General features: G+C 36.7%; 11 protein-coding genes across 13 annotated transcripts in view; 5 read left to right on the top strand and 6 right to left on the bottom strand.

Annotated features, from left to right (window-relative positions):
- Positions 1–4,536: 4,536 nt before the first annotated feature.
- On the bottom strand, positions 4,537–5,640 carry LOC149026142 (16.9 kDa class I heat shock protein 1-like). The gene is made up of 2 exons (XM_089143254.1): positions 5,280–5,640; positions 4,537–4,997 (listed from the first exon to the last, which is right to left on the bottom strand). The coding sequence occupies exons 1-2, from the start codon at positions 5,533–5,535 to the stop codon at positions 4,771–4,773; spliced, it is 483 nt and encodes a 160-aa protein (XP_088999380.1). The 5' UTR covers positions 5,536–5,640; the 3' UTR covers positions 4,537–4,770.
- Positions 5,641–7,555: 1,915 nt separating this feature from the next.
- Positions 7,556–10,744, top strand: HEI10 (RING/U-box superfamily protein). Its single transcript, XM_089143253.1, has 8 exons — positions 7,556–7,732; positions 8,398–8,601; positions 8,728–8,800; positions 9,186–9,231; positions 9,312–9,342; positions 9,568–9,823; positions 9,931–10,094; positions 10,330–10,744. The coding sequence occupies exons 2-8, from the start codon at positions 8,532–8,534 to the stop codon at positions 10,665–10,667; spliced, it is 978 nt and encodes a 325-aa protein (XP_088999379.1). The 5' UTR covers positions 7,556–7,732; positions 8,398–8,531; the 3' UTR covers positions 10,668–10,744.
- Positions 10,745–11,887: 1,143 nt separating this feature from the next.
- On the bottom strand, positions 11,888–17,410 carry NADK3 (NAD(H) kinase 3). Its single transcript, XM_089146395.1, has 5 exons — positions 17,103–17,410; positions 13,417–13,662; positions 13,238–13,318; positions 12,892–13,043; positions 11,888–12,804 (listed from the first exon to the last, which is right to left on the bottom strand). Exons 1-5 carry the CDS (start codon positions 17,334–17,336, stop codon positions 12,432–12,434), a joined length of 1,086 nt encoding a protein of 361 aa, XP_089002521.1. The 5' UTR covers positions 17,337–17,410; the 3' UTR covers positions 11,888–12,431.
- Positions 17,411–22,738: 5,328 nt separating this feature from the next.
- LOC149026139 (serine/threonine-protein kinase 12-like) lies at positions 22,739–46,300 on the top strand. The gene is made up of 12 exons (XM_089146394.1): positions 22,739–23,483; positions 24,932–25,006; positions 25,154–25,249; positions 29,002–29,087; positions 29,200–29,320; positions 32,470–32,549; positions 36,380–36,442; positions 36,541–36,659; positions 39,794–39,879; positions 40,642–40,763; positions 43,222–43,333; positions 45,158–46,300. Exons 1-12 carry the CDS (start codon positions 23,163–23,165, stop codon positions 45,257–45,259), a joined length of 1,383 nt encoding a protein of 460 aa, XP_089002520.1. The 5' UTR covers positions 22,739–23,162; the 3' UTR covers positions 45,260–46,300.
- A 102-nt stretch (positions 46,301–46,402) lies between these two features.
- On the bottom strand, positions 46,403–50,463 carry LOC149026138 (protein neprosin-like). Its single transcript, XM_089143624.1, has 5 exons — positions 50,332–50,463; positions 48,246–48,449; positions 47,977–48,141; positions 47,299–47,445; positions 46,403–46,621 (listed from the first exon to the last, which is right to left on the bottom strand). Exons 1-5 carry the CDS (start codon positions 50,461–50,463, stop codon positions 46,403–46,405), a joined length of 867 nt encoding a protein of 288 aa, XP_088999750.1.
- Positions 50,464–62,179: 11,716 nt separating this feature from the next.
- On the top strand, positions 62,180–71,753 carry LOC149026137 (uncharacterized). 2 transcript variants are annotated; one of them, XM_089146393.1, is made up of 4 exons: positions 62,180–62,444; positions 62,539–63,391; positions 68,160–71,308; positions 71,412–71,753. In XM_089146393.1, exons 1-3 carry the CDS (start codon positions 62,413–62,415, stop codon positions 71,304–71,306), a joined length of 4,032 nt encoding a protein of 1,343 aa, XP_089002519.1. In that variant the 5' UTR covers positions 62,180–62,412; the 3' UTR covers positions 71,307–71,308; positions 71,412–71,753. The 2 variants fall into 2 exon arrangements, with proteins under 2 accessions (XP_089002519.1, XP_089002518.1); XM_089146392.1 differs by having other exon boundaries at positions 71,404–71,753.
- Positions 71,754–74,079: 2,326 nt separating this feature from the next.
- Positions 74,080–75,315, bottom strand: HVA22F (HVA22-like protein F). Its single transcript, XM_089143252.1, has 5 exons — positions 75,206–75,315; positions 75,095–75,121; positions 74,860–74,982; positions 74,497–74,746; positions 74,080–74,387 (listed from the first exon to the last, which is right to left on the bottom strand). Exons 1-5 carry the CDS (start codon positions 75,250–75,252, stop codon positions 74,361–74,363), a joined length of 474 nt encoding a protein of 157 aa, XP_088999378.1. The 5' UTR covers positions 75,253–75,315; the 3' UTR covers positions 74,080–74,360.
- A 7,194-nt stretch (positions 75,316–82,509) lies between these two features.
- LOC149026135 (zinc finger BED domain-containing protein RICESLEEPER 1-like) lies at positions 82,510–93,701 on the top strand. Of its 2 annotated transcripts, none has more exons than XM_089146390.1 (5): positions 82,510–82,648; positions 88,363–88,466; positions 90,796–92,752; positions 92,844–92,910; positions 93,035–93,701. In XM_089146390.1, the coding sequence occupies exons 2-4, from the start codon at positions 88,428–88,430 to the stop codon at positions 92,897–92,899; spliced, it is 2,052 nt and encodes a 683-aa protein (XP_089002516.1). In that variant the 5' UTR covers positions 82,510–82,648; positions 88,363–88,427; the 3' UTR covers positions 92,900–92,910; positions 93,035–93,701. The 2 variants fall into 2 exon arrangements, with proteins under 2 accessions (XP_089002516.1, XP_089002517.1); XM_089146391.1 differs by having other exon boundaries at positions 88,350–88,466.
- Positions 93,702–108,593: 14,892 nt separating this feature from the next.
- LOC149026134 (agamous-like MADS-box protein MADS1) lies at positions 108,594–118,641 on the top strand. Its single transcript, XM_089143251.1, has 7 exons — positions 108,594–108,814; positions 116,838–116,919; positions 117,711–117,772; positions 117,855–117,954; positions 118,073–118,114; positions 118,331–118,372; positions 118,474–118,641. Exons 1-7 carry the CDS (start codon positions 108,633–108,635, stop codon positions 118,639–118,641), a joined length of 678 nt encoding a protein of 225 aa, XP_088999377.1. The 5' UTR covers positions 108,594–108,632.
- Positions 118,642–120,375: 1,734 nt separating this feature from the next.
- On the bottom strand, positions 120,376–122,086 carry LOC149026133 (GDSL esterase/lipase At5g45670-like). The gene is made up of 5 exons (XM_089146389.1): positions 121,788–122,086; positions 121,557–121,681; positions 121,204–121,437; positions 120,845–121,103; positions 120,376–120,758 (listed from the first exon to the last, which is right to left on the bottom strand). The coding sequence occupies exons 1-5, from the start codon at positions 122,041–122,043 to the stop codon at positions 120,535–120,537; spliced, it is 1,098 nt and encodes a 365-aa protein (XP_089002515.1). The 5' UTR covers positions 122,044–122,086; the 3' UTR covers positions 120,376–120,534.
- Positions 122,087–123,885: 1,799 nt separating this feature from the next.
- Positions 123,886–125,857, bottom strand: part of LOC149026132 (GDSL esterase/lipase At5g45670-like) — a 3,114-nt gene continuing 1,142 nt past the window's right edge. Inside the window, exons 2-5 of the mRNA XM_089146387.1 lie at positions 125,771–125,857; positions 125,421–125,666; positions 125,054–125,309; positions 123,886–124,949 (exon numbers count right to left, since the gene is read on the bottom strand). The exon at positions 125,771–125,857 is cut by the window's right edge and continues 38 nt beyond it. Of these exons, the coding sequence (XP_089002513.1) occupies positions 124,726–124,949; positions 125,054–125,309; positions 125,421–125,666; positions 125,771–125,857 (813 nt within the window). The 3' untranslated portion in view covers positions 123,886–124,725. The remainder of the gene's footprint in view (positions 124,950–125,053; positions 125,310–125,420; positions 125,667–125,770) is intronic.

Below are 125,857 nucleotides of genomic sequence, written 5' to 3'. Positions count from 1 at the left end.
TTATGGTTGGCACCGAATCATTAACGGACGTCACATCTCCGGATGCTTTGGTGGCACCAACTCCTTCCCACATAAATTTAATGTCAACGGATCTCTTTTCAAAAATCAAAAGGTAGCTGGCTATGGAGGAATTGCAAGGGATAACTGAGGACATATGCTCTTCTGCTTTGGAGGGGGGAATGATGCTCATGACATCTTCACTGTAGAAGCTTCAACAATAAGACAAGCTTAATTGTGGACTATTGGTTTTAAACTGCCTAAGATTGAAGTATTGTCTGACAACCAAGCTCCTAATTAGCATCCTGAAAAATTATTAAAATGAAGCATTTTGGAAGGTATTCCCAATTATAGCAGATACCTTACAAGTATTGGCTTCATTTGAATCTATCTCCTTCAAACATGTATTTTGCGAGGCCAACATGGTAGCGAATGCTCTAGCAAAGTATATTCCTCTTACCCAATATGCCTTCTTAACTATCAACTCCCCCCTCCCCTCTATTCATCTATTATGGTTTTCATTGTTTGATAGTCTAGAACTACGTTGTAATAGAGGATTCTCCCTATAAATAAATAAATCTCTTTTCTACTAAAAAATCTCAGCAACCCTCACACCTAAATTGAAGAAATTCAAAAGAGATTTATGCATAGAGTAGGAATGACTCCTTGAGAAGGAAATTCTGACTTTGGGGGGCGGAGGAGAGGAATGGCTTGTAATGATGAAATCTCTTATTCCCTTCAACAAATGGAATTGTAAATTTAAAAAAAAAAAAAAAGTTTTGAATGTAATTTAAATATTTTATATTTATACTTATATCCTCACGTTTTGATTTATAACAGGTACATATTTGTACACGTGGCATGACACTGGCCACTGGCAGCACCCGTGCCGCAAATAGAAATTCGATATTTATAAGGCGTTACTGCTTTTGTTTCCACTTTAATGTCCTCTAACGCTAACTCTGACGGCCCCAAAATTATTGGACCATTGTCCTCCATGTGCTGCGAGTGACTCAAGAACCACCCCCTCATGATTACTCTAAATCTCAGTAACATCAAAAGATAGCCGTTGGACATGACTGAATGGACCAGTAACTCAGCACAGGTCAGTGTGGTGGGGCTCATGCATGATAAAGATACCTTTACGGCTTTACCCAATTTCTTTTTTTGCCCTTTTCTTTGGTAGAAAGGACCTTTACCCAATTTCCACCACAAATATTTCTGGAAGGTTGGGAAAGCTTCTTGTGCATTTTTTTTTATCAAGACTTCTTGTGCATTTTGGTGAGTATAGTTTCTTCGGCCCTCATGGATGAGGCTCAGGCGATGCGTACGGCTGTTCTATATACTTTTGGTGAAGGAGTGGACTCGGCAATTTTTGAGTCTGACTGTTCTGAGCTTGTCCGACTACCTAACGAGGATCCTCCACCGGTGAATATTGTACCACTGATACACGATATTCTGGAGTTTGGACACTGCTTTCTGCAATGTTCCTTTGTTTATGTTTATAGGTGGAACAACTTAGTTGCTAACCACCTAGCCTGGAGGGCCAAGTCGTTGGATGGCACGACTATCTGACCCAATTCCGCTCCTTGGCTACAGTCTTTCTGTAATTCTGTTCCCTTGGCTTTGCCTTCCGATTAATAAATTTTCCCCTCGCCACTTTGGTGTGGGTAACCAAAAAAAAAAAAGACTTCTTGTGCATTTTGGACCTTAGGGAGTTGGGAAAGCTTCTTGTGCATTGCTCTTTTACGCACATTTCTTGGGCAGTATCGTGATAGTGTCAGTCTAGTAAAGGACCATTGTTTGGGTGTCGCATAATTAATATGCATTACTATCAAACCGAAGCTAAAGTTGAAATTTCAATTTTAACCACTCGTCTCGCACAAGCATAGAAAACAATTTTCGTGAAACGAATGACTGAGATCGACATTTCAACTTTCATTTGGTCTCGATCGTACACTATACGATACTACACATTTAATGCACAGCACCAAGCAATTACCTTAGCAAAGAAGAATCCGATGATGATGTTTGACAACTTGACCTTTAACCACTCCATATCGCCCATTGAATAAATTGACTTTGGTTAAAATTAATAAAAAAAAAAATTTAATTGGATTACACCTTCACCTTCAATTGGACTCTTAACATTCCTAAAAGCAAAAAGTGAAGTATTTACAATGAAGAATGGAGATTGCTCCAGACTCTATTAAGTTAGAACTTGAAATTAAGCTCTTTTAATAAATAAAAAATTTTGCAAATGTATTTTTAGGTCTAAGAATAAAGTGAAAAAATTTACTGAACACAAACTAGAAATAAAAGTAAAAATATCCATTAACACACTGTTAATTTCTTGCCAACCGGCTAGAAATAAAATTGAGGGACTCATATTCTTTTCTTTCCTTAATTTTTTTTTTTTGGGCGGGGGGGGGGGGGAGTTGGTCAAGAAAATGACTCATATTTAATGATGGTATGAGTTTGTTAAACTGTCGTTGGTATAGATTTTTATTTTATTTTTCTTCACATAACAAACAACGGACATGACATGACCTCCTTGTTGTAGTCTTTGCATAAGTGCGATCTAGCTGGAACTAGGATCCTATCATTAGAGAGGGTCCTTCCAATAAATGTCAAATGGATTATATAATTCAACTACGTGAGTATTATTAAACTATAATATTATACGTGACAGAATTCTATTCCATTGAAAAATTTTCTAGAAAGAGAAGAGCCAAATACATGTGATCATATCCCCAGAAATTCATAACGTCATAGAATGATAGAAAAGATAAAAAAATATATATTAACAAAGTAAAGCTCATCACCATTGAAAACCTTACAAATTTGGTGAGATTTTGTGGTAAAGTTTAAAAAAATAAAAAAGCGAAACCCATCACTATCACTTTTCAACAAAATCATTTTATTTCTTTTCCTTCTCCCTCACCCCACTACACATGAGGTTCACATTTTTTTTTTCTACCCCATATTTGCAAACAAACGTAGCTTTAGTGGATGGATGCTCTGCATTGTACATAAAGGCTCTTCTGATTCAATTTAGAAGGGACGTACAAACCATAAATAGTGGTTGGATGTTTTAATCGTAGCACTCAATCAAGGACTTCAAACAGGGTTGGAGCAGTTGTTTACAGTGAAGATGGAATGGATGATTAAGGGTGAAATCTCGACCAACTGAATTCTAATTTTTTTTTAAACCACAACTACTTGTAACAAAAAACATATATATATATATATATATATATTTCGGTTCACCTTAGTGAATGTAACTTTTTTCTACTATACACATATATCATTATTGTTTAAAATTTTCGAATTAACATTGCGATTATTCGGTAGCTTAAATCTAATATCTTAAGCTTTGGGTTCTTTCCATATTTTGATAGTGAGGTGTCTGAACATTTCCAACTTTACGATTTTTTTCGTATATTTAAAAGAATTAAGGTATCATGTATGGTATCATGTCATCAAATGGTTGGCCATAAAAAAGATTTGTGTTGTTATGTGAACCAAGAGCAAGAGAAGATCCAATCAAGACACAGTATTGTTATTGCTTTTGCCTTTTAGGAATACTTTTCTTATAAACATGACACACTGTTAGCTCATCTTATCAATCCAAATCTGTCTAGTCTGATCTTATCAATCCAAATCTGTCTAATCTAGAAGAAAAAAATTATATACCAATATACCACATGAGAAAAAATGTATAATGATGTAAAAATAGGTGAGAATCATATATCATTCATATAATAATGTCATCGCAATCACATATTATTATACATGAAACCACAATCTACAATAGTAAAGGTAATGGTCAAAAGGGGTGCCCCTAACCATCGGAGATAACCCTAAAACTAACTCCATGGGTCCATTTCTTCATTTTTTTTTGGGCCAAACATGTAGTCCATTTCTTCATTTCTTTTTTTTAGTTGATTCATGGTCATTAGGGTACTAATGGTGATGGGTCAAGAAATAATTTTTAGCGTTGTTCTTTTGTTGCCTAAAAGTACTAAAAGGTGTTTGCTAAAATGGGTTGTATTTTCGTTTTTAAGAAATGAACCGTCCAATTTTCATATATGATAAAAACGTTTTGGAAAACAACTTTGATTTGTTTCGTCATTTTCATGTTTTAAAATTACGCACAAAGAGAAACACTCTTAAATTCATATCCTAATTGAGTTTTAATTCTAAACCTTAAATAATTAACTACCACGATATCACAATCCTAAATAAGAATTACAAGAAATTATAGAGAATGAAATTGTAAAAGATGTAAATTCATGACCATCGATGTGGGACTAGAGAAGAGAAGATCCAAGTACCCTCTTAATTGTCAATTAAGGTTTTAAATAGTTTTAAATAGTTTGAAAACAATATATCAATTATTTTGTATAACCTCAAGTGTTCTTATGATGGATCACATGTTCCCAATACATTTAAAATTGACAATATTATATACATGTTAGACCTATTTCGGTAATTAATTAATATTAAAATGAATGCCCAAGAACCACACAAAAAAACAAAAATATATAAAAAAGAAAAAAAATTACAATAAAGATCTGTTAGCATAAAGAAAATTTACACATCATATCATATTCAACCACCATAAAACCTCATATTGAGTTTGCTTACTTATTAGCCATAGAAGTGAAGACAAATCATTTGCCCTCTTATTCATCTATTAATTTGTAGATATTAATGTACAACCTCATGCGAGAGGAAAGAGATTCCTTCAGAGTTCAGACTATGTGAGGGTTAATCTCCCTTGTGATGGCGTCTGGGAACAGTGATAGTGAGAACACCATCTGTGATATCAGTGTGTATGTTGTTTGAATCAGCATCATCTCCAATGGGGATTTGCTTCCAGAATTGCCCATATGACCAATGCACCTCACCATCTTGCTTCTCTGATTCCTTCTTCTCTCCTTTGATCCTTAGAAATCCATCCTTAACTTCAACCTTCAAGTCTTCTTTCTTCAAACCTGTTTGACAACAAAACAAAGAACATAATGATGTAAGGTAGCAATTATACAGAAAAGAAGTAACTAATTTCCCAATAACAGATTACAGGGACCTTTCAGTTTGCCTGCCCAGATAATTTTAGGATTACCCAATCAGCCATATTATTATTGATAATCTCTAATATTAAGATCGGTCAGAGCCACAGTTTTGGTTGATTACTTTAACATGTCACATACTCATCATGGTTCGTTGTAGCATTATACCATGCTTGAAAATAATGAAGAAAAAGGAAGAAGCAATACCAGAAATTTCCAGACTATAAACATAAGCTTCCGGTGTCTCCTTGTAGTTAGATGTGGGCTCAGATTGATGTGAGGTCTTAATCGCGTGCTGGTTCATATATATCCGATCCATACGACCATGTTCATGTTGAAACCCTAAAGACGCCCAAGATTTTCCTTCTGAAGGAAAAAATGAAGACACAGAAGAAATGTAACATCCCACTGTGATGATGAAAAATAGCCTTAAAGCCATCGCCTCCCTCATGATGAACTTCATCTCCAGTGTGGTAGAAGAGTTACAACTTGCAACTTTGATCAACGAAACTGTTCCAGAGAAACGAAGAAAACCAGAAGGATAGCCGCGTTGCACCCTCCAAAGGTGGAGAGTCACCGACTCACAGAATAGATAGACATGCGAGGTTTTTGAGTGGATTCCACCTCTGGAACCACTTTCGCTAGTCGTTAGTGCTATCCAGGTGGCGGCTTAGAAGTAAACCATTTGTCTGTAACCTACTCTTGTTACTTGATTTTTTTATTTTTTATTTTTATTTTATTTTTTTTGTGTAATCATGCTCTTGTTAGCTTATCGAAAAAGGAAAAAAGAAAAAAACACCTCCGAGAAGTCAAATGTACATGCTCATCCTTTTTTTTTTTAAGGCAAATAAACTTTAGATTAAAACAAAGTTAGTGCTGAAAAGCACTTACAAATACTACTTATTGTACTATTACAGTGGTTATTGTACTATTACAGCCATCCATTTGTAAGATTCTGTTTCTTTCTACATAATATTCAACATATAATTGAAGCATTAGGTTGTGGAAATCCAAAAAAAAACCACCTGTTTTGACATGCTCATCCATTTGATTTGGCAATGAGTTGCAAGAATATATATATATCAGTCTAGGCTTTCCTTATGTTGGTTTGTCAATAGAGCTAGTAATGGGCTAGCAAATTATTTGCCCATGGAGCTAGAGACCTTACTTTAAATGAGATGTTGCAGTTCATTTTTTCATTTTTTCAAATAGTTCATGGGCGAAAATTAAGTTATTTAGGTCCCGGAGGATTGACAGGGCGAATTGCTAGTTTTCGGATACGAGATATCCATCCTAGTCACTATGGATGTATTTGCCCAATTGACACGTCTGAAGGAATCAACGTTGGACTTATTGGATCCCTAGCAATTCATGCAAGGATTGGTCAAGACTTTACTTTAAATGAGATGTCGCAGTTCATTTTTCATATTTTTTTTGGTACACAAAGGGGCTTTATTAAGCCGGGGGATGGGGATATTAATATGCCTTAACAAGAGTCGAACCCACGACCTCTTCACCAAGAGGTGTTGGTTTCACCTCTAGAACAGCTCTGCGTTGGCTTATTCTGTCTATATAGTTATATACCCATATTTATATGAATATAGAATATAAATTATAAATTCACAAGTCTACCTATGTTAGAACTTAGAACCCACATCTGTCTTGATACGACAGACTTGTGAGTATGAGTCCCACAATCATGTAAGTGTAAATGTACAACTATATGATCAGACTAAGTGGAGAGGATCTGAACTCATCTTACCTTTAGAAATTTAGTATGACAAATTTAATATAAATTTATTTTTAGTAAAAAAAAATCTATTAAAAAAGTTACATTATATTTATTGAAATATAATTCCATTGCAATTTTGTTTGAAAAAAGAGGTAAATTAATCTCACACCTTAAAACAAGCTCTTTAAATACAAATATTCTACTTTCTCTTTTAAAATCATAAACATTTCGAAGTAGGACTCCAACTAGCGTTACTTCAATTCATTACGTTGTTAATTAATATGAAATACCTAAATATACCTTTGTGAAAAAACAAACGAAAGAAAAAAGATTGGAGTGAGAAGGAAACCATGAAGAATTTGTGGATTATAAATAAAGATAAATGAGGTATTTTCACTCCATAATAATCTATATTACTGATCATTCTAATGGAATTGGGATTGTGTATTTTTTAAAGATAAAATGGACTTACAAATTTACAATATTTGAACGTTTTTTTTTAAGGGCGTCAGAACAATTTTCTCCCCAAAAAAAAAATCGATTATAAAGGATGTTCTGGCCATTTCCTAGGTGGAGGTACGTGTTCAGTGTATTTGATTCAACAACTAGGACAGCTCGACACGTGGAAAGTTACAGTTGACCTCCGATGTGGCATACCACGTCGACTGACTGCGAGCCGACAAGATGGCGTAGTATATAAACTTCCCCGCTTTTCTCCATTTGATTTTATTTCTGATCGAAAGATAACGCCGAAGGGAGTGTCGGAGAGACGGAGGCGCAGAGTGAAAAGATTTCACTTTTCAGAGCGTTTGAAGATCGGGTTCTAGGGCTTCATTCGTTTTCCAGTCACTTCGGATGGTTTTCATCGGAGTCTTCTGACAGAGTACCTCGATATTCAAGTATTGTGGTGGATTTTCGTTCTCTGGAGGTAGGATGTGGATTCTCAGAGTTGCAAGCATTTTGCATCTGTTTTCTAAGTTTCAGAATTTTCTTGTGGATTATTTTAACCTTCCGAACCTTTTTCGAAATATTTGGTTGGTTCAGTTAGATCTATTTTTGTTGTGGTCTTTCTTTGAACTTCAATGGAAATCTAACAGAGTTCATACAAATTTTCTTCAAATATAAAGCATATTCCACTGTCTCTGTTTGTTGTATTTCCATTTGAAGCTTTTTGGTTGGAAGTTCGTTCTCTGAAGCTGATTTCGATATTGTTTATTGTGACTTATAACAGATAAACTCAGATTCTACTTCGCAGTCCACCTGTAGATTTCCAAATCACGATCTCTCTCTATCTCTATCTCACCTTTTATTTTTGTTGTTGTCGTTGTCCTAGTAAAATCTAAACCAAGAACTCTACCTTCAAACTGTAACACTGTTAATCCATGAAGTTTCTGTGCTTTTTTCGCTTCAAAAAATCTTTAACTTGTGTATAATTGTTTGGAGAAATAACAGCTCCATCGCTTCAGCATTTTATGTTTAGGTCATCGACCTTGATGTAGAGAGGCATGTAGTCTAATCTGCTGATTTCACGCTGCTTCTTTTTCTTTCTGTGTGTCAAGAGTGTTCAAATTTAAGAGGTTTTCTGCGCAGCAGGTCCTATATCTGTGTCTATCATCGGAAACCAAGCAGTGGAACAAGGAGGAAGATCAAAATTGGACTGATTTTTACTGTAGAGCGTGCATCCTACATATCATATCTTGTTGTGAAGATTGTTTCTGAATGTTGAAATGAGGTGCAACGCTTGCTGGCGAGAATTGGAAGGGCGTGCGATAACGACCACCTGTGGTCACCTCTTGTGTATCCACTCTGTTATGCAAATATTAGTCCTCCATTTGCAACGTTAAAGCATTTTTATTTGCGCAAAGAAAAACTATATTATCTATCTACTCTTTCAGAGGGATTCCTTGATTAAGGAAAATAAAGGTACTGAAGATGCAAGCAAGATCCTCAGCAATGACGCAGCATGCCCCATTTGTGATCAAGTGCTCTCTAAAAGGTACTCCGGTCCTAATTTTTGCATTAAGAAACTATGGAATAAGGCAATAAATTGGCTTTAGTTAAAATCTATTGAAAACATGATATATGTTTGATGCATTTGTTCGGAGCTATCTGCTATGAGTCAAACACTGATTGTAACTCGGTACCGTGCCACCGGTGGCTTAATTCGAGTTTCTTCCAACAGGCAGTTCATGAATTTTTATGATTTAACATAACAATTATACAGACGAATCTTCATATATAGCTAACATATGTTTTGTCTGTTTAATTACTGATAGAGGTGCATCGTCTGCTGCTATCTTTTTTCCATTCTTTTTTCTTTTATTGTATGAAGACATTAGATTGGCTGGTTATTTAACATGCTATGGTGTTTTAATAATCAGTCTCATGAAGCCTGTGGAAATCAATCCAAATGATGAATGGACAAATGTAAGAAGCCACACTTTCAATTCTATTGAGCTTATCATTTTCTTTCAAATTGTATCCTGACTTCATAAATTTCTGATCAGATGGCCATGGCTGGAGTATCACCACAGATCTGTATCCTTTGATTTTTCGCCTATATCGTTTCTAATATCTTTTTCCTGTCCTAAAATTTCAGTCAGGGAGCAATATATGTACTTGTATATACAAGAAGTTAATAATTTGGGGTAGTGATCATAAGTTCCTTTCCTCTAGCGTTAGTGACAATACTAAATGGGTTTGGGTGGAAAGAAGATTCTGCTGATAGACATACCATGTGTCTTCCTGAACCCAAAATCGAAGTGATGAAGAGTGCATACCGAAGTGTAATGTTCTTCATTGGGCAGAAGGAGCTAGAGATGCAGTACAAGATGAACAAGATAGTTGCACAGTGTCGACAGAAATGCGAGGTCATGCAAGAGAAGTTCACTGAAAAAATGGAGCAGGTGCATACAGCATACCAGAAAATGGCCAAAAGGTGCCAGATTATGGAGCAAGAGATTGAAAGTTTATCCAAAGATAAGCAAGAACTCCAAGAAAAGTTTTCTGAGAAATCCAGGTCATCTATTTATTTCCCTCCCGAATCCCCCTTCTGTCAGCCAGGGTTGCTGGGAGTTTCCTCTGACTTACAATTCTAATGCTCTTAAAATTATTCCAAAATACCAGGCAGAAGAGAAAACTTGATGAGATGTATGACCAACTGAGAAGTGAGTTTGAATCATTAAAACGATCTGCAATTCAACCTGCCGGCAACTTCTTTACTAGGGCTGAACCAGACCTATTCGCTAGTCCAGCTAATATGATGGATAACAGAGATCCACTCAGACAAGGTAATCTCCTTCCTTTTAATACTTGAAAATGATTCCAATATTACTGTCATGGAAAGTAGATATTTTGGTAATATTTTTGCTGTATTCACCATTTTTTCATGCTGCTTGGTGAAAATTTTAATTTCTTTGCCTCCCGGATCCCCCTGTGACACTGAATGTGATAACCCCTTGTGATACTGAGCGTAGTAACTCTTTGTATATGCTCCAAAAATACCAGTTGATTTATTTGTGGCAGATCGACCGGTTTTCACTCCTGAAACTCCAGGACCGAGAGAGGATATATGGCCTCAGGCAAGACAGAAGAACTCCAACTCTGGTAATTATGATGTTTGTGGCAGCTCCCCAGTAAAACAGCAATCGGTTTACCGTGAAGTTGGCAACAGACGGCCTGGTGGTCGCTCACTTTTTGGGGCTGGGGCTGGGGCTGGCGGAGGGGGAGTGCCTGGGGCAGGAGCAGCGGTGGGGGTAGGCAGCGGAGGTGGTAACCCTTCCATGACATTACGAAATCTCATTCTATCACCAATGAAGCGACCTCAGCTCTCTCGTAGCAACCGTCCTCAAATGTTCACGTAAGACGCGTTGATTATTTGCTAAGCATATTCTATTGTGTGTCTATAAATCTACACTAAGCAGACCTGATGATAGCATCACAATCACTACAAACCTTCGGCTTTTCAGTTTTTCTCAGACAACACCTGAATATGTACGAGTCTTTTTTTTTGGTGTCAGGTTCTAAGCTGGATGGCGGAGGAACACTGGTAGGTTGGATTTATGTTCCATTCTTTGTTACCATGCACAATCTCGAATTACGCCTCTGGAATTTTCCGAAAGATTGCTTCAGGGTAATGAACGTTTAGGTGATGTGCCGTAACTCTACTGCTTCAAACTAACCATATGTGAAGGAACATTATACGGCCATTATGGGGAACCCCATCTCAATGATTTAAATTTGGAATAGATGGGTTTAGATTTTGAAAAAAGGAAAGTGTACCCACAAAATGCAGAACTTGTGTACTGAATACGACCATTTGACACAAGATGTATACATTATTGGCAAGAATTATGTTGAGATATCGAACATGTACAGGAGCAGTATCTATTTCGTCTTGTACTGGTTAAGGTATAAATGACCAAGATAGCGACAAAGTCTTACAGTGGGGTGAAAGAGATCGTTCTAAGAGGAAGTAAAACCTTCCCTGTAGGCTACTTTCCGGACCGCAGCGCACCCGCCCGAGCTAAATATTATCCTTTACGACTGCTAGCATCGACATCGAACCGGTGTCATTTGAACATCGCATATAACCAAGGTGTCCGATTCACATGAAGAGAGGGATCTTCTAACTCAATTTGTGCCATCCAAAAGTGGCACTCGGGAATGTTCAAAGAGGTATCAGATTCTACGCATCTCATCTCAGAAGTAAACCTAAACCCTCAGTGTCGGTATTTTCTCAAATTCTTCCAAAACCAAAGGCACGAAGCTGGATGTTTCATTTAAGTGACCAGAAATACAAATCCTCCGTGGCTTCCCCCCCCCCACCCCCACCCCCCGCCCCCCCCCCCCCCCCCCCCCCCCCCCGGCCCCAAATTTTTTTTTTTTCCCCCCCCCCACCCCCCCCCCCACCTTCCCCCCGCCCGCCCCAGGCGGCAGCCCCCGCCCCGGGCCCCCCCGCCCCCGGGGCCGCCGCCCCCCCCCCCCCCCCCCCCCCCCCCCCCCCCCGAGGAAAAAAAGACCCCCCGGGCGGGGGGAAAAGTCAGAGCGAGATCACCAGACACTCGACAAACGTTGCAACCCCAAAGAACGAGATGGGAAACACCACTGCCAACATTCAAATGTCACGTTCCAATTGGATCATCAAACCGTAACCTATTGATTGGTCGGTGAAGCCATTCAAGGAAGCAGATCCCCGTCACTCTCTTGGATATCTAGGGTAAACAGTGTGCAGGGCAGTGTTGCACCCAACCTATGTCCTTGCCCCCACACCCTGCTATCACTTTCCATCCCACCCACTTCATTGGCTACGGAGGCTAGCTCTAGGATAGTTGGCAGTATGCCCAACCTTCCTCCATAAAGCTTTTACAGGACCACTGTCTGTGTTTTCGTTTTTCCTTATATAGCCAGAATTGACTTTACCATCACTAAGGAATTTTACAAGTCAAAAGTTAACCGGGGATAAGCTTCTGCAACCCCACTCTGCGTTTGCTAAGATCTTGATCAGACTTGGATGTGATTCTAATCATGATCGATAAAACAAGTCAATCCTTGCGTATATGCCAATAGATCAAAATATCAACTGTACATTAACGATTTTCTTCAAGGCTCAAAAACTCGACACAAACTTAATACTTTGACATCCGGTGGGAAGGCAAGAAAATATCTAAGGTTGGTGCCTTTGAAGATATTTCAACGATGTCCCCATGTTGAATAGAATGAGATAGATGAGAGCCATCAACGTAAATCATACCTTCTTTACTGTACCAGTTTGTGTCCATGGATTGATCAGGTTTAATAAATCCTCGCATCTTAGGCATAGCTGCTCCTGGTGAAATGGGTTCCCTTACCATAAACTGGAGTTCCTGACTTGAAATGGGCATTGCAGATCCTCCTGCTGAGAGCATTGCAGCTGTAGACCCAGTGGCTGTGCATAATCTGAGCCCACTTGATCGACAGTTCACAAAAGGGTAGCATAACTGGCCATCATCACCTTTGGTTCTGCAAACAGTAAAAAGTTCTGATTATAACAGATAATCACCAAATGTGACCTCCATGTGAGTAATTCTGATTTTGGTAGCTTTCTACCTAAATGAGAACCAAGAAACTGCGGCGGGACTTGGATGTGCAATGAGAACATCATTAAGAGCATAGGTTGACAGCAGTTGATTGTTTACACGTATTGATATCCTTGTTAATTTACTCGGAACCCTGTGACCCTCAAGTATGTCATCCAACACCTGTAGGAAATCCCAAGTTAAAAACAATTAAATAAAAAATTTCCCAAACATGAAAAACCTGCAAAGCAAATGAATAATCTGTTTGTATTTACGTTCTTGGAAGCATATATCTAATGACCCCAACCAAAAAACTGCCCAAAATAGCACACTTTTGTCTGCCCTTCACCATAAATATAGTAGTTTTGCAGCCTTACTTGTTCAAAATTTTCAACTGTTGCTGCACAAAGATAGCCAGTGCTCCTTGAAGCGTCAAACTCATGACTAAACTCTTTCACCTACAACAAATATACGATATGTGAACAACAGCAAGATAAACCAACTTTATCTCGAATGAAGGGTAGATATTAAAAGCTTAGGCAGGGAAAACACTAACCTCATTGACTTGAGTGGGGTCAGAGTTCACTCCTAGAACAGGAATTGTGTCATCCATGAAGTGACTTGCCTGCAAAAGTGTGCCATCGCCACCAATAGTAACAACCAGATCCACATTGCGGATAGGTTGCACCAAGTCACTCCGCAAAATAGGCTCCCAGTCAACTGCCTTTCGCCGCAGAACATCTTGACAAAATTTCACTGCATCCATGTGAACCTTACTCCTGTTCTCCAAGTAACCTAGAATCTGCAATGTCCTCAACAGAAATTACAAGTCAAAACACTACTGACAAAAAATAGCACAGTAATGTAGTAGAGGAAAATATAGTGGGATATTAATAATATTTTCAATTAGGTTAGTGGTACATCAGAAGGCAAACAGTCATCTCAGTTTCATGGAGAAACTAAATTTAAAAGTCAATGATTTATTATCTACTTGTTCTATGGAAAATGACAGAATCTACAACCATGAACATCAATAATTTATAACAAATAATAAGTGTTATCTTTTGCTGCTTAAGCACAGAAAAGAAAAAGATTCATCTATATGTCAATAACTGATTTCTAAAAATAAAAACAACCATTTTCTATTAAAACAAATAGAAAACAAAAATTCAAGTGAAATTTAGGAAACAATATCCATCACCAAGTTTTTTTCTCTAACAAGATTTAAGTGAAATGGGTTTGGCTGATGGCTAAATATTAGGAAGCAGCAACAAGGATCCACCACCTACAAGACATGTATTCATGTGTGCTAACACTTAAGGATAGCATTCAATAGTTTCTTGGATCTATTCCTCATTGTAAGAATAGGCAGCCTGCTTCATTCTAAAGAAAACATATTTAGAGCTGTATATTTGATTGATCAAAACAATAGCCAAATAGGACCTTTCACAAGAATCAAGTTCAAATTTGATTGACTTAAGAATGAAACAGAATTTAGATGTAAAAGATGGCTGAAACTAGAGTGTTTTATAAGGATAATAGTATAACAATACGGGCTGAATAGATCTTCAAAACAGGGGCAAAACTATGATGAAGAAATTGAAGAGACAATATGAAGGAATTGAGAATAACAATGTAACACCGGGCTTCAAACCGCAAGGTAGAGCGATTGGATCGAACACCAACCTACCTTGATCAAACACAAGGAGTCTCTTTTTTTTTTTTGACAAACGGGGACCCAAATCAATTTAAAGAGCTGGCACGATCCACGGACCCTCCCGGGGGCGGCGGGGCTCCTGTTTTTTCCTTCGCCTCCATCGGCCCTTTTGTTCTCTGTGGTTGTGTTTTCCTCTCTCCCTCTCGTCGCCCTCCTGTCTCCTTCCGTTTGCCTCGGCCCATCGTTCTGTGTGTCGCTCCGCGTGCTTTTCTTCTCGCGCTTGCCTCCTGCGGGCTCGTCCCTTGCTGGGGCCCCCCCGCCCCCTGGGCGGTCTCTATAGAGAATGAATGCTAACAAAGCAATTTGATTTCAATTGATGAGTTGCGTCTTCACCTATTACATAATTCTTTTATATAACATTCTAAAGAGACATAAACATTAATGTTAACATCTAACCACTAGTTAACACCACCCTCCCTATTAATAACTCAACTACTACCTAACTCTTGACAAAGGAAAACTCCTTTGACAATGAGTTCTTTTATTTCAAATCACAGCCCATTTTATTGACTTTTCAAAAACTAGACTTGGGCTTAGGTCTAGACCATGAAGAGCAAAATATGTGGGCTAACTTTAACCTACTAAAACAGTCCTAGCCTATGAAAGCTATGGGCTGATTTGGGTGATAGCTTTAGGCTTTTGATGGGCCTGACCCAATGGGCTTCTTCTTTCTTAAATATGTCTTCAATTCTGCACCAGGGGGACAATAGCAATTTCATAAAGAGCAAGGTCCTTTCAGTAATTAAGCAATAGTACAGGGGGGCACTAGTAATTATCCCTATTCATTAACCCCATCAACTACCTTGGTTCACCTAGTCCCTTTGACAACTATGTTCAAGAGGATAAGAAGCAAGAGCAAGGTACTCACAAGAAATATTAAAGCCATAGATCTGACTAAGTCTTGGACACATGGTCAATATCCAAACATGCCCTCCCACACACAAGACAAAAAGCTTGTCACAAGAAGATGTGGACTGAAAAGATTTACAGTCAATGGATATATTGGCCCTCTGGGGACAGCCACAGCAGAAACTGGGTGAGTGTATCCCATTAGTGGTATTCTTCTTATGGGGACTTCCAGTTTCCACAACTTAATCTAATGATTCTAGGCTTGAAGAAAAAAAGAATGTTTCCATTCCCTTAGGGTGTGTTCATTTGGCAGAGAAAGTAGGAAAGGTTAAAAGGGATGGGAAACTTGTATATGTATGATGTATCCTAGAAAATACAACAAATCTGACCGTTTAGTTAGATGGGGGTGGGAAACTTGCAGATAACCACATGTGCATTTATTCTTGTCTAGGTGAGATGATACACCTCTTTGTCTCATTAAGTTAAGTTCCTCTCAATTTATTCATGATTTCCTTTCTTATTCTTTCCTTGTCAAGCAGGGACCCACAGTCACAAGGTTTACCCCCTCATCTGTTAAACACTCCCATTAAATCTTGTTCATCTTTATTCCCCTCAATTCCTCTTCAATCCCACACTTGATGTATTTTCATTTCCCCTAGTTAGAAAATCATTCTTTAGCAATTTAAAAGGTCTACTTCCATTTCCTAAAGACTGCTTGCGAAGGAGAGAATACCAAAGATTTGACTGGATGATAAATGTAGTTGAGTAATCTCTAAGAAATCCTTTAGAATGGTAGTTAATGGTCAACAGAGTTAGGGATAGAAGAAGAACAACTCTTAAAAGGACCCCCTAAGTTCTAACATCCTTCCAAATGGTTAATGCACAAAATAACTAAAATGAGTAATCAAAAGCATTAATTGAAAAATGTAGTTGAAGTGTATTATCTAGTTTGGCATCATTTTAGAGTTGCAACTGAAAGGGTTGTTGATTCACCTGTTTTGCCTCACTTCTTCATTGCAAGTACTAAAGTTTGACTGGGATGATTAATATTAACCAATAATCACTCAAATAATATAAGTCCCCTCTTTCCAATGTGCAACAATCCATAGAAATAAGACCTGTACCTAAATTATTAGTTGTCAATTATTTACATTATATATGTTTCAACATTTAACAGAGAGAAACTTTCGTTTTCATTTTCCTTTTCCTCTTCTTACTGATGAAATAATTTTACCTACAAATAATGTATAGAGAGGAGAGATTCCAATTTAGAACTATGAACATATGTTTTTGGATCAAAAGTTTCGATGGTTGAGTTTGAACAAAAACACAATACATGGAACCAACTTGCATAAAAAAACATCAGTAGGAGAAGAAATGAGGAATAATTAGTATTGACAGTCAAAATACAGCAGAATGTCATTTGTGTCTAATGCAAGCCTGTGAATGGCCTGGAAGGGGATTTAGAAGAATAAGAAGGAGAAGAAGAGAAATTGTATACAAGAAAAGATGAATTGTTACGATGAATTGTTACTAAGCGTTCAAAGAAGGATCTAATCGATTGACACCAAACAAACAAAAAAACTCCAAGCATCTTCACTGAAAAACGAAATACGCTAGAAATATAACACTTGCGGAGAAAGATACGACGATGGAAGTGACAGAATGAAAAGTACCTGAGGATTTCTGACGCGTGAGACGCCATCCGAACTGCTAGGTCGATTGACGTTCCCCGGCTTCAGCAGCACAAGCAGTCGTCGCCTTGACATTTCCTTCTCTCTCTCTCTATGCGCTTCGGCGACACTGAATCTGTCAACGCGACTCTGCGACACACAGGAGGCTGTTGATAAACTGCGTAATTCTCTGCTCCGGCGACAGGGGAAACCGTTGGTTACTCTTATTGCTCCCATAAATGTAAAATAAGTAAATAACGCGCGGTGTAATCAAAATTCATAACCCTAATCCTGAATCCTGAGAGGCTGCGTTTGTTTGCAAAGCTAGTGTGGGAAAAGAGGGGTATAAAAAAAAACATATGGCGCATGTGTAGTGTGGTCACTGTGGTGAGGGGAAAATAAAAGAAATAAAAATGTTTTGTGAAAAAATGATAATTGTGGATCTCATTTTTTTATTTTTCTAAACTTTATTACAAAATCCCATCAAATTTGTAGGGTCTTAAAATGCTTAGGGTGGGAAAGTTGAGCTATCAACTCACTAGACAAGTTTCCTTGATAAGCTTGTCTCTCACTTTCCCATCCCAAACAATAAAACAATCTACAATTATAAGATTCAAAGAAAAAGTAAGAAATCTACTACTGTTTCCGGGTACCTTGTTACTATGGGGTGGGAACTAAATTACTAATATATGCCGCCGTGGGTGCGAATCCAGGACCTCCCCTTGAGAGGGTGGGTCTTTAATCACTTGAATAATCCATCATCGTTCATTTTTTTTTTTTTGGGAAATTTATGAGATAAAAAGTCAAGGGGTGGTGATGGGAGTTTTTTTTTTTTTTTTTTTAATATTTTTCAAAGGTGGAACCCACCGTTTTTGTTGTGGAAAAACCGTCGAAAGCAACCGTCCGGATTTCGAATTTTGAAACACAAATGATTAAATTACCTTTTTATACTCAACACTTAAATCATTCATATTCTTCTTACACCTTATTAGAAACCTCTCACCACCGCCCGTAGACTTCACAGGCTTTTCTAATGCAATAAGTTTTACCAACTCATTGAGTACCTTGCTCTTTTTTTTTTGGTAGAATAAGTACCTTGCTCTTGAATGCAATATTCACAGGCTTTTCTAATGCAATAAGTTTTACCAAAAAGCCTTCTTGAATGCAATATTCTCTTCTCTAAAGGAATCAAAACAGGGCAAAATGAAAGATTGTCTTGCTTCTAGTTCAACGTGATTAAGTAGAATTACTGGGGCACGGACAACAAATGATTTCTCCAACAAAGAGGAACTCAACTAACTATTCCTTAACCATTGCCATAAATCTTTAATCAATTTGTTTCAGTTTAACTTCTACCCATTTTAGATTTGAGATTCTTGGCAGTACGGGTGTCAAGAAATGGATCATCCATTTTGTTTGGCAGTACAGTGGTTGGTCATTGTTAATTGAACCAACTCTTTGGCTTATTTGGTTCCGTTGATTATTTCTCTTTTTTTTTTCCCTTCAATTTCTTAATTCGTATTGCCAGTTTAGTTGGAATTTGATGAGGTCCATTTTTTACAATAAAATTGATCATCTATTTTCCTATGAATGAATGACACGTGTCAACCAATCACATCTAAAAATTGAGGTAAGATATAAGAAATATCAATTTTATTATTTTAATTTAATTTGAACTTTTGGATTTGACTAATGAACACATGTCATTCATCCAAAGGAAAATGAATAGCCTATCTCATTGTCATACATGAATTTGATAAAATTCTGTTAGAACCAATAGACCAGAGGCACAGTACAGACAGACCAATTACAGAATCAAGAAGAAACAAATATATAAAATATTCTTTATGTCAGAATCACTTACCCGAATGTAGTAGAATGAACGAAAGGAAAACAGCACGAACTTTCACAGGGTGAGTTGAGGTGTACGAACTGTACGAACTGTACTTTTCCTTAAGGTATTTGAACGCCCCCTTTATGCTGCTGGGTTTGACCTTGACGTTCTTACCTCCAAGATACAACAACTCTTAGATCCGAAGGCAACACTCCAACGGAGTCTACTTGCAAAGGAGATCTGAAGGTAATACACAGCACCGAATGAAGAAAACAAAAGAAAGAATTTTCTAACACTAGATTTTCGAAATTCTGTTTTTCACCAAAAACGGAATGGCCTCTTGTTCAGAGCTTAACCTCTATTTACTGACTCGTATGGACACCTTCAGAGGGCTGCATATGTACGTAAGGTCATCTGCAGAGAGTTGTGACTGTATGATTAGTCACCTCTCTACTGCAAAACCCAAAGCCGGGTTTTTTAGATCCATGACCCGCTTTCTAGATCCATGACCCACGACCCATCATAGACAACTTAATATTATTTATATAATATTAAGGTGCCCCATGGCTTGGTTAGACTAGGGTCTACGGATCACTACCGCAACCACGCCCGACTTGGTCCAGCTCGTTGCATACGCGTGATCCACACATAGCTCTCTACCAGCATACACCCCACTTAGGAGCTATATACGATTATATAATCATATAATCATTAGCTCCATCCGATGTGGGACTAAACGCATATGGTAATCTAAATCACCTAATATACATCTAGAAGGGTCCTATAGAAACAAGAGTCCTAAAACAACTAGGGAGACAGAGTTTTAATGATTTTGAAAATTTTTTTAATTGTTTTTTTTTTTTTTTTTTTTTTTTCCTAAAACAAAACTAGGGAGATAGAGTTTTAATGATTTTGAAACTTATCTAAATAGTATATTATATTATATTATATATTTTTTAAAACAAAATCCAACAATCCCCAACAAGTTTAGCTACCAAAATAATGGAGCAACCATATATCTTTAAGAATAATTCATTGGCCGGAAGCTTGGTCTTGGTGTTGCTTTGGTTGATCAAATTATTCTATGGGCTTACACGCCACTAAGAGTTAGTATCATAACTTAATTAAACATGGTTAAAGGGTGGTTAGAGTGAACTTGAAGAGATAATAAACCAAATGATTATTCATTCAATTGAAAATGTTGAAACATGGCCTCATTTTTTAATTTTTTAATTTTTTAACCTTGTGAATGCAAAAAATTCCCGCTGAGAGACTCACCCACCACAGCCAGGTGTGAGATCTAGGTCGAACACCGGATTAGTCAGGGCACAGCGTTGGAAACCGGGGTTGACAACCAAAAAAAGAATGCAAGAGGAGCACAAAGTGTCTTCATTATACAGATTAAGGAACCAAGGAGGAAAATAGTCATGCTCTCTTATTTGGCAAAGACAGAGTCTTCTTAGCTACAGAATGCGCTATAGAATTCGCTTCTTAAACAACAAAAGATGAAGAAATTTTCGGATGATTACATATGATGTATTGCATCTTCCATGATCCATCTCATTGACTAGTGCTATGTTTATACTTAGTCAAATCTCGATAAGATTTGTTTAGATTTAGCCATTTAGACTCGGATAGAAAAAAAAGAGCTTATCATTATCATTAGTGACTGGATTAAAATTTTGGTAGAATAGTTAACATTAGACTTTTTATAAATTATATATTTTGGTTGTAGATTAGTCATAGCTGAATCGGCCGCAAAGTATTCAAACGCAAGTTTAAGACTTTGGAATCAGTATTATTTTTCTTTTGGTTTTCTTTTGGGAAAAAAATGTAGGAATTAATTTTCATTTATTGATAATTATAACTAACTTAGGCTCTTTTTTTTTTTTAATTTTTTTATTATTATTATTATTATTTTATCAATTCTTATATCTATTATGTATATTTAAAATAAATAAGTACAATAATTCATCATTGGTCAATAATGAAAAATAATTTGGTGAATTTTGTCAAAAAAAATTATAGAATAAAAAATAAGTTTTGTATGTTAAAATACAAGATTGTTACAAAATGATAGTGAACAAGTGAGAAAAGATAAAAGATAAAAAAATATATATAAATAGTTTTTTTTTATAAAAGAATGGGTATTGACTATTTTACCATCATATTAATTATAAAATTTTAAATAAACCTTTGCATAAATGAAGAGAATGTAATTCTCACTATAATCCTTAATAGATAAAAAGTATATTATGGATTTTGGAGATTTTTCTACTATTTTAAATAAAAAAATACTGATAATAGATGTCAAACAATTACAAATAATAAAGATGTATCATAATTGATAATGATAATTGATAAAAAACTAGCCTTAATCATTTGCTTAAAAAACTGATTATTTGAGAAAGTGAAAGGAGTATTCTCGTGCTGAGCCACCATGGGTCCTATTTCTTTGGATTCAAGTAGCACGAAAAAATGAAAAACAAAAAATAAATATTTTTATCTCCTATTTTATAGCTAATTACTAAAAAGATAACTGTTTATAATGTTATTGTTGTTCCCCTAAGTTATAACAACTGTTCATCCGCAAAGGTCGAACCAATGACCTTTCAACTAAGAAATATGGATCTTACCACTCTACCAAGCCTGCATTTATGAAACTTCATAAAATTGATAACATCAAATGGAAAAATACAAATATGCTAATGCACAGATGTTCTAGTGGTGAAACCAACACCTCTTAGTGAAGAGGTCATGGGTTTGACTCTTGCTAAGGCATATTAATATCCTCATATCGGCTTAATAAATCTCATTTGAAAAAAAAAAAATTCATTATTTATTTATTTGATTAGAGAAGGAGATTGTTTAATTAGGGTTCATTTTTTCATAATTAGTAAAGATAGTAATGTAATTTAATATAAAGTGTAAATAAGTAATATAAAATTTTAAAATAAATAAATATTTTTTTGTTGGGATATGAGGTAGGGTGTAAATGGATAACCGACATCCGCATCCGTTTAGGGGTATCCGAATCTGTCCGATTATTAATAGGATGCGGATATGGTATACCCATTTCTTACCTAACATTATCCGTCAGATAAAATTATCCGATTAAGTTACTTATTTATATTTATTATTCTTATTTTTATAAAATTTACCTTTAATATGTGACTATTTTTCTAGATTTTCTATTAAAATAGCTACAAAAGTTGTTAAATTCGTAAAATTTCAAGCCTAGCTCTCACAAATAAAGAGGTAAAGATGTAAATAGGTAGCAAAAAATTTGTATTCAATTTATATTCATGCCCATTTAGAAGAATCTACTTAAGAAAATAACTATCCGATTCCGACAAAATCCGTTCGAAAACCGATAGGATATTATCTGAATTCGTCCGAATATAATAGGATGCGGATATGGATATACCACTATCCGATCCTAATCCGATCCGTTTACACCCTTAATCTGAGGTTCATTCGGACCAGCTTGCGCGCACCATGATTACATCATCATGTAAATTTGTATATAATTAATATAGAAAGGGGCTTCACCTCTGGCCCTGATGGGATTCAAACTTTAAATAATAATAATGAAGTTAAAAGAGTAAGAGTAATTACACTTAAAAGTTAACTGTTGGATTAATTTTCAAAAAATAAGGTTGAATTAATAATTAAAAAAACAGATAAATTTATATTTAAGTTAAAAAAAAGTCACGCCTAAATTGTTTTTTTGGGTAAATACACGCCTAGATTCGGGGCACCGAATATTAGGAAGCGCGTAAGACGAGCAAAAGAAAATGTGTTTCTATAAGTTTCAGCCGACGGCACCGTTTTCCTTCTCAATGGGAAAAAGGTTTAAAAAGAAAAAAAAAAAGGTGTCAAAAGGCTAAATCTGATCTGTATCTTCTGAATTTCGAACAAACTTTATCGTTGAAACTTCTCTCACGAACTAACCGCGTTTCATTCTATCTGTTTTAGTCGCTCCTTTTTTCTTCATCTCTCCGATCTAGTTTCTGCGCTTCTCCAGCATTCATTTTTCTCTCTGTCTTGGCCTAAAACCTCCACGAAGTTCAAGTTTTTTCTTGGTGTTTTTGAATTAATGTTCAATCGTTCGCACAATTTAGCGTCAAAATTCGGTTACTGTTAACGTTTGACTTCCGAAGACCCAGGGTTGAGTTTGTTAAATCCCTCTTCGTTCTGAGAAGAAGAGTAAGTTTTTATTAGTTGATATGGAAGCAAAGGCAGCGCCAAGGTTCACTGTGGGTAGGCAATCATCGCTTGCGCCAGAAGGCAGGGATGTATCGGACCTGGATGACGAATCGGAAGTTTTAGAGGCTGTTGATCCTACTTTTCGGCTCATGTATCTTGCCAACGAAGGCGACTTGGAAGGGATAGTTGAGCTATTGGATTCTGGAACCAATGTAAATTTCAAGGATGTAGATGGAAGGACAGCTCTACATATTGCTGCTTGCCAGCGCCGTGCTGATGTTGTTGAGTTGCTGCTTCAGAGAGGAGCCAAAGTTGATCTGAAAGATCGATGGGGAAGTACGGTAGGTTCACTCGATAGCTTTATTTGGACTAAATTGACTTTTCTCCTCTTTTTCTTTTCATTGGGATCAAAGTTAAGTTGATATTTTCATTATCATGATTTAGTTAGAAATTTCAAGAGAATTATGCGAGAAATTTAGATAAAGCTGTTTACGTCTTGGTTTGGTATTTGCATCTGAGAAACATTTAGTTATTTTATTTTTCCAGATTAGTTTTATTGAAAATAAATTTCCAACTTCAACTCTGTCCAGAAAGTTATATTTTTTATTTGAAGTGTGGATAAAGCATGGACAGTTGCTGGACTGTTTTTCTCTTGTTCAAAATACAGAGGTGGTGAGAGAATAAGAAAGAGCCATTATCCAACAGGACTTGCTTTGTCAGTGTCTAAGTGCTAAAGCTGCCGCTCAGGTTGCTGCAACGAGGACCTGTACTTCATAGTCATGGTTGTAGAACTCCGTGGTCCAAAAACCAAGTTGGCAAGATCTTGCCGACTTGGTTCGCTTCTTTCTTGGCTGGATCCCTAGAATTGGGAGGGAGCATAAAAATCCAGTAAAATTCTGAGATATTAACTTGCAGGGCATTTCATCTAGTCTAGTTAAAAATAAGGCACCACCGTTTTCCTTCTTTCCATGATTTTACCACCACCAGGACCCCACTGCCATTCCATCAAAGACCCCATGTTGCGAACCCTTCTTCCACTGTCACCACCACCATCAGAGCTATTGCCACCAGGCCATGTCACTGCCCACACCACCAGAACCATTGCCACTACCACTACCTCCAGCCCTGCATCAGCCCTGCCCCCATTTCCGCCCCACCACCCTGTCCTCGCCCAAGGAAATATACTGATTTTATTCTAGGAAATTGAACTACCAAATGGTTTGTTATTCTTGAAATATTTAGATTGATGCAACCAAAAAAAATCAACTTTGACTGAAAATCTGTTTGTTGACTACTCATGATATCAATCTGGAATTGAAATAGAAATCATACCAAATCTGGTGTTAGTGTTTTGTCAATTGAAGTAGTTCATTCTACAATAATAAAAGGGCTTACGACATAATGTGATTTTGCCCTAGAAGTACCTAAAAGAGCATCTATTTTTTGGAGTTGGGATGGGGGGGGGGGGGCGAAGGGGGTGGGAAATGCAGGCAGCCTTATCCCCTGCTTCGCAGTAGAGGCTGTTTCCAAGTTTCAGACCGACAACCAACAGGTAGGAATATACAACTAAACTGTTGCATCAAGGGTTGCCCACTAATTCTAGAAATACCTATTTTTGCCAAATGTCGGTTTAAGAGGAATACATCTTCCCCCCACCATTATGAATTATTATTGTTCTAACATCAATTTTCTTTTCCAATATTTTGATAATCTTAATCACCACGGTATTTATCAAAGACAATACCTGAGTTGTAAGTTGTTATGAAATGATCTATTGTTGCTTGAACAGCCTCTTGCAGATGCAATATATTACAAAAACCATGATGTTATCAAACTTTTGGAGAAACATGGTGCCAAGCCTCTGGTATGTTTTGGTTAGCTTTGTAAATCTATTCTTTCACTGAATATCTGGGCCTATTTGTGCACTCAGTTCATAAACTTTTGTAATCTGTCCTGTGTTGTTTGCTCTGATCTTTTCGGTCATACTTCTTTTTTATGCTTATTGCTTCAGATGGCTCCTATGCATGTCTACAATGCCCGTGAAGTCCCAGAGTATGAGATTGATCCTACTGAGCTTGATTTTACGGAAAGCGTTAACATAACCAAGGTATCTGTTAGTTGTATTTTTGGATGTGTACCATTTCTAGTTTGGGAGCTAATTCAAGCAATTAAGTTGTCTGCCCTGGAATTATTTTTTAAGCTTCAGCAAGCTATTCCCCTCCCCTATTCTTAGAAGGGAGGAGTTGTTATGGATCTTGCTTTGAACCCAAAGAAATTTGTTTGCCTAGTGAGAATACTGTTGTACATGGTTACAGTTGATGTAGTTTCAAAACACCAGAGAACCGCAGGAAGAAGACCAGAGAAGAGTGAGGTAGAAGATGAAGAGAATGAAGAAGAGAGGAGAGAGGTTGCACACAAAACCCTCCCCCTGAATAGCACTTTATTAATAGCAAAGTAAGTATTCACAGTCTAGAATTTGTTTCTTAAACTGAGTTAAACAGAAAATAGAAACTAGATATTACTTGACAGAAAGTATAAACTAAGGCTAAAATAGGAACTAACAGCAGACTGGGTTTGCTTGTCAACCAAGCTACAAAAAATAGAAACATAAGTCAAAATAGAAAGTAATCTCCTATTCTAATGAGTGGAACCTGAGAAAATAAAATAAAATCTTGGCAGAAAAAATCGGATCTTATCCCATTTGGGGTGGATCCAAATAATGTGGTTACCACTGAAATGGTATTTAGTATATTAAAATACATGATTGGATTTAATAGAGCTTTCATGCCAGGAGATCCATGGTGGAAGCTATTTTCTTTCTTAGGGGACTCATGAAAAAATTTAGAGTGGGCAGGAAGGATCTCCATATGGTCTTCATTGACTGAGAAAGAGCCTATGACAAAGTTATTGGATATTTAATCTAGCATATTCTAGAGAAGAGAAGGTGTTATTTAAACAGATAGGCATAACTAAAGATATATATGATGTTGTGGTGACCAGCATAAGAACTGTGGGGGTCAATGTAATGAATTCGCTTACAATGGGATTACATTAAGATCAACTTTGAGCCTTTATTTGTTTACGTTTATCATGGATGATTTAAACTAAGGCATACATGATGAGATTCCTTGTGTTTTGGTTTTTCTTGATGGTACTGTTTTGGTTCACAAGAATAAAGTAAGGGTTAACACCAAGTTGAAGTTCTGAAGATCAAACTTTGAAATTTGAGTCAAAAGGTTCCCCCCCCCCCCCCCCCCAAAAAAAAAAAAAAAAAAAAAAAAAAGAAGAGAAGGAACAAGGATGGAATATATGATGTGTAACTTTGGTTGCTAGAAAAATTATGAAGTGGTGAATACTGATGAGAGGGAGCTTTCATGAAGTAATTATTTTAGATACCTAAGCTCAATAACTAAAAAGGTGATATAGAGGATGATTTTGTCCAAAGAATAAAAATATGATGGTTGAAGTGGAAATGTCTTCTGGAGTGTGGTGCTATCGGTGTATCCATTTGAAGCTTAAAGGAAAAGTTAATTGAAGTATGACTCAATCGGCTGTGATGTACTGTGGAGAATGTTTGGCAGTTAAGATCCATCAAATATATGAGCTAAGTGTGGTGGTAATGAAGATATTAGGATGAATTTGTGGCAAGCGTAAGAAGTATAAAATAAGAGATGGCCATTGATGCTGGTATGGCACCAAATTGGGCTACTTTTCTTTGGAATCAAACTGATGTTATACTTATTTATGGGTTGAGTGTTCATTCCAAAGGTTGCATTGTAATTGGCCAACTTATTGGGACTAAAACATGAGCAAATGAGTTGAGTACGAAAATAGGTTAGTTAATCAATTTTGATTTTGTTTTAGAGGTCATGTGTGCACTTAAAAGTCACATGACTTAATAGTAATTTGTCGGGTCAGTTAAGGGTAGATAAGTATTCTAACTTCTTCAACTTTTAATCTGTTTTGAGTTAACTGGGGAGTAAGCTATAGGAGGTTGTTTTGGTCAGCTACAGGTTAGCTAATAGTTAGGAGTTCCATTCTGTCAAGGAATTGAGTTTGTAAGGCTGATTGGTCCCTCTATTTTAAACCCTCCATTGTGCAGGTATTAATCAGATTTGTGTTAGTGAAATTTGAAATTTGCTTGTTAGCTTTTCTCATTGGCTGCTGTCTTCTTCTCTCAGTGAGAGTGTTTTGTTTGGAGTCAAGAAATCAAGCTGCTGATTCACTGCACAGCATATATGGTGCTTTTCATGCGTTTGCATATACAACTTCATAACCTCAAGCTCAAATATAGTTTCAAAGTTTGTCTATTTAATATCTATGGTAACAGAAGTTTTAATAAGAGCTTCTCTGGTCCACTAGTTGTTGGAAATGAATTTTATTGACTTTGGGTGTAGTCGGCCTCTTTGAGAAGCGTCGTGGTTCCAATTTACAAAAATAAATGAGATATTCAAAGTTGTAATAACTATAGGGGCATTAAATTGATGAGCCATACTATGAAGTTATGGGAGAGAATAATTGAAACCCGTTTGAGACACTTAACTATAATTACGGAGAACCAGTTTGGGTTTATATGCCGGGAAGATCTACAATGGAGGCTATTTACCAATTTAGGAGACTTATGGAAAGGTATAGAGAATGTTGGAAAGACCTTCATATGGTATTTATGGACCTAGAAAAAGCTTATGATAGAGTCCCTAGAGCGTTAATTTGGCAAGTACTACAAGAAAGAAGTGTTGCAAGTAAATATGTAGATAGAGTTAAGGATATGTATGATGGTTCGGTGACAAGTGTAAGAACAGTGGGGGGACAAAGTAATGAATTCCCAATTACAATTGGGCTACATCAAGGATCAACTTTAAGCCCATATCTATTCAAGATGAGGTCCCTTGGTGTATGCTTTTTGCTAATGATATTGTGTTGATTGATGAGACTTGAGTGCGGATTAATACCAAATTAGAATCATGGAGAGTAGCTTAGGAATCAAAAGGCTTTAAACTAAGTAGAACGAAGATAGAATATCTAGTTTGTAACTTTAGTCATGATCGGGTAGACGATGAGGTGGTGATACTTGATGACAAGGAGATTCCTCAGAGTGATTGTTTTAGGTACCTAGGTTCAATCATAAGTAAAAGAGGTGATTTAGAGGAGGATGTTTCCCAAAGAATCAAATTAGGGTGGATGAAGTGGAGAGGTGCGTTCGGGGTCTTGTGTGATCGGCGTATTCCATTAAAGCTTAAAGAAAAATTTAACAAGAATCATTTAGATAAACGTGGTGTGGCAGAATGAGGATGCTAAGATGGATGAGTGGCAAAACTAGGATGTATAAGATAAGGAATGATCATGTTAGAGTTGGTTTGGGAGTTGCTCCCATAAGTGATAAGCTTCGAGAAAATCGTTTGAGGTGGCATGGCCACGTTCAATGGAGACCTATAAATGCTCCTGTACGGAGAAGTGATATAATCTAGATTGAAGGAACTAGAAGAGTTAGGGTTAGACCTAAGATAACCTTAAGAGAACTGGTGAGAAAGGATATGCATAGCTTAGGCCTAGTATCTAGCATGGCCTCGAACAAAATTGATTGGAAGGCAAGAATCCATGTAGCCGACCCCATTTAGTTGGCACAAGGCTTATTGTTGTTGTTGGTGTAGTCGGCCTCTTTATAGTTGAATATAGTCACATTTATGCCATCTAATTAATTTGAAACTGCTGTGACTTCTATAGTGATGTTTTCCATCTAATAATGTGTGTTGCAGTTGTCTACGTAGGTATTTCTTTTGAAAGCCACAATTGATTTCTTTTCACTGCCCTATTGAATTTAAATACCGTCTTTTCTCATTCATATGAAATTTATTTCAGGGAACCTTCCGCAGTGCATCATGGCATGGAATCCAAGTTGCCGTGAAGACACTTAGGGAGGATGTGTTTACATATGATGATAAAGTGTGGGTCATTGGTTTGGGCTGGTCTTGAAGTTTTTATTTACTTCTTTGTATTGTTTTTCCATATTCTTTGCTGAATCCTCCTCTGACATTTTTGTGTCTGATTGGTTTACAGGAGGGCATTCAGAGATGAGCTTGCTTTGCTTCAGAAGATACGGCATCCAAATGTAGTTCAGTTTTTGGGGGCTGTAACTCAAAGTAGTCCAATGATGATAGTCACCGAGTATTTGCCCAAGGTTTAGCGGGTTTTAACTTCTATGATATAATTTGACTGGTAACTGTATCCAGTACTATTGCCTCCTGAATGCCTTGGTCACACCTCTTTCTTGTTTTACTTTCAAAAAATTGATACTTCCAAGAAAATGTTTTCAACCTGGGCCATCATGTTGCAATTGTCATGTTTGAATCCAATTGTTAGACAATGAAAAGAAAAGTAAATCATCACTTCAAGCATACACAAATAAAAATTACCACATAAAGAAAACCATAGAATTGTCCTTCACTTTTTGTAATTTTGCTTTGGTTGCCTTCGAACTGTGTCCAATCTAATTCATTTGATAGTATTTTGTTTGTAAAATATAGAGGTCAATGAATATGACTCTATGGGAGTCAAATTTATTGAAAGTTATATGAGCCTAAGGAGATCTTTAATGATGATGGTATTCTTCCGGGACTGAACACCAGGGTCTGAATTTGGTCTTAGCTGGTTCAACTGTATTTTGTTCCCAAAAAACTAACTACCAATAAATCAATGAACAATTTGTGTAAAAATTCCATTAGTCTGATTGGGTTTCTTTTCAATCACAGATCATCAGGGTTTCTGGCTCTGGTTCTCCCCTGCTTTTGCTGGCAGTCCTGCTGTCGTCTTCAAAATGATAGTTACGTTGAAGCAATGCATTAGTATAGCCAAATGGATGGAGGGGGTTTGAACTTCATTATCCCACTTTTTTTTTTTTTTTATTTAAAATTACTGGATCTCAACTAAGCCTTATCCCAACTAGTTTGGCTACATGATCCTTTTTCTCCTGTAAGATATCTTAAAGATGTTAATTGTTACTGCTAACAACCACCAAGCTCTGCATGTCTTTCTTCATCTTTTTGAGTCATGGCTCTTCCAGCTCCTTAGAATCAAACCGCCCCTCTATATTGAAGCATTCAAAGGTCTCTGTTGCATTCATTCCATTTTGAACAACGTTCTCCTCTATATTGGAACATTCAAAAATCTCTGTTGCATTCATTCCATTTCGAACAACTTTCTCACTCCAAATTGTGTAAAATGCTAAGCTACTCCTATATTAGACATAATTCGTTTATTTCTTTTTTTGTCTTTCTAGTTTTACCACTCGTCCATCTCAACATCCTGATTTTGCTACTCTAAGTTTGTTTATATGTTGTTTCTTTGCTATTATATGTTCTGTTCCATACATCATTGTTGGTCATGTATCTGTTTTGTAAATTTTTCCCTTCAAGCGCTAACAAAATATGTTGATCCCACGACACTCTGTACATGTCCCTTCATTTCATCTACCTTGTTCCAAGTCATTGTGCAACATTGTCCTCTACAGCCGCTTCTTGATATATGATTGAAATTAGATACCAAGCTCTCATTTTGCAGTATCCCTCTGTCATCAATTTCCACCACCTCACTTTCTGCCCTTTTGTTGCTAAAGGTACCACCATGTCCTTCGTGTTTCCCCCCACTTTTAAAACCTTTTGATTCCGATGTTGTTCTTCATCATTTAGACTATGTATTTACCCCAGCTTTTGCTTTGTCCATAAAAACGATGTCTTCAGCAAAAGCATATACCACGTATCCGATCTTGAATGTGCTGAGCCAGCTTGTCTATGGTTAACCCAAACAAAATGGGCTGGTTCAAAACTTTGAAACAGCTCCTATTGCGAAGGATGGGGTAAGGCTGCATAGTTTGCTCCTCCCAGACCCTGCAGTGTGGGGGAGCCTCATGCATGGGGTTGCTTTTTGTGTAATCGGGAATTCACTACCCTGCCCCCATAGATCTTACCAGTTACACTAGTCACTACAACATCACATATATCTTTAACCATGTCCCCAAATTTATTGAAAACACTTTTCTTCTTCAACAATTACCAAATTTACTCTTTAGGTATTCCCTTGTAAGCTTTATCTAAGTCGATAAAGATTGGTCATGCACACATTTTCTAAGGGCCTGTTTGGTTACACGAGTCTAGAGATTTCGAATATCTAGAAATTTCAAATCTATAGATTTTAATCTATGGAGTCATAATTTATAAAATTAACTGTTTGGTTAACCGAATATGTGGAATGAAATCTGTGGATTCATCAATGATTTTTGTGAATGCGCAAATGTTTAGCTTTTTTATAGTAGGGATGAAATCTCTGGATTTCACCCCATACGCATACCTCTACAGATTCACGTTTTTAGTGTAAAAAGATGAATCTCTAGATTTTATGAATCTAGAGATTTTCACCACCAAACGGGTATAAATCTTGCATTTATGAATCCAGTGATTTGAAATCTCTGGATTCATGTAACCAAACAGGCCCTAAATCATTCCAGTAGTCTCCAAGCAAATAAATAGCTTCTCTGATTGATATTCTAGGCATAGACTTTGCAGATTGATTATTTTGGATATCTAGGCTCAATCATAAATAAAGAAGGTGATATACTAGAAGATGTTGTCCCATAGAGAATTAAAATAGGATGGAAGAAGTGGAGAGGTGGATCCGGAGTCTTGTGTGGATTGATGTAATCTTTTAAAACTTAAAGGAAAATCATATAATTGATTATGGGCAGTAAAGAAGCATTATATAGGTTGACCAAGTGTAGTGTAGATGAGAATGTTGAGACTTGAGATGAATTTGTGGAAGACTAGTAAGGATGAAGTGAAAAAAATGATCATATGAGAGCTGATTCGGGAGTAGCCTTGATATGTGATAAGCTAAAGAAAGTTGTTTGATGTGGCATGGCCATGTACATTGAAGCCTTGGGATGCTCCAGTACAAAGGAGTGACCATTCAGATTGAAGGATCTAAAAGAGTTAGAGGCAGGCCTAAAATTTCCCTAGGAGGCATTGTGAGTAAGGAAATGCATAGTTCAGGCCTTACAAGTTGTATCAAGCATGACATTGAGTAGAACTGACTTTCTTTAGGGTGGGGGCAATGATCTATATAGTAACTCCATTTCATTGGGATAGGGCTGAGTTGTCTTATTGGTATTTGACTCAATTCTTTTTGGTAATATTGATTAATTTGTATGTGTAATTTTAAACAAAAAAAAAAAAAAAAAGAATCTGATATATATTTTTTGGTAGTTATCTTCACTTGTTTCATTTGATGAGCAAAACTCAGCTTTAACTTGAATTTACTTTGCTCATGTTTGTGCAGGGAGATCTTTGTGCATTCTTGAAAAGAAAAGGAGCATTAAAGCCAGTGACTGCACTCAGATTTGCTCTTGATATTGCAAGGTCCTTTACCTGCCTCATATGCTGAGTTTCTTGTCTCTTCTTTCATGGTCTTAACAAACAACTAATAAGTTAAACCTGATTTTGTAGATTGCACCTTAAATGTTCATGCATTGTCATTGTCACATAATAACTGAAAATTTTTAGGTACGAATTGGAACCATTAACCAGATATTGTGGGATCCCCTTCATTAATATCTGGCTAAGATGTGAATTAAAATCAAAGTTTTATGTAGATTGAAAACATGTCCAAAGCTAAACAGAGAATGCTTTTTGATACATTGGATTTTTTTGGGAATTTCATGACCAATTAAGCTGCAGTAATGAGATGGATAAATTTAACTGAGCTTTTAATAATTGCAGCCACAAGCTTTATCCTTTAAAGCATCTAGCTATAGAGTTGGCATCATTGGTCGGGTAATGCTATTTGTCTTTGATTGTTAGGCAGACCCTTACATAATCAATTATTTGTCTCCCCAAGGATATGTCATGTCAGCACATGCCATTCTCTGGACTTTGGTGATTATAATTTAAACAAGAAGGATATTTGTGCAATGATAATGCAGAGAAGGGAGTCAATTACACTTAAAAAGTACAAATTCTGTCACTATAAAATGTCATTTAATTTGCACAGAAGGCGGGTGAATAAAAGGAAACAAGCAGATTTGGGGATAGCTGTAAAGCTTTTACGTGCAGTGTTTGGCAATGATGGAGCCAGCATGCTGAGGCATAGGTGGTTGCTAGTACCTCGCAGGCTCAATCTGAGTCAGAAAATCTTTCCTTGAAGGAGGCTCAACATTTCTTAATGTGTACTAACTCAGATTTAAATGCTAATTTTATTGGTCTACTATCTTGACTAACAAATCTTGATTAGTTTTATTGGATGTCATTTTTCTAGCAATTTACTGGTGATTCAGAATCTTCCTGAAATTTAGCTTTAATATAGCCCAATCACAGGGATTCATGTTGTGTGTGGGTTTGTGATATTAACATTATTTCTTCTTGTTTTGTCTGCTTACATCATATGTCATTTTGATTTTCTATCAAAGTATGATACGATATTTGTATACTGAAAGATCAGATGGATTCTCATTGAAATAGAATCGTTAACAGTATTTCTCAGTTCATATAGTTGCTAAGGACTCAAAGATATGGTTTTCTGTTCAAAGCAACAAAATGGCCTTGATTGAAGCAGGAAAGGGAACTACCTTAGTCACCTTGGATTGCCTTTACCTGCCTTGTTGCCTGGGCTGGGCTTTAAGTAGTTTTTATCTTTTATGTTATAATATATGAATTATGAAATAAATTTTGTTCTAACCTATTATTCTTTTGTGTATTCATGGTTCAGTTGCTTCATATAGAATTCTTGATTATATAAATGGTAATCTTCTACCAAAAAAAAAAAAGAGATTATACAAATGGTAATCTCAATTGTTGTTCAACTACCTACTTTTTTTGGTTTTAAGCTAGTTCACAGAGGAACATGTACTCAATATGCTTATATTATGGTTTTGGATACTCATATTGGTTTATATTTATTTCTTTGATTTTTGATGAATGTGTGTATGTTATACTCCATGCCTTGTTTATTATTAGTTGGTTTTGTCATAATATCGTTATTTGTTTAATTATATCAAGCTGCATTTATGGGCTCCTATATTGATTCTAGAATAATACTATGAACTTATATTTTTTTGGGTGATTATGGGCTCCTTTATTGATACTAGAATAATACTGTAAACTTATATTTTATGTATAATACATGCCTAGGATGCCTTGGCAGGCTTCTTGGTGTGTAGGCATGTTGACAACTGTGGTTTTCATTTAAAAGTTTTTTATGTACACCCCCTAGTTTGGGACAATGTCTCAGGGACCCCTTGAAATCAGCTAAATAAAGTTTAGGTCCAGAAAACTAACTGTTAACGGACTATTGGTTTTAGGTAGAAAGGACACTTTTACCCCTTCTGTGTAAAGACCTGGTTTTTAGGTGAAATCCACTGTTACCTTCGTCGTCTTCTATCCTCTAATTTGTCCTCAAATCAGTTTTCTGGCCCTGATGGTGGAGCCTGAGCATCTCCAACAAATGTGCAAACTCTGGCAGAACTAGTCTCCTGCAAAATTTCCCCTTGGCCTCTTTGTACATCTAGTCATCTTCTAGTTCTTCTTCTCCTGTTCTGTTTCCCTGTTTCTTCTTCTCTGGTTTTCTGTCCTGTGGTTCTGGGTTTGGTTTTCTTTTTCTTCTACTTCTTTGATTTTTCGTGATGGATTTGTATTGGTCAATCTGATCAGGATTAAGTCCACCTATATTGTCCTCTTACAAGCCAATTCCAATGATATACTTGACAACTTATTGGATCCCTCCAGTAGAGCTACTTTCACAGCCATCACAAGTTGGACCAAGGACATTGAAGCAGATTCTGAGAACTACTTAACAGATGAAACTGCTGGTAAAACAGAAGATTATCAGTTTGTTCCAGTGTTTAATTTTGTCTGGAACTGGCGCATGAGAAATAGATTTCGGATGTGGGATGGCTGTGCCAGGTGTCTGTTAATGAGGCACTTGTTTCTTCTGCTTTTTACAATCTACAAAATGTTCAAAAACATACTCTTCACACAAGATGTTCAACTGGTTCTCTTAACAGCAAAATTTACCAGCTTGAAGGAAAATTCTAACACTAGAATTTTGATGGTTTATGCACTAAAATTTTCACTTTTTCCTGGATTGTCAACAAAGAATGGAAAATGTGCAATATAGGACAAGAAAGAAAAATAGAGAAGTAGAGAACCTGCACTACATGTTGTGTGACTTTTATCTCTTGGCAGTATTCACATCCAAGAAGACTCTGGGTTTGATCAGAAATTTTGAACACGATTGAGATTTGAGATTGTGGCTTTGGTAATTCTAGCCTCTCCCTACTTTTCGACAAGCTCCTGAAGATTTGAATCCTGGACCTGCTGCAAGTTCGTGATTCCCAATACAAAGCATCTATAAATCAAGAGTATTGTCTTTCCTGAGCTTTTGAGTCCTGTGATGGCATTGTTAAAGGGATCAAAACCTGGAACCACTGTTCTTGGCATTTGATTTGAATTACTCCAAGTATACCTCTTTCATGTTCATGTCTTCTTTCACCAGAGCACAAAGCTGCAGAAGCCAGTGATGGTGGATAACAGTTTATGGAAGCAAAACCTGAAAAAAACAGATCCACAGATTGAAACCCTATAGCCAATAGTACAGGGAAAAAGGCTCTTCCAACTGCAAAACACTGAAACAAACAATTAAGCTCAAGAATAGGGAAATCTTTAAAATTGGAGTCAGAGAGGGATGGAGCTCTGGAGATGGTTGGAAGTTGTTCTGTCAAGCCAAAGGAAGGACTAAATTCTCAAATGAACAATGGGTTCAGTGAAGAAAGCCATGGAAGACCCTGCAGGGAATGGAAGGGAAGGGCATCTCATTGCTGAGGGGAAGAAAAGAAAAGGAAAAATAAGGAAAAATAAGACTGAACAATGGCTAGATGGTAAAATGGTCATATTATCCCTTTTAAGTGTAATATGGTCATCTTAATTTTTTTCCTTTGGTAAGACAGTGCATGTTGTTTAGCTGATTTGGGGGGAGAGGGGGGGGGGGTGGTTGTTGCATGAAATACAGTCCATAACTGAGGGGGTGTACATGAAAGACTCTTTTATTAGCTAACACATCCAGTTGCATGAAAGGTTTCATTATTTTGGGTGCCGAATAGTTCACATTATCTGGAAGAAATGTATCAATGTACTATCTATTTTTTAGAATGGCAGTTGAGTAATAATGTTTTTCTTTCTTTTTCCTGATGTTGCAGGGGAATGAATTATTTGCATGAGAATAAGCCTGAGGCTATTATTCACCGTGATCTTGAGCCTTCGTAAGTTTTCATTCTTTCAGTTGTTTATATTTTCATAATCTAGTCTTGGAATTTGACGGTCAGAATTTCTTTTTTTTGGTCTACGAGTAAGATAACAGAAATATATTGCGGGATGATTCGGGACATCTAAAAGTTGCTGACTTTGGAGTTAGCAAGCTGCTCAAAGTGGCAAAAACTGTTAAAGAAAGTCCTCTAACATGCGGCCTAGATGGGGCTTGTAAGTCTGCTGATATAAAATGTTATCTTATTTTCTTATTTGTCTTTGTTAAAATAGATTCTTCATGAAGATATTCATTATTTAGATATAAATATTTTGGTGATTATTGATATGGAATCACCCATGAACTTGAACTGTCCTTAATACATGTATCTGTTGTTGTTTTAACTTTTAAGTAGTTTAGAGGAGGAGCATATAGGTATGTGGTTCCCGGCCTGGATCTAGCTGAACTCTATGCTAGAAATGAATGATTGCTTTTCTGGTTTTATTGTGTTAATTTTGTATTTGAGTGTCATATAGGTGGTAGTATCTTTCCTGTTCATTAGCCCCACAAAGATACTTTTTGAATCTATCTTGTGTGGCTTGTGTTGGAGATTTTGTTTTATGCCTTGTTTCAGGATGTCCAAGTTAACCAAACTGGTGGGTTAATGCCCAGGTCTCTGTGCCTCTCAAAGATGATGGATTGGCTAGCTGATGCCTATATGATTACTCATTGATGACCAGAATTGCAATGAGATTTTACAAATGGAAGGGTCTTTTCACATATGTAATAACTCAGAGAATAGAACCAGCAGTTAGGCAAAAAGAAGCAAGTAGAATTGCGGGGGAGGGGGAATGGGGCTGGTGGAGAGTCAAACAACCATTAACAAGCTCCCCTTTTATTTAGTTATACTTGAAGGGAAGCTGATTATGAATTTACATTCAAAGTTTCCTACTTCAATATGTGTTTGGTAAATAGATCCTGATGCTGATCAGAAGAGGAGACAAAAGGAGTAGCAATTAGTGTATTCATGAATCATGATGGCATCTCTCACAGAGTGACAATTGACTTTCATATGCTTGGGTCTTTGCTCTTTCGTGGAACACTGGATTACTATCTATGTAGATAGCAGTTTGATTATCACTGAACATCTTCGTAAGAGAGGTGACTGAAATTTCAATGCTAGGAGTAATTACTCAAACCATATATGTTCAGCACCTGTGTAAGCCATAGCTTGATACTCAGCCTCAGCATTGGACCTAGCCACAACTGTTTTCTTCTTGCTTCACCAAGTGGCTAGGTTTCCTTCAACAAAAGTAAATATCGTGTGGTAGATCTTCTATTACTTGTAGCAACAGCCCAGTCTACATCAGAGAACCCTATCTCATCAACATTTTGATGAGGTGTACAAATAAGTCCTTTCCTAGAGCCTCTTTTATGTAATTTAGAATTCAGCATGTTGCATCGAATTGATTTTTCCTACACGATTTGATAAACTGATAATAACACCAACTGCAAGGATATGTCTAATCTAGTAATAGACATGTAAATAAGCTTGCCAAATCAGTCTCCTATGCTGGTGCTTGTCTTCAAAGTCATCATCATCCTTAGTAACAAGCTCTGATTGGGGGGGGGGGGGTCCACTTAGGAGTGTCAACAGGCTAGGATGTAAGAATACCTGTTTCAGGTAGAGCTCTAGCACATACTCTATGACAGATTAACCCCTTTCTTATTCTGCAAGACCTCAGTACCATGATGTTACCTGAGATTGCCTCAAATCCTCCATTTGGATCTGCTGGTGCATGTATGATTTTATTGCTGCAAATTTGCATATTTCATTGCCTATTTGATTACATCACCCATGTAAACAAATAATTTTTACAACCTTGGAGTCCTTGCACCGTACGAAGAGTCAAAGACGACTGGCTAGAATAACAGTGAAACACCCACATCATGTAACTACAGTGCTGAATTGCCAAACCACTCTAGGGGATTCTTCAACCCATAGGTAACCTTAGGTAACCTGCAAACTTGATGTGCATCTGATAAAGAGGTACATCAGATTGATGGCTAAAGGTATTCTTAGAATGGTTGACATCATAAGCATGTGTGTGTTCTGGCCAGAACAGACCCAACCAATGGTTTTTTGGCTGGTTCTAGATCTAGTGATAGGTTATTGCTCTGGTTCCACAACTACCCATTTGGTTATTGGTCTTCTAGTGGTTCTAGAGCTAGACGAATTAGGAATTAGAACAATTTCACATCCTATCCTTATATATAACCTAATTCTAGAGATTGAATGTTATGAATGATGTCATCAGAGCAAGGGTCAAACCTTTTTTGTCTTTCTTTTTGACTGGTACAAATTGTCACGTGTGCTATTTTACCAAAGGTTTGGATGTTAATTTGAACATAAGTTCGGGATTTTTATATAAAGAGCATACCTTATAATAATCCTAACATGTGAGGAGGTGGCATTCCTACTTATTAGCTGAATAAAAACAGGAGGTAATGTGGACTAGTTTCGTGATTTGAAGGAAAGAATGATAGTAGCCTAGGTGGCAGGGCAAGCTTTGAGGTGAAGGTCAAGCTTCCAGGTGGCGGACCCCATTTTGCTGAGATTCTCCTGACATACTGTGCTGTGCCTCTTTCCTCTTATTTTCATCTTCTATTTTCCTTTGTATTTTCAACCTTTCATTTTTCATTTCTCATCTTGTTTCCCATCTCTTCATTCCTCTGTTTTCGTATTAGACTGCAGTTTTACCCATTAAATTGGGATAAGGCTGAGTTTGTTGTTGAAGAAACTGTTCGTAGGTACCAAATAAAATGAAAGGAATTTTTAAAAAAAAAAATCTTTCTCTGGTTGCATTAGGAGAAAGTAGGAAATTTGGAATCAAAATTTTAACTAGTCTAGATAGATCTTAGTACCCATAAATGTGCCTTGCAACAGAAAAGCAATACGAGGGCAAACTTTTGCAAATGTTATTTGTCACTAAGAGTTCTTCCCAAGAAGTTTCCTATTGCTGATGATGGATTCCGGATTCCTCCGAATTCCGATATTCATATAGCATGGCTAGAAATAATGGGGCTTAGTAACTACTGAGAATACATGTATTTTTAAAAAAGTCAACATCAAGTGAATTAATGAGATGAAAATTTAATTACCTATGCTTACACAGTCAATTAATGGCATCTTATGAAACACTTGTTTGTATAAAAATATAATACGCATAGTGGTTTATATGTAATTCATTTTCTATGTTCTAATTTTTATTTTTATTTTTCTAATTGAAATCACCATTGTTGAGTATGGACTTCTATCGTGATGTCATATCTATCTGCTTCTATCTTGACACTCCAATCTTATGAACAGGTCGGTATTTGGCTCCTGAAGTATATAGAAATGAAGAATATGACACAAAAGTAGATGTCTTCTCATTTGCTTTAATCCTGCAGGAGGTAACTATAATCCTTTTCCCTTGGTCTACATGTGGTATAAAATGTGTGTAATGTCTGTTAAGAAAATGAAAATTTCAATATGTTTCCATTATAATAACAGTAGTTTATGGTGTGTGGTTTTTTTTTCTCAGACAATTTACCTGGCCAATGTATACCAAAGATCTATACCATGATTGAATAAAAAACATTATTTGTGGGTGTTTATTTGCTTCGGCCTTGTTTGGCCGAGTATGAAGTGAAATAAAACACTTCTTGGAATTGTCATTGGAAATCAATTTTCATGTGTGTTGGTTGTAATGCAATTTTTTTTGTGTTTCCTCACATGTTTTTTCTTACAATTTTTTAATTGAAATAAAAATAACCAAGAATTTTTTAGTCTTAGTTTGTCCATGTTTTGCTGCACTTGTTTCCTCCCATCAACTTTACTTCCAATGAATCACCTCACTGAATGGAAAATAAAGAAGACGAAACCATTGAAAATTTTATTATATGCATATAGAATTGGTTTTTTCCCATTAACTCATTGTCATGGTAGTGAGGAAAATGTTCAAATATAGTAACAAAATGCTGGATCTATTATCCCTTTGTGATCTACATGTCAGTTTTTCTTTATTCCAGTATATATTTTCGTTGTTGAAATTGATTATCTAGTGAACATGAAAATTCTTATGGTAGTAAGTTTACTTGGTTTTCCTTTTTGTGGAAAAAGTTCATCGATGACGTTGGCATGATAAATAACATGCATTTTGTTCTTCTTTTTAGATGATTGAGGGCTGCCCACCATTTTCCTCAGAACCAGAAACTAAAGTGCATAAAGCATATTGTGCAAATAAGCGACCACCTTTTAGAGCTCCAGCAAAACATTATGCACATGGATTAAAAGAGTAAGCCTTTCTCGTGGTATCTTCTGAAAACATTTTACTTAACAGTAATTATTGGTGCTTTGCAGTTCATAGTGATGTTTTGCAAATTTTAAAGAACCAGATGGCAAACTATTTGATTTGCAGGGTTATGCACCAAGTATCCTCTGCTGCATAGCTACAACATCCAGAACCACATTACAACAGCATAAGGTTGTTGGGTACTTGGCACTTCCTGATGTTAAATTCTGGCTCCGCCCCTGGATATGGGCAGCCCCGTCCATACTGCCTTTGGTCAAGATCTGGCTAACCATTGAGTTTAGAATTCGGGTTCAAATAGAAAAAATCGCAAAAAACAAGAAAAAAAAATTTCTAACCCCAGAGATAAATATTAATTCTAAAGAAACAAGTTGTGATATTCAAAAATCAGAATTGACAAAATTTTTTTGGCAGATATTAAAAAGAAGAAATACCCGATTAATACGTAAATGGCATTATTATTTTTTTCATTGAAAAGATACACATAGATACTCTTTTATATATCATTAGTATTCCCAGGATCCGTGGACAACTTTTCCTTGAATCAACAAAAAAAGATAAGATCGTTTATTTACAACGGAATGGTATACAAAGTCAACAGATCTCAACCAATGCAATAGGATTTATGACTACACAAAGTGTTGAGGGTGCAGTTCTAAAGCTCGCCCAAAGCAAACAGGTTTGGGGGTTATTGAAACCATTGAATTCAGGATATGGTAAAGTAGCTCCTGGGTGGGGAACTGCCCCTTTGATGGGTGTCGCAATGGCTCTATTTGCGATATTCCTATGTATTATTTTGGAGATTTATAATTCTTACCACATTACACAGCATAGGGTGTTATGGGCATGGATGGAGCTACACTGGGGCCATGTCCCTCCCCCCAGAAATTTTTGAAAATTCCACCATTTCCTTCCTGAAATTTTGAAAATTTCCTCTGACCCTCTTTCTGTGTGCGAAATATCAATATTTGGGCTCCCAACAACCTTATGCTGTTGCTTGTGGTTTGGAACCATGTTATGCTATAATCAGAAATTCACAGCAGCTTATGCTGCATTTCTACTTGTGATTATAGTGACTACTTTCATCTGTCATCTTTGTAAAGGTTACTACTTGCCTTCCTTGGGTGTTTCTATGATACTTTGGCTTGCATTGATATTTTCTACCTCTTAATTTTGCTTCTTGTTTTTTGGATTTATTCAAAACGAAGGTTTTACTTCTACTGTAGTGCTGATCATTGAGGTGCTCATTCTATTGTGACTTAGGTGGTGTTATTAATTATTGGCTTCTTCATATGATTATCTGTTCAAGTTCAGTTTCACTGGTTTTTGCTTATCTATTTTTGTTGTTTGGAGCCCGTGCCTAGGGTGTCTGTGATCCAGCTTGAGGGAGAGAGTTAAAGGTTACTATCATGAAAGGGTGTGTAAAGGTTGCTAATGTAGGGGTGCATGTCCCTGCTAATGTAAGGGTGGGTGCATGTCCCTGTTCAGTAGTAATCATTTGGTCATGTTGAGTAGTAGTTGTAGTTTTCTTTTACTTGTTTACTTGGATTTTAAATATTTACTTGGAATTGTAGCAGGTTTCTTACTAAGAGTCGACTGCTTGAATATGATATGAGTGATAGGGTTTGCGTTGCTTGACCTTGATAATAGAATTTTGAATCCTATTGTAGCTTTGGGTTTCTCCCCCAAAATCTCTCTTCTACTCCACAGATACTGGTTTTCAAATCCTTTTTTGGCACAAGTTGTTTATCACATGTCTAGGGTTAGCGACATATAACCTAGCGTATGTTGATCTTACATCGTCCAATTCTCATACGTTAAAACCTGTCAATAAAGTTACTTTTTAACTACTTTTCAAGACCTTGCATTCCCTCTTTAAATATGGCTTCACATTGAAACTTTCTGAATGAACAAATGGGGACAGACAACAAGAAAATATGAGAGCCAACTAAGTTGCCACATGAAGATCTTTGGAGTTGTATGGGGAGCTTAAACTTGCGTGAGCCATGAATTGACACTAAAAAAATCCATTATGGCTTTTCTGAATAAAAGGCGGTTCAGCGACATTTGAATATAGCCAAAGTCAACTGCGAATCTTTTTGGATGAAGATTCTCAAATGGAAACTGCAGAAAAGAGATTAATCACCAGGAAGGAGGACTTAACTCCTCTGTTATTTATTAACACATCAAATTATTTCTCTTCTGCTTTTGTTTTTATGTCTGATTCCTTAAAGTTTCTTTTTGCCTAGTCATACTATATGCTTATCCATGTGGTTTCTTATATCCTTCATTAAGACTTTTCAATTCTTGCTGGTGTTTGTCTTTTCTAAATTTCATTATCATGGGCTTCTTTTCTGATAAATGGCACTCTGCTTTAATCTCAAATTAGTCTGGTAGTTTTATTTCAAGTTGGGAAAACTTGAATGCTTTATTCTGTTTGCAGTTTAATTGAGGAATGCTGGAGCGAGAAGCCGGCGAAAAGACCAACATTTAGAGCAATAATTGCTAGGCTGGAGGCTATTCATGGCCATCTTATTCATAACAATCGTTGGAAGGTCTGTACTTTCTGCACCCTTGCGTACTCTGTAAAATATTCTTTTATGACAGAAAGATATATATCATGACCATTACTGACATTTGATCAGCCAAAAGTATATGCTTGCCATATGCTAGAGTTGGATGGATGGTGAGTCGGGTCTTGTAGATGAATTTTTACTCCCTTTCCTCTGTAATGGAATCTTGTGTGACATTTTGGTGATTTAATATCAATCTGAAGTCACTTTTGATGAACCTTCAACTGATATTGCACTTAAAATTAACCAGGGTAATTGTTCCCCATCATTTGTAAGTCAATGACTTATGTTTACCAACATGGGCAGTCATGACTGACTCCACTTTTCAGTAATAGTTATTGCATGTCATGACCAAATGCATCAGGGCATACTTTGCCAGTCCTGGTTGAATAGAATTTATTCATCTTCATTATATATAGGAGTGATGCAAGAGGGTGGGCTAGATAGCCTGCAGTCTCAGGTGAGCATCCTGCACATGATATACATTATCCATTTTGTGTACCCCTACAGTTGATATTTACCAGGATTATGTAATAGACACTGTGAGACCTGATTAATTCTTCTTCTTTATTTATTTATATTTATAATATAATATAATATAATATAATTTTATTCATCTAATCAGTTTCAAAATTGAGAGAGTTTTTTTTTTTTTTTTTTTTGGGGGGGGGGGGGGGGGGTTCAACCTAGCTTGAAAACATGAACTTGCCTATGCCTTGCCCACAACATATCTGCATCTTGTGCAAGGGCTGAGAATCTGATAGATTGTTGTTTATTGCAATACTGTAATTCAAAGACCCCATTGCTAACACATTGTGCTTCACACAGGTAATTAGTTAACAAACTTCCTTGGTCCATTTCCTTCTCTTTCTCCTTCCAACTTCCACCACTCTAGCGTTTTGTGGGTTTCTCCAATTTGAACACACTTTGTGGTAGTTATTGAGAATTGTCACCTATTATCTCTTGGCAAATACATCTTTGCATATTTGAAAATGAGTATGGGATCAGCTTGATAGGGTCCTCCCAGAGCATGGCAATGGCTTTTCTCACATCTCTCTCGCTATACAGAGATGAGAACCAGGGCTAGGCTTTGGCGAAATATGATACATGAAGTCAAAATTAATGACAAACTTGTATTCTCCTCAGTATCTCCTCTTCTCTTAATTCTCAGTTCTCTGCCACTAAATGACTTTTATCTGTCTGCATGGCTGGCTGGCTCTCTCTCTCTCTCTCAAACACACACACACACAGATACACTCACACACATTCATAATACAGAAGCCCTTAAAAAACTGCTTTTGCTAACTCTTGTTAGTCTTTATGGTGCTTTCTGCTGCTGTAGATATGGTGGAGAAGATTTTTTGAAAATATATACTTTTGAAGTAGATTAAATAGTAAAAGGTAGTTTCATTTGTGCTTGTGATTCGTCTCATATCCGGGGCCGTCAGGCTTGCCTTTGTTTGAACTCCCAATACAAAATGTGACCAGTTGCATGGGGACAATAAGGCTTTCTGGTGGAACTACTCAATTCATCAGTCAGTAGCACTACACCTTAAGCACTGCTGTACCATGAGGTGGTCGAGTGAAGAGCGCTCTTATTTAGCTAGACTCTTAGTACGTTTAAAAGCTTTGAACATTAGCATGATTTACTGTTTCGGGAGGGTATGACACTTGTTCTACATGTATTGCCTAATGAGTGCAACAATTGATGAAATGTTGTTTTGTGCTTTTTGATGCTTAAATGAGTTCAACTTTTGCTTTTGTAGTTGTTGAGCTTTCCTTTTTGTTTCCTTTGTCTATCTACAGATTAGGATCATCAGACCACTGAGATGCTTCCAAAACCTTGACTCCATATCGAAGAACAGTTCTGACACAGGTGGCTCATCGCGTTCTACCATTGATGAATAAATATTTGCACATGTCCTACGTTGAACAATATTTTTGCAATTTCCCCCCTATAATGATTCCTTTTCATCCTTTTCTGTTAAGCTTCAAAATGTTCATATTATAATGTCATTTTTTTCTCAGAAGATCATCTTAATTGTTGGAAGTGTAATTCATATGAAAATGTCGACTCACCCATTTTTAAGTTTTGGGATGAGAAACCAGATTGATGTACACAAATACTCTAGAATATGCTGTGAAAATGTGTAAGCATGGTTAGAGTGTTAGTATATTTTTTTACGTTTTGGATTTTCACCTAGATGTTTCTCTTGTGATAACAATTCAAAGCTCACAATGTTTAGAGAGACTCTGTTCCTCGAGTCACGGGAAGTGTTTGGCCGATTAGTGATAACACTGGTAATTGATTATGGTGTTTGATCATCCTCACTGGATTCAGTTTTACTAGTGCTTGATGTTGATGGCATTTTCACATGTTTTTGTACTTTGGGAACAAGAGCTACGCAGTTATATAAGATTCTTTCTCCTAATTAATATTTGAAATTTAGAGCACAAACGAAAACATTTGCCGTGATAAATTGAGTAGAATAAATTTAGGGGTGTAAACGTATCGAAATTGGATCGAATAGTGATAATACCATATTTGTATTGTATTATATTGGGATGGATTCAGTTGGATTCGGATGATAATTGAATAATTATTTCTTTTGGTAGATTCTTCTAAATGGGTATTAACACAAGTTTTTGACTACGTTTTGACATATTTACCATTTTCCAAGTGTACCATTCATATAAGAACCCTTTCTATGGTAGAATATAAGAACCATTTTCTATTTAGTAAAATCTCACATATAACTACACTCTTTTTCTTCTTTCTCTGGTGCAACATAGAAGAACCATCTAACCCTAAAAACATTTTGAGAACATTATCAATCTATTGATGAGATTACACCCTTATTCTAACATACTAACTCCATATCAAATTTCTAATGTACGAGCTGGTCCTCCAAATAAGAGCGAGTTTTTCCAAGTATTTATGTGAGGATCTTATATCTCTGCCTGATAGCATGTAGGATCAGTCACTTGAACCGCCAATTCAGAAGGATATGGATCTTTTAGGTTATTGGTATGATCCAAGAATTGAAAATTTCAGGCGAAACCTGCCCATTTTTCATCGTTATCTTTTGGTTGAAAGCCCTTCCCCATCTGAAGTGTGCATTCACTTATAGGGCTATAGACCACCCCACCAGCTGCAATCCTATCTGCAGAGTCTCTCAAGCTTGTGAATATGGCTGATGGCCAATATCCGATAATCTCCATTCCTCCTTCATAATACTTAGCAAACCACCAATTTCCAGATTTTGCATCCTAAAAACCACAAAGAAAAATAAATATAACAAGCACACAAGATCCTGAGGAGACAACCTACAAATTGAACTACTCATGAAATGGTTTGAGCAGAACTAGAAGAGATGCTCTTTCCGTCCCAACACAAAGAATAAAGAACTATTTTGAACCCCACCTATAGGCTTAAAGAAAAAAAAAATCTCAGCAATTCACTGATACCCTAAAAACAACTTGGATAAGCTTTATCACAGAATCGAACTTTCTTGGTCTCTCTATATAGGTAACTGAAAATACATAGACCACAAAAAGTAAACAGACATGCAGATCAAGCATGCACCTCTTTCAAGTTGAATATGGACATCCATAGAAGAAACACCATTATTTTAAGTTTGAGAGGTGTTTGCACACTAAATTGGTAAAGATCAACAGGATGTACTGTGCAATCACTTCCAGTAAAGGTAACTTGGGGTTTGCATTGTTTAGGTACAAGAGATATATTAGTAATAAGAGCTTGAATGTGTGATCAACTAGGTGTAAATTATCCAGAATACTCTTAAGTTTTCACGTAACAAGCACAATGATTTAATACTGATAAAAATTTCATATTTCATGGAGAATGAATTGCAAGGAAAATGCAAGGGAAGCCTTAAGATTAACTTATAACATCAAAGATGGGTGAAAAAGTTTAAACTTTTTACCTTGAACACAAGAAATTCATCCTCATATTGCTGTCCTCCAAATACAGAATATCTTTTATAAAAAGACCCTAACGACTGTTTCCGGCTGACTTGCACAAAACCTGGGCACAGGAGATTAAAGCAACCTGTCCTCTGATCTCCATCTTTCTGCTCAAATACAAATAAAATAAATATTTGACTGGGGTTTCCTGAAATAAATAGTCAATAATATTTTGCACATGAACATAGTTTTCAAACTTACTGTCCAATAGGCAAAAATCCGACTTCTATTATCGCCATATATATATGTGGATTTACCTAAAACATCAAAGGTTTGGAAGTTAGGAACGTAGATAAATCTCCCCTCAAATGAGTATAACTAGCATCATTAATGGAAAACCTTGGCTCATAATTAGAAATGCAATCTTACAAAATTAAGCACGCATTGTGCAGTAAGAAGCAGAGTATAGGTTCTGCTAGCACCACAGGAGTCTGGTAACCTGTCATAATGGTCCTATGCTCATTCTCCCATGGTAATAGCATTTTCTGGAAAGCTTTTCATTACAAAAAGCCAACAGAAGTTATGCTTCAGTTCCCATGAGGTAGCCACCAATAAGGCATCAGTTGTGAATAGGGGTGTTATATAAGTTAAGATGTGCTGACAAATTACAAGTAAGCGTGCTGGTTAAGAGAACTTACCATCCATCCAACTATAATACTATTGACTTGACTTCCAGTTCCATTTTGAACCCATAATGCTGCTGCACTGTATTCATCTGCTACACTCTTTGGGTTATCTACACTTAAGTGTATATGGCCACCATAAAACTTTGTGTCTCTCGCACTTAGATGAAAAAATGCAAACTGCCAAGGTGGTAATTTATAAGTCAATTATGCAGTAGTCTTAATCATCAACCAAAAAAAAAAAAAACCAAAGAATGTAAAGAATTTGATATAGCAAAACTTACCTGATACCCTGAATTTGTGGTGAGCTGAGGGCTATTTCTCGAAAATTTTCCTCCTTGAGATTTGGCCTTCATTATATACTCCTCTTCAGTCCTCCATATTAACACTGTCCCTGATGGACATTTACTCTTGACTCTAATTGTTGAGGGTTTAGATTCTAAAACCTCTTTGTTAATCAGCCCTACTGGAAGGGAACTGGGTTTCATCTGTAACCATATTTAAACTACTTAGTCAGTACATATAAGAAAATATGAAAATTATGCAAAACTAAGTACATAACTTCATTTGAAATTAAAATATTAAAACATAAGAATGAAAACAACAATGTATAGTTAAACCCTTGATGGCTAAAAAGAATATAGTTGAGAAGTAAGGTATGTCATCGCAAAGTTTATATACCAAAATCACACTACTAAATGAAGCTTGTGTCTACAATTTCTAGGTAACAAAGGATACCAATTTAGAAAGATCAAAGATTCAACTTTAAACGCCACCAAGCACAACCCACAAAATTTCATGGAGATGATGCTTACTTACAGAAGGCAAAGAACAATCCTAGTTTTCAAACAAATTCCCTACATTGGCCTAGTTGAGAAAATGCGATTATGAAGAAGCTAATAATGTTGAAAATTAACCTTTTTAATCCGTAGGATGTGGTTTAAAATGAGAAAAGAAGGCCCTACAAAAAATATACAACGCATCAACTGAACTACATTGAACCACGCAGATGAAAAGAGCATTCTAAGGCACCAGTCATGGCGAAGAACAGAGAGGCTACTGAAGAATAACATTCGAACGTCCAGCAATATAAAAGCCAACCAGGAAGCCATACAACCATGGTTTTAAAATCGGAATCGGGCAATTCGTATTGGAATTGGCTGTGACCGATCTGATACGGCAGTGGACTCGCAAAACTAAAGAAAATACCCTATTTTTTGGGTATAAGAACGATTCTAGGGTTCATGAAGGCCGATTACCCCGATTCATTCCCGATTCCCAGTTTTGAAACCATGCACACAGCAAACTCAAGGAAGACTTCATGAACCAACCAAGAAGACATAGGATTATTCAAAAAGAATATACATATACATAAAGAGTAAAAAAATACCTAGTTTTGATGAATCAAACAGAACGGCAATGGATTATAAGAGAATCAAGCATATGATACCTGAATGGTATGATTTCTGAGTAAAGGGTGATTGAATGCTGGTTGCTTCTTGATATCCACGCAATCATAAATGTCTCCATACTTAGTCTGCAAACAAGGTTCAAATTTGTGTTTTCAGGTACGAATGGAAAGTGTTCTTGCTAATAAAGTCGTGATCGACATCACCAACTCAAGTTTACCAGTAACCACTCTCACTGCTAATTCTGGAACACAGTGGGATCCACCGGACCACAACCACATGGAATCCGGTTCAGGCCACCGGTTTTAAGCTGAGAGCCGTCAAAATTCATATGAAAAATTACACTGTAACCACATTTTTTTGGGGGTCAAAATGCCACAACCACGTAAGAAATATGCCAAACTGAGCCGGCTCGAACCAATCCAACAGTAAGAATCTGGATCGTTTCCCTGAATGGTCATTACCAAAAAGATTCATGGTAGAATGGTTTAAATCGGCACTAACTCAAGAATTTGAGACCAGGAAGATCAGGAAGCAAGTCCTCAAATTTATGATTTAAAAAAAAAAAAAATAATAATAATAAATTTGTATTCAAAACACCTGCAAATTTTGCTGCGGAGCGTAATTTTCAGTGACTATTAACTAACATTTTGATCATTAAAGAAGAGGTTGAAATAACCCAAAATGAGATACAAGTGCATTCAGGAGTCGATCCAACAGAGAATTACATGAATCGGATTTAATTGATTTGATTTGAGCCAATCAATTTTGTAACGACGAATTTTTGATCGAAAAAGAAAGAAAAAAGATCACGGTCACTGTTATATGATAAAAAAATGGGCTGATTTACTGAAAATTCTTCAAACCAGCTTGAAATTGGAAGAAGAATGGATACCCAAATAATTTGAACGTACTTTTATACGTAATCTAAAATGTATTGAAATCTATTGCAAGAACAAACCTTTATGAATTTCACTACTGGCTTGTTAATACGCTTGAGTTGCAGCTCTTGATTTAGGTTGTCACTTGCTTGTTTCACAGAGAGAATTTTATCTTCTTTCTCAATGTTCTCGCCATAAACCAAAGATGCCATTAGTACGATAAGAAGAATTCTCAGCAGTCAAAAACCTTAGCAATCCAGTGTCTGTACATTAATAGATGGTTGTACAAAAAGGTATGTAAATGAATCTTATACATTAAATGACATTTACTCCAGCATTGGTATGTAAATAAATGTTTTACATTAAATGACATTTACTCCAGCTTTCCAAAAATAAAACGAAATAAGCATCCAAATTATCTTTACTCAGATATTCACTTTTCCACTTGTGAATGCAATGAAGTTTACTTTCTTTTTGAAGATAATATTAATTTGTTTCAAGAAAACAAAAATGAGAGCTTTCTTTTGAAAGGTATATTATTTGAATTTCTCAACCATAACCTCCATAGTAGGGGAATTCAATGAATTGATTTGCTTGACCAGGTCCTGACAATCTGCAATAATAGCTGAACTGCACCTGATTCCCTTTGAATAAGCTGCTACCAAGTTTTCCTTTTTCATCTCTGATAATGGAACCAGTACCTCCTTTTATTAGCTCCTGTAGCTCCTCTAATGACACTCCATTGCACTTCAGTTTATAAAAAAACTCTCTTTGGTGGATTCCATTGAACAACACTTTTTGATACTGCTTGCTCCTGATTAGAATCCTGAAAATGGTTCTTCCCTGCATAAATCAATGCTGTAGAAAATTCTTCAGATGCTTTAGAAGCCAACTTCAACGCAACTTCAGCTGTCCAAGAGGTGGAGTTGAGCAAAAGTTCACTCCTTACTCTCCAGAATTGCCACCTAATGAAGGAAGCAAGAGAATCCGTTCTGAGCAAGTCTCTTGTTGTCTCTATGTAAAGAATGCCATCTCTGGATCCACAGTTGAACAGATGAAACAGCTTTGTGGGGGACAAACTGACAGCAATTGGAGACAAAAACCATATAACATGCTAGAAGGGAGGGACGACTTATAAAATTATGATCCAATCCATATGGTCAGATTCATGACATGTGTCTAATAAAAAAACAAAATCCTCTTTTGAGTGAAGGAGAGAGAGAAGATTTTAAAAACAAAATCCTTTTTAAGATTTCGCACATCAAGGTAGGTTTCAGATGACCGTCCAATAAGCAGAAGTCCAGGCTCTATAATCACCATATAAATACCAATTTACCTAAAATTTCAAAAGTTTGAACATGAGAGACTTCGAATTATTAGAACTTCTCTCAAATGGGTATTACTATGGAATAGTAGACAATAAGACTCCTACTCCGATCTGCTGACTACTAGCATCATTTAATGGAATCAACCTCAGCTCATAACTTGAAATGCAATTTTTCAAAATTAAGCACACATTTTGCAGTAAGAAGAGTAAGTTCTGCTAGCATCATCAGATTCTGCTAAGTTGTCATAATGCTACTCTGCTCATTTTCCCTGATAATAGCATTTTTGGAAAGCTTTTCATTACAAAAAACCAACAAAAATTAGGCTTCAGTTTACATGAGGTAGCCACCAATCAGGCACCGTTGTGAATAGGGGTGGTATAAGTTAGGGTGCAGGATAAGCACATTATCAGTAAATTTTCTGATTAAGAGGACTTACCATCCATCCAACTTGAATACTATTGAGTTGACTTCTAGTGCCACCTTCAACACATAATACTGCTGCACTGGATTCATCTGCTGCAATCTTTGGGTTATCTACACCTATGTGTATACAGCCACCATAAAACTTCATATCTTCCACTCTTAGCAAAAAATCTGCAAACAGATGGTAATCTATAAGTTAATCATTTTGTAAGTTTCACTACTTAATCATCAAACAAACCCAATAAAATTGTACAAGGTAAAATAGTACAACATGATCATTACATTTAAAGATCAATTTTAAGTACTAAAACTCTAGCAGCATCGAATCCCATCAAACCGATACTTGGAAATTCAGGTTTTCCCTGTAGGACACTTGCTTTTGACTCTGATTTTTGAGGGTTTCGATTCTAAAAATTCTTTGTTAATCAGCCAACTGGAAGGGGACTGGGTTTTCATCTGTAACCATATTTAAACTACTCCGTAGTCAGTCTACATAAAAACTTTGAAAATTATGCAAAACTAAGTACATAATTTCATTGGAAATTGAAATAGTAAAACACAAGGATGAAAACAACAATGTAAATTTGAAACTATGATGGCTAAAAAGAATATAGTTGAGAAGTAAGGTATACCAACAATGTTTACGTACCAAATCACACTAATTTAATGAAGCTTGTGCCTTTCAGAATCTTGCTTCTGATTCTGGTCTACTCAACTATATTTTCAATGGCAAGGTAATAATTGGGTGCGAGTGTGTGACCAAAGCTTTCTACATCCACTAGAAATTTTAATGGCAGATCAGAGGTACTAATGATTCTTTTTCTTGAATCCTTTTCCTACTTACTAGCAACAAGGTGTCCTAATTTAGAAAAGATCAAGGATTCAACTTAAAAGACCAATGACCACAATCCTCAAAATCTAATGGATATGATGCTTACATATAGGAACCAAGAATATGTGGTTTATAATTCTCTTCAACCATCTTATTGTTGGGGTGCAACCTCTTTTCACCCCAACAATCTTGTACTTGAATTAATTTCTCAATAATCTTTTATTAAAGATGCAAAATGCCTAACCAGGCACTAACATCTGTGGTTTATAATTCTCTTCAACCATCTTGTTCTTGGGGTGCAACCTCTTGTATTCCATCGCTTGGCTTAAGAAGAAGGGCAAATCCTAGTACTGAAACATGGCAAAACAACAGAGAAGCTACAGAAAAATAAACTTCGATCTTCAGCAATTTAAAAGTCAACCGGGAACCCAGACGATCATGGTTTTAAAATCGGAATCAGATCGCGGAATCGGGCAATTCGTATTGGAATTGGCTGTGAACCGATCTGACACGGCCATTGACCCCCAAAACCATAGAAAATACCCTGTTTTTAACTTTTTGTTTATCAGACCGATTCTAGGGTTTATGAAGGCCGATTACCCCGATTCATTACCGATTCTCAGTTTCGAAACCATGCAAACAGAAAACGTAAGGAAGACTTCATGAACTCACCCAGAAGACACAGGTTTATTAACAGAATATATACGGTAAAGAAGACCCTATTTTCAATGAATCAAACAGAATGACAATGGATTATAATAAAATGAAACATTGATACCTGAACGGTATGATTTCTGAGTAGAGGGTGATCAAAGCTGGTTGCTTCTTGATATCCACACAATCATAAATGTCTCCATACGAGGTGGAAATTTGTGCTTTCAGGTAGGAAAAGAGAGTGTTTTGCTAATAAACTCATGATCGGCGTCACCAACTCAAGTTTTCACTGCCGATTCTGGAACAGATTGTGTTTGTTTGAGGGTGGGATCCATTGGACCACGAAGACATGGTCTAATCACATCAGAAAACAATCCGGTTCACGCCACGGATCATTATGATTTGAATGAGCCATCAAAATCATCCTTTATCAGGGAAAAAAAAGTTATCATATAATCTTCTTAGATGATAAAATAAATGTCAAATCTAAGAAAAATTATCCTCACTAGCTTGGAATTGGAAGAAGAACATCATAGCACATAATGTGTTAAATTCTTTTTTTAAACAAATTTTGCATTGATTTAAACTAAAACATCAAATTCCTTCAGCTAGAGAGTGGATAGAGGCCATATTGTCAGTCTGGATACTAACTTGGCATCCTTGCTATCAAGGAAATTAATTAATTAACATTAGCAATAATTGGATTAATTTTCTTATTTCTACTCCACTGTGCATTGGTTAGGACATTGATTATACTGTTGCAATCAGATTTCAATATGATCTTGTCAATGCCTTTGCCTAAAGTATGTAACATATCTAATCTGATTGCAAGTGTTTCCCCCATCTATGCCGATTTAAATTTTGTAGGTTCAAATATTGCAAATATCACCTCTCCATTAGAATAGCAAAGCACAAAGCGCAAACCCATATTGTTCCAATTTTTAGCAAATGATGCATCATGATTAAGTTTATACCACCCAGTAGGTGGTTTCATCCATTGTTGACTTTCAATATGTCTATGATGTGGTTGCTGTCGAGTTGCTGGTCTACTGGATTCCCAGAATTCACTACAAGAAAAAATCTTTATGGATTTTATTACAAGCTTGTTGGCACGCTTGAGTTGTAACTCAAGACCAACTTTGGCAACACTTTCACCATACACCAAAGAGGCCATTAGGAGAATACAAAGAGTTCTCATCTTTTGATTGTTTAGGCAAACCATTGATAGTAACAAGCCAAAACTTAACAATCCAATCTCCATGGATGATAGATAGTTGCATAAATAACATGTAAATGAGTCTTATGCATTAAATGACATTTATCATACCATTCCCAAAATAAAACGAAATAAATGTACCGATTGTCTTTACTCACAAATAGACATTTACTCCTCCAAAGCTCAAAATATGTGGATTCCTTTAATTTTTAATTTTTTGCTATATATATATATATATATATATATATATATATATATATATATATATATATATATATATATTGCTTGGAAAAAGAACGAGAAAATAAGCGATTTTGGTGTCAACACAATGATCCTTTGTGTGTCTATGGTCTTTTAGTTAGCTACGCCTTTTGGGCGGTAGTATCATTGGTGGGGGGTGGAGCTATTCTTAGACTTGGGACCATGACCCTTTCTTTCGCCCTATTTTTTGAAATTTGCCTAAAGATTGAGATTCTTTTGGTCTTTTTTTCTATATGAAATATCAACATTGTTTTTTTCTTTGTCTCTATCTTTTAAATTTTTTCTAAAGAGACTTCTCCTATCCTCTTTTCATGTGTGAAATACTAGTACTCAAAATTCTTTTCACGTGATTTCATTATTCGTTCCCAATGTTAAATTTGACTCTACCTCTGATGATTGGCTAATTTCTTGTACTCTCATAGCATATATTGCTATATAGTACCATGCTCCATATATACAACCCTTAAAATATATATACCCCTCAAAACTGCGATATTAAGGATGAGTTTATTTAATGCATTTAATGGAATATTACAACCCAATTTTATATCTGCATCGTTTCTTTGGCATTTAAACTTTTTAAGCCTTTTCATTTAGTAGGGAAGTAGGGCTTATTTTACCCTTTCCCAAAGAAGTTTATCATTAAGAACATCAATATGTACTCATAAGCTTTCATTTCATGGAGAAAAAGGTAATATACTACTTGAATGAACACAGCCAGGAGTCATGGGGCGAATAGTTTTCCTTAATTTTCCCTAGTTATGTATATGTATCTTAGAATCTAGAACACAAACAATTAAGGACTATTCTAAATATAACAAATCCTGCATTTGATAGTTTAAATCTACAACAACAAGGTTACATGATTTTATTGGAAACCCAAAAAGGAAGAATCCATTTTGTGAACTTTGAAGTGGAAGAGAAGGTGGTGGCGATGACAAGTGCCATGGGGGGCCACAGTGGTTGTGGTGGTTCTCGATCTCCATCAGTTCCATTTGAAGTCATAAATCTGAAAGAACTTCACTTCACCCAACTAAAAGTGATGAACGGATGGAGATGACAAAGGTGATGATGACGGATTCGGACTTTCCTTTCCAGCTGACATCAACCTCCAACTTCTTGCTTCGCTTTTTCTCTCCCTGCTCCCTATTCTCTATTTAACTAGAAAGCCAAGTTCCTTTCCCTTCCTTCGCCTTCTCCACCTCAGTTGTCTCTTTCTTTTCCTTTACCTGCCCATGTTCCATGTCAAGACACAAACAATTAATTTCCTTTCTCGTCTTCTTCTCCAAGCATCTTTACTGTTCAGGAAACCAAGAATGCGATGTCTCTTCATGACGAAGAAGATATTATTTCAAGCTGAATCCTTCTTGGATTCCTAGGTTTTCAGGAGAACTAGCTGATTGACTGGGTTCCAGCCTCGTCTACCCATTCTATTCAGATCAGCTTCACAGAGACCCAAATCAATTAAATCAATTAAATCAACATTGCATATTCACTTTGGAGATTCGGTAACAAAGAAAAGGGTGAGCTAGCTAGGTTCTTCCCTAACAAGGAAGAGAGATGAAGTGCAGCGTAGCTTTCAGTTAGATTCCTTTTGTAAGGTTTTGCTGGAGATTTTAATTGCTTTTTTCAAAGATAATAAATAGTACATCAGCTTGTACGTATATTGTTCTCTGGTCTAATAGTGCATGGTGGGGTACTTGACACACTGTCCAATGCAACATTCATCAAAGTCATAGGTTCTGTCTTTGTACGTACTACTAAAAATTAATTTTAGTCACTTAAAAATTAAAATTTACTTAGTTATTATCAACCCTACTTGTACCATCTAATTAATAGTATATATTAATTCATGTGGTTTGAGATGATCATTTCGCACAGAGTGTATCTAGCACTGTGATTAAGGTATTTGGATTTCCTTCCTTCATAAATTTTGCTTCAGGAGTGCCTTGTATAGCAAAGATCGATGTCAACAATGGAGTACTGTTAGTGCTTGAATAAGTTTATGTAGCAGTCAAAGAGAAGAGAGGAAATGAGTTCACGCACTTATATAATATCAGATTTGAAAGGTTGAGACAAATCACCAATAAAGATAGTGAGAGTTTCTTTTATCTTCGATGGTAGTGGAGTACGGAGAAAGCACTGCCGCGTTAAGCTAAGAGAGCCCACACACTGAGGAAATAGCTGAGCCCTGAAAAAGGTCTTTGTGTAAGCTTGTAGATGCCTGAGATTCAGAAACCCTTCATCATCTCAAACCAGAACCACCTGCAAAAGTGGTAAAGCCTTCACATGCAGCAACTCTACTCTGCTTGTTTGCTTTCTCGTCATAATATCACCTCGACCCCAGGGAAGAGAGAAGGGGTTAATAACATCGCCAAACTTATTTATAAGAACAGAATTTCAAATCTGGAGAACTCTTCTGGATTTGGAGTTCCTCTCCAGCTCATGGAAAGTTGATGATCAAGGGTTATTAAAGATCAACCCAGCTAAAATTTAGAAACTGATGAGAAAATTTGAGACTTCTCCGTCCTTCTCCGGCCTTTCTTTTCAAGTATCTGAATACTAATCCATCTCATACAGGGAAAAATTACTAAATGTTTGGTAGATATTTCATTCTCTTCTATCTTTACGAGTAAGAGATTGGTATTTAGAAAACTGTATGAAGATATTATGTAAAGAAACTACATATAACATTATGAATTTTTTTATTAAAGAGAAAAAAAAAAAGACAAGTGACTGGCAAAATGGTAAACATAAAAATCCTAACATTTCTCATAAGAAGAAACTTGATATACTAAGGGTTGCAAACGAAGAAGGGAAAGTTCATGCTTTGATGTCCAACACAGGAATTTTCAGAGTAATATTTTTATATATAAAAAAATAATCCTTTTACACAAGCTAATCTAATAGAATATTCTCCTTGATGTAGTAAAAAAGGTAATATTTTCAACTATCAAGGTTAAATTGTGACCTTGCAATACTTGTTCATTTTAATATTATTTTCTCCCATTTATAAAGAATATTGGGGATGGAAACCTACAAAATTTTCATTTGTTTTTTTTTTTTTTTTTTTTTCAATACGATTTTTGTCTTTCCATGTGATGAAACATTTAATACTTTGCTTTGCTTGTATATTCAAACGAAATATTACATTTTACCCATATGCTAGTATTTGTTGTCGGTCCTAGGTGTAGATAGAAGAGAAGAATTGATGCATCAGGTCTGCAAAAAAAGTCAATCAAACTCGTTTTATATCGATTCAATAACCTTATATCTTTAATTAAAAAAAAAAAAAAAAACAAAAGAACTAATAAACACTATGATTACATTCCGATTTTTTTGTAAGAGCTACAATATTCTCATCTTTTCATTATCTTTAAACAAAAATAGAGTTTAATTGCCTTGTTCTCCTTTTTGTTTATACAATATTTATCTTTGTATTTCTCATTCAAAAATGAGGACTTCTTTTCTCTATGTTTCCACATAAGTAAATGGTATTGCTCATTCTCTAGTTAGAAATGCCTTGTCCCTTGATGGCTGGATAATTTGATCAGTTTTCGCTCTTTGGCTCCTTAAGCTTTGTAATCAGGCTGTCTTGGCTTTTGCCTTTCAATGAAGACTGATTTGTCCAAAAAAAGAAAAAATTAGTAATAATAATAACATAGGTTGATTTTTAAGCTTAGAAGAAAAATTGATGTTGAAGGAGGGGGCAGGGAAAAAGTTGATGTTGATAGCATTAGGTTGATGACTAGAAAAAGGAAAGGTAAGGTTTAAGAAAAAGATCATCTTTCATGCTTCCTAGTATGACATTGTGTGGATGCATGTCTGCATGTCTTCATATGAATGATTTTGTGTGCAATGTGTTTGTATGTGTCTATGCATATGCTGGTACATATGAAAACCTCTAATTTATTACTATTATATATTAAAATAAATCATGTGAAGCCTCAAAAAGTAAAAATATATGGAAAAGTAAGATATAAATTATCAATTTACTTAGATGATCTTTTATATCATGGTAAGATTTACAAGTATGTATAAGAAGAAGGAGAAAATGCATTGTTTGCATGGTGGATAAGTCTAAATTTTCCTAACTTTTAAGTCACTTTTAATATGCAACTTGCTGTTCTCATGAAAATAGAATTAATGTAGACAACAAAAAATTAAGTGAAAGTGATCCTCAAAACCAGGATTTATAAATTCAATTGAAAACGTAATGAGAAGAGAAAAGGAAAATTTCATAGTCTGAGAATACTACTAGCTAGTAGCTAGTCATATTTTCAATAAGAAAAGTACATTTGCATTGACAAATAGGAGGAAACACAAATTTTGAGTAGAGCTTTCTGGTAGATCCGTAGACAAAGTGTTAATTTTTAGTCTTCTAGGTTATCCTTAGTTTTTGGACTTCTGATTGAATGCTTTATTGATGAAATGCAGAGGGTGAAGCTTCTGTTGTTTGTATTTTTGTACTTTCTAGTATCCTACATTCCTACCTAAACAATCTCATGTATATTGAGGGCTGTGTACCAAATGAATTCTGACTCACCATGGCTAAGAAAACTTGGAGAAATTTTTTTTTACTAACTTCACGGTTTTCAAATCAAAGTACATGGCAAAAGAGAGAGGTAGCTAATATTTGCAATAGTTATAAGCAAATTGGTTTTAGAAGATGAAGTGATTTGCATCTGTCAAACTCTTCTTTGTACCCCACTTTTGCAGGCTTCTGCCTTATTCTCCTGAAGCTTCAGTCCTCAATCACTTCCAGTTTTTTGTGATTCTCCAAAATTCCAGTTGAGATTCACCAGCTTCCTCTGTGTTATTTGGGCCTTAAGAAACTCATTATGACCCTTAAGCTGATTATTACAGGGAAAAGGAAAAAGAAAAAATCAAAACAAGCCAAACCCTCCTGTGAGGAGCTCCTCTCTCTCTCTCTCTCTCTGATTGAACACATAGACACACAGACGTCTTGACTCTCTAGAGCTGAAAATTTTGACTGTGTCAGTGTACTTGATGTAGGGATTTTGTTTGGCTCCATGATTGTTGTTGTAGTTGTTAGGGGTGAATAACCACATTATCACTTTTAGAATGTTATTGATTATTGCAGTGGTTTGAAGGCTATGGTGTAACTTAATTTGCTAATTATATCCTTAATTCTCAAATATATAATATTCATTAATTAATCAACTAATCCGTCAAACTAAAACCAAAACTCATCAACTTCTATGAGAAAAACAACTATGTCTGAGTGTCTGGGAAGAAAACCATTCCAGGGATTGCAAAGTCTCTCTCTTTGCTTATAACGGAGATGTTACAAATGATTAATGGTAAACTTGTTTATAGAAAGACTTGGTTACCTGGAATAAACGTTTTGCTGGTAATCGAGCTTTTGATACCTCTGGAATCCTGACAGTCAGTTTTAAGTAACCTAAAAACTTCATGGCACATCTTCTGCTAACACTGCAAAATTCATTTATCTTACATCTCTGCGCTATTCTCTCTGGTTTGCTTCTTTTCTTGGCCTTGCAGCTTTCTAAAAAAAGGGTAAAACTAAAATTTTTTCCCTAAGAGGAAGGAATGAGATGTAGGAACATGGAACTCAGATGGGCTGGCTAGCTGAGCCAGTCATCTTTTACTTCTTGTCTTTAATCCGTATGTCTCAGTTTTCCAGAAGGCTTTCTGTATAGTTAGTGCAAATGTGCAATAATATTAATAACGCTAAAACTCTCAAACTCTGAAGTGCTTATAAACCCTGATTTTCAGTCCTTCCTGCCATTATAGAAATCCAATTTACAGAGAGAAGGGAGAGGAGGCACGCACACAGTCTTACACAGATAGAGAGAGACAGCAAGGTGACATGTGTACCGATCTGCTAACTTGCTACTTTCTCATTCATAAACAAACAACACACAGAGATGACAGAAGTCACAGAACCACCTTTTGTTCGTCCTTTTCTGCTTTTTTTCACTCTCAACATTACTTGCTCTCCCTCTCTCTCTCTCTTAACCCTCCCCAACAAATACTACAGAACACTCACCATCTAACCCAAAACCTTTCCCTTTCAACAGTCAACTCGATTTCCTCTTTCTTGCTGATATATATATATATTATCTTTCATGAGTTCCTGTTCCTTCTCCTTCTCCTTCTTCTCGATTGTTGTTTTTATTTGTCTTCTTTGTCAGCTTCTTGTTCTCATCTCCTGCGTCATCTCTTCTTCAATATTCTACCTTCAGCCCACAACCACAACCCAGAACTTCTTTATCTACCCACCCACTCAACACCCATCATCATCACTACCCATCTCTCTCTGATAGCTTTGAGTCCTTACTCCAAGGAAAAAAACTCACTCCTTCAACCCAAGCAAATGAACCAACACAAACAAGCTGGTGTAGAAGGGGAAAGTGATCGGACAACAACCTCGTTTTCTGCTGCCTTGGCTTTCTCACAGTAAGGCGGTGAGCTCTTCTTCCTTTCTTTCTCTCTCTCTTAACTTTCAACAAAAACCTCACTTTGTTGTGGTGTTTGCTTAATTTAATATAGAATCGTGTGGTTTTCCCAACAAGATTTCTTGTGATTATACCTACAACATCTTATCTTCCCAAAATTTTCTCTGTTAATTAAAGCTCACCCGTTAATACCAAGAATCAAGACCAGATTTCCCATCAACACGTCTTCTTAGGTTTAACTTCCTGGGGATAAAAATGGAAATAATCAGAATTAAAATATTTCCAAAAATCCTCAACAAACAAACATGGGGATGGCGGGCAAGAAACGAATTCCATATTAAAGAAATAAATTAACAAACCTCAAAGGCTCAAACAACTACTTGAAATAATTCTTAATTGATTTTAATATTCACTAATTTTTATTTTTTAAGTTTCCTTGTTATTTTAGTTTAAAATAAAATTCTGGAATCATGTCGTTATCGACTTGACAAGGATTCTGGGAGACCGGCCCCAGACCCCATGGTTGCGCCCCTATGTCGCTATCCTTGCCCCCATGTATGTCTCTTCTATCATACTTTATGATGGATGATGATGAATGCTTTGTATGACGATGATACACATGACATGTACGACACATCGGAATTTATATTAAAAAAGTGAAAAAGTAGGGAAAGGAGATTAGATAAAATCTACGGTCGTCGCTCTCATCATATCACCCGCCATAAATTATATTAATTTAGTAGTTTCCTTACCCTTTAGTATGTCCCCCACTTCTCTCTCTTGCACGGAACCAAGCGAGCGGGAAAAATGGGAAACCCCGCCCAAACCCCACCGGAGCTTCTCCTTCTTATCTCGCTGGATTCAAATTTGTGGATTTGATTTCGAATCTTAGATGAAGAGTGCTACATCTACTGGATCGACGAGTTTTGCTTTCTTCTTTCTTTTTCTTGCTTGAAGAGTTGGTTTTCATTTATCTGATCTCTTTCTCTGGAGCAGGAGATTCCATGGCTGTTGCTATCCAAGGCTTCTCGATCAGGTAGTAGGACCTAAGAGTCGTTAATTTTAGTTTCTGATTTTGAAGATTTTTGCAGGTTTATGGTATTTTAACGAATGATTTGTTGTTGGTTCAGAAGGTACGCTTCGAAGATGAGGAGTGTGAATGTGGAGAAGTCTTGGCCGTTCCATATAGACAATAAGGAGAAGATGAAGAAAGAGGAACTCGCGGCGAAACTTCCGTCGATGAAATGCCCTAAATATCGGTGGTGGAAGGATGAGATGGAGGCCATGAGGTCTAAATCATCTAATTCTTCTGCTAACAAGTTTGACGATGATGATGACGACAAAAACGGTGACAAGATTCTAGAAGCAACGGAGGATGATGAGAAAGAGAAGTCGATCGCTGGAGACAAAAACGGATGTGTTTCGGGAAAGCTTCCGGTTTTGGTGACTGGAGACGAGGAGAAGTTGGTGATGAGTTGTCCGGTTTGTCGGAGTTTCACGGCTACTACTGTGAATGCGGTGAACGCGCATATAGATGACTGTTTGGCCGAGACGACGTCTAAGGTGGACCAGCGGAAACTGGAAATGAGAAAGTCTACAGAAACAACGGCGGTGACGACGAAGGTAAAGTCGAAGACGAGGAAGAGAAGATCTATTATGGAGATCTTCGCTGCTTCTCCACAGATCGAAGCTGCGAAGATCGATAATGAAACTCCACCGGTGGTGGTTCCTGAAGAGAAAGTTAATTTGAAAGTATTGAAGAAAACATTATTTGATGTTGTTGGAAAGGAGCAGCAGACGGAGAAGAAGAAGAAGAGAGAAAAGAACAAGAATTGTTTGAGAGATGATGCCACCAGGACGACGTTGAAGCTGAAGAACATGAGGAAGAAGAAGAAAAAGAAGATGAAGATAATTGACGGTGGATTTGTCACTACATCATCAAGGACGACAAGCAGGGTTACTCCTTCGGAAGTGATGAAGAAGGTGAGTGATTATTTATTTTTTATTTATTTTTGGAAAATATCGTCAATTTTTTTTTTTGAAATCGCTGATTTGCTTCGTTTTTACGGAACTTGATGTGGCACTTTTGATATTCGTTTGTTTTGTTTTCTCTCTCTCTCCTCTACTTCTTTCCGCTTTCTACTAAAAAAGCTGTTTATACTGTTTGCAATTTTTGGAAGATGAAAGCGATGCGATGTCTTTGTACTAGCTTAATTTTTGTAAATCACATAACTCTCTTCATTTGAAAAAAAAAGTTAAAAGAACCAGGTAGATAGGTGATGGGGTTCCATTCCGTGAATATCGAGCACTCGGTGGAATGGTGCCTGCTGCACCAGCTGTCTGGTACGGACTAGAGGTTGGGTTGATGGGAGGAAGCTGTCCTTGGTTTAAGCCAAAAGCCAAAGAAAATAGAAAAGATAATTGAGCAAAATGAAAAAACCGTTAGCCTTCACAAGAATAATTTTGTAGAATAACCTGAATTTCATCGAGTGGCTAGTTTTGCTCCTATCACATTCGGTGTTCACCACATGCAATATTGGCGAAATAAGCTGGGTAGTTTCTCTTGGAGAGTTCTTTTGTTCCTGATTCTTGAACTTTCCTGTATCAAATCAGCTTGACGGGTGGACAAAAGATGAAGGAAGTGAAATTTATAAAAGAAACAAACATAGGACGAGAGGAATTTGATTCTGATAATCTTTTTGTTTATGCCCGCATTTGGAGTTTACGATCTAATTTGCAGCGGAACTGAAAAGTAGATGGATGGTCTTTGAATATTTTTCGTGTGTTCCATCAAGAGGAATAAATTCTAATGATCTCGGAATAAAGCTTCCCCACTGGCGGATGCTGGCAGTTGAGTTTTGTTGTTTGCACTAGTAACGCATGGATAATGACATTGCATGAAATATCGAAGCATGTCTTCTGCTTTATAAGAAATACTGAAACATGTCTTCGATCGACAAATGTTCTGGGTATTTGCCAAGCATTTTGTCGATCGCATCACCTTATTTAGACAAAATCATGACCCGATTCAATTATAACTTTTTCCTATTAGCTTATCCGCCTTTGCTGCTTTGGTTTGGTCAGTGTTGCGACAAAAAATGGTCATGCGATTAAGGCAGCTAGCATGTTTATAATTTTACTTATAAACGTTTGACCTTGTAGGAATACTGGTCAACCGTTATTCTAGTATTTCAGTATTTGACTAGTTCTTGTAATCTTGTCGGCCTAAGAACATCTTCTGTAGTCGATAGTTCTTTTGCTCTAAGAACACAGTACACACAGTCAGAGTAAGAAGCTGGGACTTAAGATCTCTCTTTTCTCTCTCTCTCTCTCTCTCTCTCTCTCTCTCTGGCTTGTTCTTCCCTTTTAATTTTTGAATAGTAAGTCTGTTGGCATGATATAAGCATAGAAAGGATAAAATGCATGATTGGCCACAGTAAACTTTTTGGTTTTGGTGGGGGGAAGGGGGCATATAAGCTACTGTACTATCGTTCATTTTGCCCAGTTTTATTTCTAACTCTTGAGCTTAAATTCTTTATTTTCAAGAAAGCCAGTATTCTGTTTTCGTTTGACGTTGATTAGCTTGAGTTTCCAAGGTTGGGTAAACAACAGGTGTAATGATACTACCACCCCTAACTAGAATGGTTCGGTTTATACTGGATATATATTTACAACGGAACATGTATTTCATGCTTGTCTTGCTGTTTCAAATTTATATATGGTAATTTTAGGGACTGTTTTGTGCTAAAAATGGTCTTGTCCTTTTTTCCTTTTAACTGTTTCTTTAAGTTAGATCTATGTAAACTGTTTTATTTAGTGCTGGTGATCTCAAGATCATGTTAACTGGAGATGCCAGCATGCAAATAACAGTCACCAAATCTTATAAGAAGTGAGAAATAGAGCAAAGATCTGAGATAGTTCTATAATCACTGCCTTCTTTTACTCAGCTGAGCCATGATTCTTTTAGAAGTGTAGTTATTTTGTCCAGTAAGTTTATTTGGTTTTTTTTTGGGTGAGATAACAAGCAAAGCAAAAGCCTTGAATTTTCTTTAAAGCTGTAGCAGTGAAATCTTTGAACCGGCATATAATGGTGAACTGTATTAAATTCTTTTCATGGTGTACCAACATATTATGGACAGATAAAAAAAATTTAACAGCCTATGGTGAACTGAATAGAATTTCTTTCTGATAACTTTGAGATGGCTGAACCTGAGACTAGTGGAGTTAAATGGTCCGGAATCTTTTCATGTATAAGATTTCATCCTTATATAACTAAATCCATTTAAATACTTTCAGTGCCTACATTTTTTTCAACCTTTCAATAACTCTTAGGTATAACAGTAATTATTTTTTCAAATTTAACTTTAAAATTAGATTTTGAGATTATTTTCCCTATTTCCAGGTCACTTAGTATTGCTTATCGTTGAAGTTAAGAGGTTTTCAAATTGTGTTAAACTGGCTTCTTCCTATCTGCTATGTAACTTCATCAAGAATCAATATATTATTTTCCTTTAAATGTTTGATTCTCAATTTTGTATTTTTTAGAACATATTTCTATATTTTTGGTAAACAAAAATATAATAATCCTTGTCATAGGAAAAATATGATTGCCAGCATGTTGACTTAATTTAGTGTTGCACATAAGTATAACTAAAATTATAAAAGTTAAATTTGTCCACTAGATATGGTCTGTGATCATGGTTAAATAAGTTGCAAACTGGAAAAGGAAAATTTTAATGATCAATATGGCAAGCAATAAGACTCCCAAACTGCCCATGCAATGATTGATGTAGCATGAAGGCATTCCACATGATTGTTAAGGAAGCTTGTATTTTCCTAGCCGCATTACTATTTCAGGCTACAAGGTAATCATCGAAGATGTTGGTGAGTTGCATTCTGACAGGGAGGTCCGGGAGCTTCTTGCTGTGTTGGGAGTTCTTGTCCAACATTTCTTTTATTCTTGGACTCTTTTTTTCATTAAATGTATCTGTAGTTGTTGATTAAAGTTAAAAAGTACAAATGAGAAGGCAGTCTCCTAAAACTCGGTGCTTGTGTCTTTATTGATCTGATACTGTAGCAAAGAGAAAAAAAATAATAAAAACATGAAAGACAAAGACACAGTGGAGTGTTTATAGAAAAGATTAGGGGACAGTATGTGTTCCGTTTGGTATGACAGAACAACATTTGAGCTGATTGGTGCCGTGTGAGTTAGTGATGAACATCTGACTTTCAAATTTGTTTAGTCCCATATTACTTGGTTGATCTATCTGACTACAAATATAGTGACCTAGAATCAAGAAAAAGTTAACGTATATTGAGTTTTTTTTTTTTTTTTTGGGGGGGGGGGTGGATAATTATGGAATTTCTTTTGCTGATATGAAAAAAAGAAAAGGAACCATTATGTTTTAAAATTATTACTTCAAGAAAATAAATGGTGTTAGAAAGTTTCTAACTCCTAGTATTTTTTTTTTTTTTGGGAAAGGTAGCTTGTTACTATGGGGTGGGAACTAAATTACTTAAGGAATTCCTAACTGCTAGTAGTTTAACTCCTTGAATTTCACCCCCAAAAAGGTATTCCTTCAATTAGCTATCATTGCCTATTTGCTGCAGGAGAAAAGTTCAAATGAAAATGTTCTATTTGAGATTACTTTTATTGATTGACATAAATTAATGGGCCCATCATTTATTTTCCACTTTCAATTCAAAATTAGTGAAAAACAGTTTTACTGAGACAAATCTCAAGGGAATCAGAAGCTTTGAGTGCCTTACAATTGCTTATTTTTTAAACTCCAGCAATGCTGCTGATGATTTTTCTTACAAGGGATTCTTTCTCCCTTAGCCCTCTCTCTGATGCAAGCCTACAAAGCATGGGACATTAGGGCCTTGGTGATGACTCCATATGCTTACATTTGATATGGTTTTGCCAAAAAAATTACTGAAAGGCCATGTATTTTGGCGACTGCCAAGTCAATTGGTAAATATTGGCATCGACAATCAGGTTTTCTTTGTGAGAAATCATGAACCTCCTTTTCTTAGAACTTCAGTTTGGTCGCTGCTGATTGTCATTCACCCATCTAGAAATAGAATGTAACTCTTTTATTTTCCAGAAAAAGAGTGTCTGATTTTTAGATAGACTAGAGATATTCAATTGTGACATATTAAAGTGGAACTCATGTTTTTCCTCACTTTTGTTCATATAAACTACTTACAACCATTTGTCTTGTAGAACAGCATAAGGTAGACTAAAGAGGTATCTGATTGTTGATTGAGTCAAGGCTTCCCATGTCTTGGCCAAGCTGGTTGAAGAATGGAGAACCTAGAAACAATTTGTTTTGCTTTTGGATACTCCTTTTGCTATTGTTGAAGATGAATAGGACAATTTACTCTTTCAGTAGTAACTGCTTCAAATGTTTACTCTCTAAGAATTTAAAATATATAATAGTGAGGTTGCTCACTAAGGTGCATTACCATATGGAGCTATGAAAATGCTATTGTCGACCCTTTTTCATGATGTCCTTCCATGGTTATTCCAACCTGGAACTCTAGCAGGTGGTAACACATCTGAGGATGGTGATGTATAATTTTTTGTGTTTGTTGGTAGCATCATTTTTTTTCTTCCCCCCTTTTCATGTCTATTGTCTTACCATGTAGCTTCAGTAGCTTATGATGCTCCAGTGTTTCTGTGAAACTTAACATTGCTGACAATTTCAATGAGTTGTACTAATGTGGCATCATACATTTTCTTAAACAGGATAAAATTCATAAATCCAAAGTTGTGTCTCCAGTTGATTTTTGTGGACATGAGAAGGTTTCTTTACATGATAAGAGGTCTAGAAACGAGACCCCATATGCTACTGTTCTCCATAAGAAACCATCTAGGATGAAAAGTTTAGCTGCACAAGAAAAACTCAAGGTTGTGCAAACTTCTAAGTTACCCGCAAAGCAACCACTTCAGGATCCATTTCCTGGTCATAGCACTCTGAAGAGTTGTGCTGAAATTACTTTGGTACAAAATAACTTCTCCATAAGCAGTTCTCTAGGTGATAAAATGAACTGTTGCCCTGTTGAACAATCAGACAGTCATGTCAGGTTTTCAGGACCAACAAAGATGCAGTATTCTTCGGCCGAGTGTCCTCAGCTGCATAGCCTTTCTCGGGAATCTTCAGATATCATGGCTGCTCTACCCATGAAGGACTCCATGGAAACAGATACAGACTTGCCTTCTGCTGTAGCGGCTTTAGATGGAGCTGGTGGTAATGTTTCTTCCAGAGCTTCCAGTCAATCATCTCGCGAAAATACTAGCTTGGGTCGTGGTCATAGTAATGATTCCGTGATGGTGATTCCAAGTCCACGTAATAAGGGCTGCCAAGATAAAGAAGAATATTGCAGAGACAGATTTGTTGACCTAAATCAGGTTTCAAATGATCAGTTGCATATGTATCATCAAGTCAACTCAGATGAATCTCTTTCTTCTGCCAGCATTCCAAAAGTTGAATCTACTCTGACAGAGAGTCTCAAACCCAATTCAGAATCTCAAGCTGATGAGAGTGTTCAAAGCGTAACCCAATCTGGCAGAAACCTTGCTGAGCTTGCTGTAACGACCTCACTGGAAAATGCTAATGCATCTTTACAGCTTTCATTTTCTTGTTCAGAAACGAGTGCAGAAACAAGTGAGAGATGTCAATTTCTATCACAAGTATCCAAAGAGACTCCTAGTGGTTGTGATTTGCTCTACCAGTCATTGCATCATATATCTTCTCAAGAACTAATGACAAACATATGTTCATCAGTTGAGTGGAAGAAGCAAAGAGAATCTGTACTCAGTGACAAATATGTTATGGACAATTCTATTGGACTCCCTCTTAATTCACAAGGTGAGTTTATCCCTTGGCATTCAAGTGGCAAAGAGGGGTTTAACATAAAGCCAAGTGCAACAAAGGGTTCTGCCAGCAGCTTCCAACTGCTTAATTTTGTGCGGCCAAATAGTCCTGCTAACTACCAGGGAATGAAAGATAAGAACTATGTTGAGGCAGAACTTCTAAATGACAAATTTAAGGTTCTTCCCATGCAGAACCACCAACAAGAGAGCTCTCAATTATCTTTATCATCTAAACTACTTACTGGTGAAATACGAAATATTGGACAACCAGAAGTCAACTGGCAAGATTTTGTGCAGAGGAACAGTCACTCCGTCTGTCAGTTGGTTTCAGACGTACAAGTCACAGACTTCTCTTTCCAAAGGTGTAGACAGAATCACCAGACACAGAACCTAACTGAAAGGGAAAAGATTCAACATGAGAGGAATTTGGGCAGCATGTTTCCGAGTGCTAATCGACAAACAATGCGGTTGATGGGCAAAGATGTTACCGTTGGCATAAATAACAAGGATGTCCAAGGTTCAGAAAATGGCTGGAGAGCTGCTGGAACCATTACAGAGAATCGTTTTAACCCCACTGTCTTTGACAATCCTTCATTGAAGAGGCAATTTCAGCAGGAAAGGATTTTGCACCATTCAGGAAAACCAAAAGAAACCATTATTCCTTCATTGAAAACTCAAAGCAGTCCATCCGTTGGTAGTACTTTTCCAATGAAATCTGCAGATCCTGCATTTTCTCACCAATATCTCAACTGGCAGATGTGTTCAAGACAACAGAACAGTCTCCCATTGATCAGGGAAAATGCCAGTGCCAAGCTAAATACTTTGGTGCATCCTCTACCTTTCCATGCATTACTAAATAAGAACTCCAATTTTCAGCAAGCCACCACTTTTGGGACTGGGTCTTTAAAAAGGAGTTCTGAGGTACCAAGTGCAGAATCTACTTCTTTCAATGCTGCTTCTCAGCATATGCTTTTGAATTCTGCCCAAGTCAATTGTAACAAGAGACTACCTAATGGAATGAACTCTGCTTTCCATTTTCCTATAGTAAATCAGGAATGTCAAGCAAATGTTCAACAGATGTGGCCAGATAGCTCTTCTGAGAAGCTGCCACAATGGCTTCTGAATGCAAAACAGCTCAAAGAAGCAAACCTCACTTCTCCTCAGTTATATTCTGGTGCAATTGCTGATCACCCATGCACCATTTCGGGAACTAATTTTTCAGCCATGCCTGTGTATAACACATCAGTGGTATCTTATCCCCACGATGCCATCTCCTTTCAATCTCGCAAGGAGAGTCTAACTGGTCCTAACCTCCTTTTCCACCCTGAACTCATCGGAGCTCATCGAAGATGCATACCTACTTCTGCCATCAATGCAAGCCATAGAAATAAGGTGGAAGACAAGGATGGGGAACAATCAAAACACTTCAATCTTATAGTTCCTGAGAGTGTCAAGTTATCCAAAAAGAGGCCTGCAGATGAAGCAGGTAATTCACCAAATGTGATGAAGAAACCTAAGTTGAAAATTCAAGGGGATCCAAGTTCTATGAGGGAATTCAATAAAAGAATAAATGTTGGTGGTTATGCACATTGTATTGGAGCTGTATCTGATTTGGATGAATTCCGGGATAATACTATGGATTTGGGACGTTCACTGTCAGAGATTCAACACAGTGGATTCAGAAGCTCATCTGATAACAGTTGCTATGCAAATTGTGACACAGGAGTAACTGACTTTGATGCATTCAGGGATAAAGTTAGGGGCCTAGGACATTCACTGCCGGAGATTCAAAAAGCTGGATTCAGAGATACATCGTGTCTTAAATGTCTTAAACAGGATGGTGTCATCAGAGCAGGTCCCATTAAACTTAGTGCAGGTACAAAGCACATTCTAAAGCCAAGTCATAACATGGATCATGATCAACCTAGGCCAACTCATTCAACTGTTCCTTTTGAAGCAGTTACTAATTCTGATAAGATTTCAGAATTTCAAAAGTCAGCTGCAATATATAGATTCTGAGAGTAAGTTCAGATTATTCATGTGGTTTATACTGTTGGTTCAGAATTAAATTCGTGATTCATAATTTCTTCTTCTTCATCGTCTTCTTTTTTGTAAGGTATCCAGTCAAAGACTTGAAGGGAACCAGTGCTCTAGCATGCATGTGATGGCTAATGGGGGATGACTTTCTCAAGTCCAGCTTTTTGAGTAATCAGAAAGCTCCAATCATGTGATTGATAATATCTATCTAAGCTTCAAAAAATATGTCTCATTGAGTTATGCTTTAGAGTCAGTTGCGTTGTCAGGTAATCAGTTAATGGTATAAGAATTGTGATATTATAGAAACAATAATTTATGTCCCAAGACTATTGATGTTTTGTTGACAATGTGAAAATATTTTGTATTTTATTCTTACCTGAAGTTACGTAGTAGAGTGAGATAATATTCTTGTGAATGTCAAGGAATGAACAAGTGCCTTCTGATTTAGTTTTGGTAAAACTAACAAAGTGAAGATCCTTAATGCTCTGCTTTGACATATTTTAGACTACTGTTATACTTTGGGGACTCGTTTCACGTTACTGTATAGAGCATAGAGCATGCATTCTATTTCGGCCAAAAATATAGGTCTAATTCTATTTTTTATCAATTGGTTTTTGTACAAGTGATTGTGTTTCCATAGTAAATTTGTTAAAGAGAAAACATGTCTAAAACTACATTATAATATTGAGATGCGGAAAAACGTCTCCTGTATGGGAAAGAAAACACTGTTCTCCTGTTGAAATTGAGATTTACCGATCTCTATCAATTCTGAGATGGGTATATTTTTCTATTTTATTTTGCAACACCAAAAGATATTTTATTAATTAACCTTCATAAAGTCGTTACGTGGCTATCATTTCCTGCTATTTTTTTCTATCTTTAATGCAGTCTTCTTCCTTTTCTTCGATTTTTGCTTCTGTACCATATCCTACTTCAACTCCACCTACAGTAGCTTCTATCACCTTAATAGAAATGGTTTTTCCTTCATTCTCTTCTTTAGCTCCTTCATAACCTTCTCAAATGATGACTCATTCTCTCATAGGTAAGATTCGTAAGACCACCTAAACAATTTTTCACTTTATAATTTACATTACACCGAATGGTTAATTTCATACTCGTTGATTTCCTATTTGAACGAAATATGAAAATAATTACTTATACGAAACATACACATTCAAACCTGAACCGCTGGTTTATCTTTATTATTATTAATATTTATTTTCTGGGTCATTCTATTTGTAGTTTATACAATGTAAAAGTAATACCCATGTTGTACATTTCCCTTTTTTAACCATTCATATTTTCATATATGTTTTTGCTTACTATACGCTCAACAGAAACTCGTTTCTTAAATGTAACTTGACTTGGATTGCATTGCATTGCATTTTGAACTGTGTACGTTACTTTTCTATATGTTTATATCTGCGAGATAAAGCATCTTGCAGATGGCTATAAACGTACCCTACTTCTCAAACAATAAAGACCCTAGAAATTTAATGCTTAAGTGAATCATGAAAGCTAAGCAAACATTGTTCTCTTTGAATCCTCCCAATTGCGAATTTATAGCTATTATTTGCAAGGACAATATTTTAACTTGGCTAACCGTTATATCTAAATTTAATCCAATCAAACTTCAACTCATCAGAGGAAAAAGAAGAAAAAAAAATCAAACAGAAAGTAAAATTAAAACTAAAAAGAATAAAAACCCATGTATGTTTATGTCCCAGGCAGTCCCCACTTGAAATATGATCAAAGGACAAACGTTTTTTAAATGCATTAGGTCATAGACTTTTTAAAGGAATTGAGATACCATTATAATGCTTCATGGAAAAGAGGAAAGAAAAGAATCCAAAGTAGTTTTCACTCAACAGTAAAGATGGGTCTTTGGCTCAAAGTGGCATGTAATTGGATGATATCAGAATGTTCCCAGATAGTGGGAATCCCACCAAGAGGATAAAAAGTTGCAATACAAATACTATGGTTGGTTTCTAAGGGCTCTTAAAGAATTATTCCTTCTGATTAAACCATCTAGTCTCCATCAAAATTAATCAAGGAGAGAAGAAAGTAACATCTCATCTGAGAGGCCTAAGATTTGAAAAAGACACTGATTGTATGTTGATCCGCTGATTATGTAAGCATGATGAAGAACAATAGTAAAGTTATTAGTCTCTTTCATCTTTTCTCCTCGAGTTCGACCGCCATTTATGTAAAAAGCTTTTAACTTTTTAAATTGATATATATATAGATACAGAGAGAAGTTCTAGTCCTGATCATGGATCTTGATTTTTATGGATTATGGGACTTTACTTTTTCCTGGTAATTCCATAAAGAAGAAGAGAAAAATTTTCATAGGTCATTGCTGATGAAAATTTACTTCGATGGATATATCTTTTGTTAAACCTAGAGGCTAGGGCAAAAGGAAATACAACACAAAGCTGAGAATCGGCAACAAGATCAAACCAAGTCCTAAGGAGAGAAGTTAGCAACTGCTAATATTTACTCTGTTGATAATGGGATGGGTCACGATTGATCATGAACCTTGTTTACTGATTGATGAAGAAAGGATAATGTCAACCTTCCATGAACAGTTCAGAAAAGCTTAAATTGAAGTTAACTTATTTGCTAGTGGCTAGCACATGCATGCATTCACCTAATTAGATCTTTGTGACTCTTAGAAGTCAAAAAAAGCAGCGCAGCAGATAACAAAGCCAGTGTTTGCATGACTTGTAACTCTTTATGAACCCATGATGCCAAAGGGATGGAATTTAATATTCATGAAGAATCTACGGTGGTTCAGTTTTCGATTGAAATGTCAAAGTAAAATGTTACAACATTTGTATAGAAATATTTGCACTAGAAATCAGATGAAGATGTCTCTTTTGACAAGAACATTATTGTTGATTATATGTACTTCTGCCTTTAAAAAAGAGTAAGATATCACAGCCCATATACATATTGTGCAGAAGCCCTCCATCTGAGGAGATGTTTTAAGGTCTCTGTGTGATTAAGACTCAATATGGGAAAGAATTGGTCTCTCTAGCGTCTCTTTGCTTCCTTTTCAGCCTGCAAATATGACAAAACAAGATAAGAATTATTTAGTGTTTCCAAGCCTCCATGGATATTTGAGAAAGATATATAGGGTCTTGTTATTCAGAGTCTGTAGATCTCATACCGCTTTGATAACCCGGTCGAAGGCCTCCGGTCCATTTTTCGCAATGTATCGCTCGACAGACTTTCGGGCATCGAGGCTCATCATCTGCATAACTCTGCGGTGTTCCTCAGGATAATTCTCACTCACAATAAATCCCCCAATATTTACATACTTCCTCACATATTTCTCGTAAATATAAGCTGCTCCATTGAAGATTGGTAGTACCAACCACAAGCAACATACAAGTTTGATATATGGCCAAAGTGGAAACCTTTAAACAGTAAAACATGATGATCAGTAAGCTAATTATTACATGCAGAAAGAAAAAAAACCAGTTTCATTGTATATTTATCAGTAAATTAATGAACATCATCAATTGATTACCAAGCTAAAACTTTATAGCAAGAGAGCTCAAATAGTGTGATAAAAGAGTAGAGAATCCAGTATGTTAGCCACTGCTGGTCATCCAGAGTTGAAGGGCTCTCAATCGCTCTCAGTGAAGAATATCTGTTCATGGTTTGTCCATTCATCAATTTACAGAAACAAGGAGAAAAGGAACGGAGAAGAAGAAATAGAAGAAATAATTTCATTTAATTATGGAATATGCATGGCAGCTTACAATGGATACACCAACATTACTCCAGGTCTGTATCAAAAACCAGAAAACAATCACTGCGTTAAGACCTGAAACTCATGAACATAATCAAGTACATATCAGATTTTCACCTACCCGACCAATGAATCGAAATTCCTCGCAACAGTTCCAAAGAAACCCATTATGCTCTTCTCTTTTTGGCTTTTACGAATTGATTTCTGATGATACGACGAGAAGCAGGAGATGCTCTAGGGTTTAAAAGAGAATGGAAAGGGTCAACTGGTACGTTAAGCATTTCTTTGCGCAAGCAAGAAGGAAATATATAAGGAGACTTATAGAAAGAGAAAGAAAAAGGAAAAGTACTAGAAAGACGACGTGCATGGGATGATGGTGGGGAAAGAGTGAAGAACCCACCAAACGTTACGTATGGGCTCTACTTTGTATCTGGCTTGCCACCCAGAAGCCTTAACATAGAGGTTGATTGCACAAGTAATCAAAGAATATCTCCTCTTTCACTATGTTGTGCAGAGATAGAAAATAAAATATAGGGCCCAAACCAATGTTTTACCTGGATTCATCTTTAGGGTTTTAACTTTTAAGCACATATAGTTTTGTTTTTTTATCATTATGAATAAAAAAACCAATCTATTAAGTAATTTGACAAGGCTTTTCGTTTCAAGTATTGGAGATTTAAGGTGGTTTCATACTTTCATGAACAAAAGGAATGGCTAGGTTTCCTCCAATGCCAATCTAGCTAGTTTATAGCCAGCTAGCTAGTTTCCGTGAATCTACCTGAAGACCTAAACAATCTGTCATCTGGGTTGTAAAGAAAATAAATACGGTATCAGCCCAAGAAATCTGAGGTACATTGGCTTCAGATATTCTTTTCCTGTGAAGACCTGATCAGCAAGCTAGAGTAGTACTTGCCATTTTCAAGGCTTGAATGTGAAGTTCTAATTTCATCACTTTTCTTATTGAACAGTGTATACTAAATTTTGACACAAAGAATCAGAATGTACCAGGGTCTGCTAGTTTGGTCTTTTCCAGAGGAGAGTGACCCACGCTCACCTTCTGATCCCTTTTATTGATCCATCAGATATTTCATATCTTCGAAGTTGTCCTACTGCAGGATTCTATAAGTACCAAGTTAGATAGAGAATACCAAAAATTGTTCTGGGCGTCCTCGAATTCTATCCTTTCATCATTAATTTTTCTTGCTCCTACCCACACCTTCACAGCCCAGTACTTGTCGTTTCCAGAACAATGCCTCAAAGAGGAATTACGAGTCTTTTTTTTTTTTTCTTTCTTTCTTTCTTCGTTTTTCTAGCCTTCCATCTCAGATTTGATGATTCTACCCAAAAAAATTCACAGATTTGATGAGAGAGAGAGAGAAAGGCACACATTTTCTAGTCTTAATGCTTCCATATATTCAACAGAAAATGTATGATGCGTACGTATGTTTGTGAAAGAGAGAGGCCATTGTTTCTGAGCATCAATCTTCCACGTTACAACAACAAAAATGATGAAATATCCATGAACCTTAATTCTGTTGCATTTTCTTATTAATTGTAAACAGCCCTTCTCTTATTCAATACAAGGAAAAGAACTTGGTGGGATTCATTTTGCACGCAAAGCATGAAAATCAGTGTAATTAGGTTTTTTGCAGGGGACACTATCATTCCAACTAACATAGAATGGGAATGAAACTGCTGGCCATGGTTCACTTTTGCAGTTTCACCACTTACACCATAAAAGAATTCCTCCTTAGTTCCTCCAAAAACTTTTGGGTTTTTCACTACTTTTTCCTCACATGAAATGATACCTTAACGGACCCCATTTCTAAAAGAAACATTTCTCTTTTTTGTAGAATTTCTAAAAGAAACATTGGATCATAATTACGTGAGAGATGGAACAAAATAATATGCCTTCCCCATCTTCAGAGAAAGCTAACTCTAATAAATAGGAAGAGTAAAGTCCCCTTTCTTGGCAGAAGCCTCTGGTTTCACCTAATCAATTTCCTCTCTCTCTCTCATGTGTGGGTTCTGGTTTGATCTATTTGGCATCTCACTCTAAGAGAATAAGTGGACCACAGAAGGATTAAAAGGAAACAAAGTGAAGCATGTCAATATGTCACTGTCTGCATTTCTCCATGCAAGTATATTTCCCAGCCTAACACAGAAAGTCTCTTGTGGGATCCGATTAGTTTTTTTACAGTCTCCTGTGGTAAAGTGAAGGGACCTTCTTCTTCCATTTTTTTTCAGTTCTTCATCAAAATTGGGTTTTGATTAAAAGCTAAAAATAAATGAAGGTGGGGGTTGTTGGTGTCTCCATTGAATTGTCATATTCACCATTTAACACTACTTGTACAATTTCTAAATCTTTCTCATCATCTGATTTCATCTCACAGCTACAGCTAGCTTTCCTTCATTGTTATTTTATTCTCTAGAAACACCCAGACAAGCCCCATGTCATTATTTTTCACGTGTTCCATTAAGAAGAGATCCATTAATTTTCACATGACCCAGCTCCCAAATCATAAGAACAAGGTTATCATTATTTTCTCAGAATACTTGACTGGTTATTGTGTCCTTGAGGCTTCAGGCTTCAGGGTTAGCCTTGTCAAACTAAAAGCATCTCTGGTTCTGAGCGGTTAAGGATATTTTTGACAGCCTCTGCAGTACTGGTGCAGCATGATAGCGGTCGTAATCTTACATCCCCCTGGAAGGCTCGATTCTCTAGGAGTGCATGAGTGGTACTAATAACTGTAGTGGAGCGAGTGAGAGTTTGGGAAATTTCTTTTTAACTGTTAAACCTTTTTGATCTAACACAAATTGTTTACAGAAACCGACGAGATGGTTTTGCCATTTCAGGAAGTAAGAGGGCAAATCAGTCAGTTTACTGTATATCTAAGTGTACTCGGGAGAAGCGAAAACATCTTTTTGTTTGGGGGCTTTTCTCTAAATTGCTTCACGAGGGGTCGCTGTCGTCTTTGTCGATAGTGATAAATGACCTCATGCATGCATGTGCTACTTGGTATGTATGAATGCATATTGATGATGATCAATGATAATGTATGATGTATCATGGATAAGGCATGTGGACGCGAGTCATGAAAAAAGGTAGAGGGAGACAGGTATGATGTACTCGGAACTTGGGAGGGACACCCCCATGGTTCCAGGCTTCCAGCGCTGCACTCCACTCACGTGAATTCTCCCGCTTCTTAAAGTGTGAAATGGTGAAGGTTTGTTTAGCTCATGTAATCCTTTGCGTTCGGGCAGGGCATGCGTATTCGTAATACTAACACATGAACACATAATAGTACCACAGGTAGACGCACACCTGCCCTGATCTATGTACTTGTTTAAATGACCTGAGTGGGGTTTTAGTTGGTTTCTTTCAATTCATGCACCGGGTGAGTAGGAGAGTTTGGATTCAAGTCATCAACTGGTGAGACGATGATGATCTTTCTACCTTTTGTTTTTATCCTTCAAAATTTGTTTAATAATAGAGAGTCAAATGCTGAAATTTCACACTAGAAAGAGGATCAAATGATGAAAAAAATTATTAACAAAAAATATACCTAAGGACTTGTTTGGTTACATGAGTATGGAGATTTCAAATTTATGGAGTCATAGTTCATAAAATTAATGGTTTGGTTAAACTTGAATTTGTGGAATGAAATATGTGAATTCATCTTGAAAAACTATTTGGTTGACGTCACTTTTGTAAATACGCAAATGTTTAGCATTTTTATAGTACTGGACTTCACCCCATACCCATTACTCTATGGATTCACATTTTTAGTATAATAAGATGAAATTCTAGATTTTATGAATCCAATGATTTTCACAACCAAACGGGTATAAATCTCGCATTCATGAATTCAAAGATTTAAAATTTTTAGATTCATGTAACCACCAAACAAGTCCTAAAGGACTCCTATTAAGAAATTTTATAGAAACTGGGGGCAATGGACCCGGCCTTAGGGGAGTTCCACCCTTGCAGGAAGGTCTATTTGTATAATCAAAATAAATAAATCTTCAAGATGGAATATATCATGTGGGACTCATCTTAGATAAATTTTATATAGATCCCAAACATATTTATGTGTATTTACGTATGGGAAGTTCAACATATTTATAAGTATAAATAAAAGAAATGTATGTGAAGATTCTCCATACTTTCAAAATTTTAGTTAAATTCGTATAATTACCCATCAACAACCAGAGAAATAAATTTTCTTTTTCTTTTTTGAATAGCATTATCTAGTCATGTAACACTTAAATCAATGTGGAAGCTGATAGAACCCTCCTGGCTCTAAAATAGGAAAAAAAAGATAGGAGTTTGCCAACATCAAACAAAGCCATTTTTATCTAATCAAGAACAAGTTGGCTCCAATATCCTAACTTAGCCTCGAATTGGGTAGAGATTGAGTTAAGCGACCAAGGGTAGAGTTTGATTGGTGTTTAGAGAACATGATGCAAGTGATTTGGTCATGATTTAGCAACCATCTTTTATCTTTCTTTCTTTTTCAGTTGTGGTCTTGATACGGGAAGGTTTTGTACCCGACCAACATTAGACCCGAGTGGGGCTAAATCTGATACCCAGTCGGGACCTTCACCGACTAACTTAGGAAGAGCGTTACTTACGTTGGACCTATATGGCAACAATGCCCCATATAGAAGGTCAACTACAAGGATGATAAAGTGATAGACAACAAGGGAGTGTAGTCAAAGGAGATACAACAGCTTTCGTCGGGGGAACATGTCCAACCCTAAAAAGATAACGCATACACTATTTAAACAATGACTCACCCCTCCGGTAAGCATCCAATACACTCTGAACATAATCTGGTGTAGCTCTTGCACGAAATCTTAAGCTGTTCATTGTCTAACTTAGCCATCAAAGGCGGCTATCCAGCATACAAGACGGCCCACATCTAACCTTTCTTGCAGGGCTCATGATTTCTAGAACCCGAAATGACTTAGTTGGCATCTGAATAATAACTGAGACACATCGGGTTTTATTGGACGAAGTAAAAATATCCACATAAACTTAAAATCACATAAGTCCTTGCACATAGTTTATATAGTTAGGTATGAACTTGTAATATTCTTCTACCATAATGGCATCCATTAGAATACTAGTCATCATCTAATCATGATCAGTGAGACATACATGCTCTAATAGGTAACTTAGACCCCACTAATAATCTGACCAAATTTGATATAGTGCTTAACTTAATTGTAAAATCCTAAGGTTGATGGCAACTAAACCAAGTTTTTTTCTTCTAAGATGCGATAAATTCTTCTCACCGTAATATGCATGTCCGAAAAATAATTTTAAGTTCGTGGACTTGGCTATCTATATAGACATTCACTAGTTATAGTTATAGTGACATTTAACAATCAAAAATGGAATTTTCCTACATTACCTTCCATTCATACCTTCTAGCTACCTAACAAACAAGAGTCGTCATATTCAATTTCAACTATGTAGTTAATGAAATCAGCAATTATAACTCACTTAACCAATTGGGGAAGCTCGGCTTTTCTCTTTCTTTTATGGATAAAGACCTCCATGGTCTAACAGTATTTGCTGGAGAAAAAAAAGAAAAAAAAAAAAAAAAAAGAGAGGTAACCAATCTTTGTATATGGGCCCCTTCCATGCTATCAATAAAAAGTGTAGGTGTGTGGTGTGCTGCGTGCCCCACGGGCTACGGTTTGACGCCTTAAAAGTGGCGTCGTCGTCTCTGTGTTTCCTTAAATAGTACATAAAGTCTCTTATGTCCCTTCATTAGCTCGGGCATAGATCATCTCCATTGATGGAAAACACAAAAAGCTCCCCTAATGGTTTTATAACTACAAATTTATGTGGAGCCCACAAGTAAAAATAATAAAATATTTAAAAAATATCACCTTAATTTTGTAGCCCCTTATAATTTGTGGTCAATAATCATTGGGGGAGATGATCCAGATTCCGTTAGCCCTACTAAAATACTTCATAGTCAAAGACGTCCTTCGATCAAAAGCAAAGATGAGAAGTGGAGCTACACCTTTTTATTGAAAATAGAAAGTAGAAAGTAAAAAAAAAAAAAAAAAAGAGAGAAGTTAAAGAATTCAAATCATCTTTCGTCAAGCCTCTCTCTATTCAGTCTGTTCGACCATTGGATGGATGATACATGGACAAAAAAGATGGTTATCGTTGGATACATAGGCTGAAACACGATTAGTTCATTTAAAAATTGACTGAAATGATGTGATTCCTCTCCATTAGATGGTTGTCATCCCTTTCCGTCCAAGCATTGCCATCTAACCATCGGACAAACCTGACGAACGAGAGTCAAGAGGCTTGGACAGAAAGGATCTGGATCCGAATTTTAATGGTTGACATATCGAGTGGTCCATAAAGGGCTTTCATTTTGGATAAAAATTTCATTTCACTAGGGTTAAATTTCTATCCGATCTGTTCAACCATCAGATGGACGACACATGGATGGAAAGGATTGTAAATTTGTAATCGTTGGATGCATAGGCTGAAACACAATTGCTCCATTTAGAAATGGCAAAATGGAATTAGTCTATTTTCAAAAGACGTGAATGCTCTCTATCTGATTGTTACCATCCTTTCCTTCAACTCGTTGTCCATCCAACGGCAAAGGACTAGACAGAACAGAGGCTTGGACGAAGAGGATCCGGATCTTATTTTTTTTTTTTTTTTTGGAATAAGTTTCATCCGGGCCAGCTTGCGCGCACCACGACTACATCCTCAAGGTGTTTTTTATATAATTAATATAGGTGGGGGGCTTCACCCCTGGCCCCAAGGAGATTCGAACTCTGACATCCTATGTGGAAGCGTTGGGCTTTGCCAACAAATGGGCTGAATTTAAGGCGTCAAACCGTGGCCCTCTGGATCTGAATTTTAATGGCTGACATAGCAAGTGGCGCTTAAGGGCATTGATTTTGGATAAAAATTTCGTTTTACTGGGCTTAAATGGGCTGGGCCTGTAACAAACTTGGGCTTTAGTGGGCCACATAATTGCTGCTTCGGCTGAAGTTTGGGCTTGGGTTGAAACCCAGAATCCAATTTATTGTATAATTGCATTTTAAGTTTTTAACCACATGGGGTGAAGGGAGCAGAGTAGAAGTGACTCACCAAAAACTAAAATGAGTAGAAAGTGAAAATGTCACGGGCTTATTGAAAAATGGGAAAATTCCTAAAGCCCACCACCGTATGATGAAGACAGATGTACGAACTATGATGGCATTGAAAGTCTTTGATATGTAAATCGATACTATTTAGGGAATGGAGCACAGAAGAGGGGTAAAACTGTCATAAAACACTTTAGAGTGGGCCCACTGTTTAGCTGGATGTTTACCGGATTTCTCTGTACGCGCACGTACAGCCAGCACATTCTTTGAGGTAAATACGATCAAACCTACCAAACCGACCCGAGAGTTGAAAAAAAAAACCCTAACCCTTTTCGGGCTACCAGTCGGACTTCGGTGAGGAAGGACCGAAGGTGGGTGACCGTCTGCAACTTCACCTCTACTCCTTGGTTAAATTTCTTCTTTACCGGTAAGACTCGACCCTGTTGATTGTCGTTTATTTTTTATTTTTTTCTTCTTCGGATTCTCTTTCGTTTTCTTAATTTGTTTCTCTGGTATAAGATTGTCATCTACTTTCAGAATTCCTTGAGTTTTCTCTCTCTTCCTCAGAATTTGTTACCCGAATGTTTAATCCCTGTCTCAGGTTTAAATCCGTGATTTCTAAATCGATATCCCGTTAGATTTATAAGATTAAATCTGAACGGAGAAAATTTTGATGGAATTAGCATTAGTGACGAGACTAAGTGGTTTCTTGACTTCAGGCAGATGCAGATCATGTGGATTGGTTGTTGGATTTTAAAATCCAGATTAAGTTTGGTTTCATGGCGCTGTGTTTCTTTCTGTCTCTGCATGCTGGTTTTTGTTGCGTTTTGGATAGCAGATTATTGTTCCCGTTTCAAATTTCGGGATTTCGGAGTCATGAATGGGCGGGTCCACTTGGGTTGGATCTGTCTTTTTCGTTTGTGTTGATTTTCAGTTTAGCTGCAGTGGGAATTGGGTTTGATCCACGTAACCCCAACTGGGTCGGCATCTGACCCACTTACAGATTTTTGATTTTCGAGGTTCCATCTGTATTATCAAAGCTGGATGGATCGGTCCATTACCATTATCCATGGGTTGCAACCTGTTTATCACTTCTAGATTATTGGTTCGTCAACCGTGTTCAGGGTATTTGTTGATTATATCATGGCCGGGTCATCTGCAACAGGTATTTTGATGTGGAGAGCGGTCAACAGTCTTTGATTCTTGAACCATGGGATTTCTAGATGGGCTGTATTCTGCACTTAGATTTTTCCAGATTCTAAGGTTTTAGCTGGGGTGGTCAACTCTAAAAGTTTGGCTGTAGTTTCTTACGCTCTTGTGTCGATAAAGTAGAGAAGACTGTTGGATCTGGGGTTGGCTTGATTCATAGTCAAACCAAGTAGCATTTTTTTCAGGGAAAACATAGGTCTGATTGCTTATGGGCTTTTATAGCATATGGATTAACTAGGGAAGGGAAGAGGAAAGAGAGTCATTGTTACACTGGACCTTTCCAGGAACATGATTTTGAAGGTTATTCAAGAACTCATGGGTGTGATTCTAAGTTCTAACTTTGTGTTATTGGAAGGTGGTTGGTGCTTGTTTTGTACCATCTTACGTGTCTGAATTTTAGGGTTTTTTTTTTTTTTTGATAATGGAATAAAAAAATGAACGTCTAGTTGACCAACTTGAGTATTCCTTTTCCTATAGGAAGAACAAGAAGTTATATAGCTTGGGTGATGAGCCATTATTTGACTGGTGGTATGCAAGTCAGATCATCAATCCACCCTAATGCTCACCTTTGTTATGTCCCCGTTATTATGTGGTATGAGGATCATGCCTATAATGCATCTCAACGGAATAATAATGAGTTTGGCTGTATCTTTCTAAATCACAAGATAAAAAAGCATTGCATCTGAAAGCACTTTGCAACACATTGGAAAACTTCTCCAATACTCAGTTTACTGATTATATTTTAAATGATTACTTGTATTGTAAGGACAATATCATCAGTTTAATATTGTCTTCTTCTGTCGATCTCTGTTTTTGCATTCCCTCTGTTCTTGTCTGCCTGCCCCAAAAAGACTCTTGGGTTGCTTACCACCGCCTAAAATCCATTCTATTCATCAGATATAAAGTAAAATTTTTGAGGAAACAAGACCAAATCTTCTCCATCTCCAATGCAAAATGACAAAGAATGATAAATCAATATCCATCTTTGAATTCCAAAAGGGGAAAAAATGCTCTACATTCTTTAGAAATAGAAGTAAGTGGGAAGTCCTAAGTCCAATTGTGTGTGTGTGTTGTTCTTTTTTTTTTTTGGGGGGGGGGGGTGGACTCATTATAAATATCTCTTGAGAAGATAAAGCTTAGAAAGCGATTGAATGAACAGGAACGAAAAGTACACCTATAAGGAATGAAGTAGATATTTTCATCTTTTAAGGTGGGACATTGAGCCCCCATTGGAGAAGTCGTAATGGAGAACGATTTTAAGAAGAGCATTTTTTGATTTGATGAGGGAAAGATTTTATAAAAACACAAAGTATAGATTGCTAACCGCTGGATTCTTGGGGATCCAGTTTTGCTGATTCTAAGGGGCTCTGGGTTGGGTTATATATGTAGTGGAACCTTTGGTCCAATCATGGTTCAAGTTCTTGGTTTGGATCTGGTTTCAGGCTGGCAAACTGAGTTGACGGCAAGTTGGTGCATGTTTTTTGAACTCAAAGTTGTATTTCAGTGCGGGTATTTACCTAGCTAGGTCATGAAACTTGGTACACTGCCTAGTTTGGGCACCTTAAACACAGTGACACTAGCAGAATGTGGATTATTGAAGTCCAAATAGGAGTTGGATCCTAGGTTGGTAGGCTTTGACATATATATATATATATATACTATATAATTTTTTTTTTGGATGAATAAATAATTAAATTAAACGAAACACTGAAATACAAGAGGATCCAAAGGGAGAGGATCAATGAGAGGGATGAAATTGGGAGTTGAGCACCTAGGATGCCTGTTCCTTGGGGAATCAACAACCGGGGGATGGGGGGAATAGAGGAAATCCTAGCTGAAACATCAAAGTGGATAGCATTCCAAATCAAATCAATAGAACAATATTTGGATGTCCAACGCTTGAGATTACGCTCCCACCACAGATGGTGGATCATGGCACAAAAAACAAGTCTACCGATCCGGTCTCAAATAAGGGTACCTGAAAAGTTACTCAAAACTCAAGAGCAATCATGATCAAACCCAAAAGAGCAATAAAAACGGGGCCAAATGGAAGCAAGGGCTTTTCTCCAAAGGGAACTAAAGAAGGGGCAGGAGAAAAGCAGGTGCTCAATGTTCTCACTACCATTCCAGCAAAGGATACAGTTGGGATTAGCATGGACATGACGGCTAAAAAGGAAAGCTTGGGTGGGGAGAGCTAGGTTAAGGGCACGCCAAAGGGTAAGGGAATGACGGAGAATGTGATCTTTGAACCAAGCTGGGGGGCCAAGGGGGGAGGGAGAAGTTGTGGGGACTAGGTTCCAAGCAGAAGATTTGGAGAAGGATTTTGTGGGGGAGGGGAGCCAAACTAAAGTATCATAGGTGGAGGGTAAAATAGGGGGAAGGGAGTTCTAAACTTGTGTGACAATGGTGGGCGAGATGGACCTAGGAACCGTGAGAGATGAAAGCCGAGAGGAGGGTTAATTTGGGAATGCGGGTCTCGTAGACAGTGCGAGGAGGGAAAAGTGTAAGGAGAATACCCATCGGATGCCACGGACCAAGCCAGAAAGTGGTCGAGGAACCAGAGGAGACATGGGTGGTGATGGTAGAGAGAGCTCTAGGTTAGAAGGAGGAGCTTCCTCCAAACCTAGGAATGGTTAGGAGGGGTAGGGGCAATCCAGAAAGAGTTAGATTTGAGAAGAGAAGAGAAGAGTAGACCCAATCAACCCAGATGGAGTCATGTTTAGAAACAAATTTCCAAATGAGCTTGAGCAAAGCAATGGAATTGACCTCTTGAATCTGACAGATTCCAAGGCCCCCTCAGATTTAGGTCGACATATATTAGACCGATTGATGGAGCGAAGGAATCGAGAGAATTCCTGACCCTTCCGAAGAAAGGCACAGAAGAGGGATTCCATTGCTGAAGAAATAGACTTGGGGAGATAGGGAAGATATCACACCAATAGAGATAGGAGTATTGGAGGACAGACCGGATGAGCTCGACCCTACCAGCGAAGGAGAGGAGTCTACTTTTCCATAATTGAAGACACTTGTGAATGTGATCAAGCATAGGAGAGCAGTTTCATACAATTACTAGGCCCTAATATACAATTATCTTAGTAGATGAAATCATACAATTAATTTAAAAGACCAAGGGTGTTTTAGGCATCACTTTCATCTTGTTTTGGGGGTTCTAAGAGAAACTTATTACTGAAATCCATTTTCAATGAAAAAGAATAAATTTTGGTCAATATTGTAGTAATTGATTCTAGAACCAAAAACAAGTTTGGGATGCCATGTATAAAATAATTCTTGTATAACTTTGAAATATTCACTATTGGGGAGAATGTTTCCTACAACGCTAGTTTGAGAAGGAATCTGTGCACAAAAACCAATGAGAGGTTAAAAATGGTATCATCTAATTATTATAACTTTGGGGCCATTTTTTGTTATGTTTTAAGTTGGAGTAGTGCTAGCAAGGAACCAAGGTTTGAGTCAATGAGTGCTCAGAGGTTCTCTAGGAAGGCCAATGAAGGTAGCCAGAGAGATGGATTGTATCATCTGTTGCAAGACAGAGCAGCAGGATCCCTCCCTTCCACTAGCAGGTGGTACCTTCGCTTGCTTCCTTTAATCATTCAGAGCAATAATGGCTGATGGTAGGTGGGATGGTGGTTTGTGGTTGCAGGTGCCGGGGGGGGGGGGGGGGGGGCAATAATGGCCAGAAGATGGCTGGACTGCTTGACAGGGTGGAGGTGGAGGAAATGAATGAGTAGGGTGCATGAAGGGTGTGGTGTAAAATCAAAACCAAATGTATATTTCACCCTTAATTTTCGACATTATGAGCACATGCTTGTTAAACCTACATGCATAAATGTTAGAAAAACATTGTTGCTCATAATCCACAATAGACTCAAGTCTACTGTGTCTTTTAAGGGCTTTCCATTTATTTAAATAGAAGAATCTTGAAAATGATGCCAACCCTGTGAGGAATAATGAACAATTGTCAGAAAACAAAGCTCATTCCAAAATGACCCTAAGATTAAGGAGATCTTGAGTTGATGCTGTTTCTTATATTTATCCTGTGTGTCCTTAAGAAAACTGAATATCTCTGATATCTCTGCAAGACCTTGTTCCATGAGTCCAATCAGTTATTGTTTTAATATGTCACTTCAATAGGGTGTAACTGATGCATGAGGACCCTACCATTACAATTGTGGGGAGGATAATAGGGTACACTGCCTTACCACCGGGTCATGGAAAGCTGTCCTGAGTCCAGATGATTGTTCTGACCCGGCTTTGTGTGCCTGGGTGTTTAATTTCTGTTCTTATTGTTTGCTTCTGTTATTAGTGAACTAGGTGATGTATTTGTTTTTTTAAGTATTGCATTATGCATTTTTCTCGTAAGTTCATCCGAGATACTAGTATTTTATGGTACTTGGAGTAAACATAGTGTTTCTGTTCGTTGTTTTATTTAATTTTTTAAAGTCTAAAAAATTCTAAATTGTTTTCTCCCTTTTCTTCAAATGTCTCTCTTTCTTTCTTTTTATTTTATTTTCTGTTTTCCCTTCACGCCCTTCACTTATATTGCTTGTATCAAGGTTTTTGGTCATGATCTTTGTTAGCACCAGCGCTAAAATAGTTCTTTTCTTTCAACAGAGATAGATCAGTTTTATGATATTTATATTCCTCTTGTAGTTTAATGAGCATTCACAATTTCAATATTATTGGTTAAATTGATAGTTGTTCTTGTAATCTGGTCTTTCTGGTAATAATGTTTGGACTTTTAACTGGTGGGAAATTCCCTCATACTTGTTTCAAGTGTTTTCACAACAATACAAGTTTAAGACCAAGGTGGAAATGGTAATTTTTATGTGTTTTCCGATCCATTAGTTTGTTTGGACTAATGGATTTTTTTAATGCCTATGTGGGTTTATTTGAGATAGTGGCTGATCTCAGGTTGAGCTTGGTGGAGATAGTGACTCCTTTTGTACAATCTTCTGCTAGATGAAGTGCATTCCACAATGCCTCCTCCAACTGATTTGGCAGTAATCCCTTCTCCGGTAACTTTTAATCCATCAAGTTTACTTTCTTTTGACAATTTTCTGATTATCTTTACATGCTTTGAGGTTTTGTTTATCAGTGTTCGGTTGCATAGAGATGAAAAAAAAACCGTAACAGATTACTTTTTTCTTTTGGTCTTGACTCTTGAGATTTCCTATGCATTTGGTTGGCTAGATATGAATAGAAGAATCCCTATTCAAATCGTAAAATTGGACTGAGAGTTTCAAATTTGTTATGGTCATCACCCAGGGGGGAAGAAGAAGTAGCTACTGTTATTTTTGTGAAGGACTCTCTAAATGAGAAATATGCTCATTATACTGGGATCCATTCACTCTCACACATGGAAAAATCTCTCTTTATGGTGGATGTAGTATATTTTCATATTCCTTTCTATGTTTAACCAAACAACTGGATTTTTTTTTCTTCCTTTTGGTTTCTATACTTGTTTTTTTCAATCCATCTCTAGACAACCAAACACAGCCTTAGCCTGTTATGTTCATTAATTTTGGAGCAGTATCACCTGAGGTGCTTTGACGAAGATACACACTCTTCCCCAAAAAGCATTTTCCCCTATTAAGATAAATTGGAATATATGACCACTGATTGCATGCCTTAAGCCTGTTGGTTTTCTATTCTAAATGTTTTTTCACCCATTTCATTTCTATGACATGAATTTGATTTGAAGCTAGAATCTATGCATTATTTGTCATTTAAGTACCAGATTGATCGGTATATCATAGTCAACACAGATCCGAATTTATTTAGTTAGGGATTATGTACTTTATCTTGTTTTTTAAATGTGGAGCAGGTTGTAATTCAAAATTTTGGTTGGTCTAGCTGTTAGTGGGTTCTTCTAGTGTTGATTAGGATTCCTTTCTCAAAGTTTATGATATTACATAAGCTGTTTGGGGCATTCTACAGAGTCTAGGTTCTGTAGTCCTAAATCCTATCATGCCCCCCCCCCCCCAATATGTTGATACTAAATCCTTTCTCAATCAAAACCTCCTTCTTCCCTTTGATTTAGATTGATTTCTAATTTTAGACCTTATGTTTTCTCTTTTTATTGGCCTCTCCATATTTCTCTAATTTTTATCTTAATTTCTACCTTTGACTACCTTTTTCTCTTTACTGAATCAGCCTTGTTGATCTTAGTTATCTATGATTACAAGTAGACCCTTGTATGGAATTACAGATATACCCAAACAGCTCGAAAGCTGAAGTTACAGCCATATTTGTCAAGATGTCGCCTAGGCGTTGCCTAGGGGCCTGTCCCTTCTTTGGATCAAGGCGTCCTAATGTCGCCTTGGTTTTCATTGGTTTTCATTGTCCTTTATCGCCTCATGTTGCCTTGTTGTCTTGACAATTATGGTTACAGCATTATGTAACTTTTTGTTGAAAAAAAATTGCCATTCAACACCTTTTCTCCTTGTAAAATATCTACTAGAGGCTTATGAACACGATGTTCGAAAGTGCACATTTTGAACCTGAAAACCAGCTCTTGGCTTTAGTTGCCACCGTATGTGCAAGGTGCTTTTGGGATCGCTGGGGTACATAATGTCACTGGATCCACCAAAGACCAAATTGACTTCTCCCCTGTAATCGTTTAGGGGATTCATCATTTGTAGATGCTATACAAGTGGTTAGCAATTCATCATTTGCTTGTCATAGAATCCGTATCCACAATCAACTTCAAGTGACAGTTAAATTTTTTCTTTTTTTTTTTTGGTTGGGGGGAAGGGGGGGGGGGGAGAAGAAACCCAAGTGTAAAATGTAGAGGAAACAGTGCTTAGGAAGAAGCCAAAACTACTTTGATAATAGATTAGAAAACTTCTTCAGAATAGAATGAGGTTACAATCAAGATCTTGCAGCCTGCAATTAGACTTTCATTGTTCCCAGGTCGCATCCAATTGGCATTAGCTTGGGCTTGTTGATAGATATTTGAATTATCTATATCAACACTAGAGTCTTGGGTTCTGTGTGGTTGATATCCTCCTGCATCTCCTCCCCCACCCACTAAAAGAATAAAAAAAGATAAAGATAAAATTTGTTTTATATGGATAAGTTACGCCTCTAATAAATTGGAAGTTTTCGGGGTGTTTCCTTTGGTTGATTGGAGTCCCAACTTTGAATCAGTCGCAAAACAAATTCAGGTGTTGTTTTTATACATCTTATTAGTTTTACTTCAATCTATAAGATTTAGTTGCCTTTTTGACTGTTTTTAGGTCTTTGTATGAATTTCCTTTGGGTTCTGGTGATCATTTTCCTTCTAGTTAAATGTCTTTGTTACTTACTTTGTAGTAACTTGAATCCTGCTCTTCGGATGTGCAGATTCAAGGCCATGAGATGGAAATATCAAGTCCAACAACTATTGTGAAACCAAACAAGAGATTGACTTCTGTTGTGTGGAATGACTTTGAAAGGGTTAAGAAAGGTGATGTTTGTGTGGCTGTTTGCAAACATTGCAAAAAGAAACTCAGTGGATCAAGTACTAGTGGTACATCACATTTAAGAAATCATTTAAAAAGGTGTAGGAAAAGGACTAATCATGACATAACTGAGTTGCTAGTAGTCAGAGAGAAGAAGAAAGATGGAACCATTGACCTAGGAAATTTCAAGTTTGATCAGGAACAGAAAAAAGGGGAGACGTTTAGCCTTGAAAATTATAAGTTTGATCCAGAGAGGAGTCGACTTGATCTTGTACAAATGATAATATTACATGGCTATCCTTTGTCCATGGTTGAGCACATTGGATTCAAAATGTTTGTTAAGAATCTTCAGCCATTGTTTAATCTAATGAATTGCTCTACGGTGGAAGCCGATTGTAGGGCAATTTATAAAAAGGAAAAGCAGAAAATGTCCGAGGTATTGGATAAATTGCATGGTAGAATCAGCCTCATTGCCGATATGTGGGTTTCCTGTGAAAGTGGTGGATACTTGTGCTTGACAGCACAGTACATTGATGGGAATTGGCAAATGCAGAAAAGGATTTTAAATTTTGTAATGGTTGATCCCTCTCATACTGAGGACATTCTTTCTGAAGTTCTTATGACATGTCTGCTGGATTGGGATATTGATCGTAAACTGATTGCTTTGACATTGGATGACTGTTCCACCAACGATAATTTTGTCTCAAGAATTAGGGACCGACTCACACAAAATAAGTTGCTTTTGAGTAATGGCCAGTTGTTTGATGTTCGCTGTGCTTCACATATTCTTAATCTTATTGTTCAAGATGCATTGGATGTACTACGTGATGTGATTGAGAAAATTCGAGAAAGTATAAGGTATGTGAAATGCTCGCAAGGGAGGCAAGAAAAATTCAATGAAATTGCTCAACAACTTCGGGTTTATAGTCAGAAGAGCTTGTGTCTTGATTCTCCAATGAGATGGATTTCAACATATCTTATGCTTGAAGTTGCTTTGGAATATAAAGATGTATTTTCCCTTTTGCGAGAACATGACCCTGCCTACAAGCTCGCACCATCTGACCTAGAGTGGGGAAGGGCAAGTGCCATTACAAATTATTTGAAGCTTTTCTTTGAAGTTACCAATAACTTCTCGAGCATTAGACATCCAACAGCAAATCTTTATTTTCCTGAGATCTGTGATGTTCACTTGCAACTGATTGAGTGGTGCAAAAGCCCAGATTCATTCATTAGTGGTATGGCCCTGCGAATGAAAAGCAAATTTGATAAATACTGGAATACTTGCAGTTTGGCTTTAGCAATGGCAGCCATTTTGGATCCTCGGTTCAAGATGAAGTTGGTGGAGTATTACTATCCACAGATATATGGTAGTGCTGCCACAGAACGTATAAAGATTGTGTCTGATAATATTAAGGAGCTTTTCAATGACTATGCAATTTGTTCGACGTTGACTAATTTCGAGCATGGTTTGGCTTGGGAAGGTCAAGTCAATAGTGGGTACAGTGGTACTGGTTTACAAAGTTCTACCAATGACAGGCTTAGTGGTTTTGACAAATTCCTTCATGAAACTTCCAATACACAGCGTGTTAAGTCAGATTTGGATAAATATTTGGAAGAACCTGTCTTTCCTCGTAATATGGATTTTAGCATATTAAATTGGTGGAAAGTTCATACACCAAGGTATCCTATTTTATCCATGATGGCTCGTGATGTTCTTGGAATCCCAATGGCGACTGCTCCATTAGGATCAACATTCAACCCTGGTGGCAGGATACTTGATTCTTACCGGAGTTCTCTAAGTCCCGACATTCTGGAGGCCTTGATATGTACACAAGACTGGTTACGAACCGATTTGGAAGGTTAACTTACTTGATTCTGATTAGTTTAAATACTTCTATTCTAATTTTCTGTCTTTTTTAGTTTCTTTTATCAATTTATGCCTGTTAACAGAATTGCAGCCATCCTCAAGTCATGCTGCATTATCCTTGTGCCTTGACACGACATAAGTCTGTATATGGTACGTTCAACTGGTGCTATTTCTGTCAAGCCATTTTTCCATTTTTTTTGTCTACCAGTTCACTTGTTTAACATCTTGATTGTGATTGAATTGACGCATTAATTACTTTCTGCGAGGCTCACAGATCATTCTGGTGGTGCATAATTTAACTCGATGCTATTTTCTTGTCACCCATCAAGTGACACTTTCTGATATCTTTGGAGCTTTGATGCTATTTCGGAAGATATGTTAACCTTCCCATTGCTGAGATGTTCCATTGTTTTACGATCTGGGCGTGGTATTTAGTTCCCAGCATTTTGTCTTTCAATAATGTAGATCCCTTAAAAGGAGTGTCTTGGCAGGTTGTGGGTTGTTGGGTTTAGAGTTGTAACAGTGCTAGGTGGTTGTCCTCTCGTCTGGCGCAGTTCAAGGATTCCACCCTATAATTTACTAATCCGTAGTGCATTTACCTATAGTTTTCACTGGAACAACTATTTTATTTCTGATTTAGATGTTTCATGTATATATCAATAGCGAACAACCAACTCCTATTCTTGAAAACAAAGTTGCTCCTATACTTGGTGCGAGCAAATAAGATTTAGATAGAGGGGTATCTTCCTATTGATGCCTTTTTATTATTGTTGTATTTTGGTGACGTCCTTTTTATTGGTTCATGCATTACATTTTCTTACATTGGTTAAGTTTTCCTTCCTACGCAATTTAGAGAATTTCTCTCCGTGCTATCTGGTTACTGAATTCTAGGTTCATTATTTAACCCCCCTTGTCCTCTCTGTCTGGACTTCTTCCTTGGTATCACAAGATCATGGGGGGGGGGGTGCGTAAAGAGATTCTTTCTTTTTCATGTGTGCAGAGAATCTGGGTCCTCATTTGATTCCTGCAATTTCTGTTGGCCCAGTAGTTTTACCTGCTTGGAATGAACTGGTTTTTGTTAACTGTTACGTGTAGGTCGCGTGCCTGACAAAAAAAATTCTGGTGCCAGGTCAATTTGTGTAAATGTTAAGCCAGAAAAAGCTTCAAAAACATATCATTGTCGAAAGGATTTGGTTGTTTTTGATATCACCAGGTTTAACCCATTACCATCTCGATGTTGCTCTGCTTGTATAGCAGAGAAGTGGGGACTCTTTGGGTCCATGTTACGTATGGAAGAGATTTAAGATGAGACAATGTTGTTAATGAGACCCTACAGAGAAGGATTTGTTTTTTAAGCTTTCACCCTGTGGTGGAGACCTAATAATAATGTGAAGCATCCTTCTGCTTTGCTAACGACCTTGTTTCAAAGAGATTTGTTGATGGATGATTGTGGGTCAGATGGTGTTCCAAGTTGGAGTTGGATATTGAACCGACCTGCAACTCAAGTTTTCTATTTAGACAACCCCTTGACATAGGCTTTCCTTTTAATATATCCTAGCCCTAGCCTCTTTTTCAACTACAGAACATGAATAAGTGATAAAGACAACAGAGTGGAGGTTTTTCATCCATACGGCTATACCTTCCTTTTTGTGAGAAAGTCCCTTGGTGGGAGGACAAAAGATAAGAGGGTTAGGACCATTAGTTAGGTTGCCACTTTCAGACGTGTGAAAGGAAGAGCAACAGAGAGAGAGAGAGAGAGAGAGAGAACACTGTGTTTATAGTGATGGTTCCACTGATCAGTGGACCATGTTCCTTCCCACTTAAAAACAGCACAGAATTGTATCTGCGTGTAAAGGAGCCCGGGGTGTGGTCCAATACCACGTTTGTGTACTTAGATTAGTTGTAGAATCCATTGCACGGTGTCCACTCTGCATTTTTTGTAAAATTGCAAGTTGAGCGTTAAAATGATTCATAAACCCTTCTAGGTGTAATAAAACCAAAATATCCTTGGATAAGTTTTCTTTCCATTTTGCTCCTTAGGGGGTTTTCCTTCATCCATCTTCTTCCTGTATCTTGTAGAAAATCACACTCCTGCAGAAGACGCCACCTCTTCTTGGCTCTTGCTGCGACCATCACCCCTACCTCTCCCTGCCGAAAATATTCATCACCGCCTCAAAAGATCTCGCCTCCGAGAGATCACAGAAACAAGGGGGGGGGGGTCTATAAGAAGCTAAACCTAGTCTGACTGAAACTTGATCCTTTCCGCAAAAGAGATGGTCGAGTTCATGGAGAAGGTCATGGCGTTTACGATTATTAATAAAATCCAATCCGGTAGAACAAAAATACAGAATCTTTCACCCACCAAAAAGATTGGGATTTTCTGAGCAGACAGCTTTAGTTTCTATATCTCTGGAGGAACAATGAGACAAAAACGATGAGGAAAAACTGCGGAAGAAAAGTTCTTGGTTTCCATACCAATTCAGGAAACACATTAAAACTATTGAATGCCCAATTTTTAAATCATACAACGTTGTCCTAATTAAATGAGGTTGGCTACATATATTATTGCATTCCAATTAGTTCTGTTTGAAGTCATGCTAAGATACAAGTTCGTTATCCCATTTTTTTTTTTTTTTTTTTTTCCTTTTTTTTTTTTGGCTCTTTTTGGTTCAGATATCAATGTCATCATGGAAATTTCATTATTTTAATTGTTTGGCATCTATTCTTTTATTTTATTTAAAATTAAAAAAACCTCCAAAATCCATAATGACTTTTGTCCATTATGGATTAGAGTTTTCTTCTTGGAGTTTTGTCTATAAGTAGATGGGGTAAGTCATACCTTTTTTTACACCTACTTCCTTTTCTCACCGTTACTTCATTTTTAATAATTTTTTATCTTGACACCAAACTTATTTTCCTTTTTTTTTTTCGTTCCCACCTTTTCTTCTTGACCTTGTTCTTGTCTTTTTTTTTTGCTTGGTGGTTGTCGGTTAGTTCCTTCAATCTGGATTATATTACTTTTACGTACATGGGCATTTATAAGTTTTCGTTGAATACGACCGCGCCACCTCAAACAACTTTTTTGAAGCTTATTACTTATGGGAGCAACTCCTAGACCAATTCTAATAATAATACTAGTTAATCTACTGACCGAAAGGGGTTATTTTTTCTTTCTAATCAACAAAACTGCAAGATTTTCTTTGATTTTGATCGTCTCCCGTCGAGGAGCATAACCTTCTTTCCATCACTTCCAAGAGTGTAATCGGCTCTCAGCGCTTCTTCATGTATTATATCTTCTATCAAACATGAGAAGGGTCGTGGTAACGAGACCGTGTTGCCACCACGATCCATGACTACAGATATAAGATTCAGACTGAGACCGAGCTTTCCGAAAGTAGTGATGATATCTTGCGTCTTTTTGTTCTAGCCTCATTCCTTTGGCTTCTTCTAGTGATTCAAAGGTTTTTTACCTTAAGGTGAAGGGCGATCATCATCGTTACCTTGTTGAGATCAAGATTGGTGTGAAGTGAAAAGAGGCCCCGAGAGCATCCTATCTACATTTAAGTCAATGCAAGTTAGGAGACTGGGGCTTTGGCTTCTCGCAACTGCAAGTGGAGAAATTTCAACCTTTGAAATCGAGGAGTCAAGGGCTTCCTTTTGTAAATTTAGAAACTTAAAATCATTAAATATAAAAGATTATATTTACCAATACATTATGAGCAAAATAGTCATTTTAGTTTCAAACTAACAAAAAAATTATCTGTGGGTAACTTGCAATTTTATAAAAAGTGCAAAGCAGACGTCATGCAATTTAACCCACTCAAGTGGACAGTTAAGAACTATAGGCCCATTAAATGGGCGCCCTACAAAAAATTCAATAGATTTCACAAGAGGTAGGTGACTAGACCGGATAGCTTAATCCCATCTCATTCAGCATTCCTTTCTTCCCAGAAATCCCAAAGCAAAGCTGAAACCTAGTTCACAACATTGTTACCTAAATATCACACAGAGAGAGAGACAGAAAGAGAGATGGTCCTCAGAAAGCCCTAATCTGGTGGCCTTTGAAGCCTTACAGTACTGATCAATAATATCACTTGTTTATTCTTAAATGAAGAAACACACAAATGGGCAATTCTAGGGAGGCCTTTTTGTCAACCTGGGTCACTCATGCCTCAAAAATGGACCTTTCACCTATCTTGAATTTAGGGCTAGCTCAGTAAGACATAGGGTTGCCCAAAAATCAATCCTTCATAAAAACCTAAGTTTTTTGCAGGTTGTATGTGTGTGACCCCACAACATCACAATGGATTTATACTCCAAAGGGATACCTTCATAATAACATAGGGTCTTGTAGGTAAGGTGTGGAGAAGTGGAGTAGTAATTAGGTATTGCTACATTCCTCTCCATTGTCTTTTTCTTTCTTTCTTTCCTTTGTTTATTATTTTTTTTCTTCCCCTTAAGTTGTATAATTGTCAGGTTCTACCATAATTGTACCTTTCTGATATCTTTTTCAAAATCTCATACTAGCAGACATGCCATTTTCTGGATGTAGATGTCAGTGGGCCAAAGGCCCAGGTCTGATTAGGGTAAGCTTTTACCTTACATTTTATCTGAAAGTGACTGAATTAGCCAGGCTTTTGCCCTAATTGTGGTTTTTGTTGGGGCCTCACCACGTTGGAGTTTTTGTCCAAGGCTTAGTGTGTGGAACCCAGACTTGAGCTGTTCAGTATCTCATAGACAATCTTGGGCCAAAATGGGCTTGGGTTGGGAATGCCCAGGTAGCTTCAGATTGCTCCATTATTGTACCTCTAGGACATTTTCGATGCCATTATTCTCAAATTATCTACTCTTATATTTTTTTTTTCTTGAATAAATCTTCACCATTTGTTTAACATAAAAATGAAAGAGAGAGTCACCCTCAAAGGGTTGGCTCACTTAGTGATGACCAAAGTCTAAGACTCAACTCTCTTTGGTGGTATGTATAATAGTCCCTCGGTTCTTTGTGTACTGCAATATTGTGTGGTTCTTAAATCGTGATATGTGGTATTTTTGAAACCTAGTAGTTGTGATCTCCTTATCCTTTTAAATCCAGCTGTTGGATCTAAAAAATACCGTGTGTCACGATCCGAGAGTCATGACTCGTGCAGTAGCAAACAAAGCCTTGTATTCATACGCTAGATCCTTGTTTTTGGATAACTCTAGGTAGTGTCATTTCTTCCAGTACTTCCTTCCCAAAATAGCCCAAATTTTTGTAAAAGATCGTAAACAATGATTTGCAACTCCAAGGGGGGTGTATACATAATTTCCTCTAACAAAACCCATTTCTGGGTTCAGCCATTTGCTAGGCCAGGCCAGGTCAAGCCGGGTGGCTGGTTCTGACTTGTGCTGGAGAAATTGAGATCAATCTCAATCCATTCCATTGATGAATAATATCTAGAAGCCTGGCCCAATAGTTGATTGTAACCCAATTATTTATCGGGTGGAAAGTGATGGATCTGTATGTAAAATGGGCCTACGAATATATAAGAGTCAATATCGGGTTCAGGTACCTATGAACACCATTACCCAAAATAGTAGAAGTGAAGTGTTAGAATCAATGGTCCTTATAAACAATGGCTTGGCTAAGGTAGGAAACCAGAGATATTATTAGTTAGGAACAAGGAATGGTAAAGATGGCTTTTGAATTGGGTAAGAAAATCTTAGATCAATTTCTTCGATACTTGCTTTTCTAAGGGAAATAAGTCCCAAGTTCACATGGGATTGTTTTTAATGAGGGGACCATTTCACCATCTCTTATTTCCATTTCTTTCAACTCGCACAAGTTTCTTTGCCAAACGTAACAAAATCTGGAAAGAAAAAATAGCAAAAAAAATAAAAACAAAAATGTCCTTTATTCCCAGCTTTGTTTTCTTGACAAGTCTTGATCGTTTTGCCTTGTATTCTGAACTTTCTTTAATCTTTCCATTTGGTAGTAAAGTAGATTAAGGATTTCTATGGCCACCATTAATCCACAATATCTTGGTTAATAACAGTAATCGTGCTGCAGTGCTACGCAATTAATGCGCAGCACTGAGCTGTGAATGGTGAGGATCAAAAGTGATGACCACCCGTTTTGCCTTTTTTTTTTTTCTTCTAACTTTTTAAACTACGCTGACTGAAACCCAAAAAAAAAAAGATCTCGACCGCCATTTTCAACTTTTTTTTCTTTAAAATTTTCAATTAATTGCGCAGCACTGAAGTTGAACCCTAATAACAGGCCATCCATGTTTTATTCCAGAAGCTGTGTCTTTCAATTACTTAGTATCTCGTTATTTTCTAACTGGACCACCTACAATTAAGCTCACATACCAGCACAGATCAATTTAGAGGCCTATTACTCCTTGGTTTAGACCTTTTTGACCACTTTGATTTACATTCCTAGATGAGTGGCTGGTAGCAAATTAAGGGAAAAAGTTTAGATTGACTAATCTCTGATGTTTTGGGTTTATTAATGATATAATTGATTGGGCGCCAGACATATCAGATGCATTTCCAATTGAAATAAATTCCATTTTAAGTGAAAGCTAAGAGGCTGGACTTTTGGTTAGGTTTACATTAAAAATTTTGAAGTTTCCTATCTATTTCAAGACTTGAGATTGGAAATTTTGATATCTTTCTTGGTAGTTGCTTGGTTATTAATCAAGTTACCATGACTCACATTGGGTAAAAGTCAATATCAGTATGTAACAAGATGCCCTCAAGAACAAATGCTTGTGAGGAAAAAATCTTGCAAGATTAGGTTTTGCATGACATGAACCAACCAGCTCTAGTCCAATCTTTACGCTGATCTGTGGTTGGACAATGCTACTTCGCACTTTTTTAACTTGTCTGGTACTTCATCGATGAGAATATTACATTTTAATTAACTAACACTAGTTATGATTTACATTTAAGGCTGGGAACAAAGAGAGTTGTGACTCGACCTGACAACTTAGTAAGGTTATACGTCAATTGTTGACTCATGAATCTTGATTTTCATACCGATTTCATTCAGGTATCCAATGATGACATTTGTAGGGTCAGCTATTGATGGAATAAAACTCATGAGTTTCACAGCATTTACCATTAAAATCTCTCCATCTCAATGTAACTTACTGAATTCTTTGTATAGCTTTCTGATTTGGATATAATTTTTCTTTGATGTTCTAAAACTTCAATTTTAGGTTTCACAATGGCAAGAAAATCCACCTAACCAAAAGCTAAAACGACCCAAATTTGGCCCTTGAAACGATTAAAAAGAATTAGTTAAACAACAACTTTGCCTAATTGTCCAAACGAGGGTGACCAAAATCAAGAAATTAGAACTAATTAATCTCCTAGACGGTCAAGTACATTGATCTATATTGATCAATGATATATATCTTCTCATGTATAGAACCTAATCGTCTATTACTGGATAAAAACAAGCAGGTTATTGGATGATTAAGTACCCATTTCCCATTTCCCATTTCTCATTTTTGGCTTATTAGGTAACAAAAACAACCATATCTTAAAAGAAGATTCATGATGAAGTGTAAGATTTGAGGTGAAGCTTTTGAAATCTGTCACAGATCCAAAAATGGAGAAATGGCTGAAAATTACCAGATTCTTTAATGGTCCCTATTTCCAAAACTCAGCTATGAGAGAGAACCACAAAGGATCCCATCATGTGGTCCAAGAGTCACAACTCCTTGATAAAACATTGAATGGAAGTTGCAGGGAACAGGCTATGACAGTAGTACTTCTAGGTAAGAAACTGATCAGGAAACTCAGTTACTATAGTAAGATCAAACAGCCTTGTGAGTTGTGACCAGAACCCAACTTCCTTACCCCGAGAAAAAGAGAGAGAGGAACTCAAGTATGGAAATGAGATGACACTAGTAGGGCAAACAACTTTTTACAGTGACTAGGGTTTGGCATGTAGACGGAAGCAGAAGTTTCAAGCTTCTTGCACTAAAGTTTTCTTGTGCAAGAAAGGTTACTAACCCTATCTATGTATACTTCATTGACCTATAGTTTTTCAAGCTAAGAAGAAGAAATTAAGGACTGGAAGCAAAAGAATAGACCATCAGAAGAGAAAGAATGAAGAAGCTTAACACACCCAGATACACAAGGAAAGGGAAAGAGAGAAAGTTGTGATGCTTGATTGATTGCTTGCTTTGTACGGGTTAAGAAGGAATGTGACAGAGAGAAAGCTAGATCGATCATGGTTGTGGAACTTATTCCAAGTTGGAGTTCTTTAGTTTGTGTAGTGTGTCTCTATCACAACAGTGATACAAGATCACAAGAATAGTTTTAAGGAAAAAGGGAAGAATGGGCGGAGGACAAGAAACATGGGAAGAAATCAAGAAAGAGTGGTTATGGCCACTTCCCATTGTTGTTGGTTTTCTTCAGTTTCAAATTTCTCCTTTGGACCAAAGCTGCAATTTTTCATACTCAAGCAGGCTTTCCTCATATGCATAGTCCACTGTGTGGATGATGTAGTTGTTCACGTGGAAACTACACAAGCAGAGAGAGAGAGAGGCAGAAATTTTTGTTGGGTGGGAACATGTACGGTGGAGATTTTCCCCCTTCTTTTTCTCTTTGTGGGTGACTGTATACCTGTGATTGATTGTTTTCTGGGTGTCAATTTCCAAGTGTAGACATTCTGATCAGTACGTATGGAGGAAATGAGAACTGGGTCTGGATTCTAATGTGGAAGTCCTGAAATTTTAGAAAACTGTACTCATCCATTCTTGTTTGACACTATAGTAGAAGTTGGAAAACTGAACCCTTGGATCCAATCTTGGTTGGATTTCTTATGTTTTTGAAAGCCAAACGGAGAGAGCTAATCAAGCAACATTGATTTTCTGTGTTGATTAGTTTGTTAATTGCCTTCCAGTCAAACTTCAAAAGTAAATGGAAACTTCACACCAAAGAATAAAACAAGATAATTCTAAGGAGCATATCTTTATGCAATTATTTGATCAGATTCTTACCAATTATGACCCCCATGGATCAAAAGGCCTAAGCTGGTTTGTCTCATCAATATAAGATTTTTGGGAAATAAGTAAGTAATCTTATTTCAGTAATTGGCATTAGAGTCCAATCACATCGCTTGAATTTAATATAGGGTTCCTAGCTTGTAGTTATTTAGAAACCTTAACCTTTGAAGAGTCTGCAAGACCCAGAAGAAGAAAAAAAAATCAATCATAATAATAATAATTTCTTGTATACAAAAAATCATTCATATTAAAAGATAGAATATAATGTACAAAAAGATACATACATGAAATCAATTTACTCACGAGAGTGAACTATATCGATCTATTTAGAGAATCTAAAACAAAACCCGACCCATGACATCCTTGTCTATCTCGAGAGCAAACCCTAGGGGGCAAGTTTGAATTGGAGTAGAAAATTGGTCATTTGCTGCTGATTTTGCTAAAAAGTTAGTCACAACATTTGTTTCTCTATTGCAATGAGTAATTTTTCAATCCAGTATTTCTAAACATGGAAAAGAGCCCACCATTGTTGCAATACAAATCCGGCTTCGTTTTAAACAATAAATACCCAACAGCCTTGGAATCAGTTTTCACTCAAATTTTGCAAAATTCAAAATCCTTTCCTATTTCCAGTCCTCATATCACCCTTTCACTTTAGTTTCAAAATTAGTCTTTTTACCAATGGATAATCAGAATGCATGTAGTATTTTTGCATTATAATCTCTAAAATTTAAATACCACCCGAGCCAGCATTTCTTGGGTTCCCCACCAAACATCCATGGATATTTTGTTGTACCCAACCCCTAGGAGGTCAACAATAAAAGACTTTTTCCCGGCCTCTTTGACGCATCTACCTGCAACACCACCTCTAAACACCTTGCTTGTAGTACATTTTGTTGTGCAATGCTCCACCCCTTAGCCAAGATACTAGTGTCATGAAGCTCCTTTTGTACCCATTGCTGTAAAAATCAAGTTTCTAAATTCATTAGAAGAAAATATAAATTTGGGGGGAAAAATTATGAGCGAGTGGCCCACGAGAACCCTCAACGAGATATGGAAACAATACCAGATACGTAAGAGGAAAACAAACAATGTCAATTTAGGTGAGAGAGAGAAACACACGTCATACTCGAGCTGTTCAAAGAACCTAGCCTTAAATTGATTAAATCCTATGTATTAATACTCTTATGCTTGCAAGGTAGGGAAATGTTGAATGCATGGACTCTTCTTCTTTTTCCTCTGAAGATGAGAAACACCTCAAGATGGGCTTCCAGACAAGTTTCATTTCACGTGAGAAACGAGGGGAAATAATGGAATAGAAAAATAGAAATGCCCAGAATCCAAAATAAGGTCGTTAAGTTTGATTTGAGATGTTTTTTTCTGGTAATGAGGCTTGATTAGAGATGACATAACAAAACATCTATTAATGTGATAAAATGTTTTCCGGTCAATGTGATCATCTTTGGAATAACCTAACATAAAGAGAAATACTTGCATGAAAAATAAAGGGAAAGGAAGACATCCCCTAATGGAGAAGTTAAGATTGTTTAGCTGGAAATAAGCTGTTTTTTTTCTTCCTTTTCTGCTTTTCCAAATTGGAAACGTCTAACTACTCATATTCCTGGGAAATTTTTTGGTTTCCTTAGAAACCTATAAGAGAAGCCTTATGGGATAGTACAACCGGTAGAGAATCTTAGATCAGGTTGGAAGTGGGGCTTGAATTCCTTAGATGGGTCAAGATCAGAACCAACCCATTCTTCATATCTCTTAAAGAGATGTCAGATGAGACTTGGAAAGATATTGGAAGAGAAGGATTGTTTCAACATTTACTGCAACAAGAGAAGGAAAACCACATGTGGCAGAGGAAATTGCTTCTTGTTTCTTCCTGAGTTTGTAAACCCAGAATTTCAACTTCTCTTCCTTCCATCCCTGTGTGTTTGTCTTGCCAGAAACAACCACATGTGACATGGGTCTTTTGCTCATTTCACACTTCTCTCATCTGGGTCCACCTACGTGGGGGACGGAGACCCATACCTATCCTTCTGTTTGAAGTTGAACCCCATGGATAAGAGAGACCAGAGAATCTCATCACCCATGGGTTCCAGTGGTTGGATTGGAATATCAAATCAAAGGGAAATTAAGAAATATACTTGTAAAGGTAGTAGCAAGGAAAGCCTTGGAAGCCCCAAAACTTGCAAAAAGGTTGCAATGGGTCTTATCAAGCGTCAATATGAAAGGAAAGCCAGGGTTTCAATTTTTTCTACCTCACCTAACGTTGAAGTGAAATAAAAGCACTTGAAAAACCTTAATTAGCCTTTTCTGTAACTTACTGCTTCCTTTGATCAATCTACCTCGTCATCTAATGTCAAATCAGTGCCTAAAAAAAGAGCTAAAAGCATGAAATAAAGCAACAAAAGATGCATGAAGAACAGCACCCGAAAATAAAGGATCTTGCATGGATTCAGCACCATAAACTAAACCATTCCGTGTCACAATGCACACTTTGTTCAATCTTTATCAAAATCTCGATCCGACGGCCCACGATGTCTCAATGAGTAGTTCAGTGCATTTATGACGCCGAAGCAAAGCAAAATCACAAAATAATTGGCTTCATATGGATGTGATGTATCCCATACTCTTATGTTTAAAGTCGGTCCAGTATCGTCGGGGGGGTGATCTTAGGACGTATGCCTTTAGAGTATTTATGGAGAGCCGGTGTCAATTCCTGTCCTATATCTGCCTTTGTATCACTCAGTTTTGATCCATGTCTAGTATTCATTTTAAGTCAATTTTACATTCAACTTCATCTCAATGAAGTATTGTAGTAGAGAGTTTGTGGGCTGCCACAAAAAGCACTAAGGAATCCATTAGTGCTCAACGGGAAGTTCTATAGTTCAGATATGGAGAAGGAAAAAACAGTTTAATGTTCAAAGATAGATGCATAAACAAGTGTTGAATATAAAAATCCAAGTTAAATGAAAGCATCTGTTCTGAGTCTTTAAGACATGAAATCTGTAAAGCATCTGTTCTTTGAGCCTTTAATTTTGAATAGGATTTGGAAATTGGAATCATATGCAGAGGGGGTTCTTGCCACAACCACCATCCCTCTCCTGCAGCCACCAAGCGCCGCCAGTGCCACCACCGTTCCTCTCTTTGCTATCACCCAACGAGCTACAAAACACCCTTCCCTTGCATTTGCTAAAAACTCTTGCTTGCAGTACTTAATTTTTGTCATTGATGGAGAAGTTTGGGAACTTGCAAAATAACATATTCTGGAAAAGACAATACAGATGAGGCATCATGATTATTTTCAAGAAATCAGAAATTAGTTTGTTCTGTTCACAGCGTGATTCCTTCATATTCCTTGACTCCTTGAGAATATTGTCAATAAAGGAGGACCCAGTGTCATGAAATGACAAGTCACAAAAACTAAAATAAAAGTTGATCATCGATCTTAAATGAAAGTGATCTATTCTATTCTTAGCTCTAATCCCCAGATAATTCCATGCAACTAACTAATAATAGCTGAAATGGTGAAAATAGTTGATTAGAGCCAAATTAATTTTTGTTAGAACTTGTTTTGTCTAATTTTCCTTATGAGATAAATAAACATTTTATTACTTTTAAAAAGGTTTAAAAGAAAAGCTAAGATTATGACAAGTATTTAATTTATGGCATTTATGGTATTAGGGTTTAGCATTGAAGACCCCATCATTTGATATCCTTTTGAGCACCAAAAGAAATTCTATGGAGCGCGTGTGGTCCCTTTAAATTGATACCCATAGAATTATTGGTTTCTGTGGAGGGGTTAGTGGCCCATGTACCTTGCTAGCTTTCTTCTCTTCTACCTGAAACGTGAATACAGAAATAACTATCACCATTTATATATTACTTCTTTTCCCCTTTCCCCCAACCTTAGTACTGAATATATAGTAATAAATCTTAAAGTTCAATAAGTCAATATGAACTACTGCATTCTTAAGGACCAGATGAGATTTATTTAAAATTCATTCTTCAACTAGTACTGTCTCAAAATAGAATTATCTACAATTATACTAAAAGATATACATTAATATTGTTGTTTGAAAATGTATGTAAGGTGGTTGCAAGAGACAGCAAGAGAAGTAGTGTTGCTTTCTGTTGTTTGCCTCAGTTCTTGTTATGGTAATTAATACAATCAAATTTTAAAGAAATTATTAATGTTATCCATTTCTTTGTTGAGTTCTTTTCTATGCCATGCATGATTGTTTCGTATTAAGTAAGTTTCAAAGGATTACTGCTTGGTTAATGAGGTTACCTAACATTATCATTATGGAAAGACTGAAGATGTGATAAATTGGTACCCTCAATATGTGGTCCTCTGCAATGTACGCTAAGAAAACTTTCCTATTTGGAGAAACATCTTCACCTCTGTAATTATGGGTCCATACTGGATTGGTGAACAACCCTTGTTGATTTAAGGAAATAATGCAGTAAGAGTTATATGAGAAGCTGAAATGGCTGTAACAAATGTGACCAACCCATCTGCTTGGAACTGATGATCAGTCACTACTTGTGGTTGATATAAGATATCAGATGGAATGAATTGATCAAAATGGGGCAATCCATACCCATTGATCCTTAATCAGAAGCCTTAATTCATACTGAGTTATATTGCTCAATGCATTGTTATAGACCAACTCTAGAATGTAGATACAAGACAAAACAATACAAGTTGACCAAAAAAAAGACAAAACAATACAAGACAGAAAATGATGCATGAGTAGTCTAGGTGAGTGATGAATGTGTGGTCTTCATATAAATCAAAGGGGGAGATGCGATTGTACAATGCCATTTGTTTTGGTTGTATCAGTCACAGAGACAGAGAGAGAGAGAGAGAGAGAGTTAAAGAATGGGGCCAAGCTAGCCCAGATATGTGTATACCAGAATACCCATTAGTGTAGAATTATATGATATACTGTCCTTTTCTGCAGGAAGTGATTGTGATGTCTTTTATTTTGGCTAGGGTGGTTATGTAGTGCGTTCTAATTGGTCAATATGTAATTCCATGAGCATCGATGAGAGGGTTCATGAATTAGCCAGGACGGTTACATTGATGAATAATGACATAGAGAAGGAATAGGGATGGTACACTTCAATGGGAATGGGAAACATCAAACATCATACACCTGTAGAATGATCAATCACTTGTCAGGGCCATCTCAACTAGAAGTGATAGCATGGTAATGTGACGTGTCCCCCATTCAATATATATCCAGGGCAACTAAGGTGCGTGGTTCAATGGGAAATCACTAATGACCACTTTGGGTTGGTGGCCATGGAGAAATTCTTCAGCAAATCTGATCCATATGGGTTGGCGCATGAGGTATCTCAGGGTTTTGGATTCGGTTTGGCTCAAAATTCATCACGTTGATCCGAAACGAGCATATTTTGAGCATTTTATTGTTTTCAGTGTGTCATTTTTGTAATTTTGTATTTTTAAAAGGACTTTTGGGCACTATAAAACCCTATTTTTGTGTATCGATCTTTTGGAGAGCAGCTGAATATTATTGTTTCTAAAGAGATTTTTGAGAGAGTTATCTTATTTGCTATCCAATCTTCTATTTGGCCTTGTTCTTTGAGGTTTCGTCATCAAAATCTCACATCAAACAATTGGGAAGAGGGTCAAAGTGTAATATTGAACGCAAAGAGTGGGAATTTCACATACACAGTCTCAAGCTTGTAGCCCTTAATTTGAAGAATCTCCATACATAGGGCTTCACATAAAAGAGGGCTACAAATACAGAACTTAATTAGAAACCCAAATGCTAGCTTCTACACTTTTTTACCATAAGTATTCAGGAATTGGGAAATACAGGGCTGGATGTCGCATAATAGTCGCGTATCTTAAGTCATATATATGGTCATAGACCTAAAAATAAATAATAGAAAAAGTAATCGAGAGAGAGAGAGAGAGAGAGAGAGGGCTATCGTGTGATGCTGCAAAAACACTGAGAGATGGAAAGAGGAGAAGACCGGAGATGTCATATTCTCTAATCAAAATTTAGACCCAAGGCCATGAGAGGGGTCAGAAAGCAAATCTTAAACAAAACCCAACTTAAATCAAATGGAAACCCAGTGGGAGAGAGAGAGAGAGAGAGAGAGAGAGACAGAGGACTCAATTTTCTTTAGTATTTGCTTTAACTAATGATTTTAGGGTGCAACTTAGCCCCAACGTCTTATTCTCCTCATTAAGCCAGCCATCGCTTTCCTGAAGTCGCTTTCCTTTCCAGGCTCCAATGCCCTCCATCTCATATAGATGAGCATGGTTGCCCATGGTCTGTGATCATCAGTGAATAACAAATACTTTGCACTTTGCGTAGCTCTCTTGGTGCTTCTTCCATAACACAGATCCATTCCCAGAAACACTCTCCAGAGAGAACCAAGGGTGGTTGTTGAAGATGTTGGAGGGGGCATAAATCTATAATTATTTCGGTTAGAAAAAACTCCCTTCCATTTTGTGCTAGTCTCTCCAGTGCAGAGCTTTAGGGAAGAAGAAAAAGATAGTTTAGAGAGCAAGAGAGAGAAAAATCCTTGTTTCCATCCTTAGCTAGCTACACTACAGACTACAGAACCTGTTGGTCTCCTCCACCGGGTAAGTATTCAAGCTAAACCGTGCAAAGTACCAAAGCTGTGCCGTTTTTCCTCTCTTGGATGGATTACTTCTCTTATTGCATCAAACCCAATTCATGTCTGAACTGGATAAGAGTAAATTAGTGATAAAAAGCCTAACAGAGATCATTTAATATTTTTGGTGCTCTTCTTTTTGCTTGTTTCAGCTTCACCACGGATTTCCCAAATCAAGCAACGGAGGACTCTCCCACAAAGAAAATGGGAAGGGGAAAGATCGAGATCAAGCGTATTGAGAACACTACCAACCGGCAGGTCACCTTCTGCAAGCGCCGCAATGGTTTGCTCAAGAAGGCCTACGAATTGTCCGTCCTCTGCGATGCTGAGGTAGCCCTCATCGTCTTCTCCAGCCGTGGCCGCCTCTATGAATATGCCAACAACAGGTTTATTTACTGTTCTCTCTCTCTCTCTCTCTCTCTCTTCTCTTCTCTTCTATTCTACAGATGCTTTTCTCACTCAAATCCTTTGAGGTAGTGAAGAATTTCGATTTAACTTCTTTTCTCTTCTGGGTTCTCTGTTTTGGAGATCAAGCATTGATTTGGAAAGCACTATTGATGCTTTTATGTACAGAACGAGTTCCTGCAATAGATATGAAAGGGTTATTACGCGAATAACAACTTGATTCTTCTGTGCACAGCTGAGAGGCGTAAAAATCTTAGTTTTTCTTCTCTCTAGCTAACAAAGATTCACTTGTCTTTCTTTCTTCCCTTTTGTTTTTTTTCCAGTATTAGCTTCTTCTTTTTTCTTTTATGCTTACTGTTGTGTTTTTTCGTCTGGGTTGCTAAATAGATCTGTTATAATTAGATAGAAATAGTATTTTTATGGGCATGTAGTTGAACCAGCAGCAACAGCAAGCATGGCTAGGAAGGGATTGCAAGTCCTTGTATCTCTCCATTGTTCTCTTCTTTGCCATTTCTTCTCTTTTTCTATCTTTATTCCACCTGCACCTGCTTCTCTCTCTCTCTCAACCATCTTTGCATAAGGAAGCATGGTACAGAAAACCTGTCACGTTCTTATTAGCCCAGCCTCAGTCTCTTTGACACTTCCTTAATAAAACGTCATTTCAGTTAAAAACCTCAATAAACAAACAAATATATACTGCCTTCCAAGAAAAAGTGTTATTTTTCTAATCACAAATGGGTGATAGAAATAGGGTTTCTCTTAAGACAGCTTGCTAAAGCTTCCCTCCGCCAATCAAAACCAGATGAGCATCATCTTATTCTCTGTCTCGCTCGTCCCTTCTTAGATCATGGGTTTGAAGCTTTGAATTAGGTTTTTGATTTTTTTTCTTGCATCTTCTGTCTGTTTCCATAATTAAGATTCTTCGGTCACGTCACTCGATTTTTCAGTTCTTCTGACTGGAGGCATCACGATTCCCATACTGGGTCTTTTTCCTATTTGTTTTCAGAACTGAAATTCGATTCCCTCTTTAAAATTTTCTTTCTTGGGTTAGCTCTACTTAGATCTCCTTACCCTAATAGTCCCTCTCTCTCTCGCTGAAAGTTTACGAATCTCTGAAGCTGCCGACCCCAAAACAACATATAACCTCAGCGAGAGAAGGTGTACATGGGTTTTCACTTATCATTTCTGTAAAGCCGTGAACTCACTCGCAGTCCATGTTAGAGTCTTCAGGAACTTCATTCAGGGAAAGCGTAAATGTTTTTACCCTAATCTTCTTTTCTTTCCCGTTAAAGGTTAACCCTAATCTTCGCTGAAGATATATAATAAAGAAGAAGCAGAGAGAGAGATATGAAAACTGAAAAGTAGGGCTTGCAGGTTGTGAGGATCAGGATCGACACGGTACGAAGACACGCAGCCAATGGGAATGCTTGGCTTTTTCTTGCATGGGGAGTAAGCAAAGCACAGCATTGGCTGCTGATCGGTCTACTGTGATATTTACAGTGTTGCAGAGATACGGAAGAAACACAAACAGGTACCCATTTAAAGCCTAAAATAAAATAAAGAGATCAAACACTACTTCAAAAACCGAGACACAGAAGAGCAGCACAAGAATGGGGTTTTGGTTTTTTCGAGGTGGGGTAATAGAGGGTTACGATGACCTTTACCCATCGTGTAAATGGTGTAATGGGTTGATCTTTCTACACGTTGCTGAGATTTAGAAGGGAAGATCGCACATCCAATCATATTGAGAGATCTTCTGCCAGCGTGGCAGACACAACCAATCACTACTCGAGGAAATTAAGGTAACATTTTTCTAGGAAAGCGGGTTTTTTTCCTCTTTGCAATTATCTTACTATTATTTTATAGCAGTCACACTGAAACTGATATCTCTGACCTTTATTTTCTTTCTGGCTCTTTCAGCCACTTATCTTGGTTCACCGTTTTAGCCTAAAGTCAGTAGTGCTCAATCTATTTTAATTAAGATCATATAATCATCATCATATTAAATAAAATAAAATTATAATATATTGGCATGGATTATGAAATTGTCACCATTAATTTTTGCACACTGAACTTGTGTTCTAAGTGCATGGCTTTTTCTTTCAGATCAAATCTTCCCAGATCAAATTATAACATGTCAACGACCTTTGTTGACTTAAATGGTCACAGGACTTTTTTTAGTTTGGATTGATGACTCCTAACCTGCAGATAAAGGAGAAAAGGTTGAAAGCAACCTTGAGGCATAGAAAGCAACAAGGGTCACTTTTCACACTTTTTCATTTATTTGTTTTGTATGAATAACTGATTTGCTGAAAGCAACCTAAAGGCACGAAGTACACTGTGGGAAATGTAAAAACCCCGTGTGAAGGAAGAAAAAAGAATGTACCTTAGGCAAAACAGGAAGCAAGATAGATTTTTGGAAGGTGGACCCAGGTAGACAGTCTCTTCAACCCCTCTTTGGCTTAGACATCTGCCAACCCAGTTGGCAGATTTAGGTTTTCAATGAAATAGTGCATTGGTAATCTTAGAGGCATTATGGGAGAGGAGTCATTGCAGTTAGCTCTGGTATGTTTTCTCTTTTCTAGAAAATTAAGAAGATTATTATAGAAAGAATTAATAAAGTAAAGAATGATCATATTAGAGCTGAGATAGGAATAGTTGCAATCTATTATACGATTGTTCAAGGTAGTATGGTACTATTTAGCGGAGATCTTGAGATACTTAAAAACGATGATCGATTTTGAAAGATCTAGAAGAATTAAAAGAACGCCTTAAATAATCTCAGAAGTTATAGCAAGGAAAGACATACACGACTTAGGCCTTGTACCCCATTTGGCTTCGAATAGCGCAGCTTGGACTGCAAGAATCCATTTAGCTGATACCATTTAATTGGGATGAGGCTATGTTGTTGCTATACTGGTAATTTGTTATGTTTTCTGTCTTGGCATTGGAGATTATCATTTCTTTTGATTTCAATTCAGACTATTCAGTAGATTAGTTTTACAACTTCTAATCCTTTGAAAGAAAAAAAAACACTACTTAGTGGATAAATTCATGTCTCTGACTTCACAATTGAGCTAGTCTTGATCCGTAAAGTCTTTACAGCTTACCATTAGTGTCCTTTACTCTTATATTAAAATTGGTGAACTCACCTAAGTAGAACTCTAGTTTATCTTGCATACAAGTATAGCTCCATCGTGTTGCTTGGAAAGACCATCATTGATGAAGATTTAGAAGGGGTTCATTTGTTAGTAACAATTTGACTTAGAAGGTCATTAACTGCCATGTCTCATGCACCACACTTCAAATTCTTACATTATTGTGCGCAAATGAAAGTGAGGTTAATTATTTATTTTTTTGTCACGTTTAATATGATGTATTTTTTCGGCATTGGTTCAGTGCAAAAATACTCTTTAAATGTAATAATTAAAAAATGAATGAACATAGATGATGCTTAAGTACTTGTTTATTTATTGGCTAATTTTTCCCAGCATTGTTCTTAGTCACTCTTATAAGAACATTATCAACTTGTGTTTGGTTTTTTATTTTTGATTGATATCTTTTCAAGTCCTTATTCTTGATTGATCCTAAGGGTATCAAACCCTACAGTCAAACATACCAAGCTGAGACTTAAATTTTCTTAATACAGACTCTTTTTTATATATTTTTTATTACTACAGTTTGAAAATTATTGATAAGTAGATTCCCTAAATCAGATCTGGAGTGCTCTCTGTGGTTTGTGATATTGGCATTTTTCATGTGACTGTTGCCACTAGCTCTTACATTGCAAAGTATGCAGGAAAGTAATAATTAGAGATTGCTCCTGTAACGTCACATTTCTCAAAATCACAATTTTTGAGAACACACTGTGGAAGTCTGAACTGAGGAGAAGTAGATTCTCCTAAGACAACCATGGAGCTAAGTGAAATTATCCTTGATATTATCCAACTGGAATATTCAGAAACTATCATCAATAAATTTTCATCAAATGAAGAATTTAAAATGTAAAAATAGTGAGAAATTGGATTGACTAATGAGCATCTCTATCGTGTCAGCAGGTAGCTTCGTTAGTCCAATCTTCATGAACTATACTTCGACACTATGTCAAAGAAGTTTAGCAATTCTATAAAACTGACTGATATTTTTAATATGCTTGGATTATAAACCTGAAGAAACCCTAATATGAGCATTTGGAGAGCCCCTTAACACCATTTAATCCGTAAGTGCAGAAAAAATTATAAGCAATCAGTGAACTAAGCTATGAAACTCTCAACTAGTTGATTAAAACTTGACTTACCACCAACAAGATTGAGATTGGGTTCTCCTGTAAAACCTCAGTTTTTGGTTTTTTTTCTGATGATGGTTTATGTTATGTCACACAATCCTGTATAGCTTCAAGTGCCAACCTCAGAAGAAATGGCTTAATTAGTAAGGTAGCAATTAGCAATTCGGTATTTCTTTAAATGTTTTTCACTGTTTTAGTAACTTGTCTTGTGAGTTGAATTTTCTGTGCATTTGATAAGAGTAAAGTGCTGGTTAACATTATAAATGAAATTCAATGTTTTAGATATATCTTCACAAGATGGGATTAGAATGATTCACATCTAAATAGTCCATTTGACTCTAGTATCAAGACTCTTTTAAACAATAATCAAGGATAGACCAAAACCAGCTCTCATTATGTGTCTCTTCAAGTCTCATGGTGGGTAAGGGTTCTTCAATCCTCGGTACATGATGATGTGGTAATTCAACCTCTAAAGATTGTCTTTGATGTAAACTACTTCGACTCCACTTTCAAGAGGTACTCTTTCTTGAATACTGCAAGAATCTTAGTTTGTTGGAGCCCTCATGGGCTTAGATTCTAAGTATTTTTTTGGTAAAAGCTCTTTTAATAGTATTAGACAATAACTGGAAAAACTTACAACCTATAATAGATTCATGGATGCTTATTGTAAATGGAGATATTGAAGCTTTAGGTGTTATTTCTTTTGTAGGTCTATACAAGATAATTGGTTTCCATGCATTTATTAGTTGCAATTTTTGAATGAGAATTTCTAAGTGCAAGATCTTTTGAACCTTGAAGATTTCATCATTGAAACTTAAGAGTATTTTCATTTCATTCTTGAAGAGAAAGAGTTTTCTTTTATTCTTGAAATTTCATGAGTTTCCCTCTGCACTTGTAGAGTTGTAGTATTGGAGTTTTCTTACATCCTAGAAAAATTGCAAGTCCATTGGTGTTGTAAATGCATCCTAGAAGAGTTGATTTATCTTCCCCATATATCCATTCAATTGGAGCTTTTTTTTCTAATTGGTAATCTAGAAAAAATCTCATCCACCCTTGAGGAGTTGGAGATTTCCATCATCTTTGAATCTTAGAAGAGCCACAAGGCCATTAATGTAGCAAACACGTCCTAGAAGAGTTGATTTCCAGCCAATATCTATGATTCTTTTCAATTTTGAAGTATCTCATATTCCTTTTTATCTCATCAGGTCCCGTCTCATAAGTCTAGTTGGTTTCTCTTCCACCCTTTTGTTTTACTCCTCTCACTTTTTTTCTTACACCTAGTTGGGCGTAAATCAGTGTACTGATCCAAGTATCTTATGACCTACATTACTTGGTGAAACGTATAGCTCCTTAAACTCCTTGAAAATAGACAAAAATGAATCCAAGCTAAGTGAACTATAGGAAAAATCTTTGGGCTTGTTTGGTTACATGAATCCAGAGATTTGAAAACTCTGGATTCACAAATGAGAGATTTATACCCGTTTGGTTGTGTCAATCCCTGGATTCATGAAATCTATGGATTCACCTTTTTACACTAAAAACGTGAATCTGTAGATTTATGGATATGATGTGATAAAAGTGTTAAACATTTGAACCATGACTCCATAGATGTTTTTATGGATGAATCTATAGATTTCATTCCAAAGATTCAGGCTAACCAAACAGTTAATTTATGAACCATGACTCCATAAATTTGAAATCTATAGATTTGAAAATAGATTTGAAGTCTCTTGATTTTTGAAATCTCCAGACTCAAGTAACCAAACATGCCCTTCTATTTAAGTAATAACAAGGAGGCACAAAAGAAGTGCACTAGTCAATGCTCACTATTGAATGCTTGGCCATAATGCTTGGCCATGAGTTCAATTCTTAGAAACAAACTTCTCTAGGAAAAAGGTAAGGCTGCATATCTTTGCCCCTCCATAGAGCCTGTCAAAACTGTGAGAATCTTTGTGCATTAACTATTTTTATTTTTTTTATTTTGAAACAAAAAGGAAAACACTCATGGCTTATGAAGGTGAATTCCTTGAAGCTGAATATTAAAATGCTCTTTCCCCCACCTAACAACTAAAATACCAACAACTCTGAAGGCTTTTAGAAGTCAAGGCTTTAACTTATCTTCTGTAATTTCAAGAAATGGTTACTTCCTTTTTTTGACTCCCCTTCTATGATCCCTCTAACAAACTGGCAATTTAACAAGGTGGGAGTTGATCATATTAAATCTAGTCAATTTAATTCATTAAGTCGATATATTATAATAGTTTTTAGTAGAAAATTTGTTAATTAAAAATGATGGCAACAGTTTCTTTTATTAGTTCATAGGTTTCTTTTTAGTGATAAGAGAAAGTTAATAATTGCTTTATTTGCATAAAAAGAACTTGGGGGCAAAACTTTATTTGCAAATGAGATAATTACATCTCTGTAGCCTCTGATGGGGATGAATTATCTTATTATCTGAAGGTCATTAGAAATACATTATGATGTGATACGGTTAGCCTCTAAAATATGCTTTTGGTTGTATATTTTCTTCATTTGTTTGAAATACTGTTTTTTCTTTACACAAATCAATATTACCTTTTGATTTACCATCCCTAGGATATTGAATGCTTCATTCTATTTCTAGCATTAAATAATGATCTGGCACCGTGGCTTCCAAATCTTTCATTGGAAACAAAAGGGTTCCAACTTACAACTATGTTGTACAAGCAGGGAAAACGTTCTCCCACTGAATAAGTACATGCATATATGCCAAAATGTCACTTTACATAGTCCTCTCTGATGGAAATTATAGCAGAACATTAGGGCCCAAAACCTGCGGCATTTTGTAGTTTTCTGTTATGGGGAAAATCTGTAGGTGTAGGGGAAATGAGTATAAACCTGCTAAAGTGGACATCATCATAAGATGCAAGTACAGCATCAAATCTAAATAAAAAATTTCTTCTTTTTTCAGGGTGAATTTTTTAAATCCAATTTATCCAATGAAAAAAAATTGACTTGTATTCACAGTTGAACTGTACATGGTGGATTTATGTGCTTTTTTTTTTCTTTTTTTTTTTGTGATGGAAAATTTAATTTCATATCTATGAAATATTTTGATAATGATAATTTTTTGCAAGATGCTTCTTGCATACTGTTGGGAATAGATCATGTTCTCCTTGACCGAGTCAGGTTCAAAGAATCATTGTACAATGAGCTAAAAGTCCTTGATCTTCTCTTTGAATCACAAAGTATGGGCTGGAAAGTGTTATATCATCTCTAATTGAAATGCTAAACACGAGGTTTAATGTTGATATAGCGCTGTTTAGGAATTAGTTTTTGTTAATATAGTTCACTAACTTGGCCCTCCAATCACTGTATAGTGATTAGTATTGGGAGTGATATGATTGACTATTAAGGGACCTATGTAGCGAAGTCTAATTTAAAAGAAATACGGTCTCTCCAAAAAAAAAATTGAGCCTATCCATTAACATATTGAGCCTTCTTGATTCTCTTTGTGTCCCCCCTCTTCTTGATTCTCTTTGTGTCCCCCCCCCCCCCCCCCTCCAAAAAAAGAAAAAAAAGAAGAAGAGTATACAAGGCTGAAGGCATCATCCCTTTTGAACATCCATTTGTTTGCCCCCTTTTCCGTTACACGTTTAAAAGTTCAACATTCTCTTGAGTTGGACTGGTATCAGTTTTTAAGTGCTGCAAATTTTGTTTATATGTTATGATGGATGCAGTGTCAAAACAACAATTGAAAGGTACAAAAAGGCTTGTGCAGCTTCCTCCAACTCTGGTTCTTCTTCGGAAGCTGATGCTCAGGTAAGACTAATTCTTCTAGACTTCAAGGAAATCATTGCAATAAGCATATGAGACTGTCACAGTTTTTACACTTTTGGGTAAAAAATATCTAACAATATTTACATTAATAAGAAGAAAAATGTGTTTCCAACATTTGTGTGCTTGCATAGTCAAAAGACTTGATCCTGAGAAACTTAAATATTACAACATTAAAGTAAACGTGCATTTTAAATCAAAATGATGAGGGTGGCTTGGCCCCTTTGTGTAACAGTAAATTTGTTGCATTGTGATCAACTGGTCTTGAGTCTAGACTGTGTCTTTGTGAAAAGGAAAGTTGAAGGCTGATATATTATAGCCTTCCCAGAATGATATTTGATTTGACAGCTTGTTTTGTAATAGAACCTGAGGTTTCTCTCTAAAGATCACCACTTAACCACAGTTAAGTGGTACACTCCCTTGTACAGCGGAGGGGTTTCTCTAACATCATGGAATATGTGAGGCTGAACACTCACAATCCAATAGGAATGTTTTAAATGGGACAAATTTGCATTGGTTTCATGTCAAATGGAGACGTTTTTTTTTTTTCTTTTTTCTTTTAATTTTCCCCTGATGATTGACCTGTAAGGCTCACTGCGAGAATTGGTGTGTTCATCCAAATCCTAGAGCGGGAGACTTCGTAGTTTAAAAGAACCCCTCAAGCAGTGAACGCTGATCCCCACTTTAAATACATTGACATTCTCTCTTCTCTTTATTTTTCTAATGCATACATCTGATATTACTATGTATCAATGTTTTCTCCACACTACCTTCAGTTCTACCAGCAAGAAGCCTCCAAACTACGCCAACAAATAGTATATTTACAGAACAATCAAAGGTAATTTCTTTGTCTATTGAGTTGTCTATACTCTGATGCTTGAGAGGCCAGATGTCTCGTTAACAATCTTATTTAATTTCAGGCAACTGATGGGAGAAGCTCTCAGCTCTATGAATGTCAAGGAGCTCAGGCAGCTGGAGAACAGACTTGAAAAAGGCATTAACAGAATCCGATCAAAGAAGGTACTTTGTGATAACTATATGGAGATTTTAGATCTTATTGTTAGAAGCCCTTTTTTTTTTTTCTTTTTCTTTTTCTTCTTAGTCATGTATCTTAACTTCCTTGTTTGAAATCTACCAGAACGAGCTGTTGTTTGCAGAAATCGAGTACATGCAGAAAAGGGTAAACTTCTCCTATTTCGGATACTTGAATCCATGCTTGATTCTCCTTAAAGTGAATAAAAATATGTGGACTCCATTACCCAATGGATTTAGGTTCCCTTGACATCCCTTTCAACAGCTCAAAGTATCTACTAAATCATCCCTCACAGTATTTAGATTTCCTTTCTTTAACACTCAAAATTTTAAAATATAAGTTGTTAATCATGTATTTATGCAGGAGATTGACTTGCAAAACGATAACATGTATCTTCGAGCTAAGGTCACTATTATTTCTTCCGTTAAAGCTAGATCATACTGATATCATGCAAATGTCTTTTATGTTTGTAAGTGTAACATAAGAAGAGCTTTTTGAATCTTCAGATATCTGAGAACGAGAGAGCTCAGCAAATGGGTGTGATGCCAACATCTGAATACGAAAGCGTGCCTCCCCAACTGGCATTTGATAACAGGAACTTCCTCCAAGTAAACCTAATGCAGCCCAACCACCATTACTCCCGTCAGGAGCCAACTACTCTTCAGCTAGGGTAACATTCTTGACCAACTTCTTGATCGATCTTTCTTTTATAAATTAGCTTTCCTTGTGAACTCGTTTAAGAGAGTAAAAAAGATGATATCCAATATTCAGAACCAACCCCCAAAAACAATGTTATTTAGTTAAAGCAGTGTATCTAATTATACTTATACAGCAGGCACGATGTGGTTTTCTTCATTTGTTTTGCATTTTTTCAGATTTGCAAATCAAGTGAGTTCCATCTAATACACATATACAGACATGAAACACAATCATTGTTTAATCAAAGCTTTGGACAGACAATTCTAGATCCCAAGATCGGATCTTGGATTCCATCACTTTTGATGTGGGCTCCGAAGTCTCTATTAGACTTTGTGTCTCCTCTGCAAGGAATCATCAAGTGTCTTCTTGAAAATTTAGATCTTAGTCTAATGCATGGATCTTCTCTTTGATCTGGGCTGTGCATCTTTCCTTGTAGTTTGAGCTTTTACTTGCATTTTGTTCCACATTTCAGTCGGAATATCCAATAAGAGTGTTAATTACTATCACATCAAGTAAAAGATGTCAAGATGCTTAGACCCAAATTCTGCTAAAATAAAACCATGTTGCTGTAAGTCCTTAGACAAAAAAATATGAGTACTTGTTAACTTAAGTATCTCTGATTATTCTTGTTTGTTTCTGTTCTGTATGCAGTTGAAATACTTGAAGACAAATATTTCTGATGCTGGGTCCTTTGTTCCTTTCTTTCTTTCTTTCATGTTAGAAGAACTAGTGAAGCAAAGGTATCTGAGAATGCTAAGAACCAGGTGACACAAATGGAGGTTCTAGCACTTTCTATGTAGTTAGTAGCCATAAGACTCATAATCCTGTAATGTTAGAGAAGGATTTATTTTGAACTTACCGTATTTGTTGTACCAAGTACTCCCCAATACCTTGGAGACTTTAATTTCTTGCTCTGCTATTATCTCCCTTTTTCATAAGCTTATAATTGCTGTAACTGCTGCTGTAACGGGTAAGCATTTGCCATGTCATCTTCCTTACTTGGGTTAAACAGTAGGTTCTGTCATAAGTTACCTCTAATGATCTAGGTGAATTATTAACGTCTTCTGTACCTTTCTAATTCATATGTTGTAATTTCAAATGGATCAGATAAGCTTTTGAAACTCTGAGGGTTCAGGTGCTTACTGCTTGTTTAGGCAAGCTTCCAGTGATAGAACTGATGATTTATAGAACCTTAAAAGCTCCATTTCCCCAAACCATCTAGTCTTACGTATATTCCTTAAATTGGCGCAAAACTAGAATGTGATCCCTATTACCCCATATATTACCGCGAAGAAAGGAGAGGAATCAGGTCTTCAACTTCAATTGATGGAAAAGAAAGATGTAGGTCTTGATCTTTGGCAGAAAACTAGCTAGAAGAAGGGCACCTATAAAAGAGAAGGGATGGTTAAGATCTGGATTGATCAGTTTTGATTCAGTTTCCAATTGGTTCGGTTGTTGTCATCTGCCTGGCAGACCAGCACCGGACGATTTGGATAGAACCACAGTCCTAGAGCCGACTGATTCATCAAATCTTGAGCACCCAAAACTGAAACTATTTAAGGGTAGGGTCTTAAAAAGAAAAACCTGTCTGGTTTTTCTGGATCAGTCAGGGTTTCTTGATGTCGGCTAGTTTTACACTAGATATTTTCCTTGTCTTTGCTTCTTTTGCTGTCATTAAGATCCATAAAATATTACCCAAAAGTCAATACTTATGAAAATAAAACATCACTGAACATACATATATATCTGCTGCATATATAGTACAGATCCTATCTTTGTAAATTCAAACGCATCACACCTAACTGGGGAGATCTGATCTGAAGACGAAATTTATTTCTATACGCTAACACTACACATCTTTGTAGTTTTCACAGCTTAGCTAGGCCTTGGATGTCAATCGGATGTGCATCGATGGGAAATTCAGCTTTGTAATACCTCCTTCCAGTGATCAAATTAACAGCTTCTGTTGGATGGAAAGCATCAAAGAAGCTATACTGAGTCCTATTTTTGCATGGCTTCTGAAGAGGCATGCATGCATATTGAGAATTGTCTCGCGCCTTTTGACAGCATGATGTGTCTATGACCTTAAACCCTATAATCAGCAAAACCAAAATATAATTAATTATCCATTAAAATTAAATGAATTTAGTCTGTTTTTCTATTTCTGTGGTAACATACCATAAAATGAAGAGTTCTGCCAAACATCATGAAGGATATTGTATGCGTTCAAGTAGGTAAATCTTGCTGCCGGTAGATCCTTGTTAAGTCTGTCGACAAGGACTTTAACCCTGTCATTGAAAAGCTGGGTTGCATTGTTTAGTTTCTGCACACATTTCCAACCACTGCTACGCTTACATTGATTAATCACAAATGGAGAGTACCCTACAGGACCAACTCCCACTACAGCTACCTTCCTGGCTCCATAACTGTACAACGTCTGTTATATCCAAAAAAAAAGAACACTGAGAACCCCATTTATTGAATTATGAGTTCATTATATTCAAACAGAGCAAGAGCTGTTATTCCTGAGTTCTGACCTTTAGTTGCCCTGAGAACTTCTGGACAAGAGTGTCAGCGAATTGTTCAGGTGTGTATTGACTACTGACTCGAGGATTTAAGTAACCAAGGTAATCGTTACTACCCATTCCGACCGAGTAGAGACACCGGCCGAGGTGACCAGCTGCCGCATCGTAATTCCCAAGTAAGCCTACCACTTGTAAAACCGTGTTCAGGTGATTATCCAATTGTCTATCAAAACCATTCACAGCACCCTGTGTAATCAAGAAGCTACAAATTAATATGAAAAATGGTACGAAATTACTAACTTTGAACGTAAAAAGTAGGGATTTTTGTAGGTGGTAGTTAATCAGAAAAATTGAAAGGTAATTACAAATTCCTGCCCCGTATCTTCCCTTATTCCAGAAGCTGATGAGCCATAGTTCACTCCTCTCACTAGTTCTGGGCCTCTTGTGTTTGCGTAGGGTGGAATAAAGTCTTCGAAACCCAACAGTTGAGCTGCAGCAGCCCGGATGAATTACAGAAATTAATTCATGGCTACAGTAATTGGTCATGTTGAGTATGAATGATTGTGATGACAAGGATAAAATCTGGTTTAACTTACAAACAACATCAGCTACTGTTCTTCCATTAGTAAACCTTCCTGTTGGTCCTCCGGGAAAATCAACCCCATATGGAAGGGTGATTGCCTTTGCCACCGTAGGGAGGAGCATGTTGTTTCCATTGTCAACCAGAGAATCACCAAAGATGAAATAACAAGGAACTTGAGGTTCAGCTTGGACCCTTAAAACCCATGATGTCAAATTTGATAATAAAAGAAACACAGACAATACCCATATGGTTATGGTCACAGGAGCCATGAACTTTGAAAATGGAAACAGACCAGTTGCTGGAATGGGAAGAGAGAATTGTGCGAAAATAAACTAAGTGGCTGTGGAATTATAAAGGAAGAACAATGTACACTAAAGTCAAGGAGAACGAAGAGATTCTCTCATCATTCATACTTTGAAGGTAAGAAGTTAACTTTTACTTAAAGAACAGCTAGTTAAGAGGTTTTTAAACATGATCAGACATGCTCCTTAATTTGCTACTACCATATATTGACCAGGAGAACTACTTATTAATGCCTATTAATGCAACTCAACTGCGGCATTAATAAGTATGAGATCAAACATTATCAGATCATGGTCCTCGGCTACCAACTCTATTGACTATAAGAACTACTAATTAATGCCACTCAATTAATTCGATACTAAAAGAAACACAGACAATACATCAATACCTATACGGTTATGGTCACAGGAGCCATGAACGTAAAAATAGAAACAAGATTAGTTGCTGGAACTGGAAGAGGGAATTGTGAGCGAAAATACACAAAGTGAATTTAGAATTATAAAGGAAGACCATGGAACGAAGAGATTCTCTCAGCATACTATGAAGGTAAGAAGATATCTTTTACTTCAGAAAGTTAATAGGTTTTTAAATATGATCAGATCATGCTCCTCTGCTATATTGACTATGAGAACTACTTATTAATGCAACTCAACTGAGGAAACATCAAGTAACATCCATGGTTTTTGGTACATACAGATCTACTGATACTTGTTTCAACCGAACCATAAATGCATTGAAACTCAAGGGGTGAATGTGATCATCGGTGCAGGTGGAGCTAAATTGGTGACTAATAATTATAGGAGCCCACGGAGGCTTAATTACTCACCTAAAAAACTACTAAAGTTGCATCAATGAGTCATGAAAAGTCAATTCAACTTTTCTCCCCCCTCTTTTATTAGATCAATTTGTATTGTGAACCTCTTGTTGTACTAATTAGGTGTGAAGATTTTCGTGGGAGAATTTATTAGAAACCTAACCTGGCTTGTGCAATAAATTCAAGTGCAATCTCGCTACAGTGTTAATTGCAATACTCGAATTCAATTTACTTATGGAGATCTACAGTGAGCAATAAAGCGGTTCCATATTCAGGGTTTGATTGAAGTGATTTTTATTAACATTTCCTTAGAATGCAATGGAATGAATTACATTTAATAATGAAATGAATATATATACAAAACAAGAGAGCAATACCTCAATGCCTAGCTCAACAGCTAAGTCCTAAAACTATCCTAACTTACCCAAATTCTGATTCTAACCTTCCTATAAGAATGCCAAAAAAGATAGAAAATATGAATTAACTAATATGAAAAACAAAATATTTAGAGAGATGATTTGATGCAACGGTAACTACAGCTAATAACTTTGAAAGAGATGTTTGATGTATGCATCTTTGTCCATATTCCTGGGGCTGTGAAGGCAGTTATTAGGCATTGCTAAGGATGATTACAATGTATGAAAATGGTTTAATAGAGAAACCCATCAAGCCAAAACCAAATTAGGATACTAATGAAATGGAGGGATGAGATGGTATGAAAAGAAATTGAATTGAAGGAATGAGAAAGGGAAGAATTCAAATGAGAGGAGGAAATAATATAGAAAGAATTCAAATGAGAAACAATTAGGGAAATGATGAAAAATCATCCTTAGCATGCCTAATAGCAGTAGTGGAGGAGTGTGGATCATCTCAGCTGAAGAGAAGCACTCCGGAGAGCTTTACAACCACAAACAATGTAGAACCTACAAATAAAAAATAGTAAAATATTTTTTTAAAAAACTCATCACCCTAATCCTTTGGGCTCCCTGTAATTTGTGGTCAATAGCCTTCGGAGGAGATGACCTAGACTCAAGAGACATGTCATGAGTTGCTGGACAATTTGATCTTCTTCCACTCCATGGTTGGTATATTTATGCTCTCCCACTGCAATTTTTTATGTTTGGTCAATCTGATTCAAATTCAGTACCTACCGTTTTCATAAATCCTCGGATCAATTTTAATGATTCAACGGATTTAGGCAGCGAATTGACATCCCTAGGGTTTCGATAATCAAATGAGGGAACGGCAAAGCAACCGTATTAGCATCAATTATACTTTTTCTGGGGGTAGAAATCAATACAAGTTGACTGCAATTGTACAATATGAAACAAACAATGATGGAGTGGATCATCTTCTCAGTTAAACCCATGTCTATAAGCTAGACACACCTTACAAAAGATATGATGGGCTTAAAGGCCTACCCAGACTCAAATCAAGTATGTGAATTAGGAAATTTCGGGGGCCCAGAATCTGGCTTAAGGCCCTTATATGATGTGGGCCTCAAGAGTTGCCAACATGGGCTAAGGCATAGCCTTGTTTAACCTTCGCTTTGTGCCTGGATTTTCAAAAATCCAACCCAACCCGGACATGCTGGGCACCTATTTTTAAGATGAAATTTCTTTTCAGTGGTTTGGAGCTACTTTTACACTTACCAAGCTGTATCAACTCCTTGACAAATATATCTTTGGTTTTGATGGTAAATACTAACCAATTCAAACACTAAATACTCAGATAAAATAATTATTCAGCTAGAATATCAACAATTTAAACACCCTCCTCCCTTTGAAATGGTGCAATCTTCTTCTTATTATAATTCAGCTAGAATATCAACAATTTAGGCTTGAGCTAATCTGCTGATGTCCATGGGATAAGCATCAGATGGAGATGCAGCACTGTATGATCTCCTTCCAATGATCACATTCGCAGCATCAGTTGGATGAAATGCATCCCAGAAGGTATACTCATTCCTATTTGGACATGGAGTTTGAAGAGGAAGACATGTAATCTGACCATTATTTCTGCCAGTGCCGCAGCACCCTCTATTTGTAACAGTAAAACCTGAAAATCAAATAGACCAACAAATAAGAAATCCGAATTCTTTAATTGCAAAGCTTAAAGAGAATATATTAATGGATCTACAAATATGAATTATATTAAGTTACCATAAGATGAAGCGCTACGCAAGATATCATCGAAAATCCCATAAGCATTTATGTAGATAAATTTTGCATCTGGTAAATTGTTGTTGAAGTCATCAACAAGAGATATTAGCTTGTCATTGAACATTCGATTTGCACTGTTGATTCTCTCCACACATGTTTGGCCATCAGGACTATACTGTGCAAGTTCACTTGGGCTACACCCTATTTGGCCTATTCCCACCAGAACTACCTTCCTTGCTCCATAGTCGTATAAAGTCTGTAGTTAGAAAACAAGGGAAATTGAAGAACCGTTAAGAACGCATTAATTAATTACTTTGGCAGAAAATTACTAAATGTTAATTATAGTAAACAGATTAGTTCTACTGACCCTTAATTGTTGAGAGTATTGCTGGATAAGAACATCAGCAAATTGTTCTGGTGTGTATTCACGGCTTGAAGAGTAAAACAATGGCATGAAGTAATTGTTAAGGTAGTCATTGCTACCCATCCCAACTGAGTAGATGCATTTGCTTAGGTGGTCTGCTGCTGCATTCTCATCTCCAAGTAAGTTTACCACTCTATTCACTGCAGCTTGGTAATTACTCAGCTGCCCATTCATTGTGATTCGACCTCCCTATTTTCCATCAAAGAAAAGATAAAGAAGAAGCATTAGAGAATTATAAATTTTGACATGCAGAAAAATGGAATCACTGGTTTTATAGCTAATTCTGCATTTACCAACTGTTGTCCGGTTTCATCTCTTATTCCAGCAGCTGCAGATGCAAAATTCACTCCACACAGTAAATCTTCATCTCCCGCACTTGC

This window comes from Hakea prostrata, chromosome 2, assembly GCF_041222555.1.
Source record: "Hakea prostrata isolate BN-2017 chromosome 2, UWA_Hpros_2, whole genome shotgun sequence".
NCBI classification, from domain to species: domain Eukaryota; kingdom Viridiplantae; phylum Streptophyta; class Magnoliopsida; order Proteales; family Proteaceae; genus Hakea; species Hakea prostrata.
Note: the sequence above shows the minus strand (reverse complement) of the source record. Positions and strands in the feature narration are given on the sequence as shown.

Coding starts and splice junctions, on each gene's coding strand:
- LOC149026142 (XM_089143254.1), bottom strand. CDS start 5,535: ATGAAGTTCATCATGAGGGAGGCGATGGCTTTAAGGCTATTTTTCATC. Junction 4,998..5,279: donor TTATAGTCTGGAAATTTCTG/GTATTGCTTCTT, acceptor GTTGTCAAACAG/GTTTGAAGAAAGAAGACTTG.
- HEI10 (XM_089143253.1), top strand. CDS start 8,532: ATGAGGTGCAACGCTTGCTGGCGAGAATTGGAAGGGCGTGCGATAACG. Junction 9,824..9,930: donor AAGTTTTCTGAGAAATCCAG/GTCATCTATTTA, acceptor CCAAAATACCAG/GCAGAAGAGAAAACTTGATG. Junction 10,095..10,329: donor CAGAGATCCACTCAGACAAG/GTAATCTCCTTC, acceptor TATTTGTGGCAG/ATCGACCGGTTTTCACTCCT.
- NADK3 (XM_089146395.1), bottom strand. CDS start 17,336: ATGGGAGCAATAAGAGTAACCAACGGTTTCCCCTGTCGCCGGAGCAGA. Junction 13,663..17,102: donor CACGCGTCAGAAATCCTCAG/GTACTTTTCATT, acceptor AGGACATTGCAG/ATTCTAGGTTACTTGGAGAA. Junction 13,319..13,416: donor ACCCCACTCAAGTCAATGAG/GTTAGTGTTTTC, acceptor TATTTGTTGTAG/GTGAAAGAGTTTAGTCATGA.
- LOC149026139 (XM_089146394.1), top strand. CDS start 23,163: ATGGAAGCAAAGGCAGCGCCAAGGTTCACTGTGGGTAGGCAATCATCG. Junction 29,088..29,199: donor TTTACATATGATGATAAAGT/GTGGGTCATTGG, acceptor ATTGGTTTACAG/GAGGGCATTCAGAGATGAGC. Junction 40,764..43,221: donor TATGCACATGGATTAAAAGA/GTAAGCCTTTCT, acceptor TTCTGTTTGCAG/TTTAATTGAGGAATGCTGGA.
- LOC149026138 (XM_089143624.1), bottom strand. CDS start 50,463: ATGGCATCTTTGGTTTATGGCGAGAACATTGAGAAAGAAGATAAAATT. Junction 48,450..50,331: donor CAGTAGTGAAATTCATAAAG/GTTTGTTCTTGC, acceptor ATATGGTTACAG/ATGAAACCCAGTTCCCTTCC. Junction 48,142..48,245: donor CCACAAATTCAGGGTATCAG/GTAAGTTTTGCT, acceptor CCACCTTGGCAG/TTTGCATTTTTTCATCTAAG.
- LOC149026137 (XM_089146393.1), top strand. CDS start 62,413: ATGGCTGTTGCTATCCAAGGCTTCTCGATCAG. Junction 62,445..62,538: donor ATCCAAGGCTTCTCGATCAG/GTAGTAGGACCT, acceptor TTGTTGGTTCAG/AAGGTACGCTTCGAAGATGA. Junction 63,392..68,159: donor CTTCGGAAGTGATGAAGAAG/GTGAGTGATTAT, acceptor TTTCTTAAACAG/GATAAAATTCATAAATCCAA.
- HVA22F (XM_089143252.1), bottom strand. CDS start 75,252: ATGGGTTTCTTTGGAACTGTTGCGAGGAATTTCGATTCATTGGTCGG. Junction 75,122..75,205: donor AATTTCGATTCATTGGTCGG/GTAGGTGAAAAT, acceptor TTTTTGATACAG/ACCTGGAGTAATGTTGGTGT. Junction 74,983..75,094: donor GTAATGTTGGTGTATCCATT/GTAAGCTGCCAT, acceptor AACCATGAACAG/ATATTCTTCACTGAGAGCGA.
- LOC149026135 (XM_089146390.1), top strand. CDS start 88,428: ATGCCTCCTCCAACTGATTTGGCAGTAATCCCTTCTCCG. Junction 88,467..90,795: donor TGGCAGTAATCCCTTCTCCG/GTAACTTTTAAT, acceptor TCGGATGTGCAG/ATTCAAGGCCATGAGATGGA. Junction 92,753..92,843: donor GTTACGAACCGATTTGGAAG/GTTAACTTACTT, acceptor GCCTGTTAACAG/AATTGCAGCCATCCTCAAGT.
- LOC149026134 (XM_089143251.1), top strand. CDS start 108,633: ATGGGAAGGGGAAAGATCGAGATCAAGCGTATTGAGAACACTACCAAC. Junction 117,955..118,072: donor ACAGAATCCGATCAAAGAAG/GTACTTTGTGAT, acceptor GAAATCTACCAG/AACGAGCTGTTGTTTGCAGA. Junction 118,115..118,330: donor TCGAGTACATGCAGAAAAGG/GTAAACTTCTCC, acceptor GTATTTATGCAG/GAGATTGACTTGCAAAACGA.
- LOC149026133 (XM_089146389.1), bottom strand. CDS start 122,043: ATGGCTCCTGTGACCATAACCATATGGGTATTGTCTGTGTTTCTTTTA. Junction 121,682..121,787: donor AACAGTAGCTGATGTTGTTT/GTAAGTTAAACC, acceptor GGGCTGCTGCAG/CTCAACTGTTGGGTTTCGAA. Junction 121,438..121,556: donor AAGATACGGGGCAGGAATTT/GTAATTACCTTT, acceptor TTGATTACACAG/GGTGCTGTGAATGGTTTTGA.